Raw genomic sequence first — 144,179 nt, 5'->3', positions numbered from 1 at the left:
GTATTGTTTGTTCCTCATCATTATGTGCCTGATTTTCCACTGTCTTACATTTTGTGTAGCTGTCTGCACCTATCTATGCAAAGTGGGTCTAGCTAGCTATGTTTAGGCCCAGAGGTGCAAAGGTATTTTTGATGTCAATGGAAGTTAGGAGCCTAAAGATCTTTGAGGATCTGGATCTAACTACACAAGCTACAGGGCAGTGGAAGATCAGGCCTAATATAAAAACATGCGGAAAGGGGAGATTTGGATCTTGGAGTCTACCACGTAGGTGCAGCAGGGCTAATCCTACAAAGTGCTGAGTACTGTCAACTCCTATTGCCTTCGGACAGGATGGAGTCTTAGGCCTGGTCTAAACTTAAAACTTAGGACGACTTAGCTATATTAACTCTGGCTGTAAAAAATTTTGCACCCTGAGCACCGTAGTTAGTTCTTGGTTCTAGCTCCCATTGATGTCAGCAGAACCAAGAACCAGACATTGCCAGGTGGATGGAAGAATCCCATTGACCTAGCTACGGCCTCTCCGAGAGGTGGATGAACTCCATCAATGGGAAAACCCAATCCGTTGACGGAGCAGCAGCTACACTCTCGTGCCATAGCTTGCAGCACAATGGTGTTGCCGCTCCAGCAGCTTTAACGCTCTTGGGAGCTGTGAGTGCTCTGCATAGTGCAAGATTTACTGCAATGTTACTGGAAACCTTTGGTTCCTAGAGGCTACAGTGATGGGTGCCTTAAAAACGCTAGTCAGTAATGACGACACAGGTGTGGATGAGATCCAGTTGCAAAGGATGTGACTAAATGACGTGACCAAGATCTGGTGTGTTGCTATTCAAGCTTCCAAGGTGTTCTTGGGCAACTTTTATATGCACTTGCAGCTCCAAAGATGATCAGGCAGCAACTATACCTATGCAGAAGTAGAGTGCATTAGTGGGTTAAGAAGAAATTTGGCCTGAGCTAAAAAGATTGTAGAAAACAACAGAAATGTTATTTATAAAGCTCACAAGAGGCCCATGGAGAATGATGTGTTTCGACTGGATCACTTGGGCTATGGGACATCACAGTGTAATGAGTTCTGTTCTGTTCTTTACAGGCTCATACACTGCTTTCATCACCAGCTCTTTGAGGCAAGGGCTGACTTTTTTTTGTTCTGCCTTTGTACAGCACCTAGCGCAATGGGGTCTTGGTCCATGACGGGGCTTCTAGTTGTACTGCAGTGCAAACAAAAAGTAAATAATAATAGTATCTGTGTATATAAACCACTGCCTTCCCTGAACCGAATCAGAACTGCTGGAAAGTCTGTTCTAAGTCTGTGTCACTACATGCTAACTCAAGCTTGTCAAAAAGTTTCAAAATTCCAAGTAACTTTTTCCATTAATATTTTGATGAGAAGATTATTCAAAATTGTGTCCAAAGTTACATTTAGGATTTTTGAGGGCCAGGTTGTCGGGGGGAACCATCTAGAGAGCAACAAAATTTTGGATTTTGGGAAACAAACAAAACCACGAACAACAACCAGGGATGTCACAAAATTGTCACCAAAAAGTTGCCCATGATTTGATCAGCCCTAAGACTCTCAAAGGCCCTTTTTAGCTCAAGCATTAAGAAGCCCGTGTCTGCGGAGCTGGGGGCACTGCATTCTAGCCACAGTGCTCCTGGGAAGTTCTGAGTGGCCATCGTGCGAAGTACCCTGGCAACCATTAAATGCCAGATGGTCACAAATCTGGTGCAATGTATTTGAAAATGTTAGAGTAAAGGCCACCTTCTGAAAGCTTAAAAAATAAAAGTCACAAAGGGAGGGTAAGTAATAAAAGAGAGCAGATCATAAATACAGGGCACCAGTGGCTAGTCTAGAGAGAGCCCCTTGGTGGTAGGAAGTTTGAAATTGATTTTTTAAAATGGTGAGAGGTGGACTGAGCTGGCAAAAGCCTGACATAGCCTATTAAGAACTCATGCAGTGGTGGGATCACCAGCACTGTCTTAAATTCAACCTGCTCATTTACAGGCAGCCAATGTGAAATGTTCTGGGCTGGCATAATATGCCCTGGGTAACTCAGGAGGCAACGGCTAGTGTATAGTGCACTAGCCTGGGATTTGGGAAACCTGTGCGGGGGGTCCATGCTCAGCTTTGTCACTTACCTGCTGGGTGCCTCAGTTTTCCCATCTGTAAAATGGGGCTGAGAAGACCATCTCCTTTGTAAAGCATTTTGAGATCTGCTAAAGAAAAGCTCTATGTAGCAGCTACGTATTATTATTGTTTATTAACGCAGGCTAGCTAGCAAACAGGACACTGCATTTCTCAGTGTTGCCAACTCTTGCTATTTTATCCTGAGTCTCGCAATGTTAGTGTTTTTCTTAATGCCCTAGCCCTGAAGTCATGCCTGTGCCAGATTCTGTACTCTAGTTTTAAAAAGTAAGTCTCCTGCCCTCATAGGTGCAGGGATAAGTTTGAAAACGTGAATCCTAAAAGTTCAAAAGCCAGAAGGCAAATAAAAAGAACTCCATCGGTGTTTGTTTTTAAAGCCCACAATTTTTAAGCCAGTTTCACAGTTTCTGGGGCCTGGCCTGGATCAAGAGTTTGAATACTTAGGGTTGGTGACACTGCAGTCTAAACATGCTGCATGTGACAAAGCTGCCTTTCTTTAAGCTCTAGCTGAGTGGAGCTAATACACACATGGAGATTTTAAGATGAGATCTGGGGGGGAAATGAGGCACATAGTCGTCCGCAGAGAGCTGGCAGAGCTGAGGGTAATCAGTACTCTCGCTGAGTTGTGGCTCAGGCACACATTCGGTTTCAACCCAGCTGGATTTGCACTCTACGCATTTTGTTTACAATACATACCTTCCTCTTACAGAGCACTTGTCCTCAGTAGATCTCAGTGTGCATTACAAAGGAGGTCAGTATCATTAGCCCCATTTTACAGATGGGGAAACTGAGGTGCAGAGAGGTGATGTAACTGGTTTCAGGCCAAGCAGAGCCAGGATAGAACCAGAGGTGCCAGAACAGGGGTTGTGGGGGAGGGAGCCATGGCCCCATCACTTTTAAAAGTGGGAGGGCTGCCAGCGCCAGTCGTCCTCTCCACACACACACTTTTTAGAGAGCTTCCGCCACTCTGGGCTAGAACCCATATCTCTTGAATCCCAGTTCAGTGCTCAACAGGAAACAGAATGAAAACCACAGAGTTTCATTAAGTTTCCATGGCAAAACCAAGACTTTCGCATGAGTTGGTAACAACAAGTTTCACGTGCTTTCAGATTTTGCTTAGAGAGGGCCTAGGCTGAAGAGTTCAGATCTAGAAGCCATTCTCTCCACAGGCTGGCTGTGGAGGTTTAGTGCGACCAGCTCTAGAGGCAGGAGCTAGCTGCTAAGTCCAGTTTGGAGCCAAAGTTTGGGAGTGTTCAGGTGTGGGGGTGTTGACTGAGGCCCAAGTTGAGTTCTGGTGCAAACGTTCCCTTCTGCTCTACTAGGCCGAGCAGTGTCAGTGAGAGTGTGATGATCCTTCCGCAAGCTGAAAGCACATAAACAATCAGGAGTCACTCCCACACTGAATAAAGAAAGAGAAGAAGGAAATGTTTTCAGATGATTTACTGGTGGAGACCTTAAAGCAAGCAACGAAGAGAGAGAGGACGCTGCACCGCGATGAGTCAAAAAGCTAACGTGGGAAAAATCCATTTCCCGCTGATATTTTGATTAGCAGCTTCAGCCATCAACCCAGAGCAAATCCCCAGCAGCTGGGCACAGAGTTCAGTGTCAGCTGCCTGACAGCCTAGTTGGGAAGGCATGTTAAAAGGTTAGGGACAGATTCACATTGTCCTCAGGAGTTTTTTGTTTGGCATGAACAGACAGCACTCCATTCTGAAGTTCAAGAAGCATCATGCCAACTGCTCTTTTAACTCCCCACATGCCAAGAAACGAGCTCACTTGTGAGCCACCCTACATTAACTCAAAGACTGACCCTATAATTTTTAGGAAAAGGAACCTGACAGCTGAGCACGTGGGATCAGGTAAATTACAGAGCTAGTAGGATGGTGGGGATGTTTGGAAATGGGGTCTCGGTGAGGGGGTATATCTGGTTTCTGCAGCTCCCTATGGAGGCCCAGTAATCCCACTACACCGTACCCCAGGAAGCTGCTACGTGACTGGAAAGATGCAGGAATTGGGTGAGACTCGTTGACCTCTGTAATGTAGGTCAGACTAGATGATCATAATGGTCCTTCCTGATCGTGGGCACTATGAATCTATATGTCCAAATGGGTAGAGTGGGCTTTGAAGGCCTAGTGCCTAGTGCCAATGACACAACAGGAGAGAAACACAGACGTCTTCCAATTCTGCAGCCCTTCCACGTGCAACTTGCCCCCTGTCTGAGCACAGGACTGGGGAGAGGAACTCGAGTTCTAATCCCAGATCTGAAGTCCTTTTGGGCAAGACAGTTCATCTTTCTGCCTTAGCTTCCTCATGTGTCAAATGAAAAGAATGACCTTATTGACCTGTGCGCATTAGTATTTAATAGGGGACACTGCAGCACTTTGAGACGGTAACGCTTTATATAAGAGATGAGTATTGGTCATATTGGTTTCAATGACAGTTACTGGCTATTGCTGTGATTGGCCCAGGGTTGTTGTAGGACTTCTGAAGGGCCAGAGAGATGGTCAGTGCTATTGTTAACGGGAGGGCAGATGTCCATAGGTCAGTCTCATTATTAAATGTTGTCCACACTATGATGAAGTTTGGAAACCCCTGAGCTATCATGTGTACGCGCACATGCTTTTCTATCATGTTAAGTCACGGTGAGTCCATTGTTCAAGTGTTTCGTGGAAAGTGTCTCCTTATTTTTGGCTTAGTTCACAAAAAACATGACTAATCAAATTATATGCTGGCAGGTTTCAAAGGAATGGCCCTCGCTAGCAGTTGCAGCGAAAGATCACAAGCCCTGACGATTCTGGTTGGTGGGGAAATAGAACAAATAAAATAATCCAACAAAACTGAACAACCCAATAAATCATGTATCAGGAACTTGTATAGAACAGGGAGGGTGAGCAACTTGCCCTTTATACAGTAAAAGACCAGTGAAGAGCTTTAAGGAGTAGAGTGATGTGGCAAGAACGGACGCTGACTGAAGAAGTGGCACTGCACTACAGTGAAGAAACCTGGAGAGAGGATGGTAATGATAAGCAAGGGGAGAGAGGGCCAAATGGATGGGCCTGGGTTTTATTAGCAGGGATGATAGTGAAAGAAAGGATTTTTAGCAATAGAGGATGTCAAAACTCTTCCATCATGAATAGCAGTGGAAGAGGTGGAGTGTGATTGAGGGAGAGGAAATAAACAGCACAAAGCCAATGGGCCTGATTCTCCTCTATTTTTCACCTAGTTTAGTTATTTACAATCAGTGAAAAGCAGTTGTACATTTGCTACCAAATCAGAATGGAAACATTTAACTGTCCCGTTTTCTCATTTGTAGATGACAACACAAGATGCAAGGCAGGGGGAAACCAGGCTAAACAGTCTCCCCCATGCTCAAATGAGTTTATTTTCATCTCTTCTCCTTAGTGTTGTCCTCAGAGTACTTTTTCCTGTAGCCAAGAACTCAAGTGGCCACAGAGACGGTGTGTGATGGAGGTCAAGCAGGGAGTAAAGAATCTCCAAAGCCTACACAGAGTAGGAGAGGGTTTTGAGAACATTGCAAATCACATTCTGAAGCAGACCTAGGCTTGTTTTCCACTGTCACCCCTTAACCTTCTCTTTGTTGAGCTACACACATTGAGCTCCTTGAATGGATCACTTTGAGGCATGGTTTCTAACCCTAGTCAGAAAGGAAAAGAGCAGTTCAGATGCTTGGTACTGATAAACCAAGTGAGAAGGAAAGACACAGTGCACTCCGAAAGGATTTTGCCCGGTATGGTGTATGGCAGGATTGGGTGCAGAGGAAGGAGGCATGTCAAAACGTGATGCAACGGCCACCACGAACTCTGTGGGAGATGACCTGGATACATAAGGTAAGGTGTTTTGGAGATGACGACTAGTCGTTATTAAAGCATGGGCCTGGGATTCAGGATATCTGGCTCCAATTTCCTCCTCTGCTACTGCCTCCCTGTATGACCTTGGGAAAGCCACTCTGCTTTGGTTCACCATCTGTAAAAAGGGGACAATAAACTTTTTCTTCTGCTACCCTTTGTCTCTCTGGTCCATTCAGGGCTAGATCACAACATTACAATCTAGACCCAAGTGCTCTGTTGTTGGGGCAGCCTGGAGTCACAATCTTTGTCCCAGTCTCCCAGTTGCCCTGGGGAGGGTGTACACTGTGACAGGTCTATACCCAGCACGGAGCACACTCCTTCATATGTCAGTGGTGTATTGGAAGGTGTAGTTCATATTCCACCTCTGCCCCGCTTTCCTGTCTATCTGCATGAGAGGGGATCATTATAGTTCTGGACAGCCTGCTTTCTCGTGTGTGTAGGAAGTGGCTCTCCCACACATGGGAGAAAGGGGGTGCTGTGTGCCTCCTTACCACCTGGGACTGGCATGCAGAATGGGCCACAACCTGGTCATTAAACTGGAAGCTCCATAGGCCTGGGATTGTCTCTAACTACGTATGTACAATACCTCGCACAATGGGGCCCTGATCTCAGTTGTGGTTTCCAGGTGACACTGCAAAATTAACAAAATAACTAAACATGGATTATAGTCCATGGCAAAGCTCCCATTTTTGTCTCTGCTGATGCAGGATCAGGGTCTAAGAGAATCTGTGGGCAGAAATTGCTCTCACTGAATGTCTGAAAAAAGCTTGCAGCAACACTTTTAATGCTGCCTTTAAAATCGGATACAGAGGGCAGTGATTTATGAAAGATAACTGGCTTGTGTATGCTCTTCTCTGCCAAAAGTAATTGCAGCTGTATTTGTTGTTCAGGAAAGTGTAGTTAACAGGATCTCTCTGATTAGGCAAATAAATGGATTTATATGATAAGGCTCAGGCAACCTTGACATTTTGGGGACTGCTCTTGGTTCTACTGACGTCAATGGGAGCTAGATCGAGCCTTAACCCTTGTGTAGAAGGTGCTGTCATCTCCCGAGCATCTCTTTGTATCTGAGTGTGGCTCTTTTGTGGCCTGCCTCAGTTCCCCCTCAGTGATATAACAATGATTTCACTTTAGCAGCCTGCTCAAGGAGAAGCCAAACACTCTACAGCAGTGTATCTCCATTTAATAAAACCTTTTGACAGGAGCACTTGTACCAGGGTTTCAAGGCTGTTACCTCAGAGCCCACACAAAAGGCTCTGGGTTCCAGCAGTGGGTCCTTCTGCTGTAAGGCCTCAGGCTTCTCTGCTGCCTGGAGAGCACTGCAGTCTCTCCCCAGCTTGGTCAGGGTCTCTTCCAGGCCTCCTTGCCTGAAGTGATTTGTAATTCACTCAGCCCCCCACCGGCTTTAGGAGCATGGCCTCTGCCTCATTCACACTCCCCTCCTTCAGAGACTCCTTTCCTCAGGAGATCTCCTAACAGAGCTCCCCTAAACCTTTTATGAGGCCCAGGTGCTCTTACTTAATTAGCTGTCTGCCAGCTACTCAGGCAGTTAACTATCCCCAGGTAGACCTTGGTTGGCTAATGAGGCTGGGCATTTGACTCCCCTTCGAGGGCTAGCCCAGGGACACCTTTCTTTACTATTGTTTATGGCTTTAACTTCTGTAAACAGACAATCCATATTCACAGATTTTAGGTCTAGAGGGGGCCATTGTGAGCACCTAGTGAAGTCTGACCTCCTCTATAACACAGGCCAGAGAATTTAACCAAAAATGAGAGCGGCAACAAGCCTATACTTCTGGTTGAGCTAGAGTATATCTTTTAGGTCTTGTCTACCCTACAGATGGTAGGGTAGATGCAGCTTATGCTGACAGAAGATGTTTTTCTGTCAACATAATAATATCTCCTCCCCGAACAATATTAGCTATACCAGCAGAAGTGCTCATCTGTCGGCATAGCTCTGTCTACATTGGGGGTTTTGCCAGCATCGCTATTTCAGGAAGGGTATGGGTTTCCCTCCCCACACCCCCACTGATGTAGCTCTGCAGGCCAGATCTACTCTGCAAAGTTTGGTCAAAGAAACGCATCCACTGCAACGTGCTATTCAACTTAACTATTCAAAACAAAACAAGTCACTGCTAGGAATGGGTGATTCCCCTTCCCAACTGCTTTTTTTGTTCATTAAAGGACACTCAGGGTATTTCTACACTGCAATTTAAAACTCATGGCTGGCTGATGCCCACTGGCTCGGGCTGGGGCTGCGGGGCTGTTTTATTGCAGTGTAGACGTTCAGACTCGGGCTGGAGCCTGGCTCTAGAACCCTGCGAAGTGGCTACACCATATCTGAACAGCCCCTTAGCCCGAGCCCAGCAAGCCTGAGTCAGCAGGTGTTGGCCAGCCGCGGGTTTTTAATTGCAGTGTAAACCCTCAGACCCAAATCTCCCTTCCTCCCAGGGGAATGTCCCGTGAAGTGGTGCAACACTGTCCCATCGACCCCTTGCAGGAGGCACAACCCTTCCCACACAGCCCTCTCCCTCTCTAGAGACCCTTCAAGTAGGAAGAGGGATAGGCAGGCTAACTGCCCACAGATGATAGCAGTGTCTTGGATTTGGGGCAGAAGTCAAAGAGGCCTGCTGGCTAGCCTGTCAAACCAGGAAATGGGAGTAGGCCAGTTCGCTGTCCCTTGAAGGTGCAGGGGAGAGAGCATCTGGGCTCCCCTCCTAAGAAAACTTAAGGTGCAGGGGAAGCTTGAGCTTGTTAGGGAGACGTAGGTTACATGAGGAGGGGAGGTGGTTGAATAGCCAGTGTGCTGAACAGCAGTGCAGGCTGGGATGCTTCTCCAGATGTTTGGCTAGCTTGAGAAGTGCTGTGTGTGCTTTCAGATCGTTGGATGCTTTGAACAGGCCCCAGACATCAAGTCGTACGATTCCCCCATCTACAAATGCCTATTTTTCCTTTGCATTAATACTTTGTCCAGGTATATAACAGCCCCCGCCAGGTAGGGCTGACTGTGAAATTAGCTCATCTTTAAGGGCCTTCAGCATCACACTAGCCTCTCAGCAACTCTGTCTGACTATTAACTTCCAGGAAATAACCTCGCCATCACTCATCCTTATTATCAAGCGCTCAGGCCCTGATTCAACAAAATATTTAAGCTTATGCTTAACTTTAGGCTTGTGAGTAGTCCCCTCGGACTCCCTTTGTGAGCCTGGGAAGGTCATTCAGACTTTCTGTGCCTCAGTTCCCTATCTGTACAAGGGGGATAACAGCCCTGCCCTACCTTGCAGATGTGATGTGAGGATAAATGCATTCAAGATTGTGAGGTGCGCATTTACTACTGAGTAGTGACCTGCATTATACCGGTCAGTAGATAGATCCAAAAACTCGTGTCTTATAAATGAAAGGTATGTATTGCATAGAGCAGGGGTGGGCAAACTTTTTGGCCTGAAGGCACATCAGGGTTGTGAAATAGTATGGAGGGCCGGGTAGAGAAGGCTGTGCCTCCTCAAACAGCCTGGCCCCTGCCTCCTAGGCGCCCCCTCCCACTTCCCGCCCCCTGACTTACCCCCCTCAGAACCCCCGACCCATCCAACCCCCTGCTCCTTGTCCCCTGACCACCCCTCCCAGGAGCCCCTGCCTCTAACTGCCCCCCAGGACCCCACCCCCTATCCAACCCCCCCCGCTCCCTGTCCCCAGACTGCCCCGACCCGATCCACCCCCCCACCCCTGACAGGCCCCCCCAGGATCCCCAAACCATCCAACCCCCCTCCTTGTCCCTTGACTGCCCCCTCCCAGGACTCCTGTCTCTAACTGCCCCCCAGGACCCCACCCCCATCCAACTCCCCCCGCTCTTTGTTCCCCCCCGGGACCCCTCGACTCCCCAGACCCCACCCCTATCCAACCCTCCCTGCTCCCTGTCTCTTGACCCTCCGCAACGAATTTTTGCCCCATCCAACCGCCCCCTGTCCCCTGACGGCCCCCAGGGACCTCCTGCCCCTTATCCAACCCCTCCCTTCCCCCGCCCCCTTACCATGCTACTTAGAGTGGCAGGACAGGCTTATTGGAAAGCCTGGGTGATGGGCGGGTGCAAGCCACGCTACCTGCCCGGCAGCATGGCTGCGGGGGAGGGGGAACAGTGGGGGAGTGGTCGGGGGCGAGTCTCCCCAGCTGGGAGCTCAGGGGCTGGGCAGGATGGTCCCACGGGCCGGACGTGGCCAGTGGGCCGTAGTTTGCCCACCTCTGGCATAGAGACATAGGGCTGGGAGGGACTTCAAGAGGTTTCATAGATTCCAAGGCCAGAAGGGACCAGTGTGATCTAATCTGACCTCCTGCATAGCATAGGCCACAGGACTTGCCCGAAACATTTCCTAGAGCATATATTTTAGACTCCACCACAACCAATAGTTATTACCCTTACTACTGTAAATGTACACATAGGTCATCTCATCCATTCTCCCCTTGCTGAGGCAAGACCCAAGTGTAACTAGACCATTCCTGCCAGGTGTTTTCCCAACCTGTTCTTAAAAACCTCCAATGATGGGAACTCCACACCTCTCTTGGCAATCTCTTCCAGTGCTTAACTATCCATATAGTTAGGAAGTTTTTTTCTTGATATCTAGCGTAAATCTCCCTTTCTGCAGATTAAGCTGATTTCTACTTGTTCTACCTTCCGTGGACATGGAGAACAATTGATAACAGGCCACAACATATTTGAAAACTGTAATCAGGTCCCCCTCAGTTCTTCTTTTCTCAAGACTAAATACGCCCAATTTTTTAAGCTATCCACATAGGTCAGGTTTTCTAAATCTTTTATCATTTTTGTTGCTCTCCTTTGGACTCCTTCTGGTTTGTCCGCATCTTTCCTAAAGTGTGGAGCCCAAAACTGGACACAGTGCTCCAGCTGAGGCCTCCCGAGCACTGAGCAGAGAAGAACAATCATCTCCTGCTTCTTACATACAAAACTCCTGTTAATACACCCAGAATAATAATAGCCGCTTTTTTTTTTTGCAACTGCATCACAGATTGAATATGAGCCAACAGTCATCCACTGTAACGCTCAGATCCTTTTCAGCAATACTTCTGCTGAGACAGTTATTCCCATTTTCTATTGGTCATTTGCTTTTTCCTTCCTAAGTCTAGTACTTTGCACTTGCCTTTATTGAATTTCATCTTGTTGATTTCAGACCAGTTCTCCAATTTGTCCAAGTTATTTTGAATTCGAATCCTGTCCTCAAATGTACTTGCAACGCCCAGCCAATTTGGTTTCATCCACAAAATGTATAACTGTACTCCCCTCTCCATTATCCAAGTAATTAATGAAAATATTGAGTAGTACTGGGATCCAAGACAGACCCCTGTAGTACCCCACGAAGATACCTCCTCCCAGTTTCACAGTAAACCATTGATAACTACTCTTTGACTACGGTCTTTCAACCAGTTGTGCACCCACCTTATCGTAATTTCATCTTGACCACATTTCCCGACTTTACAAAAATGTCATGTGGGACTGTTACCAAAATCAAGATATATCACCTCTACTGTTTGCTTTCATCTACTAGGCCAGTAAAACTGTGAAAGAAGGAAATTAGGTTGGTTTGGCATGATTTGTTCTTGATAAATCCATGTTGGCTATTACTTATCACCCTATTATCCTCTAAGTGCTTACAAATTGCTTGCTTGATAAACCCTGCCAGTATCTTTTGCCCAGGTCCTCTTTGTTCCTCTTTTGACAGACAGGTACTATGTTTGCCCTTCTCCAGTCCTCTGGAACCTCACCTGTCTTCCGTGAGTTCTTGAAGATAATAGCTAATAGTTCCCAGATTCAGAGTGGTAGCCGTGTTAGTCTGTATCAGCAAAAAAGAACGAGAAGGACTTGTGGCACCTGAGAGACTAACAAATTTATCTGAGCATGAGCTTTCATGGGTGAAGTGGGTTTTAGCCCACAAAGCTTATGCTCAAATAAATTTGTTAAAGTCTCTAACGTGCCACAAGTACTCCTCGTTCTAGTTCCAAGATTGTTTCAGCCAGTTCCTTAAGTACCTTAGGGTGAATTTTGTCAGGGCTTGCTGACTTGAATACATCTAACTTATCTAAATAATCTTTAACCTGACCAGCTTTGCCTCCTTGTGCTCTGAAATGAAACTGGAGCAAACTAATCTGCATGTATTTGTGTCCTTCAGCTGATCTTTTATTTCACAGAGGGAAAAAACGTAGTGGAAGTCAGAATCCGCCTCTTCAAAGGCAAGCTGGGGTGATAATATGTGCTAGCTTGAGTATTACCGGGGAAATGTTTTCAATTATCGGAAAAGGTAAAACACATGGTTTTTACTGAACAGAAAAACCCTTTGGTAGCTCTCTTCTAAACAAAGGAAGGACAGTTAGTGAGTGGGGGTGTGACGAAGTGGGACTGTTCTTAATGTTTCCTCTGCATATTGTGGGTGTGCCTCAGTTTCCCCCATGCAGTTCTTAAGTATCTAGGTGGTGGGATAAGGATGTATGATCATTGCAGAGCCCTGGAGGGCAGGTGTGTGCAGGGGTCTGGACACAGAGAATGGCCGACACCCTGTTTCCTGGCAACTGATGGCCTGGACCTTCCCCCCTGCAAGGTGAGAGCTAAAGGGTTGGAGAACAAAGGAATCAGGTGACCTCCTGGCTCGGGACAGGGACAAAGCCGAGAGGAGGAGGGGCTGGAGAGAGTTTCAGTTTGGGGCTGGCTGGGGACATGGAGTGAAGTGCAGACGTGGTTGTCTGAGCTCACTGCCCCCCAAAATGGACCCAGCTGAGGGGTCCTGTTCTGTGTACCTACAAGCTCTGTTTTAGAACATGGTCTAATAAACCTTCTGTTTCACTGGCTAGCCGAGAGTCACGTCTGACTGCGGAGTTGGGGTGCAGGACCCTCTGGCTTCCCCAGGACCCCGCCTGGGCGGACTCGCTGTGGGAAGCGCACGGAGAGGCAGAGGAAGCTGAATGCTCCGAGGTCAGACCCAGGAAGGTGGAAGTTGTGTGAGCTGTGTGTCCTGAAGACAGTCTGCTCACAGAAAAGAGACTTCCCCAGAGTCCTGACTGGCTTCGTAGGGAGCAGTTCCAGAGCATCGCCCGGGGACCCCGTGACAGGGGGACACTGGGATTCTCAGTAGAAACTATTTGGGTCCCTGGAGGAATAAAGGCCGCTTTATTTTGGCTGATTGAGGAAATTTTCCTGTTTTGCGGAGGTTTTTATAAGTGAAGTTATAAGTGTATTAGAGAGCTGCCAGTAAAGTGTGAGGTCAGCATTTTGAGCTGGTCAGAATACTTCTGACCAAAAGTTTTGCCATCAGAAAACGATGATTCATTGAAATTTAAATGTTTTGCAGAAACGTGTAGATTGCTACAAAATTTGACTTGGCGGAAGGGTGTGTGTGTAACAATAACCCCAGAATGGCACATTCTGATATAACCAGAGTGGAATGTTTTGACTTTTCCCTTTCAAAATGACTTTTTGACTCAATTTTCCAAAAAAATTATATTATATAATATTTTGACCATTTCAAAACTGAAACATTTGGACCAGAAACTGCTTTCTGAGTTTTGCTTTGTGGAAGATTTTGTATTTTTTTATTGCCTTTTGGAATGGAATTGTTGAATATTCATCAAAATAGAAAATCTGGTTCCTGCCCAGTTCTGGTTAGCTTTATTATCCTCATTCTGTGGATGGGAAAACAAAAGCAGAGGGTTTAATGATTTGCCCAACTACCAAGAGAATTAGAATGGCTAACGGGTGGGATTTTTAGTACTCCTTGGCCTAACTCTGCTCCCATGGAAGTCAATGGTACTCTTGAAAAGTCCACTTAATTTAGTGCAATTTATAACATTATAAATATTGACCAAAACATGTTAGAACAACACTGCCTGAGAGATCTCTGTTTGCTAAGCAATATGCATGCTGCATGGATGTTTATGCCATGTAGCCTGAAGCTCTAGGGGGTGGGAGCTCTCTGCTCCCATGTGTTGATGAACAGGGCTACAGAAAACTGCATTTGCATAAACTTTCTACCCAGAATTCCTCCAGTGACACTTTGACAGTCCCCATAATTGTACACCAACTCAGAATTGGTAGAGTATTGGGACTGCACTGCAAGAGAGGAAGAAGAGCTCATCCCTGATGGTAGGGAGTGTATCCTTGATCACAAATACTTTACTTAAGGGTTTTATGCTACTGGTTCCCTTCCAGTGTAACTCCCATCTAGAAATCCTCTGGGAGAACTTCTTGAAGATGCTGCAGAAAATAACAGCAGAGCGGAGTGAACTTTGAGGTTCTGTTGTATAGATATTGATTTCAGAGGCCAGAAGAGTTAAAGGTGTTTATATACTCCTATTGCTGTTTAATGTTAGACAGTGACAGTAGGCTTGGGGTTATTTTAAACAGAGGCTTTGGTTTTACTTGATTACTTGGCAAACACTTAAAAGCATTAATTTCAATTAAAAGTTTATTGATTAAACACAAGAAAGGACAAGACATCAAAACAGACATTTATATTGAAACTAGTTGAGTGATTATGCAAAACAGTCAAAACTTTTAAAGCTTTTCTCCTTTTGGAGGCTAAATATCAGTTTCTCATTTTCAGAACAAACTTTTTTTGATGAAAAGGAAAGGATTAATTTTACTCTCGGTCCTGATGTGTAGAGAGCATTTACTTATCTTGTTGTTAATAAACAGACAGACACAAGGTAGAGGAGAGACAGGATAGCAAAGATGGGCGAAATGCAGCTTTTGGTGATATTTTTGGAACACTGAATCGCTGGTTAGCTATGAGTGGATGCGTTTGGTTGGCAAGTCACGACACCTGTTGCTTGGATCCTGGTTTACAATCTGGTTAGGGACATCATCTGATTTGTCTTGTTTAAGAAGAAAAGAGCCAGCTTGGATGAATACAGCATAGCTGACTTCAGCATTTGATGAAAAGCCAAGAGCATGAGAGAGAGAGAGAGGATAGAAAGGGAAAGGGCAGAAAAAATCACAAGGGAAGGGAAAACAGTGCAGGATCTTACGTGCCTCTGCAGTGCTGGTCATTAGATATCCTGTCTGACGGCCGAGGACTGGAAGTCATGACAATGTGGTGATTTTCAGCACTTGCAGGTGAAAAGAAAGATTTTTGAAAAAAAGACATCAGCAGTTCAGCTCTCCCAATCATCTTCCATTCCATCCCATCTCCCAAACTACCAGGACAGCAATTCATCGACAGGACATTTCCCTGAGAGGAAGGTCAGCTGGCCTTAATCGTGTTCAAAGTCTCTTTTTAAGGAACCCAAACTCGGGGGAGAGGGGGAGCCATAGTTCATTTTCCTCATTATTTTGTCCACCAATTAGGCTTAATATCCGTCATGCCAATTTTGGTCTATTAACTTCCAGTTCCACATTTTCTGTTTTGACTAAGCATAATTTCAGTAGTCCTTGGATTATATAAAAATGGCTTTTTGGTTTAGACTAATCCAGCTTCTTTTGTACTTGTTACAACATTCAACATCATAAACAACTTGACCTATTTTTCATGGTTATTGTAACATCTTATGAACTTTTACATACTTTTTACTTTTGAGCTCACAGTTGGGGGTATGCTTTGCTGGCCCAGTAGTCACAACAATCCCTCCTATCTGGCCACTAAATAAAGCTAAAATCACTAGTGCTGGGCTAAGAGTTGGAGCCTCAGGACAGAACAAGGCAGCATTTCCCAAGGAATTGGAATCCGGCCTGCTTGAGGATTCTGGGGCTGCGACCCACGAGGGCAGTGACATACTAAAGGGACATTTGCCTATTGGACATTCACACCAACAGGTGGGGAACCAAGTTAACAGGCTACTCCCAAAGTTACCCTGAGGCAGTGTTTCATTTATCATTCATATAGATATATTGTTGCTGTGTTCCTATTTCCTCTAACAGAGTCTTTCCTCATTTCATACACAGACTAAGGGCTTGCCTATGCTACAATGGCAGAGCTAGGGTACTGCAGCTGTCGTGCTATAGTGTAGATGTTCCCTACAGTGGCAGAAAGTGTTTCCCATAGATATAGTTAATTCACCCCTCAGAGGCAGTTTCACAGTTGAGGACAACTGCATCTGTATTTCCCCTCAGTGGTCCAGCAAATACACCCAATCTCAGGCTTTCAGCTGTTGCTTCTCTTAGGTTGAGACCCCCATCTGACTGCCTCCTGACCAGGGAGTGTCAAGGCTGAACAGTTCCCTGTGATCACTGTGTCACTCCCAGCAAAGACAGGCTAACCCTGCTTCTCCTTCTCTCTCATTCCGATGCTGTTGCTCCCAGTCTGCAAGCGGCTGGATTTCCAGACACAGGATCCCTCTTCAGCTGCAGCGTCTCCTGCTTCAGCGGCTGAGCTGTCCACACTCCTGCTGCAGTGCTGTGCTTGGCGTATACAGCTGTGACGTATAGCTGCACTGGCGGCAGAGGCCTAGGCCAGGTGCACACTAGAAACTTTTGCTGGTATAGTAGGGTTGGTTAAGGATGTGATTCTTTCTTTCTGTTTACTTACAACATTTCTAGACCAACAAAAGCCCTAGTGTAGGTGCACTGATACCAGCTTAAAAGTGCTTTTTGCTGGTACAGCTTATTTCATTTGGGGAAGCTATACCCGCAAAAAACTTTTTAAGCCAGAATAACTGTGTTTACACTAGGAGGGTTTGCTGGCACAGTTCTACAGGTATAGCTATACTGGCAAACATTTTTTAGTATGGAACAGGAAAGACACAATTTGCTCTGGTTCAGGAAAAGCTCCACCAGGGCAAACTGCAGCTTTCCCGGTCTACACGTGGGGTTGGCACTGGTGTAGCTACGCCCAAAGGCTAATTGCTGCATCAGTCCAGGCCTGAGATTCAGCAACCCCCATTCTTTGATTATGGCATGGGGGGAGCTCACAATCCACATTGCTGAGACTTCAAGCAGAACCCGGAATGACAAGTCTTCACATTCCTGACATAGCTAAATACAAACAGTTGAGGAAAAACCCACCCAGCCCCCTTTTTAAAAAAATTACAAAACAGTTTGGGTCTATTTTGCCCATCAAAAGAAGCAGAAAAGGGCACAAGCTCTTTTTATTTTCTTTTTTCCCTCTGGTTTGGCCAACTTGCACTTGGCAGAGGTGACTGAATGCCATCACTGTACGTCTTCTTTCCCCTGCAAGATCACCAGAGCTGCCAGGAGGCCTAGTCAGCCCTTAGCTAGGGCTGCTCTGACTTAGGACAGCTAGTAAAAGTTTTCATGGGGCCAGGAGACTGGTCAGGGATTGCTGGAATGCACCATCCCTCTGTCCGGGTCCCCTCCCTGGACCTGCCCCTGGCACCCCTGCCACTACCCATATGTGAGTTGGAGGGGGTGGCTATTACAGCTAAGCATTTTCCCTTCCACACGCACCATGGGAGGGAACTGGGCAGCTCTATGGGGCAAAGAGGCTCTAGCATATGTCAGGACCTGGCCTCCAGACTCACTCCATGTGCAGCTTCCAAATCCTTCTGCCTCGTTCCTTCCATTTCCCTGGCCTCCTTTCCTGACTCTCTCCTGCTGCTACTCTGAAACCTCTCCTCTCTCATCGTTTCTACCTCCCAATTAGTGAACTCTTTAAGCACAACCATTATCCTGTCCTTGAATAGCTGTGTAGTCTAACAGCATGCCCGGGAGTGGTTTACACTAACTAGAAAATAATAAGTCCCAGATTTTTGGATATAGAAACTGTAGATAGACAGTAAGATTAAATAGTGTCAAGACTATTCCCCTTTAGTTAGCCTGTGAGACTGTTCCCCTTTAGTTAGCCTCCCAGGCTGGAGCTAGCAATGAGTCACAACTTTCTGATCTTCTCCAAAGTTTGGGAGTGTTCAGACTGGTGCACAGAGGTGTGCAAGAGCAAAGGCAGATGTGCTTAGCAGCTGTAGTGCTGCTTGCCTGAGCCAGTCACTATGCACACGCAGACCTTCATGCTAGCAGAAGGGAGAGCATTCTTACCTACTCTAGGGATAGATTTCAATGGTAGGCACAACCCTGAGCAAGGGAAGTTGCATGAGCTGCGCTAACCCAGAAGTACCCATAGGAGGCATTACGCCATGGACACACTCACTGAGTCACAATTCCTCCCCTGTTTCCTCTTTGCTCCTGGGTGATTTTCTGCTTCCATATACCAACATTAAATTACTATCTCCCATTGGGTGGCTCCCATACTCTGACTCAACCTCATTTACTTGCTGGCCAAGGCTTCCCCCATTCCCCGCCACACCTGCTCAGGGGTGGGGTAAGTCGGTGACTAGTTCCAATTACTCAAATGCCCCAGGTTCTGGTTTTCACTACAGAGTTATATCGGGGGTATCTCCTTTGATCAGGCCCATAATCAGAGTCAGAATCTAGCCCCCAAAGAGATATGGTAAAGATGAATTAGTCAGGAGTGCTCTGGGAAGTAGGATACTGCTTAATGTAGTGGTGGCGGATCTGAGTCATTAATGTTTATAAAGCTCTTTGAAGAACTAAGCACTTTGGGGCAGGGACTGTCTTTTGTTTTTGTTTGTACAGCACCTAGCGCAATGGGGTCTTGGTCCATGCCTGGGGCTCCTAAGTGCCATCACAATACCAACGATTAACAACTCGAATCTATATGCTAGGTATTATTTAAAAAAGACTTGTGTTAGTCAGTAGAACCACAGTAAAAATAAATTTGTTACACTTTTTAAATTTATGGAACAGGAAAAAATGTCCAGCTGAGTTTCAACACCAAGTGTCAGCCAGAAGCAATTTGAAGAGGCCAAGTTATTACATCGACAAATCAGGGTCTGAAATAAGAGTATAGGTTTGGGTTCTATTAGTACCACTCTCCACAGTGAGATTACAATAGCCAATGTTAAAGGGTTAATGCAATTTTTTTTTAATCAGCCAGAATAAGAGGTTTCTAAATTTAAACTGTTAAAATAATCAGCATTTAAAATAATGTTCCAATGAAAGGTGGTGAAAAATAAATCTATTCTCAATGGCAGAAAGAGAAAAATGAAGTAATCACTTATCCAAATCATAATTTAATTCATTGTTATTAGATGGTTTTAGATTGCTTGCTCACGCCAGATTAGGGGCTTGAAGTAAATGACTGAAATCCTCTTTAGAATCCCGAATTGCTAAATCCTTGGCTATTTCTCCATTATCATGCTTTGTTTCTGATCCATCTCCATGTTCAGGACTTAATCTTAATTTATTTGCGAATGAGTTCTTCTTTTCTCTTAAACACAATCTCCTACTTTCTTGTAACAGCCATTCCTTTCATTTAAAAAAAACAAAGAAAAATATCTCCAAGGCAAACACTTATGCACACATCATTTTTGCTCATTTGAGTAGCCCCGTGGTATCTTGACGGGTCTACTCCCATGAGTAAAGTTAGGCAGGTGCATAGGTCTTTCCCGTTTTGAGGCCAAAGAACCAACTGATTCCATAAATCTGTGGTTTTCAAACTGCAGTTCACAACCCAGGACTGGGTCGTGGAATGTAAGGCACTGGGTCACGGCGGCTCTGGTCAGCCCCACCAACCGGGCCGTTAAAAGTTCCATCAGTGGTGCTGCCCAGGTAAGGCAGGCTAGTTCCTACCTGTTCTGACACTGTGCTGTGCCCTGGAAGCGGCCAGCAGCAGGTTTGGCTCCTAGGCGGGGGGACCACGGGTCTTTGCGCGCTGCCCCAGCCCTGAGCACCAGCTCCGCATTCCCATTGGCTGGGAACTGGCCAATGGGAGCTGGGGGGGTGAGGGTTGCCTGCAGGTGAGAGCTGTGTGGAGCTGCTTGCGCGCCTCCGCCTAGGAGCTGGACCTGCTGCTGGCTGCTTCCAAGGCATACTGTGGTCCGTGATGCCAAGACAGGCAGGAAGCTTGCCTGTGCACCCCCGCTGCACTGCTGACCAGGAGCTGACAAAGGTAGGCCTATGCCCCAATCTCCTGCCCCAGCCCTGAGCCTCCCCCCAAACCCAGAGCCCCTTCCTGCACCCCAAACCCTTCATCCCCGGCCCCACCCCAGAGCCTGCAACCCCAGCCCAGAGCACTGACCCCCTCCCAGACCCCAACCCCCTGCCCCAGCCCTGAGCACCCCCCCAAACCCGGAGCCCCCTCTTGTATCCCTAAACCCTCACCCCCAGCTCCGTTGGGTCACCGGCTTCAACAATTTTCTTCAACTAGGTTGCCAGAAAAGAAGTTTGAAAACCACTGCCATAAATGATATTACTCTTGCACGTTCTCCATTCATTTCAGCTGAATTTTTAACAATGGTACATACAGAAAAACTGGGAGGGACTAGGAGGGGAAAATCATTAGTCCCCACTTAAGCACATTCTTCATGCTTTGCTGAACTGGCTCCCTAGGTTCTGATCCGGAATGGAAAGGTTTCTATTGACTTCATTGCACTTTAGATCAGATCCCTCAATAATTACAGCACCTTAGATTGTCAAAATTCTAACAATCAGGGTATAATCTAAATGTTGATCATGATTGCTGTTGTCCTGCCTTTTGTAAGGCTCCTCAGGGCTAGAGCCCAGAGTAGCTGACATGCCCACATTGCCACCAGGAAACCACACAACCGTATCTCCAAGGAGCATTGTGGAGATTAGGTGGCACAGGAAGTGCCACCCAAATGGTCCAGAGTGACAGCACCCTGTGACCTTCTGATCGGCCCGTGATCACTCTTTAACCCTGGAAGGTGGCCCAGGAAGTTGGCTGGGCAACCATGTGGACTTCTGGTCTGCTGAGACTCCAGTCCTCACCTTGCTTTCTGATCTCCAGTCTCTGACCCAGCCTCATTCCAGGCTGGTAACTACCTCTGATCTCCGGTCTCTGACCCTTACTCTTGCCTATTGATCCTGGGTCTAGTGATTACTCTGATCCCTGCTTGCTAACTACCGCCTCATGATTGTCCTTGACTTGGGGACACCAATCCAGCTGAGACCGGTAGGCCAGACTGCCTACACCCTGTTCCCTTACAGTTTGTCTAGACCACTTTTGATGCCCTCTGTGGAAGTCCCTTAGCACGGATCTGGAAGGGGCAGGTCTTTCACCACCACCCACCAGACCTCACGGAGCACCGGATCTGTGGGAGTGGTTTGCTCAACTCCAAGCCAAAATTATGTGCTTTGGGCCCAAGTGGATCAGCTCCCAGCAGAAAATCAGATGCTCTGCGCATAGCTAGCATGGTCCCAGGAAGAGAAGGCCATGCTCCAGGCTTGGGTTGGGCCGCTGTTTTGAGGGGGTTCCTCAACCCATGCTGTCTTCTCTTCCAGCTCCACCCTCAAATTTATCCCACTGACCAGGCCAGGGTGGGACTAATGGTCAGCTTGTTAGTTGGAGATGTGCTGGATTGGGCTCCGCCGCTGGAGCAGGACAGCTTGGTGTTAACCAACTGGCATGCCTTCCTGAGAGCATTTTCTGCAATATTTGATGACCTTCATTGCAGTTGCTCAGTGTAAGCTGCACTATGAAGGCTCCTTTCCTGATCTGTGCCAACAGCTGCCCCTGCAGGCCCAGGTCCAAGGGCATGAGGAATATATATGGTCCATGCTATCCTCAACTTTAAACTGCAGAGGGGGAGACTGTACTACTTTAATAGAAGGGGAGGAATATGTTCCCGAAGACCGCTCCTGGGAACCTGCTGCCCATATCCATGCCCCGTCCTGATAAAAAGGTTTCATCAAGACAAACCAGCCCCAGCTCCAGCCACAAGGAAGAGTGCTCCTGAAGGTGGGGAATAACATAAGGATCCACAGGGCGTGGTGGTCCAGGAAGTTGGGTGGTGGTCCAGGAAGTTGTCCAGGCAAACATGTAGACTTCTGACTTGCTGTGATGACAGACCTCGTCTCGCTTGTTGCTTTCCAGTCTCTGACCCCAGCCTGACCCTGTCTTTTGCCTATTGATCTGGCTCTAGTAATTACTCTGATCCCTTCTTGCTGACCACCACTTCGTGAACATCTTTAACTTGGTGAAACCACCCCAGCTGTGACCACTAGGCAAGACTACTTACATCCCAGTCCCTTACACTATTTCTCTCAGCTTGAGCAATGCAAATAAAGGTGAGCTTTGCTTATTTTTTTTAAATAGCTGCTTTCTAATCAGTTTTGCTTTCTATATCTCATGCCCTAGTGCTGCGATTTAATGTTACGTTTACAAACTATGCAGAGAACTTTTTTTAACGACTACTTCTGGGATTAAAAGCAACAATGAAAACATTTAAAACATTTTTTTTTTTAGCAAACCTAAATTTGGACCAAATGTTACTTGAGAGATCTCCATTTAATAGTCTGAGTGGTACCACTTTAACCCAACTCTACCACACTGCCCGTCTCTCTTCCCTTTAGCTCCTGGCTAGCAGAGGGCTCTGGAGGTTATCAGACTGAGGGATGTGTGAAGAAAAGGGAGGGGAGTGCCTGGCATTCCATGGAATGCCAAGTCAGGGATTCTGGGCCAAATCCAAAGATGCTGTAAACTGGCATAGCTCCATTTAAGCTAATGGAGCTATGGATGCTGACATACAGCAGCCAAGGAGCTGCCTTTTTTGGGATGGGAGTTAACTTAATACTCCTGGGGGAATTCTGCACCAAAAAAACTGTAAAAATTCTGTGCACAATATTTTAAAATTCTTCAAAATTCTGCATATTTTATTTGTCAAAATAACACAAAATAATCCCACCAGTTTCAATTATTTTGGTAATTTATTTAAAGCCATCTGTCAGCAAGTATGTTTCTAGCAATACAGACAACAAAAAAGATTCAGGAAATGTTTTTTGTCAAATCGATTCCTTACTAGACATATTAATACAGAATTTTGAGTAATAATTCATTTAAACTATACTACCAAAACATTTCCCGCACCCCTCAGAAGAAGTGCAAAGACTTGGGGTAGTCGGGGGTAAAGGAGCAGCTGAGGGACAGGGAAGTAATAGTGAACCTTGGGGGATTGTTGGATGTGGGTGGGAGAAGTATGGAACAGGTGTTTTTTGGGGGGAGAGATTATTAGGGAGTTGGGGAGCCTCCCACATGCAGACCCTGGCTGATCCCTAGCCTCTCCCATTCAGTCAGGCACATCTACCCCCATCCCCATGGGTCCCTGCACCCCCACTCAGCCACCCCGTCCCCATGTGGCCCTGCACCCACACTCCCTTTCAGCCCCTGGCTCAATGCTGTCACCCCACTAGCTCCTGTGGCCCTGCCCCAGTCAGTCGTCCCCCTCAGCCCTTCTGAACCCCAGTCTATATGACCTCCCAGCAACCCCATGTGCCCCACTCTGTCCGTCCCACCCATATCCCGTGCCTCCTCACCTACCCCCGTGGGCAGGGCAGTGTGAGGAATGCAGACATTGCCCTCTCCCTATCCATGGTTGGCTGTTCCGACCAGTGAGCCCACGGCCCTCTGTTCTGGTGCCACAGCAGCCCCTGTTGGGTGTAAGGTGTAATTTCAGCCCCTCTCCAGCAGAATGTGTTTTCTATGGGGGGGCATAGGCACCGACTCCGTGGGTGCTCCAGGGCTGGAGCACCCATGGGGAAAAAGTGCTGGGTGCCGAGCACGCAGCGGCAGCCCCCCTATCGGCTCCTCCCCAACCCACCCCCAGAGCCTCCTGCTCGCCAGCGGGCCCTGTGGATCAGTGCCTCCCCCTCCTTCCCCGCGCCTCCCGCATGCCACAAACATCTGTTTCAGAGCATGCAGGAGGCTGGGAGGGAGGGGGAGGTGCAAGGACGCGACTGGGGGAGAGGGGTGGAACTGGGCAGGAAGCAGCAGGGTGGGGGTGGAGTGGGGGTGGGAAGAGGCAGGGCAGGAGTGGAGCGGGGGTAGGAAGAGGCGGTGGGGGGGTGGGGCCTTCGGGGAAGGGGCACTTTGGAAAGTCGGCACCTGTGCTGTGGGGAACATGAATTCTTTGTGTGTAGAATTCTCCCAGGAGTATTTATATTAGTGATTTTTTTTCTCTGTAAGTAATGAAATTGCGGAATTCTCTGAAGTTCTTTCCTCTGTTTTTGCTCTGCACTTGTCTTGACTAAGAAAAAAAGGGTGGTCTTAGCTCCCGTTAGCTAACATCTGGTAATTAACACAAGCTGAACTCCAAGTAAAGACAAAGTAGTTTTAACTCAAGTGAACAGGCTGAAGGTAAAGACTAGTAGGGAGCCTAGTGTTTGCCTTAACCTGCCAATACATGTTAACTGCAAACTACCTTAACTCACCAAAGATTTTACCTCCTGTTAGTTACACCATCTTTAGCTAATATGAGGTAATTCCAGTGAAGACTGTTACTCAGAGGCCAGGTGTCTGGAGGATATTGCTTAGACAGCTCCGAGATGGTGACAACTATTAATTTTCTCATCAGTGTAGCTGTAAATTAATTGTTTACTGTCTGTCTAAAGTAAAAATTAAAAAAAAAAAACTGTATGAACAAATATGCTTCACCTGTGCAAATGTGCTGCTTGCCTGGAGCTAGAATTCAGGATGTGACTGAGAGTCTGCCAAGACTCATCAAGCCTTCAGACCACTACCCCTTCCTACTTCTCCACATGGGCACCAGGGATACTGCCCAGAATGATCTTGAGCAGATCACTGCAGACTATATGAGTCTGGGAAGAAAGACAGAAGAGTTTGGGGTGCAAGTGGTGTTCTCATCCATCCTCCCTGTTGAAGGAAAAGGCCTGGGCAGGGACTGTCAAATAGGGCAAGTAAATGGGTGACTGCAGGTGATGTCGGCAAGAGGGCTTTGGCTTCTTTGACAACGAGCTGATGTTTCAGGAAAGAGGATTACTGTGCTGGGATGGGCTCCATCTATCAAAGACTGGGAAGACCATCTCTGGAGATTATCTGGCTAACCTAATAAGGAAAGCTTTAGACTAGGTCCTATGGGGGATGGTGACAAAAATCCAGCTACTGTACATCTAGGCTCAAATAATGCAGACAAGAGGACAGGGCTAATTTTGGGAGAAGGGTCTAGAAATCAAAACTGCATTAAAAAGGCAAGAAAAGCAACAACAGGGCAGTATAGAAAATATCTTTGACGCTGTATACAAATGCAAGGAGTATGGGGAACAAGCAGGATGAACTGGAAGTCATGTTATATGAAGAAAATTATGACTTAATTAGCATCACAGAGACTGCTGAGAAGGATCTGGGAGTTGTGGTAGATTACAATCTCAACACGGGTCAACAATGCGATGCTGTTGCAAAAAAAGCAAATGCAATTTTAGGTTGCATTAACAGAGGCATAGCACGCACGTCATAGTACCGCTCTGCTCAATGTTGTTAGGCCTCAGCTGGAGTACTGTGTCCAGCTTTGGTCACCAATGTATGGAAAAGGATGTAGAGAAACTGGAAAGGATCCAGAGGTGAGCGATAAATATGATCAAAGGGATGGAAGGCATATGAGCAAAGGCTGAAGGAACTGGGTATGTTTAGTTTAGAAAAAGGGAGATTAAGAGCAGGGGACATGATAGCGATCTGAAGATACTTGAAAGGCTGTCATAAAAAAGATGGAGAAACATTGTTCTCTCTTGCCACAGAGGGCAGGACAAGAGGCAATGAGTTCAAACTGCAGCATAGCAGATTTAGATTCAATCTCAGGAAAAGCTTCCTAGCTGTAAGAACAGTAGAACAATGGAACAGACTGCCTAAGGAGGTTGTGGAAGTTCCTTCCTGGAGGCTTTCAAAAAGAGGCTGGATCGCCATCTGGCTTGGATGGTTTAGACACAACAAATCCTGCATCTTCGCGGCAGGGGTGGAGGTGTTAGACTAGATGACTCTTGCGGTCCCTTCTAACCCTATGATTCTATGGCAGGGGTCGGCAACCTTTCAGAAGTGGTGTGCTTCGTCTTCATTTATTCACTTTAATTTAAGGTTTCGCGTGCCAGTAATACATTTTAATGTTTTTTAGAAGGTCTCTATAAGTCTGTATATTATATAACTAAACTATTTTTGTATGTAAAGTAAACAAGGTTTTCAAAATGTTTAAGAAGCTTCATTTAAAATTAAATTAAAATGCTGATCTTACGCCGCCGGTCCACTCAGCCCGCTGCCAGCCTAGGGTTCCATTCACTTAGGCTGGCAGCAGGCTGAGCGCGGCCTGTGGCCAGGACCCCGGCTGGCAAGGGCCCGGCAGCCAGAGCCCCAGACCGGCAGCGAGCTGAGCGGGGCCAGAGGCTGGGACCCCAGACCGGCAGTGGGCTCAGCGGCTCAGCCCGCTGCCAGTCTGGGGTTCTGTCCACCGGTTCCTGCCAGCCAGGTCCTGGCTGCCGGCCCCACTCAGCCCGCTGCCAGTCTGGGATCCCAGCCCTGCCCACATAGAGTGGGTACCTACCTTTTCCCTGGTTCTAGCCCATTCTCTTCCTCTCTCTCTGCACTGAGCTGAGGGTGGGAGTGCACTGAGCACAGGGCTGGGGGGGAAGGAGCAGGCTGGGGGTTGGGGTATAGGGTCTGGCCAGGAGCTAGAATGAGGGAGGGGGCTCAGGGTTGGGGCAGGAGGTTTGCGGGTGGAGTGCTTACCTGGGAGGCTCCCATTTGGTGCAAGGGGTGCAGGTGGGAATGTGGGGGGGTGGGGGTGGGTGCAGGAGCTCCCGTTTGGTGCGAGGGGTGGGGGTGGGAATGTGGGGGGTGCAAGAGTCAGGACATGGTGTGGGGGGGCGGGTATGTGTGGGGGGTGCAGGAGTCAGGGCAGCGGGCTGGGGGTGTGTGAGGAGGGTGCAGGAGTCAGGGCAGAGGGCTGGGGGCATGTGAGGGGGTGCAGGAGTCAGGGCAAAGGGTTTGAGGGGCTGGGTATGTGTGGGGGGTATTGGAGTCAGGGCTGGGATTGTGGGGGGGGTGCAGGGGTCAGGGCAGAGGGCTGTGTGTGTGTGAGGGGGGTGCAGGGGTCAGGGCAGAGGGCTTGGGGTGTGGGCTGGGGTCGTGGGGGCGCTCCCAGCCCCTTGCCCTGAGTAGCTCATAGCAGGGGGCTGGAGGTGATATGCCCTGATTCCACCCCCCTTCCCCAAAGCCCCGTCCCCACCTCTTCTCCACCTCCTTCCTGGAGCAGGGAGCACTGCGCCTCCCTTCTCCCCCTCCCGCGAAAGGGCCATCAGCCGATGGGCGGCAGGGAGGGAGAGGAGGAGGGGCAGGAACCCCGCATGCTGGGGGAAGAGGCGGGGGAGGGAGGAGCTTGCCTGCCCTGCAATAGTAGCTGGCAGGACCAAGCTTCTTCACCCTGGCCCCATAGGGGTGGGGGCGGGGCGGAGATGAGCGGGCCGGGGTGGGCAGGATTTTTAATGGCACACTGCTGCCTGCTGGGGTCCCGGCCTGGGTTCGGCAGCGGGCTGAGCGGGGGTCAGCGGCTGGGACCCGGCAGGCAGCAGCGTGCCATTAAAAATCGGCTCGCGTGCCGTCTTTGGCCCACGTGCCATAGGTTGCTGACCCCTGTTCTATGGAATAGCCCAGTGAGAGAGAGAGGAAGCATATGAGACAACTCTTAGAAAATCAGTGTGCTAGAAAATGTTTAGCTGTTTCAATGGTCAAGTTAAAAAGGGACTAACTTGGCACCCCTCCTAGAACTCCTCATAATGGCAGTTATCATTTAAATAGTCAACTCTTTTCTATCGTGGCTGGATTTCCAGCTATTGCTTCATTTCACTGAACTGTTCTTTACTCGCCTGGCATTTTGTGCGTGTGAAATATTTTTGGTCAGATTTCCTTACACAGGGAGAAATATAAGGCTAGTTAAGAACAGACAAGTGATTAAGCCTTAAGTGAGGTTTAATCCTCCTTAATCGCATTTACAGAGCTGGTGGTTGGATATAAGATTAAAGCTATTAACAGGCGGACACTAGAGCATATAATTTCTTTATCTAACAAACACTGCTGTTTTTATTTAAATCTGGACTCTTTATGCATAGGGGCTAAATACAGACTAGAGGGATAATCCGCTCCTCCCTCCTACTGCAACTCAAACATTCTGGGGTGTTGTAGACAGTGGCGGTGCTAGGAGCTCTTTTCCACTCAGGGAGCACATATGTCAGCATTCTGGTGGGTGCCCGGTTGAAGGAGAGAAAGGTCTCCTGGAGCCCATTCACTTCAGTGCTCTCACAGTCGGGCACCTCTAATATGGCCTTGGGTTGGTGGAAAAATTAAAGATCTGTGTAAGGCAAAGAATTCTATGCCGATCCTTTCATCCCGCAGGATCACTGAACATGTCATCAACTGTATGTACAGCACTACTGAAATGCAGGCAGCTGTGGGGTGAAGGACAGGAAGCAGGTGGATAACTGGCACACAGGATGCTGCATAAGCATGACAGGAAAGAAGTCTTTGGCTGAAAGTTCTTGGCCAAACTCCTGTAAAGAGAGTGCCATAAAGTTTTACAGGCACACATGGCCACTTTTTAGAAAGTCTTATACAGGAGACTCACACAGAATAAACTTCACGGTGTTCAGTAGAGCTGGTTGGAATATCATTTTTGGTTTAAATTTTTCGAGCCTAATGCTCAGCTATCTGTTTCAGAGGGCATGAGGGACTGAATCAAACCACTGGGATTTGAACTTGTGGTTCTAGGGAATTTAATATATGCCTAGCATGCACAGACACTGGCTTCCAATTGTCCCAGGGGGTGCTCAACCCCAGCTCAGCCCCAGGCCCACCTCCACTCCACCCCTTCCCGCAAACCCCCACCTCCACCCCTCATCTTCCCGCCCCAGCCCTCACTCACCCCTTCCTCCAATGCCCTGCCCCCACTCCGCCTCTTCCTACCCTGCCTCTTCCCACCCCCGCTCTGCCCTTGCCCCACCTCTTTCTGCCCCCCTCCCCCAAGCGCGTCCTGTCCCTGCGCCTCCCGCACCCAGCACCCACGGAGTCGACACCTATGCTAGCATGTTGCTAACATCATTTCTCTTCTCCAACTCATATAAAACACATCCAGTGACCCCTCCCCACACGTGAGCCTATCAGGTACCAGGCTGTTCCAGCCCCCCTCTCTGCCTTATACAGGACAACCCTTTCCTCTTCCACAATCTTTGGATGAGTGAGGGATAGCTCAGTGGACCTTTTCGAAGGAACTTGGATTTCCTTCAAAAGGCAGATGAATTATAAGATGCTAGGAGAGGAATCATGGGAGTTGTTTAGTTTAAACCTAAGTTCAAGAATTCCAGTAGATTTTGGTAAGGATCACACAATGTGCTGTGAGAAAAATCACAGAGTGCAGAGAATCTAGGGGCAGAATATTTCACCCTGGGATATTTGCCCAGAATGCCGTGTGGTTAGTTTGAAAAAGCACAGAGCTGTGTGGACGCAATGATTCACAAGATAAGTGTCTTAAACTGGCATAAACAAAATGCGCGGGTGTATTCCTTTGCTGTTGCTATTCAACATTAGTTATAGAAATAAATAAAATAAATCAGAAAAATCTTTACTTTTAGAGAAGGGCTAACTCTGGCCTTTGCCACAAGGGTTGACCCCAGTTCCACTGATCTTCTATATCCACAGGTTTGTATTGTCTCAGGCAAGGGCTATGCATTGTAGCTCCTGTCACTTAACACCCAGAAACCTTTCAGGTGATGCCTTTTATGGTCTTGAAAAAATAAGCAGTCTGATGGCTTCCCTGGGCCTGTTCCAGCTGTGACTATAATCAGGTATGTCACAGCTCATGATTCGTTATCCATGTCAGTTGCTACTCTTATCATCATGCTCATTAAAGGGCAATAAAAAAGATTCCCCCACTCTGATAACCTTATCTTTATTGAATTTTAAATGATTTTTGAAACCTTTCTGGCAGTTCAGTCTTCTACCGCCTTCTCTCCTTTGAAGATATTGTAGAACTGGGAAAGAAACTGATGAGACCGAAACTGTTTCAAACAGCTGTTTTTCCAAGCAACTAAACTTCATTTCCAGATCAGAGCTGAGCTTAAAATACCTTGGCTCTGCCTCTGAATTCATCTAGCAGCAGGAGACCATTATCCACTGATATTATCTGTTAAATAACTGCAAAATACCTGTTGATAGCCGCAATATGCACGTGCTTAGAGAATCTTCAGGCAAGTCTGAGCTTTTGCCCTGGATGCACTTAGGAAAAAACCCAGAGCATCTTAAAGAGAATGAGTCAATGTATAAAATCACTGTCCTCTGAAAACAGCGTACCCACCACTATCACAAGTAAACTCTGAGATGATGACTTGAAGAGATTAGAGAGAAAAATAGTTTTTGGCTTTTCATTTTGTTCCCTTTCTGCATTTGACAGCACTTCATTGTGCCTAGATGGTCCCAGAGGTTAGCTAATGAGCAGTTGTTTTGCCCTAGTCATGCATGCTTCCTGGGGCATTTACACATACTCTTCTCCAGCTTCTGCAAGACCTGTTTACCAGTAAAAGAAACAGCACAACTGAAAGTTAAAAATCAGCAGGCAGCTCTCTGTTCAGAGAGGAAGGGGAGGCAGGCACCACTGCATCTGCTGGTTTGGCTCTTGGACCTGCTCCGTACCTCGGGTAAGGCCAAATCTACACTAAAAAGCTAAACTGACCCAGCTACGTCACTTGGGATGTGAAAAATCCACTCTTCTGCGTGACATAGTTAAGCTGGTATAGAAGGTGCTAGGTTGTCTGAAGAATTCTTCAGGCCATGTCTATCCTACAAAATTATGTCACTCTAACTTATGTTGGCATACAGTCACTGCAGTTATTAAATTGCTTGTGTGTGTGCACACTTGGCATCAGGAGCGCTTGTAGCGATTGTATTGTCAGCGTGGGGCATTGTGGGACGGGTCTTGAAAGCCAATAACAGTCGACGTAAGCAACCCAGCGGCTACACTGACGCTGTGGTGACCTAATTATATCGACTGTGGCTCTATACCACTCGGGGAGGTGGTGTTGCGAAACCGGTGTAGAGAGGCACTTACGGTCAGCATGAGCCACATTTAAGTGAAGACACTTCCACAGCTAGGTCGACACAAGGCAGTTTATGTTGATGTAACCATGTAGTGTAGACCAGGCCTCAGTCCTGGGGAGCCGGAACGGGGGGGGGGGGAGGGTAGGGGGCCATGGCCCCATCACTTTTTACCTGCCTTAAGGGCGAGCAACAAGGTAGAAGGGGTGGAGAGGAGCGAGCGTCAGGGTGGGGGCCTCAGGGGGAAGAGGCAGAGCGGGCGCAGGGCCCCAGGGGAACGAGGTGGAGTGAGGGCGGGTTCTTGGGGGAAGAGACAGGGGCGGGAAGGGTGGGAGTGGAATCTCAGGGGAGGGGCAGAGCATAGGCAGGGCCTTGGGGCAGGGGCAGGGCCACGGTCCAGGTGCCAGTTCCCCCCCTCCCCCCACACTTCTAGGGAGCTTCCGGCGCTCCTGCCTCAGTCAACCTAGCTACCGCCTCTCAGGGAGAGTAGATTAACTACAGTGATGGGACAACCCTTCCTAAGAAAGTGCTGTCACCCACTACAGCATTGCAGCTACCATCAACCACCATTCCAGCTACCGGGATTTGTGTTGTAATTTTATTTTACGCATACTCCCACCTTCAAAGACATGACAGAATGAAACTTGAGACCCACAAAATTGGTATAGTAGAAGAGATTAAGACAGTTCCCTGAGATGATTCTTTTGGTTTTACTTTAATTTTCTTCAGAACTACGAGAACCAGCTTCTGTAGTGGTGTTGTTTTTTCTTCTCCTAGGAGGTCAGAGGAAAGTGGGGTGTCATAGGCATCAAATTTAAAATGTTGTACCAAATGTGAGGCTCTTTAAGACTTTGCATTGTCATAATGCTGAGCACTGTGATTACTTACTCCCCAGTGGCAAAAGGGTCAGAACTCCAATCAGCCTGCTGCAAAAGCACCGGCACCTCTCAGCTCAGTTTTAAGGATGTTTTCAGAACCACCCACCAATCCCACAGGTTACCTTACAAACCTAGCAAAGCAGACACCCACTGCTTGCTGTAGCAGACAAAACCACTGCTGAGTTCAGATCCAGTTACCATAGAAATGGCACACACAATGAGCTGGGTCTATTATCCATGTCCTTCTGCTCCAAAAACGAGGTCTCTACCATCAGACTTATTTTCTACAATTTTGCGGTAATCTTTAACGCTAGAAGGAGAACTAATGTCATTCTGACATCTGAATGGCTGAGCTGGGGGCCTTGCTAATGTTTGAAGTTTTTACTTGTGCAAACCACTTTTCCCTTTATGCTTCAGAACCCCAACCCAGTGGATGATGGTGAAGACGAACTCCACTAAAGATATTAATGTCACTCCCCACTTCCTTCCGATGAAGTGAGCTGTAGCTCACGAAAGCTTATGCTCAAATAAATTGGTTAGTCTCTAAGGTGCCACAAGTACTCCTTTTCTTTTTGCGAATAAAAGACTAACACGGCTGCTCCTCTGAAACCTGTCATTATAAAAAGTATTTACGTTGCTTTGCATACTGTTGTGGAAATGATTTATTTTGCAATAAGCACTTACGGCACCATATGTTAGACATTTGTCTTTTTCAGGCATTGCTTGCTCCTCTTTAGAAGCTATTGCTCTACATCTTCGTTTAGTCTGTGTTTCCCTTTGTTTTGTGTGAAGTGTACATCTTCCAACAAAAAGAAAAGGAGGACTTGTGGCACCTTAGAGACTAACCAATTTATTTGAGCATAAGCTTTCGTGAGCTACAGCTCACTTCATCGGATGCATCTGATGAAGTGAGCTGTAGCTCATGAAAACTTATGCTCAAATAAATTGGTTAGTCTCTAAGGTGCCACCAGTACTCCTTTTCTTTTTGCGGATACAGACTAACACGGCTGCTACTCTGAAATCTTCCAACAGTTCTAATGCTTTCAACATTTGTAGCTGTTTCTTTGATTCTTTGCTGCTGTGGCATGTGTCAATGACTTGATTTAGTTCTAACTCTGATTGCTGCATGCAGTGTAGTTGTAGCTATGTTGGTCCCAGGATATTAGAGAGACAAGCTGGTGTGAAGTAATATCTTTTATTGGACACTTTTCACAAAGTGAGCACTGTATATCTGACCTATCAGTCCTCCTCCTCCAAGGAAACCTGTACAGCACTTGTGGAAGACGAGCCTCAGAGCTTAAATTCATAACTCTGCTAGACACTGAAAAGCATGGACTGAACAGAGATACTGGATTTATCCCTTAACAATCTGTAACCCATTAACCCCCTCTTTGTCCTATGACTGTAGAGGTGTTAAAGGGCCACTCTGCCTTGAATGGTCCCTTAGAACATGTGCTAACTACTTATGTTAAACAGTCTGCTTCACCTTGCATTTAGCTGTGACTCTGGGAGTACCTTTCTCAGACCTTCCTGAAGAGCTCTGTGTGACTAGAAAGCTTGTCTCTCTCACCAGCAGAAGTTGGCCCAGTAAAAGACATTACCTCACCACTTTATCTCTCTGGTTGTTTCAGCAGATGTGTTCTGGCTTCATTATCTTTGGTGCCTAAAACTATGTGATCTTTTATAAGTCTGTCTGCAAGTGTGCCAAATTTGCATGAAGAGGCTAAAGAGCATAGTCCTGCTGTGCCCTGGTCTAGAGCTTCAAATTAGAAAATACACTTCTCATGTATGACATCTCTTTTAGGCACAAAGGGCTGAATGTACAAAAGGAGTTAGGCACCTAAGTCCCCTGTATTAGGCTCCTATGCTGCAGTTTTGGCTCCACGGTGATGCACAAAACTCCTGCCTAATCCTTACACGTGCCTAAACTTATTCAGGGTAAAAATTCCCAGGATACTTATTTCAGAGTAGCAGCCGTGTTAGTCTGTATCCCCAAAAAGAAAAGGAGTACTTGTGGCACCTTAGAGACTAACAAATTTATTTGAGCATTAGCTTTCATGAGCTACAGCTTACTTCATCGGATGCATGCAGTCATACTTATGATTAGGATACTTATGTTTCTGCCTCTGGGCATGAACACTGCTGCTTCTCTGTGGCATCCAGATGCCTAGCTCCTGCCTAACCCCCTCAGTGCTTCACCAACTAGGGGAAGACAGACGTTCGACAACCTAAATCAAACACAGGGCCTGATCCGGTACATGTGCTCAGGCTATTTGTCCACAGCAGAACAGTCATATGATCAGAAAGAGAATGACTCAGTATATAGGGTTTAGGGCACCCCGCTGGGAGGCGCCTAACTAAAAAAAGGGTTCCTGGCTGAGAGCCAATAAGCTAACATAAGCAGGCACCTCCCTGTACCCTGAATTTAGATGCCTATCTCTGAGAGAAGGGTGGGGCTTAGCACCACCCCGGTAATTGGCATCTCCCATGGGCTAACTTAGATGGGGTGCCGCCTAGCATGCTGGCTTTTGTGAATTACAGTCTAATTCAGTCTAAGGTGCCTATCTGTCTCCATTCACTGTATAGGGAGCCTGGGGACCTAACTCAGGCTTTGTGAATCACACTATTGTTGCAGGTTTCAGAGTAACAGCCGTGTTAGTCTGTCTTTGCAAAAAGAAAAGGAGTACTTGTGGCACCTTAGAGACTAACCAATTTATTTGAGCATGAGCTTTCGTGAGTTACAGCTCACTTCATTGGATGTTGCAGTGATTTTTCTAGGCTGTGTCACACCTAAGTCTTTTGTGCATTCACCCCAAATTATCTTTCTAAAGCATCTAAGATTTTAATTCCATCTTGTCTTTTTTCATCTGCTAGCTGTAAGTGCTGGTCCATCAAAAGCAGCCCTTGCCCACTGCTGTATTCATAATAGCCACGCTGAACACCATGCTTTCTTCATGTAAAAAGAAAAGGAGTACTTGTGGCACCTTAGAGACTAACAAATTTATTTGAGCATAAGCTTTCGTGAGCTACAGCTGCTCATGAAAGCTTATGCTCTAATAAATTTGTTAGTCTCTAAGGTGCCACAAGTACTCCTTTTCTTTTTATGGATACAGACTAACACGGCTGCTACTCTGAACCTTTCTTCATGTAGTCTTCCTAGTTTGTCTACAAGGCCCTGAAGAAGCACCGGTTTTCAGAGACACCGCTGTGCAGTTACATTGCCTGCAGGAGTGGAATGTTGCTCACAGCCATTACAGCCACAACAAAATAAAAACAGTAAAAAATATTTCACTTGTGACACCATTCTCAAGAGAGGTTTCAGAGTAGCAGCCGTGTTAGTCTGTATTTGCAAAAAGAAAAGGAGGACTTGTGGCACTTTAGAGACTAACCAATTTATTTGAGCATAAGCTTTCGTGAGCTAGAGCTCACTTCATCGGATGCATTCTCAAAAAGCAGCCACAAGAACCCATTTGCAGTGTACAACAACAAAAAGTTTTACTGATCCTACAAAACTGAGGCCCTATGCTACATAGTCTTGAGCACCAGCTACCAACACATCTATTAACGAACTGCATATATCAGTGGTTCTCAAACTTTTGTGCTGGTGACCCCTTTCACATAGCAAGCCTCTGAGTGCGACTCCCCTTATAAATTAAAAACACTTTTAAATATATTAACACCATTATAAATGCTGGAGGCAAAGCAGGATTTGGGGTGGAGGCTGACCACTTGTAACCCCCCACCCATGTAATAACCTCGCGACCCCTGAGGGGTCCCAACCCCCCAGTTTGAGAACCCCGGCATATATTATATACAGGCATCTCCTTCCTAGAATACTCTCATAAAAGTAGCAAAGCCCTTACCCTTAACAGTGACTTCATATTTAGGCTATGTCTAGTTTAGAATAAAAGATTTTTTAAAATGTTCCCTAGCATATTCTCAGATGATTATCGGGGCATGTGTACCATGGATTAAAAACTGTCTAACTGATAGATCTCAAAGAGTAATTGTATATGGGAAAACATCATGCAATGCGAGTATTTCTACTGGGGTCCCACTTGGCTCTTTTTGGACCAATACTATTAAATACTTTTATCATAATGTAAAATTATTTCTGGCAAAATTTTTGCAGATGACAGTTTGATGGAATGATAAAATAATTATAAGGATTGGTCAGGTCTTTGGATTACATAGTAAATGGGCTCATTTAAACAACATGTTTTAATACAGCAAAATACAAGGCCATACATCTTGGACTCAAGAATGTATGTGAAATTTATAGAATTGGGGTAGAGGCATCATTTTCTATGGAGCAGGAGGGGCAGTTACCCCAACCTTGGTTTGCCCCACCTCCCAACTTGTCATAGGCCACTTTTTGCACCCCTCTACCTGCTCCCCCCAGATTTTGAAAACTATAATATAAGCCCATATAATGTTCTATGTGGTGACACTATACTTCCCCCACCCCGCCCAGAATTTTTCTGAAATGGTGCCCCTGGCTGGTGGATTGTATTTTGGAAAGCAGTGGCTCAGAAAAGCATTTAGGATCATTGTGTATAACCACCATCAACCTCAGCCTGGACCAGTCCACACAAGATATCCACTTCATGGACATTACAGTGCAAATAAGCGATGGTCCCATAAACACCACCCTATACTGGAAACCTACTGACTGGTACACTTACCTACATGCCTCCAGCTTCCATCAACACCACATCACATGATCCATTGTCTACAGCCAAGCTCTAAGATACAACCGCATTTGCTCCAATCCCTTAGACAGAGACAAACACCTACGGGATCTCTATCAAGCATTCTTAAAACTGCAATACCCACCTGCTGAAGTGAAGAAACAGATTGACAGAGCCAGAAGGGTACCCAGAAGTCACCTACTACAGGACAGGCCTAACAAAGAAAATAACAGAATGCCACTAGTCATCACCTTCAGCCCCCAACTAAAATCTCTCCAATGCATCATCAAGGATCTACAACCTATCCTGGAGGACAATCCCTTATTCTCATAGACCTTGGGAGGCAGGCCAGTCCGCACTTACAGACAGCCTCCCAACCTGAAGCAAATACTCACCAGCAACTACACACCTCACAGCAAAAACACTATCTCAGGAACGTATCCCTGCAACAAACCCCATTGCCAACTCTGTCCACATATCTATTCAAGGGGCACCATCATAGGACCTAACCACATCCGCTACGCCATCAGGGGCTCGTTCACCTGCACATCTACCAATGTGATATATGCCATCATGTGTCAGCAATGCCCCTCTGCCATGTACATTGGCCAAAACGGACAGTCTCTACGTAACAGAATAAATGGACACAAATCAGACATCAAGAATTATAACATTCAAAAACCAGTTGGGGAACACTTCAACCTCCCTGGACACTCAATAACAGGCTTAAAAGTGGCAATTCTTCAACAAAAAAACCTTCAAAAACAGACTCCAATGAGAAACTGCAGAACTGGAATTAATTTGCAAACTGGACACCATCAAATTAAGCCTGAATAAAGACTGGGAGTGGATGAATCACTACAAGAACTAAAAAAACTAACTTCCCCCTGTTGTTACTCACACCTTCTTATTAACTGTTTGACATGAGCCACTCTGATTACCACTACAAAAGTGATTTTTCATCCTGTTGATAATAGCGCACTTTAATTGAATTGTCTTGACCCCTTACTTGATAAGGCAACTCCCATCTTTTCATGTACTGCTATATATATCTTCCTACTGTATTTTTCACTCCATGAATTTGATGAAGTGGGGTTTAGCCCAAGAAAGCTGATGCCCAAATAAATTTGTTAGTCTATAAGGAGCCACAAGTACTCCTCGTTTTTTGTTTTTTGTTTTATTTAACGTGAACATGATCTCCTAGTGTCATGTGGTGGTTAAAAGAACAAATGAAATCCTTGGATGTATAAGCAGGGGAATATTGAGTAGAAGCAGGGTGATGTTATTACCATTGTGTGCAAGTTTAGTGAGACCGTTACTGGAATACTATGTTCAGTTCCAGTGTTCACACTTCAAAAAGGATGATAAACTGGGAAAGATCCAGAAAAGAGGTACAAGAATGACTTGAAGTCTGAAAAACTTACCTTGCAGTGAAAGACTAAAGGAGCTCAATCTATTTAGTTTATCCAAAGGAAGGTTAAGAGGTGACTTGTTCACGATCAACAAGTACCTGCATGGGGAAGAGATTTCTGATAGTGTGGCCCTCTTGAATCTAACAAAAAAAGACATGATCCAATGGTTGAATGCTGAAGCTAGATAAATTCCCAGCAAAAATAAAATTCACATTTTTAATGGTGAGGATAATTAACCATTGGAACAACTTACCAAGGGAAGTGATAAATTCTCCATCATTTGAAGTCTTTATAGAAGACAGAAGAACTAACTCCATGTAACTGGGGCTGTAATAGACTCATCAAACAATGCAGTGAAGATATTTTTGAGGGTCTCTGAATTCTCATTTGATGGTCTCCAGATCTTGTGCCCAGGTTTACAATGTATTCTCAGAAATTGCTGGCGTTTGAAAAATAAACAGAACATACAAAAGCTGCAACTAAAGTTTTGCACCACTAAGAATATAAAGGAAACACCATAAAGAATTTTAAATACTTCACAAACTACTGTACGTACACAAAGATCCCTTCTCCATCCACCTCAACTACCAGTCTCTCCCAGATGGTATAGAAAATTGGGGTAAATCTCATTTAGACTAATCTATACAGACATATGCTTAATTAGCAGAGTGTATTTTACATGCTATAAAATGGAAACAGACTGTATTGCAATAACTGACTGATCACAGCATAAATTGGTTTATTCTGATCCTTCCGACTGAGGCACAAACTATTTCTTTATCATATAGACTTAATTGTAACTATTAATTAAACCCAAGTCACTGAAGGGAACAATAGAAAAGCAATAAAGATGAGATAAAGATTAATCAAACTAAAACCCTGATCATGCCAAGATTGATGCATATGCTTAATTTTGTGCATTTGAGTAGCCTCACTGACTTTAGTGGGATTACTTATGCATGCAAGTTAAACATATGCATAATTATTTGCTGTATTGAGGCCTAATATTATTTCAGAAAAGAAGCTATTGTCCCATAGGCCCTATCTACACACAAATTTGCATTATTTTATTAAAGGAGATTTTAGGTAAACTGGTGAACCCCCCTGTGTAGAGTGAAATCGAAATATCTAACAGTGGTTTATTTTGATTTAGCATAAACCCATTCCCTGTTGACTTAAAATGAATCAAAATAAACTGTTTAAATAGATTTAAAGTGTCCACACACATACCGTTGCACTGATTTCACAAAATAGGTTTGAAGTCACACTTTTACTTAATCCAGTACAACTTTGTGCGTGGAGGGGGCCTTCGGTATTAAGTTATTTGCATATCTTAAGATGGTTGTATTAATTTACCCATGAGAATTTTACAGTATGAACTTGGAATGTGAATAAATATATTCAATTATTTTAGCTACATTATGCCTTTCTTTTAATAAATGCCACCTTTTACGGATAATGTCTGGCTGTTTTGTCTAATATGTTGATATTCAACAATTCATTTCCTTTTTTTTAGGGCTTACTGTACATTGTTAGTCTCCAACTGGTTCATATTTCAGAACTTCAGTGAAGTATTTGTTTTCTAAATACACACAATAATAATGAGACAATTAGTAAAATAAAATATTAATTATTATTATTAATAATACTTTTAATATAGTGCTATTTACATGTGTGCATGGTGCTTTATAGATAAGGGGAAGGCATGATTTTATAATCTCAAAGGGTATAATCCTGCAAAAAATTTACACAGGTATGTAACATTACATCAATTTAGACATAAATAGGAGAAGGGGCATCAAGGCTTAGCTAAGGGTTCTCAATTTTTTCACTGGGTGACAGTTTCCATCCCATCTACAATCACATGGACTACCTCGTCTCTCGTTTGCAATTGTATAACAAACTTATGTGCAGCTTCAGGAAAACTGATCACATGAAACATTAGGAAAATATTTATATACATTTTTAAAACAGTTGGTTTAACACAATGTTGCAAACTCTCATGAATAAGGAGATTTGGGCCCCTGCCACAGGTAGTCCTGTAATAACTTGAAACGTTCCAACCTTCGCACCACTGGGAGGGAGTAAAGAGAGAGAGATTTTTCTCACATAATTCCAGCTCTTCCAATAAATGACGTCAATGCTTCTAGGTGTTTCACAAGCCTTAGCAACCTTTGGGTGGGGAGAAATTACCTTTCAACTCTTTCACAGATAAAATAACGGAGAGCTTCCCTAACATCATGTAAGTCAAGTAGGTCCTGTCTACACTACAACTTTGTCTGACACAAGTTATGTTGTTGAACAGCTGCAGATGTTTGCATATCACTCAGGTGTGTGAATACTTATCTGCTTGCATCAGTGCTACAAATACTAATCTCGAGTGCTTGCGTTGATGTAAAGAGCATTGCACCACAGGTAGGTAGCCCAGTGTGCCACGTACCATTGTCAAGTAAAATGCCTTTTGGGACATATTCACAGTGTTTTGTGGGATAATAACCATTCACACAGGGAGGTTCCCAGCATGCAAGTTTCTCTACCTCATAATACATTCCACATCCCATAATTTTTGTGCTGTTTTTTTAAAATCCCACAAATCTGCACAGTGCTTTTCAATATCTGCCATCTCTGCCAGAAGCATGGAGCCTGCAGAGCTCATGTTATTCTCAAGAACATTCCAAATTCAGGAGGCATGATTCTCCTGTTCTTTCAGACCTTCAGGAAGTACCACATTGTCATTGCTGTGAGGGTGATGAGGATATCTTTGAGGACATAGCAAAAAAAAAAAAAAAAAAAAGTTCCAGGTTGCTAGTATTGTTTGTGGAGCACTGCTCCTGGGCTTGAGAAATGAGCAGTGACTTGTGGGATTGCATCATAATATAGATCTGGATTGATGAGCAGTGGTTGCAGAACTTCTGGATGCAAACTGTCACATTCCTGGATTTGTGTGCTGAGCTCAGCCCAGCCCTCCAGTGCGGGGACACTAGAATGAAGATGTAATGTCCTGGGTCTGTGAAGCAAGGCTTGGGAGTTCCTAGAGAGCTGCCACATCCTAGGTTCCACGCAATAGCTACTGAAACCAGCTGGAAAGCTGCTAGGGCTATAGCTCTAGCCAAGAGACCACCCACAGAAACTCTGATTGGAGGATTGCCTGTCTCCACCAATTGGTCCAACTATGCCATTTAAGCCAGGAGGAGGAACAGGAAGTTTGTGTGAGCAGCAAGGAGGTTTCCTGTTGTGGCTGCATTGGACCCTGTTTGTGCCTGCCTCCTGCACCCAACCCTGTTCCTGGTTCCCACTCTGCTCTTTGCTCCTGCCTTCGTTCCTGCTCCCACCATGTTCATACTCTGTGCTTGAGCCTTGCCTCTCCTCCTACCCTTACGCCTCACCTTCCATCCTCAGTGATCAGTCCTGGTTCCAACTTCTGACCTTGACCCTTGCTCTGGCATTTGGTATTTGACCTCAGCACTGACTCTCAGCTTCAATTTCTGGTTCTGACTCTAGCTTGCCCCCTGGCTCTGGAAACTGGCAGTTGACTCTGGTGATGACCCTTGGCTTCATTCCCCACCCTGGATGCCTGCTCTGACTACTAGGCCAGATTGTCTGTATATTGGTCAATGACAGCAAGGTGCATTGACTGTGGAGAAGCAAGTGGCAATCACACTCTGGAAGCTTGTAATGCCAGAATGCTATGGGTCAATGGGAAATCATTTTGGAGTTGGAAAATGCACAGTCGGAGCCAGGTAGGGTTATTAATCATCTTCTTCTACACAGGGCGGTGACTCTTGGCAATGTACAAGAAATAGCGGATGGATTTGCAGCAGTGGGGTGACAGACGGAACACATGTCCCTATTATGGAACCAGCCCATCTTGCAACTGTGTACATCAACAAAAAGGGATAATTTTCCATAGTTATGCAGGCATGAGTGGATCACTGGAGATGATTCACCAACATCAATGTTGGTTGGTCAGAGAAGATGCATGACACTCTGTCTTTAATAACAAAGGATAGTTAAGAAAGCTGCACGCAGATAGATTATGTTATCAGTGGGTTACCAGGGTTGATATGGAAATGCCAATAGCATTTCTGGGAACCCAGACTATCCTTTGCTCCCCTGGCTGATGAAGCCGTATACTGGCCATCTTGACAGCGCCAGGGAAAGCTTCAACTAAAGGCTCAGTAGGCACAGAATGACTGTGGAATGTGCTTTTGGTAGGTTGAAGGGTCGCTGGTGTTGTTTACTCACTAGATGAAATCTCAGCAAGGAAAATATCCCAATGGCTATAGCTGCACATAGTGTACTGCATAATATATGTTAGGCAAAGGGGGAAAAGCTGCTTCCAGGGTGCAGATGGAGCAGCAGGCTGCTAAATTTGAGCAGACACTAGGGCTGTTACAGGAGCCCAGGGGGAAGCCATGCATTTGAAGGAAGCATTAAAGTTTACACCAGTGGTTCTCAACCTGCTTGTGGCCCAATCAGCACAGAGCTGCAGCCCATGGGACATCCTCGGGGCCATACAGGTAGTATTGGCAGTGGCCTACAATGGTAAATAGGTTGAGAACCACTGGTTTACACAGTCAGCCACAGTAGTGTTCTGCCTTGAGATAATGTCTGTCTTGTGTTATGGGTTGTTGTTTTTTTTGCCATGAGGATCTATTCTGTTGTGCCTGTTGCAGGTGATAAATACTGCTGGGGCTAGGGCTTTGCCTGCCACTATGAATTATGTGGTGCTTGCAGTACACTTATGAATATGACTGAGTCTTTTCCTGAGGCTATGAACTCTGTGGGGCTGGGTGTGCATTTATAAGTACTGTTTGATTTCTTGATTACTGCTATGCATTCTTAAATATTGGTTGTGAGCTAACAGAGATTTTGATTTTCCAAAAATATAAATTTATTGAGTGGAAAAATGCAACGCACACAAAGTGCAAACAAACATACAATGTCATACAAACTTCAAACTACTTTACAGGTTGAAACTTTTAAAATTCCTTTTGAAAAGGAAGTAAACACTTATGTCCAGAAAGGTCATTCAATGTAGTCCATTATGGCTATAGATACAATCTCTGGTTTTCATTGGTCAATGTATCACACATGAAGCTGTGGTTTTCCTAGTTGTCCTCCCTAGTCATCTTCCTTCTCCATTTCCTCCTTGCTGCTCATGGAAGATTTCTCCATCTTAGACATTTTAGAGGTAACTGCAGGGTGCTGGTGAGGTCACTGCCAAGTATGGCTTGCAGCTCATTGTAAAAGCAACAGGTCTGTGGGATAGCACCAAATTTCTTGGTGTGCTGCCTCACCTTGTAGTATGCCTTGCATAGGTCCTTTGCTTTCATGCAGCACTGCTGATGAAACCTGTTAAGCCCCTTTGCCAGCATCCCTTCTGCAATCTACTCATACAAGTCCATGTTTCTATTGCTGTTCTGTAGCTGTGTTTCCCAGCCTCTTCTCTCCACAGTCCAGAAGCCCCACACTTCCTGCCTGCTTCCCAGTGTGCATGGAACTGGCATGGTCAGTTGGACTTAAACAACATAGGAGAGCTACTAGGTGTGCTTACCAAGGTGGGCAACCAGAAAATTGCATTTCAAAAAATGCTGGGCTTTTAAAGTGTGTGGGTGGGGGTGGATTTCTGATCTCTGTGATCTCCTGGGCAGTGGAATTTAAAATTGTGGGCAGGGCAGTCACGATTGCACCAACTGGGACAGTGGCTGGATGACTGTTAGGCCTTGTCTAGACTACAGGGAAAAGTCGATGTGAGTTATATGAATAGCGTAACTCAAGTCGACGTAACTTAGATCTACTTACCATGGGGTCCACGCTATACGATGCTCTCCCGTTGACTCCCCCTACTCTTCTTGATCTGGTGGAATACAAGAGTCAATGGCAGAGTGATCTGCGGCCAATTTAGCGGGTCTTCACTAGACCCACTAAATCGACCGCCAATGCATCGATCACTGCACGTCGATCCCCTGGTAAGTGTAGACAAGCCTACAGGGTTGACACAGATCATAAAATGTCTACCCTGGCACTGCATTGACCAAAGTAGTTCAACAATGGCTCTGTGCTATTCAGGGAAGTGATTTTACTGCGTTGCCATAATGGGCTGCCTAGGCTGACTGGAGACAAATTTGAATGTAGACATATACATAAATAGGTTGACCCAAGGTGACTTAGGTCAACCTAGCTTTGTAGGTAGACCAGGTCTTAGAGATAGAACTGAGGTCTCTAATATTCCTGAACTAATGGTATGTCTACACTATGGAGTCTATGCCAGCATAGCCTACGCTGTCCTACCTCACTAGTGCAGCTGCAGCTGACAGTAACAGGAGTTTTTCTGTCAGAATAGGAACACCACTTCTTGAATGCTGTTAGCTGTATCAGCAGAAGCCATTCTTTGTCTACACTGAGGGTTTTGTTAGGATTATTTGGTCAGAGGTGTATTTATTTCAGAAACCTTCTAATAAATCCACCCCAACTAATATAACTATGCTGACAAAAATCCCAGTATAGAGGCAGCTATGTTGATGGATGAGTGCTTCTGTCAATGTAGCTCATGTTGTTCAGGGAAATGGTGTTCATACACCCATAGGAATTTTTCTGTGTCTAACCTAGGGGGACCTGGCTATGCTAGCTTGGCTATGCTAGCATAGGTTCCCTAGTGTAGATCCTTGGTTCCCAAACTTGTTTTTCCCAATGACCCTTTTGGAAAGTGTCCCAGATCACTTTCATTTTCAGTATTACCAGAATGCCCCTGCCAGCGTGGGAATACCTGTGTGATGTTTAGCTGTCACTTTCTGTTCACAGATTTACAACAGTGTTGCAAAATATACAGTCTTGGCCAGGCAAGCCAGACTTTCTTTAGACAGAAAGAAAAAAGAGAGTGATCGGAAAGAGACGGACTTAGGTAGGGAAGGAAAAGAGCACACAAAGTGTGTGTGTATGAGAAAGAGACTCACATTCCAGGCGGTATTCGGGATTTGCCACTTTCACTGGCTAATGTCATCTGGTTCCCTCTCTTTGGCCCAGTATGGTAGGGACATCTTTCAGAATTAGGATGAAGATGGGCTGGGGTGGCAGGAGACAGTGAAGGCGGCAGCCATAAAGCTAAAGCTTGCTGCAGCTGTTGTTGACAGACAGCTGCTGCTTCTGCCAGTTTTCCCTAAAAGTCTTTTCTTTTTAAGAACTCCCCAAAGGGATTGTTGGGCAGAATAGTCCATCTTCTCATTATTTCGTCCACCAACAGGCCTAATTTCCGACAAGCCAATTTTTATTAATTGATTTCCTCTTGATTTCCTACTCCTCTTGTTTACCAGTCATGATCTTCAGACGGTCCTTGAGTGGTATCAGTAAACCCCTTTCTGTTTGGACGAATTTAGTCTTTTTTTTTTTTTACAGTCAAACTCACAATTAGGAAAAATTTGTAGCCCCATTTATCACAGCACAACCTAAACCCGATTGTAGACACACCTATGGCAATGGAAGAATGCTTCCATTGATGTAGCTACCATTGTAGGAATGCCACCTCCTCAAACACCAATGGAAAAACCCCTTAGGTCAGCATAGGCTGTGTCTACACTACAGGGATACAGTAGCATAGTGATGCCACTGTAGTCTCCATCCTGTAGCTATACCCTGTAAATTTAGATCAATCTAGCTACATCACTCAGGATTTGAAAAATTCACACCTCTAATGCTATAGTTAAGCTGAGCTAATGCCAGGTGTAGATGCGACTAGATCAATGGAAGAATTCTTCTGTGAATCACTGCAACTTTGTCACTGTAGTGTAGACATGCCCTTACTGTCTTTGAGAAGGAACACGTCAAATTAGGTGCTTCTAGTATGGCTCTATCCCTTTTAAGCAGCTGTACCACATACTAAAGTTTATGACCAGGGCCCTACCAAATTCACAGCCATGAAAAACGCATCATAGAGCGTTAAATCTGGTCTTCCCCCGTGAAATCTGGTCTTTTGTGTGCTTTTACCCTATAGTATACTATACAGATTTCACAGGGGAAAGCAGCATTTCTCAAATTGGGGGTCCTGACCCAAAAGGGAGTTGCAGGGGGCCTTCAGAGCTGGGTGGCGCCTACTGGCTGAGGGCCCACCTCTGAAGGCAGCAGTGCAGAAGTAGAAGTTGGCAATACCTCACCAGGCCATCCTTACTTCTGCGCTGCTGCTGGCGGCGGCTCTGCCTTCAGAGCTGGGCTCCTGGCCAGCAGCCACTGCTCTCCAGCTGCCCACTCTGAAGGTAGTGCTGCCGCCAACAGCAGCGCAGAAGTAAGGGTAGCAGGACCGCAACCCCCCCTACAATAATCAAGCGACCACCCCACAATTCCTGTTTGGGTCAGGATCCCTATAACTACAACACTACGAAATTTCAGATTTAAATAACTGAAATGAAATTTACGATTTTTAAAATTCTATGACCGTGAAATTGACCAAAATGGACCATGAATTTGGGAGGGCCCTATTTATGACTCTGCCACTGGTTTGTAAGAGAACTGGTTCTTTACCTCAATTGGTATAGAGGCTTTTTACATCCCTAGGTCCCAAGTTCAGCCCCACATTTGACCCAAACAGGGATGTTCCTACATTTGGCTATGCTTGTTTGTAACTAGATCACAATCTGCTCCCAGAGCCAGGAATGGAAACCACATGGAGGATAACAGCATGCTTTCCCCTGAAACCAGTTACTCCCAGAACTGAAATAATAGCTGTCTATGTGGTAGATCTAAAGGTGTGAGTTTAAACTTCACACATGAATAGAACTGGGCAAGAAACTCATTTCCTGTCCAAAATTTTTTTTGAACTTCCCCAAATTTTCTCATTCTACATTGGGACAAAACTTAACTTTGATGTATTTAATGAAAGATATATTAGCTAGAGAGCCCAAAGTATCCAATAGCATAGGAGTTATGGCACTCACCTTGGATGTGGAAAACCCTAGTTTACATCCCTGATTTCGGGACTTACCTGGGATGTCAAAAACCTGGATACAAGTACCCTAAGCCTCTGGCTATTGGTTACTCCGGGGCAGTTCTGGTTCAATCTCTCCTGTTTGAGCTGTTCCACTTTGTACAAGTAATTAAATATTGATGGAGCCAGAGCGATTGACTCTATGGCCTGGAGGTTAGGCACTCACATAGGTGTGGAAGAAGTAGGTTCTCTCCACTGCTCCAATGAATAGTCTAGCCTCTGTGGGTTGTCATATTTTGATTTCATTTTGGTTGTTGGGTTAGCATGCTGGTGTTGGTGGCCTGTGCTATACAGGAGCAGGCCTTAAGCTTTGACTTTAATATTTAGCTTTTGTAGTTTGGTTAATGAGAGCTGTCTCTTTAAGAACAGGGTGTGCCAGACTAAGGGTATTTGAGAGCAGCCTGTGTATCCAGCATTGAAGACCCTGTTGTGTGTAAGCTTGCAAAGGTCAGAATTTGATTTAATACATTTATCTTTCAAGACAGCAAAGCTCATTCGCAAAGGTGTTACATTTGGGTCTATGGGGGGGACCATACACATCTGGGCATTGCTAATTAGCTGTAGAGCCTTTCACCTGTAGGTCACTAGTGTAAATCCTGCCCAGCTCAACACAGATTAAATGTTATTGTTCCTATCTAATGGATCTCATGCAATTTAACAAGATTCAGAAAGAGCCTGGATGCTTCCCTGGGTATCAAGAATAGCCAGGCTTATCGTAATTAATGAGAACAAAGTTGGAGAGAAGGATGAAGAGGGAGGCAGATTATTCCACATCTGCCAAGAATGGGAGTTTTGCACCTTAAGCATCGGGGTCAGAGACGAGATGGGCTTTGGTCTGATCCACTGTAGCGATGTCGGTGCTCTTAGGTGGTCACTAGAGGAGACGAGTTGGCTGAGTCCTGGTTCCATCTCCGGTGGCACAAACTGCCCCCTTGCCCCGTTGGGCACTTGCCCGTCCCAGGGCAGCGTGGCCTCCCCGTCGGTAACGTATTTCCAAACTCGCCACCGCGCCTTGCGCTAGCCTGGGACCTTGGCAGGGCAGGGGCTGCCCCTCGAGGGGGTCGGGCAGCATTCGGCACCGCGGGGCGGGCCCCCATCCTGGAGCTGGGGCCGGGGCCTGGATCAGGGGCCAGGGCCTGTGTGGGGTGATGAGGCCGTGTGGGTGCCACAGGTAGTGGTGGTGTGTGGGGGAGTGTGGAGAGCACAAGGCCCAGGCAACCCTCCCCCCCCGCATTTAACCTGTGTGTGTGGGGGGGGGCCTGACTCCTGGGCTTTTAACTCGTGCAGTGCCCAACGCTGTGAACCCTCCCCTCCCTTCTACCCCTGAGTCGGCCACGGTGTGTGAGGGGAGGTCGGCCCCCCCTCGGTGTGGGGGGAGGGGTATCAGAGGGCGCCGACCCGGCTGTGGGACCGGAGGTGGTTGGCGTAGTGACGGGGGAGGGGGAACTATTTCTCTCTGCTGGAATCCGCTGCCGCGCGGAAGGTTACTAGTTCGTTATGCGAACTCGGCGACCGCTTGGCGGAAGGATCAGCGCTCCCAGCCACATTCGGTCGGTCGTTCTCCTTTCTGCGCAACCTCCCCCGGCGGGGAGTGACACCCTTGTAGGCCAATCAGCGACTGCCGTTCCCTTCGCGCTGATCACGCACTCCGTCGCGAGGGCTCCATCACGACGTTTCTCGCCGCCTTTCGCCGATTGGGCTTAAGGCCCGCCAATCGCTACGTCGGGCGGGACGGAAGCCTCTGTCATCCATCCACCGCCCGCTCTCCCTACAACTGACCTAAGGCAGAGCCAACCAAGGGGGTCGCTGCATGCGCCGCGGCGCCCTCATTAACCAATGGCGGGCGCAGTGGGCGGTGGCAAAGAGGAAGCCACTCGCCAGCGAGAGAGGCAGCGGCAGCGGCAGCGGCAGCGGCGCAGCTAGGCGAGGAAGAGGTTGGTCTCTGGCCGGCTTTGGCGTCGGCCAGGCTGGGGCGGGGGGTGGCCTCGCCAGGCAAGGCGCGGATGCTGACTGGTGGCCCCTGCCTGTGTGTGGTGGTGGTGGGGGGCGCTCAGGCCTGGAGCTGGCCATGGCAGGGGTGCTCCCCCCCTCCCCTTTGTTGTGGTGAGAGGTGGCGGCTGCTGTGGGAGGCTTGGCTGGTGGCGGGGGGGGGGCTGAGGTTGGCGGGCCCTGGGGGGGGGTTGGGCCCTGCTCCTTACACTGGGCCCGATCCTCTTTTGCCTCCCCCTCGCCCCCTGTATGGTTAGCAGTTGGGCCCTGTTCTCATCCTGTTCCCAGGAGGTAAACGGGGGCCGGGGGGCGCCTGCTTCTGAGTCTCGGGCACCCTCTGACTTGTGCGGGGCTGGGGTTGTAGGTCAGTATCATTTATCTCTCCCCCCCCCACCCCAGCCCCCCAAAAAGTCTTGGAAAAACTCAGACTTTGCCAAACAAAAATCTTTACCCAGATTAAATGTGGAAAATTTAGAGCCTGGGAAGCCAACGTTTGTATAAAATTGTGAGCGAGATGAAAATAAAGTTTTGGGGGGGGATGGAAAGTGACTTCCAGCCTTAACTCCAGTGGGTGTTACCCAGGGGTTGACCCTCTCTCCCCTGCTTGTAGGCTGAGAATGCTTATGCTCTTCACCTAGATGTAAGCAAATATCTGTGAAGTATATAATTTCATACACGAATAAGCATACCATTACAGTACATCAGTTATAGCACCAAGTGGCTATAACTACAAATAGTATTCATTTTAGCAATTTTGTGAAATTTCCACTTGTAGCATTGTGTATAAGTGGGGGATAGCTGAGTAAAATTGTTAGTTTATACTCTGTATAAAGGGTGGTTGGGTAAGAAGACAGTCTTACAAGGCTGTTTTGAAAGTTGAGTTTGGGATTCAACTTCAAATCTAAAATCATTCTTCTTGTTTGTTGTACTCTCCTGCTTCACAAACCAAGCTTGTAGCTTTTAGGAAAATGTTCTTAAAAATTACAACATGGAAGTTTAGCTAAAATCTACTCCGGATAGATTTAGATATAAACCTTCACCAGATAAATCTTGTTTGCATATTGTGGGTGACTGGAAACATTTTCCTAAACTATCTTATGTGAGGGCTGAGATGTGTATATCTCTCATGCAATTTTTTTCATGCTATGATAAGCAGCTCTGAGTGTATACAAATAATGAAGATACATTTGTATCAAGAAATGAAATAAACCATTTAGACTACAGCATTTGATCGGAGGGTGTCTTTAAAAAAAAAAAATCTTAAGCGAACCTCTCATTTAACAAGTGGCTGCAGTAAAGGACAGCTTGTTATACTTCCAGTTGTTCATAATTGCAAACTGATTGTGGGGTGGTTGCACTGTCAAAGTTAGCAAAATGCAAACTAAGAAAGTGTGTGTGTGTGTGTATATCTATATAAATAAAAGACCCCCCTCCCCCGACCACTCATTTTTTTTCATCCCAAACTGATCAGGTTCCTGTAGCTGAGAGAGAGGAGCTATTTCAGTCAGATAAGATTCCTGTTTGAAATGATTTGTAGACTTTTTCCTTCATAGATGGTTTTGTTCCTTCTCTGGCATTAGAGAAGGAGAGGATTATATTTTGCTCTTCAGGGGTTATCTTAACCTGTTGCTTCCACAAAATTATTAACTGTCTTGCAAGTATCAAGGGAGGTAAAAATCAGTTTGATACATTACTCTAGTTATATTCTTAAATTGCTAAGATTGCTTTCGTGGTATTAACTTCATCATGAGGTTAACTCTATAGTAAGAGTGTAGAAGTGAAGTTCTTGGTCGGTCACCCCCCCGCCCCCCAACCAAACCAACTTACGGTGCACACTCCTAACACAAAAAAAAAAAAAAAGCAAAGGCGTGATATGGTATTAACCCTCGATGACATTCAATTCTTAAAGAATTTGATTATTTAAATCCAATTATAGGAATTTCAAATTTATGTTTAACAATGTATTGGAAGATATGATAGGCTACCACTGCACTGGATTTCCCTTCTGAAGCCCCATACAATTCAGACTCAAAAGTGCAGATTAGCAAAAATGGTGTGCAGAATTTCAAACAATTCTTCTGATAGCAAAGAATATCCACAATTCTAGTCTCTGTTGTATCAAACTTACAGCAGGAATAATCAACTCTAGTGGGGCTTATAATGTCAAATGGTAATTGAAAAGGCTTACACTTTGTAAGGGTTTAGTTCCTGTCTAAATTGACCCCTTTCTCTCCCCCTGACCCCCCGGTTGGCTTTTCATTTGTTCATACAATGAGAATTTCCAAACTAAAGGCCCTCCTGGATTCTTCTCAATCCTCTTATGTCAACTTGATCTTTCCAAAGTGCTGAACACCTGTAGTTACCATTGAGTTTAATTGGAGCCTGCAAATGTTCAGTATTGCTGAAAGCTTGGGAGATATAAACTCTTCCCATCTCTTCCTAACTTAAAAAAAAAAAAAAGTTTGGGAGAACCAACCTTGCAACATGTCTGAAGGGTGAGGAATTTGAGCTCTGTACCAGAGGGAGAAGAGAATTCCAAATTCTGTCTCAATAAAGAACAGTACATATTGAAACTTTAGTTACTGTAAAAGTATTTTAGGTATTCAGATGTATTAACAGTGCATTAATGGGTGCTGTGTGTAAATTCTCTGTAATTGAAAGCATCCATTTATGGGACTGACTTACTAAGTGAGCTATAAATTCTGGTTTTCAAATGGGATGTAATGACTTTTTTATCATAAAGCCACAAACTGCTTGTGAACTGTGCTGAGAGGCAAACAATACCTAAGCTTACTTTGTCAAAATATTTGTAACTGTTAATTTGTTAAACTGAATTGCTGCAGGTCATGCGATGAGATTAGTGGTACAGACAGTCCTGTGTTCAGTACTGTCTGGGCTAGAAGAAATTGAGTGAGTGCAGGTAATAATTCTCAATGCTGAAAGTTGAAAACAGCTGGTTTCTTTGAAATGTCTCTGTAAAAGTGCACTACACAGGCTAAGGTTTCATTCCTCCTGACATTTTACTATGGTTTATGGATAACTGACAATAGCACTAATTATACTCTGCACTACAAGAGAGCAGTTAAGGGAGTGATTTCTTGCTCTCTGAGCAGCTTAGGTTGGAACTTCTGTTTCATCAACGGATCTCATCTATCTATAAATGATGGCTGAAGACTCAGTCACTTCAGGACTGTGTGTGTGTGTGTTGGTGGGGGGAACTTTTTAAAGATAAACCATAAACTTTATTACTCTCTGTTGAATCCTTCTGTTACTGTTGTTTTGTTGGCAGACTTTGCTTGACTTGTATGAACTAGGTGGTGTGTTTTTTTTTTTTAATATTACAGTCTGCATTGAGGGGGATTTCAATGAACCCTGCTTTCTAGTTGTCAGCATTCTTCTGGTTTATATTTTATAGTAGAATATTTATATAGTTTAGCAGATTTTTCTTCACTCTTGATTTCTTTTGTTGTTTTGATAACTCTTGTTACTTCTAGTGGCCATTTTAAACATGTTTCTCTGTTAAACGTGCACATTAATGTATTTTTAGTAGTCAAACTGAGATTTGAATAGAAGGCATAAAAGCCTCCATGTACCAGGCAGAGCAAATATGAAAAAATACTCGCATAATTGCCATAGCATTTAGAACCATAACTCTGCTTCTGCTGAAATGGGGTGGGTGGGTGTGTGTGCTTTGATAGCAAACAATGAAATTCTGATAAACTTGCTTAGAGTATTGGGTATACATGCAGTGAGTAACTTAAAACAGATGAAGTGATTAACTTAGTGATGTGGAATCCTTGATAATTGCTCTTACCTAGGTTGCTAAAATACTTCTGCTCTGTTACTCATATGATTAAGGGTATGTCTATACTTAAAACACTGCTAGTGCACCACTTCAGTGTAGACTCTGCCTACTCCAATGCGAGGGGCTCTCCTGCTCGTGTAGGCAATCCAGCTCCCTGAGAGGTGGTAGTTAGGTTGGTGGAAGAATTCTTCCATCAGCCTAGTGTTCTCTACATGGGGATTTAGGTTGGCTTAACAGTGCTGCTCAGTATTTTTCACACCCCTGTCCGATGTAGTTAAACCAACCTAATTTTGTAGTGTAGACAAGGCCTAAGATCACTAAAAGTGACTCTTCTCCTTTCTCCTGCCTCCAGTTTTTAACACAGCATAAAAATGATCATTTCTATCAGTACATTAAAATCCCTAATCGTTAACCCAAGCTTTCAACTCTAACTCCACATGAGACCTGACATTGTCGCTAATAAAACAGCAAAGGAGAAAAGTTAGGCTTATGGCTAATACAAGTTAAAGTATTAAAGACCTTAGTATTTGAAGAAAAGATCTGGCTTCTAAAAACTTTCATAATTCCATAGTAGGCACTTGAGTCTCTCATAATATACCTAAAACGAAGGTATAAAGTCCATGGGGCCGTATGCGTTGCATCCGAGAGTGCTAAAGGAGTTGGCAGATGTGATTGCAGAGCCATTGGCCATTATCTTTGAAAACTCATGGCGATCGGGGGAAGTCTCGGACGACTGGAAAAAGGCTAATGTAGTGCCCATCTTTAAAAAAAGGAAGGAGGAGGATCCTGGGAACTACAGGCCAGTCAGCCTCACCTCAGTCCTTGGAAAAATCATGGAGCAAGTCTTCAAGGAATCAATTCTGAAGCACTTAGAGGAGAGGCAAGTGATCAGAAACAGTCAACATGGATTCACCAAGGGCAAGTCATGCCTGACTAATCTAATTGCCTTCTATGAGGAGATAACTGGTTCTGTGGATGAAGGGAAAGTAGTGTTCCTTGACTTTAGCAAAGCTTTTGACACTGTCTCCCACAGTATTCTTGCCAGCAAGTTAAAGTAGTATGGGCTGGATGAATGGACTGTAAGGTGGATAGAAAGCTGGCTAGATTGTCGGGGTCAACGGGTAGTGATCAATGGCTCCATGTCTAGTTGGCAGCTGGTATCAAGTGGAGTGCCCCAAGGGTTGGTCCTGGGGCCGGTTTTGTTTAATATCTTCATAAATGATCTGGAGGATGGTGTGGATTGCACCCTCAGCAAGTTTGCAGATGACACTAAACCGGGAGGAGAGAGAGAGACGCTGGAGGGTAGGGATAGGATACAGAGGGCCCTAGACAAATTGGAGGATTGGGCCAAAAGAAATCTAAGGTTCAACAAGGACAAGTGCAGAGTCCTGCACTTAGGATGGAAGAATCCAATGCACCGCTACAGACTAGGGACTGAATGGCTCGGCAGCAGTTCTGCAGAAAAGGACCTAGGGGTTACAGTGGACGAGAAGCTGGATATGAGTCAACAGTGTGCCCTTGTTGCCAAGAAGACCAATGGCATTTTGGGCTGTATAAGTAGGGGCATTGCCAGCAGATCAAGGGACGTGATCGTTCCCCTCTATTCAACATTGGTGAGGCCTCATCTGGAGTACTGTGTCCAGTTTTGGGCCCCACTCTACAAGAAGGATGTGGAAATTCAAGAGTCCAGCGGAGGCAACAGAAATGATTAGGGGACTGGAACACATGAGTTATGAGGAGAGGCTGAGGGAACTGGGGATGTTTAGTATACGGAAGAGAAGAATGAGGGGGGATTTGATAGCTCCTTTCAAGTACCTGAAAGGGGGTTCCAAAGAGGATGGATCTAGACTGTCCTCAGTGGTAGCAGATGACAGAACAAGGAATAATGGTCTCAGTTGCAGTGGGGGAGCTTTAGGTTGGATATTAGGAAAAACTTTTTCACTAGGAGGGTGGTGAAACACTGGAATGTGTTACCTCGGGAGGTGGTGGAATCTCCTTCCTTAAAAGTTTTCAAGGTCAGGCTTGACAAAGCCCTGGCTGGGATGATTTAATTGGGGATCAGTCCTGCTTTGAGCAGGGGGTTGGACTAGATGACCTCCTGAGGTCCCTTCCAACCCTAATATTCTATGATCAAGCTTTATAAGACTTTCTAAGTCTTCATGAAATAAGGTAAACAGGCTGTCTTAATTCTCAAAAAAAGCAATGATGTGGCAATGGTGGCTCTTGAACTCTACATAGAGTGATGAGTTTTAACTTTCAAACATCAGGGGTAGCTGTATTAATCTGTATCCACAAACAACAAGGAGTCTGGTAGCACCTTAAAGACTAACTTTCAAACACCCTTTTTTTGTAAGGGTTCTGAGGCATCTACATACTACATAAGTGTGCAGTGTGTCAGGTAGATGGAGATATTAATGTCTTTATGATTGGAGAGTAGGTTAAAGTGTGACATAGCACAGGGTTGGGATTGACTTGTTACTAATTAGTGCCTCAGGATAGCTCACCCCATGGTGCTAGGGAATCTAGAGGGATGATATTCATGCATCCTCAAGAGTGGATTTCCTTTGGAGCTTTGGCAAGTCACTTAAGATATGATCCAACTGTACAGTTTGCTTATCAGGAGATGGGGAATGTGCTTCGAGACTCTCACAGAAGCTACAAAAGTACAGTGTTTCTAATGATAAACATGTATTTTGGGAGGTATTCAATGCTCCATTGTATAAGAATGCAAAACTTGCTTTTAAACGAGGTATTTAAATTGGTAGTACTTGCAGCATTATGCCTTTACGGTTACCCTTAAGTAAAATTGTCTTAAGACTGGGAGGGATCTGCCTTAAGCTTCAGCAGCTGATGTGAAAGCTGAGCAGGGTCCTTGGCTCTGCCACTTGGGGCACTGGCCCATTTAGCTAGCCAGATGGAGCTTCTGACCAGATGGAGCTTGTTGGGAGGTGAGCAGCTTTAGAGCCACTCACCACTGCTGGCCTAATCGGCTGAAGAGCTGAACTGGGGCTGGACCTGAGGCTATTGCTCAGCAGGCTGGATTCCCCCCACCCCCAGTGGGGAGGAGAGGGTGTGCAACTGCTCTACCTGCTCAAGACATAGGGTGGGGCAGAGGAAAGTGGGGAGGAGGGGAGAGAGCTGAGGCTTTTGCTTAGTACATGAATCTGTTCTTGCACATGCAGTTGCTGTTCAGAACCTAAGCAGCAGCACTAGAAGGAGGCAGGCTGAGTTTCCCATGTCATGAATCCAGTGTTGTATTAGATCATGCCCACTTCACCTCTCCCTTATTGCATATGCTAACTAGTGTCCCAGAATTCCAGAAGTAGTGGGGGAAGATAGATGTGAATTATCTGGCTCTAGGGCTGAATTGTTTCTTTGGTATCCAACTACCGACTATTGGTAGTCATACTGACCTTATTCCTTTCTGGAAGTGCAGAGTGTCTTCAGATTAGAGGCTCCTTTCATTTCAGTTAGTTTGGTGCAAAATTCAAGTTTTCTACAATCTAAGGTGGACGGAAAAACTTTCACAAATTTTAAAGGCCATGTGTTCCTAGTCGAATTTAACAAAATATCTTCCTTGTTTGCGATACTAACATGGCTCTATGAACCTGGAAATCAGTCTTTTGTTTAAATGACTCTTCTTTAAAGTAAGATTGAAAAAAATATGATTATCACTGTTTAGTTTTTGCAAGCTTCTCTTAATACTGTATTAACATAAGATATATTGTAAACATTTTCCTTTGTTGAATGCCCTATTAGCCTACATAATACTGAAAGTTGGTGTTAACTAAATTATTTTTAACTATTGTCTTGCATATATTAAGCTTCAGTTAACTGTGGCATTGTACTGAATTAATAATAAAGTTGACCCATGAAGGGGATGGGAGCTGCTGCTCCTCCCTACCCCCCTGTTTTTTATTGACTGAAAGAGGCCTAAAACTTGGAAAGCTTACTTTTAACATTAGAACATGAGGCTTTGTCTATTGTGGTCTTCTATAAAAGACTGATCATATGACATCACAGGGGGTTAGACTAGATGATCTCCTGAAGTATCTCCTGATATTCTATGAATCTATGAGAAGGAAAATGGACTCTTAGCCTCTCTAAATCTTTTTTTGAGCTCCACAATGAGTCTTCAGCAGGATTCTTTCTGGTGGTGCTCAACACCCTTGCTGCCTTATCTAAGGGTATGTCTACACTAGTACTTACTGTGGTATAGCTTACATTATGTCATCCTAAGTGATGGTATAGACAATGCTGTATTGGGGGGAGAGCTTCTCCCACTGACGTAGTTACTGCCACTCACGTGGCTGGAGTAGTTAAGTCTGCTTAGAGTGGTTACATTAGACCAATGGCTCTCAACCTTTCCAGACTACTGTACCCCTTTAGGAGTCTAATTTGTCTTGCATACCCCCAGGTGTCACCTCACTTAAACTACTTGCTTACAGAATAAGACAAAAATACAAAAGTCACAGTACACTGTTACTGGAAAAATTGCTTGCTCTCTCATTTTTACAGTGTAATTCTAATTTACTTCAATTGGAATATAAATATTGTACTTGCATTCAATATAATATATAAAGCAGTATAAACAAGTCATTGTTTGAAATTTTAGTTGGTACTGACTTTGCTAGTGCTTTCTCTGTAGCCTATTATAAAGCTAGACAAATATCTAGATGAGTTGATGTACCTCCCTGGAAGACCTCAGCATGCTTCCAGGAGGATACATACCGCTGCAGCTCTGCTGCTCTAAACTCTCTCTAGTATAGATGTAGCTGAAGAGTGCTGGGGTTCTCAGACTCTTGTACTGGTGACCCCTTTCACACAGCAAGCCTCTGAGTGTGACCCCTCCATACATTAAATTTTTTTTATAAATTTAACACCATTATAAATGCTGGAGGAAAAGTGAGGCTTGTGGTGGAGGCTGACAGCTCACGACTCCCCCATGTAATAATAATGAGAGGTCCTGATCCCCAGTTTGAGAACCCCTGCCTTAGAACTACAGTAAATCTTCCAGTAAAATGAGGGAAGATCAGATTTTATTTAATCTTTCTAAGATGAGCAAGCAGACTTGTGATCTGAAATGTTTTCAAACCTTGTACATCATGAACAAAGTGCTTTTATAAACAGATTTTCCAGACATTCAAGCAAGTACAGCCTTTGTCCTCAGGATTTTAGTCTTTTGCATGTCAGTTGTAAGGATTCCTCTTCATCTTCTATGTTGGTTGTTGCCAGGATGATTGGCTTATCCTTAACACGTGTGCAAAGGTACTGCAGCAGAATTGAGTAAATTAAGATTTAGAATAGTAAACTTCAAAATTATGACTTAGAAGTACCACAATTAACAGCTTTTAGTCTGCACTAATTCATGTGCACATCAGAAAGCAGAAATATACTTGCAGCTAGATAAAACAGGTGTTATTTCAACTCCCCATTAAAGATGGATAATTTACCTCAAGTAGGCTAACTCTCCTGGTAACCTATGTTTACAGCACATAGCCTTGAGGAGCGCTTGCTATTACAGACACATGCGTGGAGTGCTACGTCCTGCCTACATAGCAAGATGGCCTCATATCCTTAGATTGCAATTTCTGGGCTGTCTGCATTGCAAAGAAATGCTCTGAGACTCAGCACCAAGCCTGAATCAATTGACTTGGGCTCACAGGGCTCAGACTATGGGGCTAAAAATAGCCCTGTAGACCTTCAGGATCAGGCTGGAGTGTGGGCTGTGAAACCCACTGAGGGGGAAGGGTCTCAGAGCCTGGGCTTCAGCCTAAAACTAAATGTCTACATGGCTGTCTTTTTAGCCCTGCAACCAAAGCTCCCTGAGTCGGTTGGCCCCAGGCTCTAAGACACAGTGTCATGGGGTTTACTTTGCTGTGTAGACATACCCTGAGACGCAACAGAAATGGCAGTCTAAGACAATGCAAAGGATGTGGAGAGGAACAAAATAGTTAATATAAATTGCTTATTCCTAATTTCCCCTGTATCTAGCCACTGTTAATTCAGTAATTTTGTTGTGCGTATTTCAGAAGTGCATCTAGTGATTTGATGCCTCATTATAGGGAGGGTATTCAGTGTGTTGGGGTAGCGTCAGTGTGTAGATAACTATGTCAGAAGAGGACCAATTTTGAGGATGTAATGGTGGGAGCTTCCTTGGCTTTTGGTACGCTTACCTGAGCTCCTTGATTTTTGTATGACACTGCTCTGTGTCCCCGGAGTAGCCTCTTTCCGTCATGGCCCTGGAGACTTTAGCGTACATATTAGTGTTTCTTTTTTTTTTCTTTGGGAACATAGTTCTGCCATAACAGATTAGTCTCCCCAGCATGCAATGAGATCCAGTACCTCCTGTTCAGACCATGCTAGAGTTCGTCTGCGAATCCGGGACTGCGTGGTCTCTTTTGATGGTGGACTGTATGGTTGCCTGTGATGGACTCTGCTGATGGTCACCAAACAGGAAATTCAAAAGTTACCTGGGCTTTTACTGCCAACCTGGCTAGTGCATCAGAGTTGAGAGTGTTGTCCAGAGGTGTCACAAGAGAGCATTCTGGGATAGCTCCCGGAGGCCAATAACGTCGAATTGCGGCCACGGTACCTGTAACCCGGAACTGCAATCTTGATTTTAGTGCTACTCCACTTTGCGAGGTGGAATACAGAAATCTGATTAAAGAGCCCTTTAAATCGAAAAATGGTTTGGTTGTGTGGATGGAATCAGTTTTATTTCAAAGTAACTTGGCTAATTCCGAAATAACCGCGTACAGTAGACCAGGTCTTGGAGGCAAACAAGAGTATGTAAGATAATGAATTGAAGGTAGGTTGTTTGCAGGCTGTCTTATAACACAAGAGCAAGGGAATATTCAGTGCCTTGAAAGGTAGGATACATTGGTTTAAATCAAAGCAATTAAAATTGGTGGTTTTATCATGATTTAAATCAGCAAGCAGAAAACCTTGATGTAAATCATTCATTTCAGTCTTATTTTGCATGTGTATTTTTTTCCCCGTAAAGAGAGGTTGATTCTCACCGAGTAACCAAAAAGGTATTGATTTGCAACTAAATACAGCCTTTATGCTAAACTTGGTGCTTCTTTTGGGTAACCAGGACAATGCATTCATTCATCTAGTATATAGCTTTCGTTTACTTTTATTCAGACTCTTAACCTTTTTAGAATTTATTTGTTAAATGGTGAATGATGGATTTTTATTGTAGTTTGTGTTACTATCTAGTTGGATAGAAATTCTCAAATACATGAGAACACTTTAAAACTCTTATTAAATAAAACTGTCTTAAAGGTGCCATAAACTTCTAATTCATCAGGGCTATGGTTTGCATAGCTAGCTAACTGATGGAACAAAGGAAATTGTTTCTGGTGGTCCCGTTCAAGATTTTAGAACGTGTAGATCTTATCCTCACACCTAATTTTTATGCATATGTTTGGAAGAGGAAAACAAGATTTCCTGTCTCTTTTTAAGCTCCCTATTGATTTCTTAACTTTGAATGAACTAGTCATTGAATTGAAGTAGTTGAATAAACTGAAGAGATTCTCTTGGTAACTGCAATAGAATGTGTAGCTGTCAAAACAGCTGCTTTAATACTTCCACAAGCTCTGGTTCCTGGTGCTTAGCCTATAACTCCCAGCAATTCTGTGGTTTGACTTCAGCAGCAAACATGTATTGCTCAATATTTTAAATGATTAGTCTAGTAAATTTAGGCTTTAACATCTTCATATATACCTTTCTTATACAGAGCTCTGTGTACAAGCCAAAGTTTGAAGAGGGGGGTGGGTTCTTCTCAAATCTATTTTCCTCAATGAAGTCAGTGGAGCTAGTCAATGAGACATGTGTAACTAAGATTGTAATTTATATTTTAAGTGTTGGGAAATTGATCCTGGGGAATATTTCCAAGGATCAAACAGTGTTCAAAAATTATAACTTAACCAAAAGAAAATGCATGTTCAGTGAAAGCAACAGTTCTGTATCCCTGTAAACTCACATTTTTTTTCTTTTCAAAATTTGAGATGTGAAGCTTTCATATTGAAGCATGAAATCAAACAAATATGGTTGATAGCTCACATGGGAGAAATCTCGATTTAAGTAAAATCTGTTTTCCCCCTAATATAAAGGAAGTGGGTGTGCATGCAAGCACTGGTTGGGGATGTAGATTATCTTAAAACCTCTGATTTAGTGGACTGATTTTTAGGTTTGGGAGCCAGGAGGAAATACTGAAGTCCCACAGCTCTGTGAAGTAAACATTACAGGTGAGGGAATTGAGGCTTGACAGTTAAGTGGTTTTTTGAAATTCAAACAGCAAGTCCCTGCTGGAAACGCAGTTAGAGCCTGTAGCTTCTGACTTTCCAGTCCCATGATTTATTCACAAGACTGCTGTCCTTAGGAAAGTCACAGCACTTGTTTGTCTCCCCCCAACCCCCACTATGAAGTTGGTTCTGAATTTATATGGATTATCCAAAATTACTAAACAATAGAAATTACAGAAATTAAGAATTCTTTACAGTAGTTAAAGCAGACACACAATAGTCAAATGGCATCAGGCAGGGTGACTTCTAAGTAAGGCATGTATTTCAGTGTCCTTTCCAGTCTTGCAGCTATATAAACCCGCAGACATCCTGTTGACTTCTTTCTGAACTGATAGCAAATATGAGATGAAAGACCGTATGATGCAAAAATAAATCTAATTACTTCTGTTGCAAACACCAATGGACAAAAGCTTGGATTAAATACAAATAAAGTTCTTGGTATTTGTACTGAATTTTGGAAGACTTCATTGCCAATGTTTACACACTTCAAATAGCTTGCAGAAAACCAGTACTATGCCTCCCTGTTAAATGTCAGTTTAAAACAAAACAAAAAAGTAACTTCAAATTGACAGCATCTCATGTGCAAACAAAATTTGGTAGCCATTTAAATATTCTGGTATGGCAGCAAATGGCTAGCTAAAAAGTTGGTAGAAGACTTCTTCTAAGCAACAATGATCGAGTGACATGTCCAAGTCATGAATTAAGTAAGTCACGTTTTACTGCAAGCTGGACAAAATGTGCACCATGGTATATATATCTTTGTCAAATTTATCAAAATTTGAAGTGAACAAATGAATTGGGTTTGCATAATCTGCTCAGTTTGGAGGATTATCCTGTACTATGTCCCCTTAGTAGCATCTAGATGAGTCACTCTTTTTTTAAAAATTCTATTGTATTGAACAGCTAACTGTAAAATGAGTGGATTAACTTTTTTTAATGTTAACTTAAGCAGTATCATAAGCGGGAAAACTATAGATCTGATGCAAAAATTTGTTTTCTGGACTAGTCACAGACAAGTTCTTATAGAACAAGACATTTTTCTGTTTAAAGCCCTTGCTTTTTTTTAAACTGAGCACAGATGTGTAGTGTGTATTGTGACTTGTAGAACTTTCACAGTACAGTATAGGTACATGGTGTGCGTTTGGAGTGAGAGGATGGATGGCTTGCTACCGCTTGCGTATTGGAAAAAGGGAGAACTTGTCCCTAACTGGAATCTAGTCTGTGAAGCTAACATAGAAGGTTAATGTCTTCTAGTTAAAAAACAAACACTTCAATTGTTGGACTAGGCATTCTAGAACTTTCCCAAGTTCTGCTGCCTTTGGGGGTAAAGAGTCTTACCCAAGGCATCTGCCCCACTAAAAACTAGGTGTTAATATATCATTCTTTCTTTCCCTAGATTGGATAGGGAAGTTAACTTACTGGACACAAAGTGCTGTTTCGGAGAACATGTCATCCATATTGCCATTCACTCCACCAGTTGTGAAGAGACTGCTGGGGTGGAAGAAATCAGCTGGTGGTTCTGGAGGGGCTGGTGGTGGTGAGCAGAACGGTCAGGAGGAAAAATGGTGTGAGAAGGCAGTGAAAAGCTTGGTCAAGAAGCTCAAGAAAACAGGACAACTAGATGAGCTTGAGAAAGCAATCACCACTCAGAACTGCAATACAAAATGTGTTACAATACCAAGGTAAGTGCTGTCTGGTTTGAAATTATTTCAAACTATTTAACGAGTGACTGATCAGACACCTATTTTAAAATCATCCGTACTGAACATTAACTGTGTAAGTAACATGCTTCAAAATATTTAACTTTTTTCTTTGAAAACTAGTAGCTTAACATGGTCTAGCAGTTCTTATTTTAACCTTTACAGTTGAACGATGTTCTTCATAAAGTCTCTAAATCTTCAGTAGGACAAATATTTTAAGACATGCCAATTAAAATTACTATCTTGATCCCCACTTATGCAGAATGGTTCTGTGAGCTGTTAGTTTTTAGCATTTTCTTGGATTCTTTCAGTTAACAGCCCTGGAAGGGCCTACAGAACCTGCATTTCTTCTAGTGTAAAATTGACTGTTTTTCCTTGGTCAACACTTCAGTCAGCTAATTGTGTGTAAAGGTCATCTTTAGGTGTGTGGTAAACTCATGTCAGTTGTAGAATCTGCAGCACCCACACCCCCTCTTGGATGGGAAATCTGAGGCATTTTTGCTGTGAGAACAACTTACTGTGTACTTCTTCTTTGTTACCAGTTAACGAAGTTAATTCCTGTTAACTTCGAGTACATCTCTTCTGCTTTATATTGATATATAAATGAATTACTTGCATTTCTTCCTTTTTGACTTTCTCAACTTTATTCATAGCAACTCCTGTGTGAAAGGATCATACTTCGTTGTAGATCTTAGTCTGGCCTACTGTAGATCCATATCGTGCATAATACCATACCGCTGAGGCATGTGCATTATTTTCATTAAACTCTTTTCGGAAAGTAAATATGGGAGCAGTTCTTGAGTGCCTTGTTTTTCTTCTGAAAAACTTACTACAGGATCTTACAAAATGGGAACTCTCTCGGCACATAGGAGCTGCTTAAGCAAGAGTGTTGCTCCTGTTTTTGAGAGGTTGAATTCTGTTTGTTTAGGACGTGGGCTGGGATATAAACTTAAAACTGCATACAGACCTTAATGCACAGTAGAACTTTTACTGTTAATGGATGGCTTTCAAACCTCAAGGGCAGATTATAGCCATTATGTCGTAATAGCTTTAACATCCCTTGTTGCATATGGCATAGCCTTTTGGGAAAAGATGTTCACTTTTTAGTGCTACTCTTACTTTTGCCCCCATTCTTCTTTCTTCCTTGCAGCAACTCACTTCTGTGGACTTCATTCCCATCCCCTTCCTCATGCAATCTAGTCTAATGAAATTAAATATATTGCAGACATGTGTTCTCTATTGGCTTTAGTAGCCTGGGGTAGAATTCACACTTTTTGGAGCAATTAGGTTAGTTTTTTAGGATATCTGTTTGCAAATTGGCAATCAGTTAACATTTGGGAAATTCTGCTACCACAAAGCTTAGGATATAAATATTGTTTTTTAAATGAAAGCTCAGATTCTTTTAAAATCTGATTGTGCCATATGGGACTATATTGATAAAAGGTTGGATTCGACTTTTGGCGAAATTGTTAATCTTTGACACTTCTCTGGTAAACTTCTAGAAGGCCTAACACTTAAAACATAAACTAAGTTGTCCAAACCTCTTGAACTAGCTTACATTTTCTAGCATTGGCTTTGTATACTTGCATGTAAGAGGAGTATTTTAAGTAGCATGTCAATTTATCACTGCGTTCCATAGGCTGTGTTTGCACCCCCATTCAGATAACTTCTCATGTTTGTGCAGACTGTTGGGGCAGAGTAGTTGAAATTAATCAGGGCTTAATGAAATACCATGGTAACACTGGGTACAAAATATATAGGAATGGCAAAATAAGTTATGCTGGTGGGGCAGTGGCACTCTGCTTTCTTTTAGATAATAAATGAATCAAATGGTGCCATAGAATCTCTCTAGCCAGAAATTACATGCATAAATGCATATAGCAGTAGGAATATGCTCGTGACCACCTGACCAGGATGGTGATTGTGAAATGCGCCGGGAGATTAGAGGCACTACAAAAAATAGAACACCCAATGTGGGATTTCAACTATCCCCATATTGACTAGGTAAATATCACCTCAGGACAGGATGCAGGGAACAATTCTAGACACCATTAATGACTGCTTCTTGGCACAGCTAGTCCTGGAACCCAAAGGGAGAGGCAATATTTTGATTTAGTCCTAAGTGGAGCATGGGGTCTGGCACAAGAGGTGGAGATAGCTGAACCATTCAGTAAAAGCAACCATATTGTAATTAAATGTAACATCCTTGGAGGGGAAGAAACCAAAGAAACCCACCACAGAATCATTTAGCTTCAAAAAGGGGGACTACCAAAAAACAAGGATTCTAGTTAAATAGAAATTGTCAAGTGAAATGTCTGCAAACTGCATGGAAACATCTTAAGAATACTGTAATAGAGGTTCAAACTACATGTATACACCATTTAAAAAAAAAAAAAAGCACAAGAGGACTGAAAAAACCACTACAGCTAAATAGAGTAAAAGTGTTCCTTTGAAAACTGGAAGTTAAATCCTAATGTGGAAAACAGAAAGGAGCACAAACTCTGGCTCTTGAAGTCTGAAAGTATAATTAGGGAGGCAAAAAAAAATTTATTTTTTGCTAGTTGCTCTTCACATTCTAACAGCAAATTTTTTTTTTTAAGTACATCTGAAGTGGGAAGACTGTTGACCAGTCAGTGGGGCCACCAGACAACTGAGGTGCTAAAAGAAAAGGAGGACTTGTGGCACCTTAGACTAACCAATTTATTTGAGCATAAGCTTTCATGAGCTACAGCTCACTGTAATGAAGTGAGCTGTAGCTCATGAAAGCTTATGCTCAAATTGGTTAGACTCTAAGGTGCCACAAGTACTCCTTTTTTCTTTTTACGGATACAGACTAACATGGCTGCTACTCTGAAACTTCTAAATTAACTCTTAGCACTCAAGAAAGAGATCCTGGAATCATATTGGATAGTTGTTTGAGAACATCTGCTCAAAGTGCAGCATCCGTCAAAAAAGCTATGTCCCTGTCTAAATCTACAGTATGCCTACATCTTGAATACTGCATGCAGTTGTGGTTGCCCCCTCTCAAAAAAGATACTAGAATTGGAAATGGTGCAGAGAAGGGCAACAAAAATGAGGGGTACAGAAGAGCTTCTGTATGAGGAGAAAGTGAAAAGACTGGAACTAATCATCTTGGAAAAGAGACAACTAAGGGGGAGTATGATGGGGTCTATAAAACTTTGAATGGTGTGGAGAAAGTGGATAGGGAAGTGTTGGCCTCATCACATAATGCAAGAACTAGGGTTACCCAATGAGATGAATATAAAGAAGTACTTCACACAACACAGTCAACCTGTGGAACTTGTTGCCAGGGGATGTTGTGAAAGCTGAAACTATAACTAGTTTCAAAAAAGAATTAGAGTTCATGGCGGGTTGGTCAGTCAGTGGCTTAACCAGGATTGTAAGGGATGCAATCCCATGCTCTGGGTGTCCCTAAGTCTCTGACTGCGAGAAGCTGGGACTGGATGATGGGATGGATCAGTTGATGATTGCCCTCTTCTGTTCATGTCCTCTGATGCGTCTGGCACTGGCCAGTGCCAGAAAAGAGGGTACTGGGCTAGCTGGATCGTTGGTCTGACCCAATATGTTCCTATGTTCTTAATCTTTTGTTCCCTTAAGCAGTCGTCATATCAAATTGAAGTGCAATTTCTGTATTACTGATACCTGGTGTATTCAGAATGTTCCAAGTCTGTTCTTCAGCATCCTGCCTCTGTGCCTCCTTGTTGCCCTAGCACATCAACTCAGAACTCGCTGGGAAACAGCATCCATGCACTCAACATCTTTGCTTGTCTGACTGTAAAAATAAATTAAGACTGATGCAAACAGCTGCTTGGTCCCTTCTGACTACCTTAGGAGTAAGAATCTGGAACCCAGAGAGATGTTTCAGTCTTCTCTATTACTGTTTAGTTTTCTAAACCCAAGTTCTGTGAAGTACATGTGGCCCCTTTGCTTCTGGGGCTAGAAGATTGCAGGCTTACAGGCACTGAGGGTGCCCCACTCCCCAGAAATGTATTCCTTACTGGAAATACCTCTAGTCACCCAACCTACTAAATGTGGTCATCTTAGAGTACCAGAACACTGCAGTTGCTGAGATGTCTGAATCAAAAAAACTAGAAGATTATACTAATTCTTCTGAATAAGAATTTGTGTATTCGCAAAAAGAAAAGGAGCACTTGTGGCACCTTAGAGACTAACCAATGTATTTGAGCATAAGCTTTCGTGATCATATAAATTGGTTAGTCTCTAAGGTGCCACAAGTGCTCCTTTTCTTTTTGCAAATACAGACTAACACGGCTGCTACTCTGAAACCTGTCTTCCAAAAATTGACATTCTGAATTCAGCTGTTCTGTCTTCTGTGATCTCTACCACTACAATGTTACAGTTCTTCACTGCAGTGAATGGTAACAACCTCCTCTGCAGAATTTGAATTAGAAATCTGGATCTTCAACTTTAAACTGGGGAATAGGATGACTACCTCTTTACACACTGATCTGTAATGTGGAGGAAAAGCTGGATGATTGTGAGGAGGATGTCCGCTTGAGTGATATATGCTGAAGGTCTCATGTGGTCAGTACTAAAATATCTTTGGAATTTCTAAACATTATAGATGTTTCCTTATGCAAAACATGTTGTAACCAACACAGGGGAATTCTTTATTAGGCCTTGTCTTAGCAGATAAATAGTAACTGATCAGAGTTAAAAATAAACAGAATCTATCTTAAGCACAAGTGAATAGGACTCGATCACATATATAATGTGCAAGTAGAATAAAGTTCAGGCCACTAATATGTTTACTTTGTGAAACTGGGTGTACTAAAACACCAACCTGAGAACAATTGAGCCAGATCAGTTGGGAGGAAGAACTTATTCAGAAAATGCAAATAATTGGGAATTGCTTAACACCTACCTCAATGCCCCACAAGCCACAGTTGAGGAGGAAGGAGGTGGCCATACTGGTTAAACTGACCAGGGTTAGAGGGGAAGTGAAGGCAGCTTTTGGGAGTGTGTGCTGGAGGGATGAGTGAAAGGTATGTAACAAATGTAAGAGAGGGGAAGTAATGAATATAAATCAGAAATTGGGAATTAATGAAGATTGATGAGGGAAGCCAAGGGCCCCAAGGAGAAATCTGACCACTGATCCATTGCAGTGCTTGCACAGCCTCTGCTTTCCACAGGCACAGGAGAGACAATATCTCCTGTCTACTCCAGATGCCTTTGGTTTGGCGCATGTAGTTGGCATCATTAGTTGGGCAGTTGCTCACAACCGAGAGCTGCTAGCTGTGTTTGCCAAGCTGGATAATCGGGAAAAGGCATTTCAGAAATGCCTTCATTTCAAGCTGGGCTTTAAAGGGGAGAGGTACCTTCTGGTGTCCAGGACCTCTGAGTAGTGGAGTTTACAATTGTCAGTTAGGCGTGATACAGCTACTGGAGGGCTCTTAGGTTTGACATCAGTAACACACTGTACTCCGTTTCTGTGTTGACCTCAGTACATCAGCCATGGCTCAATGCTGTTTTGGGGAGGTGGTCTTACTGTGTGTGTAATGGGATGTTCACGCTGGTGGGAGACATTTTGAGTACAGAAACGTGCACAACTAGGTCAACACAAGGTGGCTTACATCAGCCTAACTTTGTAGTGTAGATCAGGCTGAGTTTAAATAACTTAAATTTTTAAGTAGCATCACAAGACTGCATACTCTTCTCAAATCTTAATGGCTCCTGGAACCAATTTTAATTCTTACATCTGGTTTGTCAAGGCGGCTATATTCTAAATAAACTTACTGTATATACTCTATCGTAAGCTGGTTAGTTTATAAGCTGACTCCTTCTCTCCCCCCCCCCCCCATGGATAATGGAAAATTTTTATGACCAATTCATAAGACGACCCTATAATTCAGGGGTCGGCAAACTTTGGCTCCTGGGCCACCAGGATAAGCTGCTGGCGGGCCGAGATGGTTTGTTTACCTTGAGTGTCCACAGGAATGGAGGGTAAACCTAAGTAAACAGTGTCCCGGTGCACCAGCTGCTTAACTTGATGGGCTGGGACAGCAACTGGTAGAGTCTTGGGGGGGGGGGGGGGGGGAGGAGGGAGAGAGAGCTGGGGATCAGGGGAGTAACCTCTGTGACCACCTCCCACATGACCCCACACTCTCTCCCCTTCTCACCTTATCTGGGGAGGGCCAGGGGAGGATGTCTCTGGTCTGGTTGGAGCTGCTCTGGCAGGCCAGACCAGGCAGTGCAGCTGCAGCGTGGTCCAGCAGGCTAGGCCAGGCGGCATGACTGCAATCTGCTTTGGTGGGCAGGGCTGCAGCTGCTTCAGAGGCTGGAGGGAGAGACTCTGGCCCCACCTCTTCCATTCTGGCTGTGCTGCCTCTCCTTGCTCCCTCTGTTGGGGGAAGGGGCTGTGTCCCACATCTCCCTCTCTATACCCATTCATAAGCTGACCCCCTTCTCTGATGCTTCCCTTTTTTACTAAAAATTGGCTTATGAACGAGCATATACAGTACTTCATATGAGTTTTATAATATACAATGTTCAATGAAAAGCTGTTTGTGTAATTTAAAATAAGTTATATCATACAGTATAAGAATTGTTCTGAGAAAGCAGAAACACATGGAATGCATGTTGGGATTGCACAGCAGGGATGCTTAGCCCTTCCTAAGTGGGTCAGTAATCTAGAGCAGAGGCTAAGTAAGTGCAGAGTTCCTTGTGATGCTAGCAACCTAGTAATTTGTGGTTAGCTGGCTGAATATTCCAAACAAATCAGTGGGATTTTAATCCCTTTCCTCTTTAAGAAAACAGTGGGTATTACAGGTGGCAACATTTGATTTTTTTTTTATTTTTTTTTGTTTTCTAAAATCCATAAACATGTTCTGCTTTCAGGAATTTAGTTTAAAACTACCAAGTCCAGGCATATTTGTAAACCGATGTCAAACAGCACAGTGTAGTACTAACAGTATTAACTGTACAAAGGAATTCCAAAAGATGAATTTTATTTGGAATCCTTGTGAAGAAGCAGTTTCTTCCTGGTATTCAGAAAGGCTTTTTAAGTGACATGGGTAATTTTGAAACCAGTGTCATAATAACATAAGAATGGCTATAGTGGGTCAAACCCAAGGTCCGTCTAGCCCAGTATCCTGTCTTCAGACAGTGGCCAGTGCTAGGTGCCCCAGAAGGAATGAACAGAACAGGGTAACCATCAAGTGATCCATCCCCCTGTTGTTCATTTCCCAGGTTCTGGCAAACAGAAGTTAGTGACACCATTCCTGCCCATCCTGGCTAATAGCCATTGATGGACCTAGCCTCCATGAATTTGTCTAGTTTGTTTTTGAACCCTGTTATGGTCTTGGCCTTCACAACATCCTCTGGCAAGAAGTTCCATAGGTGGACTGTGTGTTGTGGGAAGAAATACTTCCTTTTATTTGTTTTAAACCTGCTGTCTATTAACTTCATTTGGTGACCCCTAGTTCTTGTGGTGTTTACTACTTCTCATAACACTTTCTGTACCTCAGTCATGATTGAGGTCTATATCATATCTCCCCTTAGCAGTCTTTTCCAAGCTGAAAAGTCCCAGTCTTATTAACCTCTCCCCATACGCTGACCAAAACTGAATCCCTTGTATAAGCGTTAGCTATAACTGAAATCAAACCTTTAACTAACCAAAGCATAATACATGGTGAACAGTCAAATAGCTGCTTCCCCTATCTAAACTCAGTATAGACTCAGTTGGCACTATGCTGCAACTTCAGTGACCGGTCACAACAATAGAGGAATGGTCAAATCTGAAATATTAGCATTCAAAGCATAGGATTGCCCCTAGGGTACTGTCTGGTTGTCAAAACTATTTGACAGAGTAAATGTTCTTGAGATGTAGAACAAGCAGGAATATTTCTGGTTTCAAGGATTTATTTTATAAAACTGAGCTGTCTATGCACCAGCAGAATTCATAGCACCAACATCAAAGTGCTTGATTAAAGCAAGCTGGTGTTTCTCAGATGGAGAGTCTCCATCTAATCAGAACTCTTTCAAGAGTAGAAATCTACAATGGGACTTCAAAGGATGCCATCAAACCAGCATTGCTTGGTATCTGTTCCACTGCAGGCTCAAGGAGCCTGAATAAAAGGAGGAGGTGGTGGTGGTGTACTTAGGGTCTACTCAGGGTAGCCTTTATTGTGCTCGGGGATTCTACTTTTTGGTTTCTAAACTTGTTTTCCCTGCCTATTCAGTACTACATGACTTTCTAGAGGCAGTGGAGAAGCACTATCATAGTAGGTTCCATGGCTTTGAGATTACACAGGATTCTAAGGGAGTGTCAGCTGGTCTGGTACAAACTTAAAAGTAAACCTCCTTTACTTAAGGATTTCCCAGTAAGTAGCAAAGGTAGCCATAGCAGACAAATTGAAGTAGGTTTTATAGAGTACTAGAGATCCATTAGAATCAGGAAGGCTTTGATCAAAGAAGGAAGGCTTTGATCAAATGTCTCAAGAAGTGGCACTAAAGAATAGTATTTTACAAGTAACCCTGTAAAAATGGCCACTGAGGCTCTTGTAGGACTTTGTTTACACAATCAAGCTGTTATAAATACTTTTAAGTCTCTTTTCAGGATCCTGGTCTGAATATAGAGTGTGGAGTGTGTGGGTTTTGTTGCTAATAGTCACAAGCTTTGTGTGAAGTAAATCTAGGCATCCAGAAGCTTCCCAGAACCACACTTGTCTTGAATCTCATTCTAAACATGTGCCCTTTTTCTTCCAGGCACAGATGTTGGTTCATTATGATAGCTGAACGTTGTAGATCAGAGATTAATGTTTCACCTCCTGTTCTCTGAAGTGTCCTCTTTATGCAAAATGTGGGGGTTTTTCGTGGAAGTTTAAGCCAGTGCATTTTTATTTTGTTGTGTTTCTAATATGCACTGTACAAGGGTTCATTAGCTAAGAACTGTAGAATCTGGCCTTGTTCTCAAGCATGTGAATGAATTCAGACAATGACTATCCAAAAATCTTAGAGTATGCAATAAGTTCTCAAGCACATGTATGCTGGTACTCTACAGTTGTAGTTCCCAGTGTCTCCCACACTGCAACGTTTATCCCCTTCCAAACTGGAACCCTTTGCCTTCTAGCTGTGATACATCCCTTCCTTCCCATATTGCCAATTGGCAGGGTTGGGGAGAGGAGGAAGGGGAGGCTGGTCACTCCCTTGACACCTGTAGCTGAGTCCCAGAGTGAGATCCTATGTCCTAGCCTATTCATGTGGAGAAGTGTCTGGAGCAAGCAGTGATGGTATTTGATAAAATCATAGCCTTACTGCTTTAGTCCATTTCAATGCAGGTGGTGGGGAAGCCCTAGTCAGGGAAAGGTCATGTCTCTGGTTGGAGAGTGAGACCAGAGGGGCAGGGATGAATACACACAGCTGATGAACAAGCCCCTCCTGGCCTCTGGGGGTGGGTGGAGAGATGCATGGCTCGCAAGTGAGCCCCTCTTGGTCTAGGGGGGGAATATACATGCAGCCGGTGAGCGAGCCCCCCTTGCACCGGGGTGGGGTGGGGAAGAGACGCATAGCTGGTGAGCAAGCCCACCCTGGAGGTGGAGATATACATGCGGTAGGAGGGAAAACCATCCTGGCTGGGGAGAAGAGGCTGGCACAGAACAAGTGCAGCTGGTGAATGAGCCCACCTTGGCCCTGGGGAGTGGGTTGGTAGGGAACATGCGCGGCTAAAGCATTATGCTCTGGATTGCAGCTTTACTCAAGTTCAGCGCATTTTTTTGTCCCCCATCCTAATCTCCTTCTACAGAGGGGCAGATGTGCCAAAAATAGAGGGGCGCTGCAACAACATGGGCCATGTAGCAATGCCCATAGCTGGGACCACAGGAGCTGATGCTGAAGGGATCATAGACTTTTTAAAAATTAACATTACTCTGAACATGCCAAAATTGCAGCCTTACTGATTAGTGAAATATTCATATGAGCAAGGGCAGAGTTGCATTTGGCAAGGAAGAATAGTCTTTTCAATTAAACAAGCAGTTTAGAATGACCATGTTAGAGCCACAAACTTTTGGTGTGGAAGAGGTACTTGTGGTTCTGAGTGCCAACTTATTCACATTATGGTGGAGAAGAATGCTTATAACACTTAGTTTTAGTGAAGTTCACAACTTTTACAGCCTTAAAGTGCCTCTTGTCACTTCTAGCACTCTCTTGTTCCATTCACTAGGAAGCTTTGTCAGCCAAGTGGTTACATGGCATGGGATCCTATAGGCTGGATTCTCGTCACGGGTGCTATTGTCATGTCAGTTTGGGTACCATGAGTGCAAATGAGTCTACAGAAAGTACCAAGGCTTGTAACTGGGGTAATAGTTTACCCCTTGTGTCTTGATGTTTCAGAATTTAGCATGACCAACAAAGTCAAAACTGTCTGTCCTGTCCCCCCCCACTCTGTCACCTGACAAATTCATGACATGATTGTAAATGTCTGAAGACAGCAATTTAGAAAAATTCAGGAGAGCCAGTGGCTCTCATTACAACCAGATGTTGCTACTAATATGCACCTTCTGCCCAATTTAAGATTTGTTGAATAGGAAAGTTTGACATATGAGGACTTTATGTATTGTCCACTGACGGGATGCATTTTTGGGAAGGAATCTTTGGAGCCTTCCAACAATCTGTTCTTGCAGCTAGACTAGACAGGTACATCATGGATGCTAGCTATGGTGTTTGGAGAACTTCACCATAAAGTGGACACAAACATTGGGTACCCAGTTGCAGCAAAGTGGCCAGTTCCATGGCAAAAATACTGAATTATATGTTGTGTGTGTGTAATGCCAAGTTCCATGGCTGCAGAATTGCATAATCCACAGGACCTTCATTGACATGAATAGAGCACTTAACACTTTTTTGGACCTACTGTTTCCGGCTTTTTTTCAGATTCCGGTGAGGCATCATTGCATTGGTTTACGATCAGCTGATCTGTAGCACTTTTTAGCAGTGAAGAGAGTTTCAAACAATCTTTTCCCTTTAAATTTTTGCATAAGAAAGGGAGCAGGGTGGTCACATCTCTTCTCTCCCACCCCACCTCCCTTGCAAACAACCTTTTCAATATTCTCTGGGGGCATCATTACACTGACTGAAAACATACTCCAAACTGCATTGTAGATTACATGTGGCTGGGTGACATCTGTGACCAAATGCACCCCTATATTCACACCCCACACACTATTGTAATATTTGTACAAAATATGCATTGTGCAGTGTCACTTGAAAATTTATAACTTCCTGGTCACTAATATGGTGAAATGTATGTAGCAACATGTGTAAAGTTTATGAACATAAACTGAAACTATGACTGATATGTGGTTACCAGACAAGTCTGGGGAGTGGATAAACCTGTTTCTCAAAAGACAGAGGACAAACGGAGACCTCTAGTCAAGTGTCATCAAAGTTGATAGGCAATCACCTGTCAAGTGGCCATTCTTTGGCAAAGGGGCGGGGGAGGGGGCAGTAACAGATCAGTCTACATTTTAGGGATCAGCATGGAACCTCTTTCACTAGAAGACTCCAACCTCACCGCAGGAATAAACTTTATCTAGGGGTAACCTTCAGGAAAATACATTTCAGAGGGTAACTGGACCATAAAGTGAGGGCAAACCACCCCCCCCCCCCCCCGTATTATCACTTTCACCTAAGAAGACAAAGGAAGGAGCCATTTGACTTTGGGGGAAAATCCTCAACTGAGAATTAGGTCAGTAAAGTTGCTGGGAACCTGTCGTAAGAATTTTACTTTGAACCAAGTTTAGTTTGTTAGTTACTAGAAGGCATCTTATCTTTATTTCTCTAGTAACCATTTCTGACTTTAATGCCTTGTACTTGCTTAAAGCCTTATACATGTACTCAACCTATCTTTTTAGTTAAATTTGTTTTATGCTTGAATCAAAACTAATCCAGTGTCTTTAAACTGCTACTTTAAATGGAGTTACACGCAGTTCAAACTGTTGTACATTGACTCTTCATAGGGCAACAGACGTAAAATATCTGAACAGTCCAGGATAGGGCTGCACAATGCAGAACACATTTTTGGGGTGGGGGGAGAGAAATTCAGAACTGGGAGTGTTAGGTTCACCCTGAAAGTGACAACCAAGGCTGGTGGAAGCCAGAGTGACTAGAGTGTGCTGGCAGGCTGCAGCTATACACAGACACTTGGAATGTGCACTGCCTGCTTGTTCGCTGTTTGAGCGGCCCCTGTTGAGAGCTACAGCAGCAAAGCTTTGAGAGGCACCCCAGGTTGCAGGGTAGATGGTGACACAACCCCTCTCTGGTCTGGATTGCACCCCAGCATGTGACATCCACTGTAAATGCTGAGTGGACATTTGGTAGGAACTCCGTGCAGTCTTCTATATCAGGTTTTGCCTTCTAATCTGCAGGAAGCTTAAATTCTGAATTTAAGTGACCATTATGGATCTGTTGGGGAGAAGATGCTTAGAAATAAGCCCAAGCATTTGCAGTTCTTCCTCTGAAAGGCTGTAAAGAAACTTGCATGCACCCTTGCATTTCAAAGCTATTTAAGGTTTTTGTTGTGTTTATGAAACTTCCTCTATCTCAAAACCGAGACTCTTAAACTAAAACTGCAGTAAAATTTTTGGTGTAAAGGAGTCTCAAGGGGTTGGTATGCTAATTCGGGAACTTACTGACTGAACAAGAGCTTAAACAGGTTAAAATGAAGTGAAAATAGCCACATGGGGAAATAATTGGCGCAGCTGGCACTAAAATCCCCAAACTGTAATTTTTCAATGGCTTCCTGAAGTATGAGGATCCTTAAATTTCCCAATGCCCTTGTCACCTGAAACTGCTTTTAAAAAAGCTGCAAAATGGCACTGTTGCAACATTCCTTTGACAAAAAACTATGTTTGGAGTATGCTGCCATTGCAAATGGGTCAAAACGTGTTGGCAGGGTAAAAAGCGTCTGGAATTGGGACGACAGTATAAGCTTTCATATGTATGTTGCTACGGCTAGCTTCATACTTCCACCTTTTGGTGTTTGTCACAACCCTAGCTGAGCTCTCCCTTCTGGACACTTACCAGGCTGCTGTGTTTGGTCCCAACACACTAGATCCATATGTTTTCTGCTTCCTGAGGTCTGAGCAGAATCCAGACATTTGCCCCCGCTTCTTAACCGCATGCACTACTCTGCAATTAGACACTCCTGCTTGGCCTGAGCAGCTGACTCTGGCTTATGGGGCTTGGCTAAAGGGCTGTTTAATTCTGGTGTAGTCATTTGGGCTTTGGCTGTAGCTTGGGCTCTAGGACCCTGTAAAGTGAGGGGAGGGTGGGGTCCTAGAGCCTGGACTCCAGCATGAGCTCGAATGTCTACAGTGCATTTAAACAGCCCCTTAGCCCAAGTCTCACAAGCCTGAGTCAGCTGGCGCTTGCCATCTAAGTCTAATTGTAATGTATACATATCCTCAAGGTGCAATTCCTTTTGTCTGGTCTTTTGTAGCACCCCTTTTTGAGCTGAGACCTGTCCCTCCCTAGTCTAGCTGCCTAGACCTTGTGACTGGCCTTGCTTCCATTTTGTAGACAACCCTCCATTGTGTCACTACCTGCTGGAATTTGTCTAAGGTGGAAGTGAAAAAACAGCCGAGAAGGCAGACCCACCTAACAATCGAAGTGGAGTTTGTAGTCTGCTACAGGTACAGTTAATAAGCAAAATCCATAAGTTGCACATAGTTCTCCAGTCCTCACACCCCTCTATTGCAGTCATTCCTAATATTCAACCAGCTTTCCCCATGGTACAGCTAAAAGTGGCCCTTGGTGTTCCCTTGCAGGAGGGGTAGATTTTATTCCAGCAGCCTCTGACAAGAGGTCCGAGATAGTGAAGATGAAGAACAGGAGGCATAAGTAGATACCACCAAATGTCAAAGTTCAAAACTGCATCTGGGATGCAGGATCCTAGGTGCTGACTTGAAGAAATTTACTCTGGCATCAATATCTGCAGTCTGCTCTGCCTTCCTCACTTGTGCTATTTTTTTGGTTCTAAACTTTTAGTGGCCACACAGGAGGGGGCAAGGATGTATTGGGTGCCCAAGGCTCAGAGTGGGAACACCTGACATTAAACTTAGTTTTTAAAAAAATCTAATCCGGATAGGCACAGACTTCATGAAAGGAATGCCATCTTTCTATCAATTACGTCTTGGTTTCCTGTCTTCTCTGCCAAGGTAACCAGTCACATTAACTGTAGTCCAAAGTTAGGTGTTTGATCTCCATTATGGTTACCTGATTCATTGGAATGTTAGTGCTTACACACAGGTGTGTAACAGAGTTCCTGCAGCAGGATATTAGTCTCTCATGCCATGTTCATTTATTTTCCTCAATCATTCACTATTGTAATTGCAGACTTTGAGTATGTATTTTCATTTCCTTATTTTTCTGTACACCTCTTGGTGTATTTGGCAAATACACCATCTGGACCACTTTATAATAGGGCTTTCAGCCTGATGAAACACAGCAGAGGGGGCTATGGATTGAGGAATTGGACTTCACAGTGCAGTAGTCAAACCATGCATCCTTAGATGGTGAGTTGTAAAAAATTGTACAGTTTTATAGGCAGACTCAAAAGCATTTTTATTGTAACAGCCTTTAGAATTAAAGTAATGCTGTCTGCCTAAAGGTATTCTTACCTTTTGGTTCTGTGCAAGGCTATGGCTGCAGTTAAGGTTCTAATCTTGTCTATTAGCTGGAACTGTTGAATCCCCTATAACAGGGACCATTACAGTTTAGGTTACAGCATCATGTAACATCACTGTTCAGGCAGTCCTTCAAAAAAGAAAATCTTTGTTAAATAATCAGGCTGAAGTCTGCCAATTTTAAGATCCTGCTATTCAAGAAGTTATGATTTAACCACAACATCTGCTGCAGTGTTCATAGATTTAAAGGCCAGATGGGCTAGTGTGGTCTTCTAATCCAGTGGTTCTCTACCTGTCCAGATGACTGTACCTCTTTCAGGAGTCTGATTTGTCTTGCATACCCCAGAGTTTCACCTCACTTTAAAAGCTCCTTGCTTACAAAATCTGACATAAAAATACAAAAATGTCAAATGTCTATTACTGAATGGTCTTACTTTCTCATTTTACCATATGATTATAAAATAAATTAAATATAAATGTTATATTTACACTTCAGAGTATTCATTGTCTGTATGAAATTTTAGTTTGTACTGACTTCACTAGTGCTTTTTATGTAGCCTGTTGTAAAACCAGGTAAATATCTAGTTGAGTTGATATATGCTTGAGGGGGTACATGCCCCCTGGTTGAGAACCACTGGTCTAGTCTGACGTGTGTAATGCAGGCCATAGAGCTTCTCCAAGTTGGTGTACCAAGCAAGCAAGAAAGCATTGGCATGTCAGTTAACCTTCATTGTATGCAAATATATTTTAACTCTCTATAAACTAGTATTTAGCTGTCTTTGTACTATTCACAAAAAAAGCTTGTATTTTGAGTCAGTTGGAAGCAAGGATCTGATATTTCATAGTAAAAGATTTACGATTTTTGCCTCAAAGGTGAAGTACCAGTTCCTGTTCCTTTTAACAAAGAAGCTTTGACGTATTAGTGGTGTTTCTGCCTCATATGACTGGGAGTTGCTTGTAGAGGGAGGACTCTCCTATTTGAAGAAACTGTCCCAGACTTAGCACAAGTGGCAATCTTCGCCTGGGAGATGAGAGGATCAACAGTATTTTACATTAGTAAGGAGGGTGTTCAGAGACCGAAGAAACACAACTACATTTGGTATCTGTTTGACTAACAAGATGGTCTACTGAAAATATAAAGGAATTGCCCTGTGTCTTCCTGTACAAGTAAATGCTTGGAAGTGGCTAGGTATAAGAAAACAAATCACAGCTCCACTCAGATTGATGCAGTAACTGCTTGTGATTCCATTAGTGGAAAGTGTCTTCCTAACAGATGCCAGTGAAGGAGTTGTACTGTAGCCAGGAAGAAGCGTAGATGCAGCTTCAAGCTACGACTAACATAAGGTCAGTTTGTCACTCAGAAGTTGACTACCATGGTTTAAAGCCCATACTGAAGCCCAAATTACCCCATAAATAACACTTGGTTATTTTGATTCAATTTAGGATTGGATCCTTATTTTTAATGTGCATCTACACTAAATATCTGTATCCTAGCCTTAACCATGCACGTAATCTGATATGAAGACACTAGTGTAGACATGATTCTTGTGTTTTTTACTACTCTGCCATGAAAACCCGATCATAAGATTTTTTTCATGATACCATGGCAAAAACTTTTGAGTGCTATCTGTGATGTTTGCTTTCACTTGCATGGATGCATTTAAAAATGTTAGTGTGTCGTCAAATCTTCCCAACTCTAGTTCCATGCACTTTGGGCTAGTCCACACTAGAAGTGCTACATGGGCGTAGCTGTGCTGATGCAGCTGCGCCACTGTAGTGCATCTGATAGCTCTCTCCCCTCAGCAGAGACTCTCTCCCATTGGCATAATAAATCCACCTCTGTCACAGGAGAAGCTCTCCCACCACTGTAGCCCTGTCCACACTGGTGCTTAGGTCAGTGTAACTTGTGTTGCTGAGTGGGGTGGCTTATTCACACCTCTGAGCAATGTAAGTTTGAAGTGGTAGTGTACCCTGGCCTCAGGTTAAAAAGGAGCTCTAGTGTAAACAGGGCACTGGTATTTTTAGGGCTGCCAAACTATTAAAAATTTATCTCTATTAATTGCATGATTGATCGCCCTGTTAAACAATAATACCATTTTAAAATATTTTTGGATGTTTTCTGCATTTTCAAATTGATTTCAGTTACAACAGAATACAGTGTACAGTGCTCACTTTAAATTTATTTTTGATTACAAGTGTTTGCACTGTAAAAATATTTTCAATTCACCCAATACAAGTACTCTAGTGCAATCTCTTTATCATGGAAGTTTGAACTTACAAATGTAGAATTATGTACAAAAAATAACTGCACTCAAAAACAGAACAGTGTAAAACTTCAGAGCCTATAGTCCACTCTGTCCTACTTCTTCAGTCAATCGATAAAACAAGGAAGTTTGTTTACACTTACTGAAGATAATGTTGCCCTCTTACATAAGAATATAACAGCCATACTGGGTAAGACCAAAGGTCCATCTAGCCCAGTGTCTTGTCTTCTGACAGTGGCTAATGCCAGGTCCCCCAGAGGGAATGAACAGAACAGGTAATCATCAAGTGATCCATTTCCTGTCTCTCATTCCCAGCTTCTGGCAAATGGAGGCTAGGGTCACCATTTCTGCACATCCTGGCTAATAGCCGTTGATGGACCTATCCTCCATGAATTCATCTAGTTTGTTTTTGAACCCTGTTATGGTCTTGGCCTTTACAACGTTCTCTGGCAAAAAGTTCCACAAGTTGCATGTGCATTGTGTGAATAAATACTTCCTTTTGTTGTGTTTTAAACCTGCCTATTCATTTCATTTGGTGACCCCCTACTCCTTCTTGTGTTATGAGGAGAAGTAAATACTTCCTCATTTACTTTCTCCACACCAGTCATGATTTTATAGACCTCAATCATATCCTCATTAGTCATCTCTTTTCCAAGCTGAAAAGTCCCAGTCATATTAATGTCTCCTCATACAGAAGCCATTCCATACCCCTAATTTTTGTTGCCCTTTTCTGAACCTTTTCCAATGCATGTTTTTTGGGATGGGGCAACCACATCCGCACGCAGTATTCAAAATGTGGGTGTACCATGGATTCATATAGAGGCAATGTAGTATTTTTTTCTTATCTATCCATTTCCTAATGATGCCCAACAATCTGTTAGCTTTTTTGTCTGTTGCTGCGCATTGAGTGGATGTTTTCAGAGAACTATCCACAAAGACTCCAAGATCTTTCTTGAGTGGTAACAGCTAATTTAGACCCCATCATTTTATATATATATAGTTGGAATTGTTTTCCAATGTGCATTACAATTTATCAACACTGAATTTCATCTACCATTTTGTTGTCCAGTTACGCAGTTTTGTGAGGTCCTTGTATAGCTTTTCACAGTCTGCCTGGGACTTAACTATGTTGAGTAGTTTTGTATCATCTGCAGATTTTGCCACCACACAGTTTACCCCTTTTTTAGATCATTTATGAATGTTGAATAGGACTGGTCCCAGTACAGACCCTTGGGGGACAGCACTATTTACCTCTCTCCATTCTGAAAACTGACTATTTGTTCCTACCCTTGGTTTCCTATCTTGTAACCAGTTACCAATCCATGAGAAGACCTTCCCTCTTATCCCATGAGAGTGTACTTTGCTTAAGAGCCTTTGGTGAGGGACCTTGTCAAAGGGTTTCCGAAAATCTAAGTACACTATATCCACTGGATCCCCCTTGCCCACATGCTTGTTGACCCCCTTGAAGAACTCTCGTAGATTGGTGAGGCAGGCATGATTGCCCTTTACAAAAACTATGTTGACTCTTCCCCAACAAGTTATGTTCATTTATTTGTCTGACAATTTTGTTCGTTACTATAGTTTCAACCAGTTTGCCCAGTACTGAAGTCAGGCTTACCGGCATGTAATTGCCGGGATCGCCTCTGGAGCCCTTTTTAAAAATTGTTGTCATGTTAGCTATCCTCCAGTCATTTGGTACAGAAGCTGATTTAAATGATAGGTTACAGACTGCAGTTCTGCAATTTAACATTTGAGTTCCTTCAGAACTCTTGGGTGAATACCACCTGGTCTTGGTGATTTTTTTAATTTTATCAATTTGTTCCAAAACCACCTCTGACATCTCAATCTGGGGTAGTTCCTCAGATCTGTCACCAAAAAAGAATGGCTTAGGTTTGGGAATCTCCCTCACGTCCTTGATGCAAAGAATTCATTTAATTTCTCTGCAATGGCCTTATCTTCCTTGAGTGCTCCTTTAGCATGTCAGTTGTCCAGTGGCCCCACCGGTTGTTCAGCAGGCTTCCTGCTTCTGGTGTACTTACATTTTGCAATTACTTTTTTGTCTTTGGCTAGCTATTCAAATTTTTTTTGCCTTCCTAATTATATTTTTACACTTCATTTGCCAGAGTTTATCCTCCTTTCTATTTTCCTCACTAGGATTTAACTTCCACTTTTTAAAGGATGCCTTTTTGCCCCTCTCTGGTTTTTACTTTGTTTACTCTTCTTATATACAGTGTCACCAGAAAGTGAGAACAAGCTTTTGGATGGCACTTTTTTAGCCAGCATTGCAAGGTGTTTACATGCCAGGTACGCTAAACATTCATATGCCCCTTCATGCTTTAGCCACCATTCCAGAAGACATGCTTCCATGCAGATGACACTTGTTTAAAAAAAAAAAAATGCATTAATTAAATTTGTGGCTGAACTCCTTGGAGGAGAATTGTATGTCCCCTACTCTGTTTTACCCACATTCTGCCATATATTTCATATTATAGCAGTCTTGGATGATGACCCAGCACATGTTCTTCCTTTTAAGAACACTTTCACTGCAGATTTGACAAAGAAGGTACCAATGTGAGATTTCTGAAGATAGCTACATCTCTTGACCCAAGATTTTAAGAATCTGAAGTGCCTTCCACAATCTGAGAGGGACGAGGTGTAGAGCATGCTTTCAGAAGTCTTAAAAGAGCAACACTCCGATGTGGGAACTACAGAAACCAAACCATCAAAAAATAAAAATCAACCTTCTGCTGGTGGCGCCTGACTCAGATGATGAAAATGAACATGTATCGGTCTGCACTGATTTGGATGGTTATTGAGCAGAACCCGTCAGCATGGATGCACATCCTTTGGAATGGTGGTTGAAGCATGAAGGGACATATGAATCTTTAGTGCATGTGGCACATAAATATCTTGCAATGCCGGCTACAACAGTGCCATGCAAACGCCTGTTCTCCCTTTCAGGTGATGTAAACAAGAAGCGGGCAGCATTATCTCCTGCAAATGTAAACAAACTTGTTTGTTTGTCTGAGTGATTGGCTGAACAAGAAGTAGGACTGAGTGGACTTGGAGGCTCTACAATTTGACATGTTTTGTTTTTTTGAATGTAGTTATTTTTTGTACATAATTTTACATTTGTAGGTTCAACTTTCATGATAGAGATTGCACTACAGTACTTGTATTGGGTGAATTGAGAAAAATACTATATTTTTTTACAGTGCAAACACTGGTAATCAAAAATAAATATAAAGTTAGCACTGTACACTTTGTATTCTGTTGTAATTGAAATCAAGATATTTGAAAATGTAGAAAACATCCGAAAATATTTAAATAGTATTCTATTAACTGCGATTAATCACCGTTAAATTGCTTGACAGCAATTTTCAGTTTGTATTCTATTTTACAGTGTGATTAAAAATGCAATTAATTGCTTTTTTTTGAATTAATCACGTGAGCTCACTGTGATTAATTGACAGCCCTAGTGTTTTTACCACTGGGAAATACTGGAAAGACACCAATGACTGTCAAAAGCACAGACAGGCCAATCTTCCTCACTATCTAATTTTGCTCATAGCAAACCTAGAGCACTGACTATGAACTGCCTTTTTATTTTTATTTTTAAATTGCAATGTTTTTGCCTACCGCTTGTTTAGTTGCAATGTTCACTGAGGGAAAACTTTAAAGTTCATTGGACGCAGGGCCTGAGTCCTATCATCCTGAAAGACTTAATCTGTTTTCCTGTCATTCAGCATTGTGTGAAAGAGGTCAACAGGATGTGTGTGTGTGTGTGTGGGGGGGAATTATGGGCTGCAATGAGTTCACACCTCATTGTATGTTTTAGTTGCATCGGAAGAATCAAGTTGTGGAAATAACCCTTAGAAGAATGCAGCATAGTAATGTGACTTTAGAGTTCATGCAGAAGACAATGCACAAAATTTTGTGCGGGTTTTTGTTTTAAAAAAAAAATATAGAATTCTTCAGTAGCCATTTAAAGGCACAGGTGGTGGTTCCCAGTTTAGGTTTTGTGTTAATCCTTGAAGGTTTTTTGCCTTTTAATTGTAGAAATAAGAATTAGGGTAATTTATTATTAACCAGAGCACGGCAGCCCCCGGGCCAACTATTCTCTCCCAACCTCCTCCTTGTCTTTCCCCTGGCAAGGTCAGCAGTGGGAAGCCAGAACCTGGCACTACAGGTTGGCTGCTGCTGTGGCTGGTGCCATGGAGTAGGCAGGTATAGCGCTCCCCATCTCCTCTTGCTGGTGCCTGGGGCTGCTCCTTAGCTCTCAGCCCCCTTTGAGTGCTTGTGCAGCTAAATCCCTCACTGCACGTACCCCCTTGTTACTTCCTCCTTGAACCAAAACTTCACCCCTCAGACATCAAACTGAGCTACCCACTACCTCTGTGCTCTGAGTAGTTTTCAATCTCTTTGAGCTGAGCACACCCATTTGAGTTATAATTTTGGTTGCAGACCACCCCCTACCCCAGACAGGCTGGGTGGCCTGCTGAGGTGAGTCAGGGATGGAAGGGCCCTTCCTGCCCCCAGAATGGAAGTCAAACTACACCTGTGCCCGAGCACCAGTGCCCTGTGGGGCAGAAGGCTCGGAGTCCCAAGAGGGCATGCCTCCCCCTGCCCTGCTGAGCCCTGGAGTTTTTATAACATGGGTGGGCTCAAAAGAAAAAGGTTGAGATCAACTGTGTTAAGAAATATAAGGTAATCTGAAATAAGGCACTTAGAGCAAAATAAGTGCCCCAACTGGGGTTTTCATCCGGTTCAGTTAAAACCACAATTTGTTTAGGCCTAGGACTGTCATTGACCTCAGAGGTAATTATCTCCACTTCCTCTTGGTTTGGAGGCGTGCCCTCCCCATCCCCACCGTGAAGTTTAGTTTACATGAACTAATTATAATCTGTAACATAGGCTTTTAATTCTTCTAAACAGGAAGAAGGTTGACTAAATGACACTTGGAATCTCTTTGCTTCAGCTGCTGATGGCCTTCCACTAAAATACAAAAGCCAAGTCCCATAACTACCTGGTGTTACCCTGAAAAGGCAGATTTAGCAAGGACTCTGAGCAGATTACTAAAATGCCACTTCTAAAACGACTCTAACTGCATTTTCAAAAAGTACAGATTGTTGACCATATCAAGCATTTACATGGTCCTGAGCACTATCGTATATGAACACCTCAGAATTATTAATGTAATTTACACTCTCCCCAACTCTGTGAGGTAGGAAAGTATTACCCTCACTTCTAGAGATGTGGAATTAGAAGAAGAGACCAATTTGCCTAAGGCTACATAGGATGTCTGTGGCAGAGCAGGAATTGAACCTAATCTCTGAAGTCCAGTCCACGGCCTTAGCTTCAGTGCCATCCTTCTGACTCTGGCTTAGTACAGCTGGGGAGAGGGGTACAAAATTCCTCTGATTTGTAGCATTGTCTGGTTGCTGCAAGTAAACTAAAATAGCCATATGACATGTTCTTTCGATAGCTACCAGCAGTTTCATAGGAATTGTCCTGGCTGTTGGTATCAGAGCACAGAGAATGTCCTTAGCAGATGGAAAATGGGACTAGATATAGTCTCATGTAGCATAGATCTGCTACAGGAAGCTAACCTTATCTTATAAATAAAGTGCTAATAAAAAGTTCATGACATCTAGATAGGGAAAATGAGAACATGAATTAAATTCATAGGATGTGGCATTTCAGGCCACTGTGGCCTCTTCTGTATTGCAGAAACTGAGAACTAACTAGTGTTTAGTTCTCCTACCTCTCATGTCAACACACATGCTCCTAAAGGTACAGGTGTTGCTTTGAGGACCTTTAGTCCTTAACTGTTGTAATGTACTTTATGTTAACTCTGGAACATTTAATCTCCCTACTGCTGTTCCACAGTACGCTGCTCATTGCTTAAGGTGACCTCTCTAATTTACTTTCTGTACTGCACCAGCTTCATTTGGACCCGAGGCCACTTAACTGTACGAATATCACTGCATGCCTCATGAAGATCAATTGCATGCTGTTTTCAGAGATCGACTCTTTTGGGTTGGCTGATATCCATTACTTTTGTTATCTGGGACATCACATAATTCAGTGGCTCTCAAACTTTTGTACTGGTGACCTCTTTTCACATAGCAAGCCTCTGAGTGTGACACCTCCCCCTTATAAATTTAAAAACACTTTTTAATATATTTAACACCATTATAAATGCTGGCGGCAAAGCGGGGCTTGGGGTGGAGGCTGACAGCTCATGATCCCCCAGGTAATAACCTCGTGACCCCCTGAGGGGTCCCAACCCCCAGTTTGAGAACCCCTGACATAACTGAAGACACATACAGATGCTGGTGGCTGTTATGGAAAAACTATCTCACTAGGAGGGTGGTGAAGCACTGGAATGGGTTACCTGCGGGGGGGGGGGGGGGGTGGTGGTGGTGAAATCTTCATCTTTAGAGGTTTTTAAGGCCTGGCTTGACAAAGCCCTCGCTGGGATGATTTAGTTGGGGTTGGTCCTGCTTTGAGCAGGGTGTTGGACTAGATGACCTCCTGAGGTCTTTTCCAACTGTAATATTCTATAGGAAACTAGGAGCTCAAAGCCAGGTGAATTGTCATTTGCAATACTTTCTCATATGACCAGCTGGTTGAGATGTTACTTGGAGCGACAAGCAGTAACAGGATTTGAAGATTCAGTATGATAAGGTTGGGACAATAACAGTAGTTCCAACTGGTTACCCACACAATTATTTGATTCTCTCACTCTAGGGGCATCCACCCTTGCCCTTCCGTGGGCTCAGGGCATAACCTTTACACTCTCTGGATTTGCATGGTCTCTTACTAGTGAAAGAGCCTTGCACAGTAATATCCTACTTAACCTCTATTTATTAACAATTACCAAAACCAAGAATGCATACACTAAATGTACAATGCTCACCACTCTGACTCCCATTAAGGCAGATTAACTTTTTTTGATGACCAGTCAGGATCAGGTCATCTGGCGGAACTCCAGTTTCTGCACGGTGTCCTTGGCAGAGTGTTCAGGTCTGGCAGCTCTGATCTTGGAGCTGTGTCCTCGAGTTGGTTCCCAATAACTTCCTTTTAGACTCCAGTTTATATTGTGAAATTTGAGTCCTGCTTAGCTGTACTTTAACCAATCATCTTACTAAAATTTTACTAACAAATCCTAACATGTTGTAACACAATTCTCTAACTTAATCGTACCCCACCACCTTAATTTACACCTAGCAAAATTAATTATGTAACAGACGCAAAGAACCAGACAAAGATCATACAGCCAAACAATAGAGAAATGGGGACCATAAAGATAAAACAATAAAGAAATGAGGATTTCACAACCACAACTATTAAGTGACTTCTTGCCAGACTGAATGCTATCAAACTCAGTTTTCTTTAACCATCTTAAGATGTTTCTTTATCTGGCGATGGTGGGCACTATTAGGATAGGATCGCCTTCTTACTAGCCTGATATTAATTGTTTTAATGTAATTTAGATGAAATGTGAGGATGTGACTTCCTGCTTCCTAGTTCATGGCTGCAGACAAAGGTTGCCATATGGCTACAGGAAAAGCCCTCATCCTCTCAAGCTCAGGGCTGAAAAGATGAGAGCTAGACTCCATTTAGGACGATCTCTTCCACCCAGAGGTGCTTTTGGATAGAATGGAGGCACAGTGGTAACTGACTTGGAGAATGCTGATGCCAGTGCACGGAGTGGACCAGCGGGTTAAAAAGCTGGAGCAGGACAGACCACACATTGTGTGGGGATCTCAGGATCTATTTTCAGGTAGCAAGGATCAAGAGAGTGGCCCAGCTGTGTTGTCAGGAAGGAGTTTGGATACAAAGGGTATACAACTTTTTATGTAAGTGGGCTGACTTTTGCAGAGTGGTTTTGAGTCGTTGCTTCTTGAGTTCTTGTGCTCTCAATAGCTCCTTTAGTTCATAATCTTCTCCCCCTCCATCTCTGTCCCACAAGTGGCACTTACAAAACTCCTCACCCCATTCAGTCAGTTGCTGCCACCCCCCCCCCCCCCCCACTGGCTTGGCATACCCCATGGCAACCTCCCTTTCAGCTGTATGGGTTGCTGAGCAATGACAGATGTATGGATTTAAAAAGGAATATTAAGATGAAGGGAGAGGTTTATACTTAGTAACAATTTTCTTTTCTAAAATCAAATATATGGCAAGAAATTATACTGATCACTATGGACAAAGTATTTAGTGTATAGCTTTTAGCCCACATGAGGAACCAGGGAATATAATTAGCATCATCTGTTCTTCCGGGAATTAAATTTCATTATCTTGCTATTTAATGTATGAAAATAGGCCTAAACAGATTTTCCAGGCAAGTGATGTACAAATAAACCACGAATAAGAGCAATGATGACACTACTTCATGCCTGTTGTCAGATATGACTCAGGCTTCTGTAAATCTAGTACAACACCAGTTGGTTATGGTTACTATCTTATCTCAACTCTTGGGACTTATAGCAAACTCAAAGCAAGTTCTCCAGCACTACAATCAAATTTTGGAGAAATGCCCTAATACAGTAAGTACAGCAAACTAATCAGCTTTTCCATTACTCTGACAGTTGTTTCTCTCCCTCTCCCCCATTAAGATGTGAGGGTTCTGTTTGCTTTCAGCAAGTAACCTCTGTTAGTTCAGATAAAGTGACAGCCACAAGCCTTATCTCCATTCCACTATTGCAGTAATCTAGCATTCCCATGTCCCAACTCATTACAAAGAGTGTGAATTCTAATGCCCTTACCATCTCTGGTCCAGTGGGTACCCTTCAGGAAAGAGTAGAATGAGAACTTAAACAAGCTGTTACTTTCTTTACTGTCTCCTAGTATTTAAAAGGATGGATTGGGTACTACTGTGGTTAACTGTTAACTTATTTTTCATTTCCATTGCTGCTTCGGAACAACAGATGACTCAGAATAGGTGTGGTGACAGGCAGACTGGATTCACACTGGTGGAAAGGCTCATGGACCTAATGTCTGGAAAAGTAAAAGCCTGCAAGAACTGCTCTTGGGACATAGAGACAGTGTACAGGTTCAAGAAACACAAAATGAGTGTCGCCTCCAAAGGATATGACAAGTTCAGGCATGAGGATAGGGAAATGATACAGGACTGTTTCAGGACCAAGAGAAATGCAAATAGACAACACCATTCTGAAGTGAAATTTAACAAATAAGCATGCTGGGAAACTAATTACTACAGAGATACAGCTGGCCAGTATGTGTGTGTCTGTCCTCCCACTCAGTACTGCCACTTCAGCTAGAGACAATACTGCCTGTTGAAGTGTCCCTACTCTCCAGCTCCCCTGCAACCATTCCACTCCTTTGCAAGACTGTGACAAGGAAAGTGGATCCCAATTATGCCTTTCATGAACGTTTAAGAGATCTACAGTCCATTGTAGTTTACTTAACTTATTTGATGTGGTAGCTGTCCTGCAACCACATACATGTATAACACTTCTTGAAAAGAGAGGCTCTCTGTTGCTTGCACCTAAAGTGTGCTGTGTTCTAATACCAAAACCACCATATTCTTGCACCTCAACAAATCATAGCTAAAGCAAAAGATATAGAAATGCTTAAAACCATCAAGTCAAATGCTGCCACCACCTCAGTCTAATGATGGCATGTCATGCCATCAACTCATGTTGAGTTGGATTGTCACTTCTCATCATTTACTCCACACGGTCCTTACGGATTGATATACATGATACTTAACAAGAGACATGTAATACTTAAGGAGAAATCTGCCACCAACCAAACTGTGACAATCACTGCCTCCTCCCAATGCTTCACTGTCACTTACACTTACGTCAGCACTATGCTGACTGCAGGCTCTTCTAAAAGTAATAGCCAAGATGCATAAGCTTTTCTGTCCAGCTGTGCACAGGAAAGTCCTGTTCCCTCACTCCATAATTTGTAGTCAGGAACTGATATTAAAGTTGCCACTTGGTGGTGGTAATCTCGAAAAGCCCTAAAGGATGGTGGCAGGTTCATCAAAATTTTTGCATGCTTCCAACTATTGATATGCTAAGAATTACTTCAGGTTTTTTTTATCCTGCTAATTGCTCTTCCATATTCTCTTCTCCCTACTAACTTATCTCTGCTTGTTACATTCTGTTGGTTATTTATTTGGCTGGCTTCTAGTCATTAAGACTCCTGTTTGGCTCAAACTTTCTTATGTCTTGCCATTTCATCACACCCCTGAACAAAAACTATAAAGGACAGTGTATCTACTCTCCGATTCTTATAGCATGGAGGTTTCTTGGACATGTTAAAGTTAAGGATTTTAACTTGACCAGTTTCTGAAACCTCCTCCCCTTCTAAATTGTATGGTCACAGCACCAAATACTAGCATGAGCCTTCTTGCAGGATGCTTACTAATTACTGCTTGAAGAAATTCCTGTGTTTACAGCCAATGTATATGCAGATACTTGAAGTTGCCCATTAGGTGTTTCTGAAAGTGCCTGTACTGTGAACTCTTCCAAATGAAAGGCAACATATGCTGCCTTGAAATAAATGCTAAAATTTAAGTTTTTGTTTTTGTGTTTAAAAATCCCTCAAAGCTGCACTCAGTCACCTTTTTTTCCCTGATACAGAGGCTGGTAAGGTATGACCCTACTAGAGTATTTGGATTATGACCAGGGTTTCGAGCCAGATGCTCTACGTATGGTCTGTTCCATTCCAGAACTTACCAAAGAGTCCACAGACTCCAGTGTAAGAGCTGCTTTGCAACCTCATACTAATTGCTCCTTTCTATATAGGTTATATCAGGTAATGTAAAATAGATTTCTGAAACATGATGTAGGGCAGTATCCCTGCCCACCTCACTGAATGACACGAGGCATCTTTGCCCACCTTACCATTATAGGTCAAACCACAACTGTCCTCTCCCGTTACCCCTATTTATAGGTAAATCATTCATCATATTCAAATCGGACACTAATCTCTTCCAGTCCATTGCACTTCTACAAGTTCACTGATGCAGACTACCGGTTGTTTCCATATGTCCAGATTTAGGCAATACAGCCAATGAAAAGCTTTTTCTTACCTTTTCTAGTTGGGCTCTTCCTTTACCCCCTCCTCCTGCACTATATTCCAGGATACCTTCCTCACTAAAAGTAGCAGCTTTGGCATTCTGCCACAAATTTGTGGAAGCTTTACTGCAATTGTTGGGTCCATTTGGACAATTTCATGCCCAGAACAGCTTCCTTTGGAACTTTAATCTCCACTTAGGAAATGATGAAATGGAAGGGCTGAAAGCACACTGCCTGTGGTAATAGAATGAGGATCACACTTAAAGAATCTCACTGCTCTGGCCAATGTCACTTCTGGTAGTCAGACGAAGAGACAGCTTGCAAATCCAGCTGTTGCAGCTCTCTGTATGGAAAGGATTGGGCATCCAAAGATCCCCAGCAGAAGCATGTATTGAATTCTGAGCTAAAGAAGGGAGATCTTGAGCTGAAGGGACCTAATCCTTTGTCTACCACATCTGTCCTTAAGGGCTGTCATGCAACTCAACTGGGCTAGCCTCCCTCCATGATGGAGATTCTCAATTCCATCTGATGCAGAAGAAGCAATCTCAGTTTCTTCAAGGAGGACTTTCCATAAAGACTAAAAGACATATTTGGCAATTCTCTAAAATCCAGCCAATTAAAAAATCATGAGGAAATGAGCTCAGCTTCTTCCTGTTTACAGCTACATTTCTGAGTAAGGGTGACTATACAAGGCCTTATCAAAGCTCTCATGTAAGCAGTTATACCACTATAGCCTCTGTGTGGATATTTTTATTAAGGTACAAGAGTGCCTCTTTTGGTTTAGCTTAAACTCCTTCCCAAGAGACAAAGTAAACTGAAAAAAGTCACTCGTACTGGAATGTGTCCACCTGGGTGCTGGTGCTGTATTGGTTTAAATTCTCATTTTAGGTTATACCTACATAGAAAAGTCCTTAAGTAACTGTAAAGAGAAGATGGGAGTGCTAGAAAAATGCATACATGAATCCTAGGTTGAGATTGGGGCAATCAGTTTACATTACCCTTTAAGAGTCGTGTTACAGGGGTGATAACAGGACTGTAGAAAAACAAGTGATTTTAAAACAATTTATTGCATCTTGACTAATGTATATCTCAAATCTTATGGGGGAGGGGGAGATGAACCCACCTCATACCGAAAAAGTAAGGACATCAGAGTCTAATTAAGTGGTTAAAACAAAAATGGATCACTAAAGCAGTGGAGTGTTTGGTCACAGCTCCTTTGAAATTCTTTTTTTTTTTTTTTCAAAAAGGCACTCCTACAGAGGACAAAGCCCATACCAAGCTTGAATAATTGGTTTTTAGAATGCAGTATGCCTTCCAAAGGAACAAATGTCTTGCAATCTCAAATAGTGCAGTAGATCGTTGTTTCTCCAACATTCCCTGTTCACTGAGAGTGATTCTTCATCCCAAAAGAGGTTTATGGGAAAGCTGACACTGAAAACACAGGCTTAGACTGGAATGACCCAATTTTATTTGTGGGGAGTGATTCTACTTTTTGGCATTGGAGCCAGGAAGGCTAGCAGATTGGATTATCTCAGATTTTTATTATCAAGGCTTGCTTCAGAATACAGTCTTTTTTTTAATGTCTTCCATTTTGAAAGATTTTTTTCATTCTGTTAATCAGTTTATGTAGAATAAAAACGAACATTTAAAATCTTATTCCATTGATTGGACTGGTGCTTTTTTTGGATGCCATCTGGTCTGAAATCTCTGGGTGGGGCACAAAAAAGGAAAATGCTCTGGATGTGGGTTAGATGGTACGTCAGTATAGGTTTGCCACAGTGAGCAGTAACAAATATGGCAATGCTGATCCATTCTACTGATCATATAAGTTGGTTTCAAGTGGGTTCCATCCACACAAATCCATAGGTTTCCTTGACTATATTTATATCAGGACATCTACATCGGTGGCTTGTCATAAATGGTTGGAGTTGAGGTGAAGACCCAGTGTAAGTTAGCCCTAAAGCTCGTGTTGGTGTTACCTCTGTTCTAAGCAAATGTGTGCCCTGGCTCATAATGGGTGACATACTGTCTGCACTCTGGACCTGTTGAAAGATAGAGACTTGATAACGTTTGTGATTAAGTATTCTCACTTTTTGAATAAAAGCATCCTTCCCTCCTTAAACAGTGTTCCAGGGTTCATTGCAAAATACAGTGTTGTGGCGATCAATCGGGAATACTATTTGCCTGAGATCGGTTGACTAATACTGTTTTTTCCAAGCCACTTAAGATGAGCTAACAACTTGGTATCTCCACAAGTGTTTGGAATTAGTCCTTAGCCATTTAGACTAAAGTGCTGCTTGCATTTATCATGTTCTAAGTAATCCATTCAAACCTTACACTAAATTGTAACATTACTGCTGTGTTTGAAGGAGCCACATCTCAAAGATACCCAACTCCAATCATAAAACCATAAAGGCTTCATAGGTCAATTAATACCCAGCCCACAGTATGTACTAATGAGTCTTTAGAGCCAGGCATCTTACCAATAGTGATGCATATTAAAGGAAATGATCTAGCCTAAAGACTGCAAAATTTTATTAGTAAAGCGTCTAAGGGATCACCAAACCAAAGGTGATTCTTCACTCAGGTTCCTTATCTTGTTGCTTTTCCATGACACACAGATGCTAAATAAAATTCCCGTAAATTGAATTACCCTTGGTTGTAAATGGTGTGTATGTGAACGGTTGCTGTTTGGTGAGTTTCTTTATGCAAAATAGAGAACTCCTATACAAACCATTTGTGTGAAAATGAAACGTCTCATTTTATTTTTAAATTGCTCATTAGCACTTACCTCTGACTTCTTAGTATAGGATATTTTACGCTAATTTTAATAAACGTTAAATATCAAAGCTTGAGCTTGTAAATAAGGGTTTGAAGATCTTGAATTTCTGATCTATAGTAGCATTTTAAAGGTGTGTTAATAACTTCAGCAAGCAAACTTCAGACTGCTTTATAACTGGCACTTGGCATTTCAAAGCATTGTATCCAAACATGAACATTCTCTTAAGTTTCTGAGGAGCAAGGTTATTCTGTTTTTTATAGATGGGGAAAGCAAAGTTGTTGAGTGACTTCCAAAGCCAAATTGTTCTCTGTGAGAGAGAGTCTGATAGAGCTGGGCATGGAACATTGAATACCTCGCTCCTGGAAACATGCTGCCCAGTCTACAACATCACACTGTCTCCTCTTCACTTAAAACTGTTGTAATTATTATTGTGGAGGCTCTTTTTTCACTGCTGCAATCCATCCATTAAAATCTCAAAACTGATTTAGCAAAAAATATTGGCTTTCACAGAATGGTAAGGGAAGGTGGGGTTTTCCCCCTCCTCTGCAGCTTATTTATGGTTTTGGTAGTCATTAGTTAAAATGTAACTCTAAGATGGGCTACTTTGAAGCTATTGTGTTAGACTATATTCTTTTTTGTATACACTGTGGCAGCAGCAGCAAATAGTATTTGATACGTGCTTTAATTAAGATTTCTCATCATTTTCTGTAAAATTGTCTTAACGACAAGACAGGCACTCTTCTGAAATGAGTTGCAGTTTTTCTAACTTGGAAAAAGCAGTAAGCTAGCATCTGAATGGAAATATCACATTGGTCCTTACATGGTGATGTCTAAAAGTTGTTCTCCTTATGCTGTAGCAGTTCAACTTAAGATGCACATGGCCTTACTTTATGAACTCCTTAAATAGGTTTATTTAAAAAAAATTAGTTTTTAAAATCTTGTTTACAGCCAGGTTGATGAAGTTTTGCGTGTTTTAAGGGACATTACAACTTTGTTGATTTCTTAAAGCCAGAGAAATTGTTCATCTTTTTAAAACATTACCATTTACCTTGAGTCACATGTTCCATTTTATTGACCTCCTTCATATAGAAAATAGAGCATTTGTGTTAGGTTTAACTGATCTCTAATGCTATATCTTCTATGTGAAAGGAAGTATTATGTACACTTTTCCATGTTTTACATCATGGTATTTTGAATAACCATGTTTCCATATTCACATCAATTTTTTTGTTTTTTGTTTTGTTTTCAATTTATGCACAGCACTTGCTCTGAAATTTGGGGACTGAGTACACCAAATACGATAGATCAGTGGGATACAACAGGCCTTTACAGCTTCTCTGAACAAACCAGGTGAATATGCTGCCCTCTGTCTCATCATAGAGATCTTGTGGGAGGGATTGGCTTTGGAGGGTCTGTAGAGGGATGCTTTTGCCATAAATTCTACTAAAATGCTTCCTAGTCATTGTATGGTACAGCACTTCAAAAACAATTGCTTGCCACTATTTTAAAAAAAAAAAGTTCTCAGCTGATGTTTTGACCAATGAAAATTCTAATTCTGGAATAATCCTCCTTCCACACCAATGCCATTGAAAGAATGGGAAGACTTGGAAAATGCAAGCGCTAATGTGTTTTGGTATTTATAACAACCAGGTTAGCACACTTAACGCCTCAGGCCTAATCGTACAAAGTTTTTTTTAAATTTCTTTGTATGCCATAGATTTTTGAACTAGTAGCACATATCTGATCAATTAGCAGGATTTAAAGAATTATTCTTAGAAAATTAAATAGGCTTTTCTTCATGTCACCTTTACTTTGTGTATCGAGGTTTGTCTCTCCCATCCCATAACAATCATAAACATCTGCATTTGTGTAAGCTTATGCAGTCTGTCTTAAAACTAGCAAAACACTTTCAACTGGTAGCAAGCTACATGAATACTCAAGTATATAATTAAATTTCACACTTTTACAAGATGTGTTCTGATGCTTTTTGCATTACTGTTATACTGCCATGTGGATCACCTGAGCAGCTGACTGCTTTAGGTTTATTTGAAGTCCTCTGGAAATTACTCTGCTTAAAGCATCCATGCTACAGCGTAGTCCCGAGGGGTAGAAATTGAGGGAGTGTTAGTGGTGTGCAATGTGAACAAATATCTTGTAAATGTCAAATTCATATGAAGTATTCATCTTATGTGCTTAGAGGTGTAATGGCTTTGTTAATGAATCCCAAACTCATTGGCATTAACTTATTCTAGAGCTTCTCAAGTTACTTTAAAAGTACTACCTTCTGAAGTTCTCCAGCAACAGCAATTTAAATATTATAATCCTTTTTGTTTTCTGAGGGGGTAGAGAAAACACGCAACTCCCACCCCCCCTGCCTCCCATTCTCCAACCTTTTGATTATGATGATTTTTAAGATACAGCCTGTAAAATATTTTTGAACATCTTCCCCATATAGGTCTCTTGATGGCCGTCTACAGGTATCTCATCGTAAAGGATTACCACATGTTATTTACTGCCGCTTGTGGCGCTGGCCGGATCTTCACAGTCATCATGAACTTAAGGCAATTGAAAACTGTGAATATGCTTTTAATCTTAAAAAGGATGAAGTATGTGTAAATCCTTACCACTACCAGAGAGTGGAGACACCAGGTAGGAAGACTGCTGTTTGACATTTTAAAGAAGCCCCAGTACAATATTTACCCAGAAAATTCTTAATAGATTAGTTGGAGTCTGTTAGTAATATTTAGGGTGCAAAAATGAGCAGAATAAGGTTGTCCATGCTGTTTTGCCAAAATGGCAAGATTTGGATGAAAAAATAGCATGGATTTTGCAACCTCAAATAATTTGACTATTAGGCCACTTTTCAGTTGTGGTAATGTGGTAAAACTTCTAAAGTGTATATATTATTTGTGTTGTGTTGGACAGTTTCAAACCCTCAGTTTAGCATGAAAATGTCTGCAATTAGTGTAGTGAAATCCACCTACCTTTGACTACTGAAAACATAAATGACCATGTTCAAAGCTGGCTGATATGGGATAGTCTTATTAAATAGGCTTTTTACAAATCTGATACTTCTGATAACTAATTTAGAACTACTCTGTAATGGCCTGAGTTTCAGAACAGCTCAGTATATCTGAAGATCTGGTTTTCACAGAACATAGAGAAGTAAAATAGATGTTTATGGGATCTCACTAATGTTTTATATTCTACTTTTCCAGTTTTGCCTCCTGTGTTAGTGCCACGACATACTGAGATTCTAACAGAACTTCCACCTCTTGATGACTATACTCATTCCATTCCTGAAAACACTAACTTTCCAGCTGGAATTGAACCACAGAGCAATTATATACCAGGTATCTTTCCTTCTTTCTTTAAAAGAGACTCTTTATATTAGTCGTTAATGTCCATGTAATAAGTCAAAGATGGAAATTAAATTAAATCGGTAATTGTTCAGGTTACTAGAATAACAAACTCAGGATATGCTGTCTAAACTTCAAAGTGAGGTTTTTTTGTAGCTACAGTAATTCCAGTGAAAATATTTATAAATATGCTTTTTGTACAAAATAATTCTATATGCTTTTACTAAACTAATAAACCAGCTTTGTTTCATAAAACACAAATATGACACAGTGTATGTGTTTGTTTTTATTAGACAGCATGTCTAGGATTTGATGCTGTTGAGAACAGTGGTCTAACTAGATAAATGATCTGGAAAGGGGGTGGGTGAACAGTGAAATGGCAAAATTTGCAGACAGTACAAAATTTCTTAAAATTTAGGTCCAAAGCTGACTGCTAGGAGTTATAAAGGGATCTGACACTACTGGGTAACTGCATGACAAAATGGCAGATGAAATTTGTTTTTGGTAAGTGCAAAGTAATGCACATTGGAAAACATAATCCCAACTATACTTTAAAGGTGATGGGATCTGAATGAGCTGTTCCCACTCAAGAAAGAGATCTTGAAGTCGTTGTGGATAGTTCTGTGGGAACACCTTCTCAGTGAGAAGCAGCCACATCTTGAATACTGCATACAGTTCTAGTCGCCCCATCTCAAAAGATATATTAGCATTAGAAAAGGTACACAAAGGAAACGACGACGGGGGTGGGGGGAAGATATGGTAGAAGTCTATAAAATCATTAATGGTGTGGAGAAAGTGAATAGGGAAGTGTGTTATGTGAGGGAGTAAATAACGAGAACTAGGGCTTATCCAATGAAATTAATAGGCAGCAGGTTTAAACCAAACAAAGAAGTACTTCTTCACCCAACTCAGAGCCAACCTGTTGAACTCATTTGCTAGGGGATGTTGTGAAGGTCAAAAGTATAACTAACTGGGTTCAAAAAAGAATTGGACCTATCCTCCATGGACTTACCCATCAATGGTTATTAGCCAAGATGGTCCGAGGATGTAACCCCATGCTCTGGATGTTCCTAAACCTCTGACTGCCAAACAGTAGGACTGGGCTGCATGACCTGTCAAGGTTGCATGTATTTTTCTAAAGTTACAGCACGTGCAGAACTTCAGGTTTCAAACTGTCTAGTAATGAGGGTCTTCAATACCAACCTTCAGCTTTCTGTTTTGGGCCGCTTTGGTGCTAGTAGGAGATCTGTGTTCTGAGGCAAAGACCGTATACAGAAAATTTGAATGACGAAGGTTGAAGGTTAGCAACTGAGAACAGGAGGGATGGATTAGATTAGAAACAGTTATTGACCTTAACCATAGCTGTTGGCTCAACTGTAATGAATGCATCAGAGGTGGGAAGAGTCCACTTTCACAGTGGATTGTGTTATGGAGTTACCTTAATATAAATAGAACAGGAGTACTTGTGGCACCCAGAGACTACCAAATTTATTAGAGCATAAGCTTTCATGGCTACAGCCTACTTCATCGGATGCATAGAATGGAACATATAGTAAGAACGAACACACACACACACAGGAAGTTGCCATGCAAACTGTCAGAGGTGAGCTAATTAAGATGGGCTATTATCAGCAAGAGAGAAACTTTTGTAATGATGATCAAGATGGCCCATTTAGACAGTTGACAAGAAGGTGTGAGGATATTTAACTTTAGGGAAATAGATTCAATATGTGTAATGACCCGGCCACTCCCAGTCTCTCTTCAAACCCAAGCTAATGGTATCTAGTTTGCATATTATTTCAAGCTCAGCAGTTTCTCATTGGAGTCTGGTTTTTGAAGCTTTCTGTTGCAGAATTGCCACCCTTAAATCTTTTACTGAGTGGCCAGAGAGGTTGAAGTGTTCTCCTACTGGTTTTTGAATGTTATGATTCCTGATGTCAGATTTGTGTCCATTTATTCTCTTGCGTAGAGACGTGGTCAGGATTGGCCAATGTACATGGCAGAGGGGCATTGCTGGCACATGATGGCATATATCACATTGGTAGATGTGCAGGTGAATGAGCCCCAGATGACATGGCTAATATGATTAGGTCCTATGATGGTGTCACCCGAATAAATCTATGGACATCGGGCTTTGTTGCAAGGATAGGTTCCTGGGTTAGTTTTTTGTTGTGTGGTTGCTGGAGAGTATTTGCTTCGGGTTGGGGGGCTGTCTGTAAGTGAGGACTGGTCTGTCTCCCAAGATCTGAGAGAGTGAGGGATCATTTTTGAGGATAGGTTATAAATCTTTGATGCACTGGAGAGGTTTTAGTTGGGGGCTGAAGGTGACCTGTGTGTGTGTGTGTATTTTATATATATAATTTTCTTAATATGTTCCATTCTATGCATCCGATGAAGTGGGCTGTAGCCCATGAAAGCTTATGCTCTAATCAATTTGTTAGTCTTGAAGGTGCCACAAGTACTCCTGTTCCTTTTGCGGATACAGACTAACACAGCTGCTACTCTGAAACCTGAACATAAATGTGGCTAGTAATCATATATAATGATAGTACAGTTCAGAAAATAGTTACATTGGGCACTTTATTGTGTGGAAACAAAACGTTCATTTCTGGTATCTACAGCTGTGATCCCATAGAATATGTGAGAAATTTCCACAATACATGCTAGTTTTTTTGACTTCATTGTAAATTTTGTCTGGTATCTGTGAAAGTTGAATTTCCTGTATGACTTAGTCTTGTTCAATTCCTTTGGTCCCCCAAGTGCAATCTTGGATTAGTGCAGGACTTTAACATTTTTTGCAATACTTATTCTAAAAGTAGAAATTCAGAGTTTAGGGCTTTTTACTACTCATTTAATTACAATATTAACCATCTCTCAATTACCATGGTAATACATCTATTTTAATAGCAATCAAGTGCCCTCCAGCCATTTAAGATTCAGTGAAGATATTTAAATCTTTTCCCTTTAGTTTGTAAACCTTAAAAAGGGGGAAAGGCCTCAATAGGTGCCTTGACAGCAAAAGGCTTGCCTGGCTCAGAGATTTTGTATATAAAATGGCTGCCTGAAGTGCAGTGAGTTAATGCCTTCATAGCAGTTGAGAAAATACATATTTTTGGGGGCAGAGGAAGCCAACCATAGTCTCTTGTGGCTTTTTTAAACTCTTGACACACACTCAAATTAGACCCCACTTCTAGTATCAAAAATCCTCTTGAATTTTTTATGTAATTAGTAGGGCTGTCGATTAATCGCAGTGAACTCAGGCGATTAACTAAATTAATTGCACTTTCAATTGCACTGTGAAACAATAGAATACCAATTGAAATTTATTACATTTTTGGATGTTCTACATTTTCAAATATGTTGATTTCAATTACAATACAGAATACAAAGTGTGTAGTGCTCACTTTATATTATTTTTATAATAAATATTTGCACTGTAAAAATGTTAGTAGTATTTTTTAATTCACCTCCTACAAGTACTGCAGTGCAGTCTTTATCATGAAAGTGCAACTTACAAATGTAAATTTTTGTTTGTTTGTTACGTAACTGCACTCAAAACAATGTAAAACTTGAGAGCCTACAAGTCTACTCAGTCCTACTTCTTCAGCCAATTGCTGAGACAAATAAGTTTGTTTACATTTATGGGACATAATGCTGCCCGCTTATTTACAATGTCACCTGAAAGTGAGAACAGGCATTCGCATGGCTCTTCTGTAGCCAGCATTGCAAGGTATTTACATGCCAGATATGCTAAACGTTCGTATGCCCCTTCATGCTTTCACCACCATTCCAGAGGACGTGCTTCTATGCTGCTGACGCTCGTAAAAAAATAATGCATTAATTAAATTTGTTGTTGAATTCCTTGGGGGGAGAATTGTATGTCTCCTGCTCTTTTACCCACATTCTGCCATATATTTCATGTTATAGCAGTCTTGGATGATGACCCAGCATGTGGTGTTCATTTTAAGAACACTTTCACTACAGATTTGACAAAACACAAAGAAGGTGCCAATGTGAGATTTCTAAAGATAGCTACAGCACTCAACCCAAGATTTAAGAATCTGAAATGCCTTCCAAAATCTGAGAGGGATGAGATGTATACCATGTTTTCAGAAGTCTTAGAAGAGCAACACTCCAATGGAGAAACTACAGAACTGAACCACCAAAAAAGAAAATCAACCTTCTGCTGGTGGCATCTGATTCAGATGATGAATATGCATCAGTCCTCACTGCTTTGGATCGCTATCGAGCAGAACCCATCATCGGCATGGACGCATGTCCACTGGAAGGGTGGTTGAAGCATGAAGGTGACGTAAACAGGAAGCGGGCAGCATTATTTCCTGCAAATGTAAACAAACTTGTTTGAGCAATTGGCTGAAGTAGGACTGAATGGACTTGTAGGCTCTCAAGTTTTACATTGTTTTATTTTTGAGTGCAGTGTTATATTTGTACATAATTCTCTAAATTTGTAAGTTCAACTTTCATATTAAAGAGATTGCACTACATTATTTGTATTAGGTGAATTGAAAAACGCTATTTTACTGTGCAAATATTTGTAATAAAAAATAGTGATATATAAAATACTGTACACTTTGTATTCTTTGTAATTGAAATAAATATATTTGAAAATGTAGAAAACATCCAAAAACATTTAAATAAAAGGTATTCTATTTAACAGTGCAATTTTTTTTAATCGCTTGAGTCCTAATAATTAGTTAAAATTTAAGATTGAAATTTTCTTAAAAAAAACTAAAGAAGGTGATGAGCATAAGAACTTTTGTGGTGCTTTGAAAACAAGTTGGAATTGCCTAGAATCAGAGAAGGGAACTGGCATGGATGGGATCATTGTCAATTGGAAGGTATAGCTAGTGAGTGACATAAGCTTTCCCTGGATGTTGAAGAGGGAAATGGGTGGAAATGTGAACTGTTGTAGTGAGGGCTGGTTTTCTGTAATGTAGAAAATTCTAAAATGTGGGCAGGGTAACTGATTACATGGCTCTGTCCTACGTGAAGGTGGCTAGTTCATGGATTTTTTTTCAGTGTTGAATTCACCAAAGGGCTTCTCACTTTTAATTCTAGTAAATGTGAAAGCTGCTGATCAGTATTGCAAAATTCTGCAACTGGCTGAAATGCAAGTGTGCTACAAACAAGAATTGTGTGTATATATAACTTCATATGCATTTATGTACTGAACACTTGACAAATGTCTCTCTCTATTTTTTTACAAGATTACACCCAATTTTCACCTAGATAAGGCACAGATTTAGGGCTAGAAGGTATTGCAGATGCTGCTGTCACGAAGAACACTCACCAATACAAAGTCCTAACTCCCTGCTCAGATAGTGTATGGCACAGACTGTCTAGAATGAAAATCCTAAAAACTTAATCTTGTCAGCATTCAGTGAGCTAACGTATAGAATATTGACACAATTTGTTTGCTCTTGGCAGAAACACCACCACCAGGATATATCAGTGAAGATGGAGAAACAAGTGACCAGCAGTTGAACCAAAGCATGGATACAGGTAAAACCTATTAATCTCTTCACTATGTGTGCAGCGTTGGGATTTCTAGGTGTGATTTTCTAACACAATGGGGTGACTTCTTTCAACCATGGTTGTAATAATGTAAGCCTAACTATGGAAAGTGGGTAGAGGTTCATAATTTGCTACAGTGACCTGTTATATAAAATTGCTTTAAAAAATGTTAAAGGGTGAGGGGAACTGAATTAGTTTAAAAAGAAATGGTTTACTGATACCACTCAAGGACTGTGTTTGATTGAATGGTAAGAAGAATAGGGGACCAGAAAGCGATGAACCAAAATTGGTACTTCAAAAATTAGGCCTACTGTGGCAAAATAATGAGAGGATAAACCATTCTTCCCGTCATCCTTTTTGGGGCCTTTAAAAAGAAGCTTGAGGAAAAAAGAACTTTTACCATCCTCATGGCAGAAGGAAAAGGATTGTTGCTGTAACCAGACCTTAATACTCCAGTGAGGAAGCTTGACTATCATCACCTCATCAGAGGGGAACTCAGCTTGATACATGTTAGATCCTGCTGTCTTGCCTCCCTCATTTGTCCTTTTCCATACCCCCACTATCTTGCCACCTGTCCTACGTCTTCCTCTCTCTTGGCTTTTCACCTGATCGTAAAATCATCTGCGCTGCATGGCACCAGCATAGCGAGATGTGATGGCCCAACCAGCTCTGCTTGGCTGAAGGATCATTGAAGGAAAGGATCTAACCAGATTATGTTCTTGGCGAGCGAGGTGAGCTGGGGTCCAGAGGTGGCCAATCTACCAACCAAAAGCATCTGTCTGAATGACTAGCTGACTTATATCCTGAGAACATCAACAAAAGCTGTATTTCCCACCCATTTATATTATCCTATCTCCTGTCTATCTTGTGGCTGTTTTGTCAAAAGCAGGAAAGGGACTATCATTCCCAACTCAGAGTTGCACAACAGAACTAACCCTTTTCCCCCACTAAGGAGGACTGTTTGGCAGAATAAGAGACTATAACCACTGTTCATCCATTTAAAAAAAAACAAACAAAAAAAACTGTTAAACTTTGGACCGTTTCAGGGTCCTGCTAACACGTTTGGCTCTTCGGGCCCTTTATTCCATCTAAATTAACAAAACACCTTTTCACTACAAATCATGGTGGCATTCCCCTGGTATATACAAGCATATTGTTCCAATCCCTTCTGAAATTTCAATACCAATTTAGTATGAACAATAACTATATGGAAATGACGTTTTACGAAAGAGCATAAGACTATCCCAGGTAGTTTCAAGGATGAATCATACTGGGGCATTCTTGCAAATATCCAGACTATCCTGAAAAGAGCATCTTGTAGATAAGTTTATATTAGCCAAAGAAGTTGACACATCCTGCTTTTGTTTCCAGACGTCTAGGGGGCTGCTTGATCTGATCTGCTTAATGAAATAGTATGACCATTTTGAAAACGTTATTCTATATAACTTTTTTCCTGTTGTACTCATCACCATAGAATCATAGTCTATCAGGGCTGGAAGGGACCTCAGGAGGTCATCTAGTCCAACCCCCTACAACAACTCAGTTCCTATTCCTGTCACACATCACCTCCATATTGGTGCACATAACAAGATTGATTCCGCACATGGACTTAAAAAAATTAGAGGGAACCCTGGTCAGCACTGTTTCCTCTGGATGAGAAGCTCCTGCTGACACTGGGTACAGATAGTCTATCTTGGCAGTCTGTATTTAATGTTGGCAGTCTTTCCACTTAAATTGGACTCAACTATGCTAGCTTAGCTAAGGGCTGCAGTGCCTCACCAGGAAAGCGCGATGCCTTAGTTAGGAAGGCTAACTTGCTAGAAGCAACCTTGTGTTTTGTCTTTGCTTCTTTCCCCTGTATTTCTTCTCCAGTCAATAGCAGGCTGTGCAGGAGAGTTCATGTTTCTTTTCTCAGACTTTCTTCATCCTTCCGTAAAGAATAGTCTTTTAAAAATATTATTCAAGCTGTGTCATTTCCAGTGACATGCCCGGCCTCCAGTGAGAGTTTGGATCTCAAAGCTTCATGAAACCTCTGTATTTGTCACATCTACCTTCTCTTCTAGCTGCCCTCACTGGAAGTCAAGCAAGAAGCCACTGGTTTCTACAGTTGATAAAAATAAACAAAATATGCATGAGGATATAAGATATAATCACATGCGGTGAATGTAATGTGAGTTCCTGCCAAGTACTTAAGATTTCAGCATTAAAAGTGTTTAATACAGTAGATCCTCAGTTATGAACATCTGAGTTACGAACTGATCAGTCAACCACACACCTCCTTTGGAACTGGAAGTACGCAATCAGGCAGCAGAGACCCAAAAAAAAGCAAATACAGTACAATACTGTGTAAAGCATAAACTACTAAAAAAAAGGGGGAAAGGTTTAAAAAATTTTTTTTGACAAGGTAAAGAAACTGTTTCTGTACTTGTTTCATTTAAATTAAGATCATTAAAAGCAGCATTTTTCTTCTGCATAGTAAAGTGTCAAAGCTATATTACGTCAATGTTCAGTTGTAAACTTTGGGAAGAACAACCATAATGTTTTGTTCAGAGTTATGAACATTTGAGTTATGAACAACCTCTAATCCCAAGGCCTTCATAACTCTAAGGTTCTACTGTACTAACAAAAAGCAAAAGTAGCTTCTAAAATATGTATACAGTTGGGCAATTATGTGTGTTGATATTTTAAACTAAGGATAAGCCACTTCATTTTAATCTGGAAAACTGGTTGCAAGATGTCAGACGTGTTTGTAGTTCATTACAAAGAATAATATCCTAATATAATGTTAGCATATGGAGAAGCATGGTCTTCTATAATCTAAATGAAACACTCAGAAATTATCTAAAATATTCTGAATTATTCCTCCAGGATCTCCAGCAGAGCTATCTCCTAGTACTCTCTCCCCAGTTAATCATAGCCTGGGTAAGCTGGAAATACTTCACTTTTAACTGTTTCCTAAATTGTGTGCTTCGTATATGTATCATCATAAATCTTTCTCCTATTTTTGGGTGCTGATTATTCACAGAAGGGTGGAATCTGTATTAGAAGGAAGCAGTGTAATGGTTAGCTCTCATTAATGGTATCTTCACTAAAACTCTGGTTTAATTGCAAAGATGTTAAATGCAAATAAGTGTGGTACTTTTTTTTTCTTGTAACTGTTGGGACCTTAGCAAAGGGAGAGTAGAATGGCTGAGGGTATGCAAGAATGATGGGAACAGGAAGGGGATTTTACTTGTAAGAATAAGGGCTTGTCTATACTACCTGCCAGATCGGCGGGCAGCGATCAATCCAGCAGGGGTCTATTTATCGTGTCTAGTATAGACGCAATAAATAGACTGCTGAGCACTCTCCCGTTGACTCTGGTACTCCACCAGAATGAGGAGTGCAAGTGGAGTCAACGGGAGAGCGTCAGCTGTTGACTTACCGCAGTGAAGACACTGTGGTAAGTAGATCTAAGTACGTCGACTTCAGCTACGCCATTCACGTAGCTGAAGTTGTGTATCATAGATCAACCCCGCGCGGCCACAAGGGAACAGCTGCTTCCCTCCACCGCTTCTTGCTGAGGTCTTCAGCTGTCTGCTGCATAGGTAATAGGAAGAACTGCAAAGGATCACAGACTCGCTTGGCTTGGCCAGGCGTGGGGAGGGGCATGTGGCAGGAAAATCAAGAGAAGCTGTGTTGGGAAGAACAACCTCTGAAGGGTGAAAATGGGAAAAATAACTCTGGGGGATGACTTGGAAGGTACAAGGGAAGAGATTTGGGTGGTGAGGAAGAGGCTAGAAGGGGGAAAACTAACAAGCAAACGGGACAGTGTAAAAAGGCAAGGGTTTCTCCCTAAGACCCCAATAGCCTTATCAGTGGCCCTGTGTTTTGGACATACAATTTAGAATTTTAAACCTAATACTCTACTGGATAAAATTGTACCCCACTCTTTATTTCCTCAGTTATAAACAGCAGTTGCTCAAATCTACTGAGTAAGTGGTGATCATGTGAGGGTGTTCCCTCATTTGAATAGAGGGTTTAGAGATGGGTGAGAATGACTAGGGACATGGAAAAACTAATCTAGAGAGATCGAAGGGACTGGGCTTGTTCTTGGAGACAAACACTCTCTACGTTATAAAAGTGTACAAAATAAAGATTTTTGTATGGAAGATACAAGGATAATAGAAGCTCCCAATGTATTATGAAAAAAGTTGAGGATATTAAATTTAAAAAGCAATAGTTTTAAAACCGATAAGGCATTACCCATTCATATGGATAACAGGAGTATCCCAGTGTTACAGTACATACCGGGGTGGGGAGGTGGTGGTGGTGAAGGGATATTAAAAACACTTGCTTCAGGACATAACCACAATAGTTAGAGGTTGACTTGAGAGGAAACTTTTCTTTGTAGTCAGGCTATCCCATAACTATTTCTGTAGCATTTGTTACTTGCCACTCAGTGACAGGATACTGGACTGGATAGACAATTGGTCCAGTATAACACTTTTTATGTTCCTTTGCAGAATATGGGCTGTGAGGAGGAAATTCTCTCTGCATGAGCTATGGAAAATGAAAACTTAGTTACTGATTGATTTTTATAGCTCAGAGCTAGTGCCAAGACAAATCAATTTGAATCAATAAATATATATTTTTAAACATCTGTTTCATTATCACAGGAATTCTCACTTTTTTTCTTTTTTTTCCAGACTTGCAGCCCGTCACTTACTCAGAGCCTGCATTTTGGTGTTCAATAGCATATTATGAACTGAATCAGAGAGTGGGAGAAACCTTCCATGCATCACAGCCTTCATTGACTGTAGATGGCTTTACAGATCCATCAAATTCAGAAAGATTTTGTCTAGGTTTGCTCTCCAACGTTAACAGAAATGCCACAGTGGAAATGACAAGGCGACACATAGGTATATTCTTAAATCTTGTAACTATCTCTAAGGGTAATGGCACTTAATTGAATAGATCTGGGTGGTTTTTGCAAAGTTCTGAGTGTGTTACAACTTAAATTGGATCAGCACAGGATTGGGAAAATATTAAATCAGCACAATAAAATAAACAAGCAATATTTAATAAAATACTAGCAGTACCAAATTGTGTTGTTTTCTTGCCTACCTTTGGAATGTAAAATGACAATTTACAACTTCCAGATAAAGCTGAAACTAGTCTTAACTGTGCTAATTTGACATTGTAAAAAAAATTCACCAAACAGTTACTGAAGTTTGCAGCATACCATCTTGACTCTGGCCTTTCAGTAGAGCTGTTGGAGGTGGGGGAGAGGCAGAAGTAGACTTCTATTTTGCTGGATTTCAATGTGGATTTTTTGTGAAATCTTTCACATTAAATCAGAACTTTCAAAAAGCAATTGTGGTTTAAAAGTCAGTTCTTTGAAAACTTTAGATTTTTGGCAACTTCCAACATACAATTTAACTGCTCAAGCAAAACTGTCAATAGAAAAAATCCAATTGGGAACCCCTAGAACAATAAGCAAACATTTTTTTTGAAAATGGAATTAAAAAAAAAAAATCACTTCATAGTGCACCTCCTTGCTGAATGAGCTATTAGAAATAGTTTGCTATTAGAAATATCTCGTGTCTTTTTTAATACAAAAAGAACTAATTCAGATCAGGTATTTTTCTAGACAGGAGAGCTAGTTCATATTAAGGATGAGCAGGAAGAGGCTGTCTTTTCATAAGTGCCAAATGAAGTCCTCTGGTGCCTTTGTCTAAGGAGTAAGCGCACACTGGGGTAGGGGTGGGGCAGGAGTCTATGCGGTGTGAGGAAGGCTTTGGAGGTGAGAGGAAGTAGCTGACTATCCATGAGCCTTGTTCTTCTTAACCTGCCACACTAGTATTTATACGAAAACGAACAAGATTTAATAAGAAAGTTAATCTACTTGTTTTTATTGCAAGTATTGCTTCGACAGAGGGTATGTGCGGAATCAACATTGCCTTCAAACTTTGATTCTGATTAGTACTTTGAGACGAAGCAAACGGAAGGAAGAAAGAATTTCTTGTCAAGAACAGACTTTGTTCTCATTCAAGAACAAAACATTCTAGGGTTGTGGGAGGAGGAATTCTTCTGAGCAACATCCTGCTCTCCCTACAGGTGTCAGCTGGCAATATGGCCATATTGCCAGCTTAACTGATTCACCTTGCAGTTCTGAGAGGGGGGGAAAAAAAAAAAGTTGGCCCTCAGTGAAATAAAGCAGTCTTCTAATATGTCAACCAGTTCAGATCATATCATAAGTGAAGCTTCTACTAATCTTGTTTCAGGAAGGGGAGTGCGTCTGTATTACATTGGTGGGGAAGTTTTTGCTGAGTGCCTAAGTGATAGCGCAATCTTTGTTCAGAGCCCCAATTGTAATCAAAGATATGGCTGGCATCCTGCAACGGTATGCAAAATTCCACCAGGTAAGAGCACAAGTACAAGGCATACTAATCAAGAAATTGAGTACATTTAAATGCATTGTCTTCCTATTAACTTCTAGAAGTTGGCTCTTCACATTGCCCTCATAGGAAAGCCTGCAAGTATACATAGGCTGTAGTTTTCTAAACTTTTTTCTCTTCATAGGATGCAACCTGAAGATCTTTAATAACCAGGAATTTGCTGCTCTTCTGGCTCAATCTGTAAATCAAGGTTTTGAAGCAGTGTATCAGCTAACTAGAATGTGTACCATAAGAATGAGTTTTGTTAAAGGATGGGGGGCTGAATACAGGTATGAAACATTCATTTTTACTTTTACATTTACTCTAATCAATTTTCTCCCCTTCCTCCTGTCCCACTCATGCCCCAGCTTGAAAGGCAGACAATTAGACTGCCACCAGCTTTAAAAATACACTGTCAGCAAATAAAACAAGAGAATGCAATTGTGTTTCCATGGGAGTGAGTGTGTTCTAAAACCCTTATGGATCAATATGTTAATTTGTCTCACATTCCAGGAAACTAGCTATTCTGCTAAAAGTGTGGTGGTCTAGATATTAGAGTTAACTTTTTACATCTGATCTTACTTGCTCTCCACCATCTAGTGGCTTTGACGTTTGTGCTGTGATTACTTGCCTTTTGTAAGATCTACATAAAACCATTGTGTCTCAGTGCTGCTCCATATGGAGTGTAATGAGCTGCTTAAGATGTGATGTTGGTTTCAAATGATGGTAACCAAGGAATAAATTTGGAATGACTCTTTCAATAAGTGTATTATAAACAATAAAACAGCTAGAGAATGCACGTTTGGGAGGTGGGTAAGAGTTTGGAACTCATTGTGGAAAACTTAACTATGCCAGGAATACGATAAGTTTGATTGTATTTGTGTAGTAAAACTGCTAAGAACAGTTTTACGAATGGAAAAAGTTCCTTTTTATTCATTGTTGAATTTATTCCAGTTATGCTCTCTAATAGGACTATTTAAATCTATAGAGGAAAGGGTTCTTTATAAAATACAATATGAGAATTCAGGAGGAACAGCATCTGACTTATGAGTTGAGAAGCTATACAGAAAAATTTGGATTACTTTGTCCCTGGGGAGAGAGGTGTATGACTAATCCCCCCCCCCCCCCATGTCTGAAGTTTTTTCCACAGAAAGAATAGGGACTTGATATATGAAACATCTCTACAACGTGTAATTACTGGAAAATGGAATTATTTCAGGCTTTGAAGGTGTATATTTAATGCTGTGTAGGTTCTACTGATGCTTTGTCACCATTTGGGTTTAAAAATGGATCCATCCCAAGTTTCAGGTCGGGATCTGAGATAAAATGAGGACTTTGAGTCATGGAATAAACGGGAAGTGCTCTGTTAGCAAGAGGTAAACTAGAGGGAAAACTGGCCCAAGCTTTGAGCTAGGGGAGTTGGCTCAAAGGGATTGTGTGTACACTTAAGAAAAATTAAATACAACATTAAAATCATATATCAGTATAGCTAAATGAAATTAAAAATAGTGTTCAAACTACAGAGCGCCAAAACTTGAAGCGCGCAGAGCTTCATAAAGAGAGAAGGGAGGGCAGAAGATTGCAGTGGTAAGGGTAGTGTGTGTGTGTAATTTTAGATGGCTAATAAATGTTGGGTCTGCAAGATCCAGTGGAACTATTGGTAGAGTGGCTAAGTAACTATTCCTTACTGAAAAGGAAAGGATGATCTAGTTTCTCTGCATCTGTATGTTTGACAGAGAATGTTAAATTCTTGATGTCTTGTGGATAATAAACAGGATGAAGTGGAAGATTCTGAGATTATTGAAATACTTCTAGGCAAGATAACTGGCTAATCCATGTTGTCTAGTAGAAAATTTAAGCCATTGTCAGTTTTTTATGGGCTAGTTAACAAAGGTGAGTTAGGACTATTTGTAGGTAAAAGTAAAAACAGAATTGTATGTAAATGATTGGTCTTGGAGAAGTCTCTTGGGGTTGTCTGTAATACTTAAATTATGAAACTTGTAGATGACACTAAAATGGTGTGGTTAAGGCAGGAGGATATTTACAGCTATACAGGATAATCTTGATTCAGGTGAGTGGTCTGAGGTGCCTAAATGTAAGATGATGAAATTAAGTAGAATTTATCAGCCTTGTGAAATGTCCAAAATTACATCCCTGGGAAAGTCAAGGTAAGCAAGGATGAATCCGTGCCTAATCTAAGTACAAAAGCTTGCATTAACGCATTTCCGTCTGGTAGTAGGTCTGGTTGTTTTGGTAGACGAAATGTTTGTTCTTTGCTTCACATGATGGTTTGTATGTGTTGCATGAATCCAGAGACGCAGTTATCGGGCCCAGGTTAGAACACATGAACTTGCTGTCCAATTTTAGTACCTTTTTATTTGAAGAAAGGTAGTCCAGTTGGGGAGATATAGTAATGGGCTACATGGAACTTCTGTTCTGTTTTAAAGAGGACTTGGGACTAAATGGATTGTATTTCCTTGAGATGAGAGAGGAGATTTTTATGCCAGGAACATTTTGTTCTGGCGTAAGTATTATATTATCAAGATGGCAAAGTAGTCCAGAATACACTCTGATAGAGGGTGGACACTGCCTCATTTCTTCTACAGAATGTAAAATCACAATAAATACCACCTCGTTCTCTTGGGATGCTGGTCTAATAACTTTTTTCTGCTTTTACACTTCCTCTTATTTATACAAATAAAGATTGTTGTAAACTGGTGGTTGTGGTCCTAGTGACAAAAGTAGAAAGCATCAGGATTGCTTGCTTAACTGCTGGCTCTGTTGCATTATGCCACCTCATTTTGTGTGTAAGGTAGCTATAAATACCAAGAAAAAAAAATCTATAAAACTACTTAGCAACAGTGGACCTAATCCTGCAGTCCTAGGTCAGGAAAACTCTCTTGGATTTCACTGAGAGTCTGGCCCCCCACCCATTCAAGGCCTGATCTCCTACAGACCTGTAAAGTGAAATAACTGCTTCTCTCACGTATAGTACATCCAGTACTTTCATACCAACTTTTTCTCTTAAAGTACTTGAGAGAATCGCTTTTGAATAGCAAGTCTGTAAAATAGGAGTGTTGGGGGTTGAAATTATTACTTCAAAAATTTAATGAAGCCTCAGCAACAATGTGGCTTTTTTACAGAGTGCCATACATAAAAAGCTTGCCAGGTGGAAAAATATAGTTATATAATAGACGAGGGTAATGTGTAAAATTTTGAAGTTGTTTGAGGAAATTACAATACACTACAGAGAAGTTACAGGAAATCAGCAGAGGAGATGTTAGGTTAAGTGTTATCGTACAGAAACACCAATGTAACCACACGCTCAGTTATGATGCACTTGTTTCTGACAAAATCTAGCACAGCTTCCTTAAATTTTTCTCTGCAGCAATTTTTATAATCAACAGATCTGACTTTCTTTTGGTTACAGTGTTACTACTACTCAGCTGTATTGGCTCTGTTGTTCAATTCCTTGTGCATAAATAATAAAATAGTTTGTCAAGTTCCAGTCAACTACCTGTGCAACCCCTTTGAAGGCAAGGGGCTTACTTAAGCTTTTTTCTGTTTACTTAATGTCACCTGCAGGACTTTTTAATCTTAGTGAGCCTGAGAAGTTAAATATCAGCTTTACTCAAATGTGGGTATCAGGTTGAGTTTGTAGGGTGGACAGTCTGGTTTTAAAAATAAATATATAACTAAAGGTGATCTCCTTTTAATGTGACAGTTGGAGCAAAAACCACAAAGGCAGTTTAATCTTGGTGCATGTGGAGATTAATACGAACCCCTAAGGTACAGGTGTATCTTGTACATATTTGGAAAGACTCTGTCTGCAAAAAGTTTCATTCCTGTAGTGCTTGAGTCTTCTCTTTTTTTATATATAGTTTTATTTATTTTTTAATCACACCCCTATTGGCTTCCAAAGTCTCTTGGTAACTTCTCTTCTCTTTCTTCTCTAGACGGCAAACAGTAACAAGCACTCCTTGCTGGATTGAACTGCATCTGAATGGACCTCTACAATGGTTGGACAAAGTATTGACTCAGATGGGCTCTCCTTCAGTACGCTGCTCCAGCATGTCGTAAAACACCTTCCTCTGTTACCAGTGGGCTAAATATCAAGTCCAGTCAACAGACTTAATATAACAGCTCGTCTGTCTTAGTATTGGTGTGTGGTTCCCATGAACTATTTACTATTCAAAAAGGTTTAAAAACAACAACAAAAAACAAAAAAACAGCACTTGAGGTCTCATCAATTAAAGCACCTTGTGGATTTTGTTTCCTGTACTCTGATACTAGATGAAAATTTCATGTATAGAAACACCACCTGAAGGAGGAAGGGACAGTTCTAAAGACTCTTAATGGTGTTTTCATTGGGTGTATAATTGAGTGTCCTAAAGGTTTATCAATAACATGAATAGTTGCATATATGTACATCTAATGTATCGATCTCCAATATCCCAGTATTGTGCTGTTCTACATTTTTAGTACCCATAAACAGATGTGTGCTCTTTTTAATTTTGGGCATACTTCTGATAAAATTCCAAGTTCTCTCTAATCCTATATTCTTTTTATATTTTTTATATATGCAGGTTTTAAAGATGTCCTTTAAAAAAAAGGGGGGGGGGGCGGGGGAGGCCAACTTTCCTTGTAGAAAAAAAGCTTAACTTTTTGCTGCCTTCTTAAAAATCCCTCCTTTGGAAGGGAAAGAAATGCCTGAATTTCATCTCTGAAATCGTAAACACTTTGTATACTTAATGGGGCCCAAAATGAATTTATATTGTAAATTCTGAGTCTACCCTAGGAGCCTACTTTTCCCCCTCCCCATCCAAAGTAACGCATCTGTTGCCGGCAATAGATGCACTGACGCTGCCGGCACTGAGGCATTTGACTTTTTTTTGTACTTCAGATCGTTAAGAGCAAATACTTTCTTTCATGAAATGAAAATTTATAGTAGCATTGAATAGGCTTATGGAAACGTACAAGCTATTGGCTTACCCCTTACACCTATATTTTAAATCTGTCACTTAAATTTTGAGTTTAATTTTTGAGCCCAAATACCTTTAAACAGCTTCCCCCAGGGATAAACTAGACTTTTTTCCATGTAGGTTTTAAATAGATGCAGCTTTTTAATATATTTAGTGATGGAATGTAAACTCCTTGATCTGAGTGGTGTTGTATGGCTTAGTGACAGACCAGATCATACGCATTCATTATGAAATAACAAGCCTTGTAAAAGTAGGTGCTTCTGCAAAAGCTCTAGGATAGTGGTTGCTGAGGTATGACCAGCAGAGGAGGATTTTTAGGTTCTTCAATACAGTGCATGTTATTGTGAACCCTTGGACACTACATCTGCACCATACTAAAAATATTCTGAATTATATTCTACAAATAAGTCTGGGTTGGGGAAGGGTTGGGAAACTGTATAGAAGGGTTATTCTGACTTGAAAAATATACATCTTACTAACAATCTTGTGATCTAGCTGTCTGTCATTCTTTTGTTATTGTGGCAGTAGCAGGATTGCCTTTGTCCCTGTCTCCCCCCCCACATTGTTTCATTCATTACACTAGTACTGTACTTTGTAAGTACAGCTAGTGATTACTTAGCTTTGAGAACAAAATGTGGCCAGTGTTACAGCTTTTAATCAGTTGACTGAATTGAAGATAGTGATGGATATTTTTATGCCATAATGAATAGGGCATATAAGCAATACCAAAAATTAAGCCTTGAAAAAGTGGGCCAGGCAACTTTTAAAAATTGGAAATGCATTTACCAGTTTGTGGTAGTTTTACCAGTAGACTAATGTATTGGTAGAACTTGTGAACCTAAGAAATAAGCTTCATGCGTGTTGCATTTGCCTAATATGTGAATACACTAATAAAAGTTCTAATTCTCATGATGGTGGTTTTTATTAATGTTTGACAGCGGCCATATCCCACAACCACTTTACTTAGTGAATTATCTTATGGAAGAGAAGTCATTTCAGTCTCAGCATACACACTGGCCCAAGTTTGCTCTAATTCATTTTAGAGTTTTCTGCCTTACCTCCCCTTCTGGGAGAAAATAAAGTAATGCAGCATTCAAAATGAGTTCAAAAGCAAAATTACTGTCTTAAGTATTGTGTTAGGGGGAGAACTAGATTAAAGGAAACTAGAATTAATGGTAGGAAAATTCTCACGATGTGAGATTAGATAGATATGTATTAGACAGTTAAGGTAAATCTGAAGTAATATCTTCTTTGGACCAGCTGTCATACTTAATCATGTTTTATATTATCTGCTTAGAACTTCCAGAGTTCTTTTTAGCCTATATTTAACAATGAAAACTTTCCAAACTGTAAATAAAAGGGGAAGTCACTTTTTGTTGCAAATACAAATTGAATCATAAGTACTAGGTCAGATGTCTTTTTCCAGAACGGTAGCTAGAGAAGAGTGACTCTCTGGGTGAAAGACAAGATGTTTTTGCCAACACATAAATTGCACTTATGAGTAGTCTGAAACTTGGATAAGCTATGTGACCTGATGCTAAGGTCATATGCTGTGCGTTTGTTTTTTTTTCCTTCCAGCTTTGTTGACACAACTATTGCTCACTTAGTTTTGAACACTACAGTAACCCTGAATAGCCTTTTTTGGGGGGGCACATCCTCCCATCCAGTGTACAAGGAACCTACAAATACTTATCAGTGGACCTATGGAGCTGAAATGAAAGTTTAGACTTCCACATACTTACATGATTCCAGTAACTTCAAGAAAAACCTCAAATATCCTGAGACTCACAATTTAATTTGTAAGCACTGGCAAAACAGTGCCTCTGTTCCCCTCCCTTTGTATATGTTGTCTCTTTATACTGTAAACTCTTTTCAGCAGGGATTCTCTTGCTATAGCTTTCTATAGCACCTTGCTCAAAGGAGGGTCCCTAGTTCTTATCAGAACTTCTAGGGGTATGTCTACACAGCCCATGGCAAGCAAGCCTCCCAGCATGAGTTGACTGACTTGGGCTTGCATTTGTGCTCTAAAAATGCCTGTATAGACAGTGCTTTGAAGTTGCAGCTCAGGCTGCAGATTGGGCTTCAAAGCCTGAGCAGCAGCCCAAGCTGCAGCTTCAAAGCTTTGTCTACATTGGTATTTTCAAAGCACCAGCACACGCCCTGCAAGACCAAGTCTGTTGATCCAGGCTGGGAGGCTCACTGCTGCGGGTTATGTAGACATGTACCCTCAGTGCCACTCTAATGCATATAATTTGGAACATGATGGAAGTTTTTAATGGTGTCTTGCAGTTAAGGCACTGGACTAAAACTGAGGACAATTGCTGACTCACCCAAGGACACAGCCTGTGGATGTTACGTAGTCATTGTGCCTTAACTTCTAAACATACAGGTGTTTGTAAGATCACCCATGACAGTAGAATCTGAGCACCTTCTCACGTGTAAGAAGAAAAGAGTAATCTTAGGTTAATACATAATATAGATTCTGTTATATGAATACATAATATATCTCACTAAGCCTCTTATTTTCAAGTATCCAACAACTCCATATTGAGAGGGCCTGACATTTGCTGGGATTGATCTATTACATAATCGTTCTAAACTGTGGGCTCAGTATACTGAGGGGAAATGGCATGTTTTAACCATTGATCTTTCAAACTTAGTTGTGGTGTCAGCTTTTTTTCGTACCGAGGTTTTATTGCAGCTGGATTTTGAGTTAAAGTATTGTGAAATCAATTTTCACTTTATTCCACCCAGACCAAATGTTTATTTTTATTTGAAGTACAAAATTTGTTCCAGTAAAGGGAACACTGCTTGAATATAACCTAATGCTGGATACTTGAATATTCAAGAGTTTATCTCATTATGTGAGTTTTAATAAAGCGCTATTTCACTGGAAGAAATCTCCATTTAACAGATAACATGCATGCCATATTAGAAAGCACTTCTAGAAAGATATACTTGAGGAATTTATTTTGACTGCTTCCAATTTGATGGCCTATTCATAGCTATGAAATACATCAGTGAAATGTATATCTCCTAAATCTAAGCATGTGTAGTTTAGAATATGCACACTACTCATATTTTAAAATGTTCTTGTTCATATAACCAGTGCTCACGTTGTACGTCCTACTTGATATCTTGTCTGTCTTCAGATTGTGATCTCAACAAAGTAGGGATTGTGCCTTCTGTTTGGAAAGCACCTAGCTCGTAGAAGTTACTGGAAAGTTCACCAGATCTACGAAGAATGGAACCGGGGCTCCAAAACTGAAAACCGTTTTTGCCGTGGCCTGATGGGCTGCATTCAGAACACAGCACAGGCAATTGCAATAAGAAAGGCAGATGATAACCTTTTGGTCAAACCTCTGCTCTTTCTGGTCAACCACCGTATCCTGCTGACCGACATAGAGATCTTAATGGAAGTGGATGGCAAAGAACCATATTGGCTCCGACTGCTCCTTTCAAATAAATACCAGAGTGGTGAGGGACAACTGCTCTTAAAAAGACTGGAGGCTCACGAGGATCAGTCTTCTTCCTTCTCCTTTCAATGTGCGACCCTTGTGAGGTGTGGTAGTGATAGGTTAACTGCCACCAGCTATACGTTTGTCTAAAGCCATAAAAGAAGGGCACTACTGGCAGCAATGAAAGTACCTATAAGAAAATCCCAGCTGGCAGCTGCTCTGCCCAGAGGGGAGACAACTTTGCAATGTTGTCAGGAAGAGGAGAAACTCTTAGAGGAGTTGGCTTAGAACCTGCCTAGGACTTTCATAGAAGGCATCTGTGGTGTAGAGCTGTCAAGCAGAAGCATAGCACTGGCTTTGCTAGATCAGTTGCTGCTCCTTGATGATCAAGTAGTGGTCAAGAAGCAACTCTGGATTGGCAAGAAAAAGGTTTGTTCCTCTTGGATGGGGTTTTCGGAACAATTATCTCCATTCTGGATTGTATTTCTGCAGCATGTCTCCCACGGTTCTGATACATATAGGCTATTCTGCTCCTGTCTACAGTTTCTGGAGGCAATTTGAACCTGTAGTACAGCCTGTGCTAGCCATGCCCCTGCCCTCTAGCTTGCTGCCAGAACGGCCTCCTAAGTAGCGGTTCACTTGGCTCCTCATGCTGAAGCCACAAAACAGAGCTGGGAGGGCAATGTGTGTCCTGCCTATTCTCAGGCAGTAGGTCCTGGCCCTGCTAGAGCATGGGGCTCTGAGTCAGACAGGCCTGTTGGATCTCCCCCTGCCCCCAAGAAGTCATGACTCCAACACAGAAAAGCCCGAGCAGGAGCTGCAAAGCATATAGATCAGTCCATAGATGAAGTCTTTGGCTAGCCAGGCTAGGGGGTAAGTACAGGACCCGAAAGACAAAACCCTTAAAGGGCACCACGTCCCCCTCCCATAAGTACTAAAATGGATCCTAAATTCCCTTCTTCCCAAATCAAATCAACTCTAGTAATGAGACCCTATCACCCAGGGCAGGGGGAGTGGGACTCTGAAGGGGAGGACACTGAGGGAGACTCATCCAGAAGGCTGAAGCTGCTGCATAAAACAAACTGCAAGAGACCACACTTCCTGGCCACAGCTGGGTGGCCGTGCCCATTAAGTAGGTCAAAATGGCTAAAAAAAAAAAAAAAAAAAAAATCCAAAAAAGTGTCTGTCTTGTCTTCTCTTCCCTCCGCCCCAGGTGTTCATCCTTGGGCTCAACCCCTCTCCTCCCTCCAGTAAGGAAGGAGAGCTCTCTCATTTAGGCGCTGAACAGAACGTGGGTGGGTGGGAATGCAGCAAAGGTTGTTCCTCCCTCTTCCCTCATTTAAATGTTTGAAATTGTGTGCAAAAGGGTTGTATCCACAATCCAGATCCAACCTGAACAGGTGCACAAGGACAAGCCTAAAAACAATATCGGCCTTCTAAATCCTTGCCTAAGACAGCAATTTTGCTGCACCCATCCTTTGAGAATATGATCAGGCTCAGAAATGGGAAAAATCTGACACCAGTAAACGCATAAGCAGGCATACACTTAGATATTACAAGTTATGAGAGCCAAAAAAATGCCATCAGTTATACCATATATCGATGCTCCAGGGACATCTCTCCCAAAGATGCAACTGAAGGGAAGCCACCCTCAGAAGGGACTTGGAGGCTTTTTCCACCAGCCTTGGCCCTAACAGCTACATACCGCTCAAGTGTGTCAATATCCTGGCTGGACGATCGTAAGGCCATGAAGGATAAAGATCTTCCACCTCTCTGGTTTACACTGAAGAAAATTTACCTAGTAATAGCCTTTGGGGCAGATGGCACAATGGATGCAATGATCCTGCTTAGCCAGAAGCCACATCTGGGTTTGCCCCGGAAGGTCAATGCTCTGGAAACTACAGACTGGGGGGAGGAATAGTCCATTTTTATCAGAATTGCAGGAGATGCTGCTAGCAGAATTGTAAATTTCTTACCTGATGATTTCCTTTCTCCTCTTCTCCCATCCCAGCTCCAGGAGTGTCCAATGGAGAGGAAAACCACAGCTAATAATTAGCCAGGCACATGGGAGAACCGGTGGGCGAGAGAACACCTTCATAATGAGGTAAGAACATGTGCTTAAACTCAGAGGCACTGTGCAGTGTAGGAAGCGAAGCATGGGAGGTGAGTCGGCGTTGGGGACTAGAAAGCACTAACAGAACGGTGAAGGAGTGGAGTGATGGGGTTAAAGCAAAGGAGAGAGAAAGTGGTGTAGTTGCTGGAAGAAGCTGAATGTTTCAGAGAGTTTCCTGCAGCAAGTCTGTGCATTTACTATCTCTGTGCTATGCTCATCGTAGAGGTATCCAAGCATCTTTTCCGGTAGCTAAGCGCCTTTTAAACTGGCATGTACCAGTTACAGAATTAACAAAACTCATCTTTTCAGTGCTGTAACAACTTGAATGTAGCTCCTAAAACAAGAACAATGTTAACACAAACTAAAGCAAACGGGGGGGAAAAAAATCTACGTTTTTCTCACTGGTATGCCCAGTGCTGTCTGGGAGTGAAAGCCAAAGCTAGCAATACTAAGAGGGTGGTGAAACACTGGAATGCGTTACCTAGGGAGGTGGTAGAATCTCCTTCCTTAGAGGTTTTTAAGGTCAGGCTTGACAAAGCCCTGGCTGCGATGATTTAACTGGGAATTGGTCCTGCTTTGAGCAGGGGGTTGGACTAGATGACCTTCTGGGGTCCCTTCCAACCCTGATATTCTATGATTCTATGAATACAAAAATGGGTAAGTATAGTCCTCTTAAACAACTCGCACTAATTAAAGAATGTAGAACCAGTGCAATTGTAACTTGCGATTGGAGTATAACTTTGGTTGGAAAGAATCTGGTACACATCCTAAACAGAGGGTTTTCACAAAGCATCCGTCCCAGGAAAGGGACAGTGTGGGGAGAGGTCTGGTTACAGTCCTCCATGACCACTGGTTCTGAAGAACAGGATTTTGCTGTTGCTTTGCCTCGCCAGAGTGCGCTCAAAACAATCATCCCAGTTCTTGGAAGAATTCCAACACTTGCCCAAATGAGACTTTTCTTATTTGTTTATAAATATTTCTCTTAACATGGGGTTACCATAGAATTGTAGAAGAGGGACCTCAAGAGGTCATATATTCCTGTCCCCTGCATTCAGGGCCAGATTAATGCAGGGGCTTTAGGGGCTGCAGCCCCGGGCTAAGGGGGGCCATGGCATGCAGGCAGGCATGCCGTGGCCCCATGCCACTCCCAAAAGCGGCTGGCTGCTGGCATATCTCTACAGCCCCTGGTAGGGGGAGGGAGGGAGGTGGCTCCATATGCTTCCCCCATCCCCAGCACTGTTCCCGCAGCTCCCATTGGCTGGGAACTGGCCAGTGGGAGCTGCAGGGGTGGCACTTACAGGCGGGCATGGGCAGCACACGGAGACATGCAGTTCCCCTCCCCCCAGGGGTACGCAGAGACGTGCCAGCAGCCAACCGCTTCCGGGAGCAGTGTGGGGCCACATGTGGTAAGCGCCTCCCAGCCGGAGCCTGCACCTCACGCCCCCGCCTGCACCCCAACCCTCTGCCCTAGGTCAGAATCGTCTCTTGTACCAAACTCCCTCCATAGACCCTGCACCCTCTCCTACCTCCCAACCCCCTTCCCCAGCCTGGAGCCCCCTCCTGCACCCAAACTCCCTCACAGAAAGAAACTAATATAACAGCTGTTCTAAGGTAAGAAGTAGGCTATTTTGAATTAACGTAACTATATTCTACATGTTTTAAATACTGAACTGTAACCACGGAACGGCTGTGTTAATTATAAGGCAAGTTTGGTATAGCGTTAATAGCCTCGATGCCATAATTGTGATCATTTTGTTTTAAATTAGGAAAAAGAATTCATTTATACAGGGGCCCCACAAAATCTTTACACGGTTAATCCAGCCCTTTATAGAGTTAATCCAGCCCTGCCTGCACTCAAGGCAGGACTATGTAATAACTAGACCATTCCTTACAGATGTTTGTCTTAAACCTTAGACCATTCCTTACAGAGATTTGTTCTTAAAAACCTCCAGTGATGGAGATTCCACAACCTCCCTAGGCAATTTGTTCCAGTGCTTAACTACCCTGACAGTTAGGAAGTTTGTCCTCAGTCCAACCTAAAACGCCCTTGCTGCAGTTTAAGCCCATTGCTTCTTGTCCTATCCTCAAAGGTTAACAAGAACATTTTTTCTCTCTACTCCTTGTATGTACTTGAATACTGTTATGTCCCCTCTGTCTTCTCTTTTCCAGACTAAACATACCCAGTTTTTGCAATCTTCCTTCATAGGTCAGGTTTTCTAGACCTTTAATCATTTTTGTTGCTGTCCTCTGGACTTTCTCCAATTTGTCCACATATTTCCTGAAATGTGGCATAGAGTATTCCAGTTGACGGCTAATCAGCATGGAATAGAGCAGAAGAATTACTTCTCGTGTCTTGCTTACAACACTCCTGCTAATACATCCCAGAATGTTTGTATTTTTTTGCAACAGTGTTACATTGTTGACTCCTATATTTAGCTTGTGATCCACTATGACCCCCAGATCCCTTTCCGCAATACTCCTTCCTAGGCAGTCATTTCCCATTTTGTATGTGTGCAACTGATTGTTCCTTCCTAAGTGAAGTACTTTGCATTTGTCCTTATTGAATTTCATCCTGTTTTTACTTCAGACCATTTCTCCCGTTTTGTCGAGATCATTTTGAATTTTAATCCTATTCTCCAAAGCACTCGCAACCCCTCCCAGCTTGGTACTGTCTGCAAACTTTGTAAGTGTCCTCTCTGTACCAGAGGTACTCGACCTTTTCCTTTCTGAGCCCACCTTCCCCAACATGCTATAAAAACTCCAGGGCCCAGCAGGGGTGTGTGTTGTGTGTGGGACAGGAAGGGGGGGCAGATGGGACTCGGAGCTCCAGCCACCGGGCAGGTGGGCAGTCCCCTCAGACATAGGTGTAGTTTGATTTCTATTTTGGGGGATGGGGCCCAGGGAGGGAGCACTATCTCCATCCCCTGACTCATCTCGGCAGCCCACCCAGCCTGTCTGGGTTGTTGGGGGAGGGGTGCAACCAAAAATTCCAGTAGCTGGCAGCCTGGTACCCTTGGGGGTTTACCCAGCCTTCGCAGGCCGTCCGGTCAGTGTCGGGGCCTCGGAAGCTGTTGGCCTCGGCATCCTGCCCTCCTCTTGAGGTAGAGGCCCTAGAAAGGAGGACCCCCCAGGCCAAGGAGGACTCAGGGGAATAGCTGGCTGGACCACCGGGGCACATGGCAGATCCCACTGCACCAGCTTCTTCCGCCTCGTTGCCAGATGAAGCTATTACGGATCCCCCTCATCCAGTTCCACAAGATGATGCTAAGGCTCATCAGGAGCTATTGAAGAGGGTCGCCTCCAACCTGGGGCTCCAGGCTGAGGAACTAGAGGAGCCATCGGACTCCCTGTTCGATGTCCTTTGCTCCACAACATCTGCTAGGGTGGCTTTGCCCTACATGAAGGGGTAACAAATTACTAATGCTGTCAAGGTTCCTCCCCCACTCTGAACTCTAGGGTACAGATGTGGGGACCTGCATGAAAAACCTCCTAAGCTTATCTTTACCAGCTTAGGTCAAAACTTCCCCAAGGTACAAAATATTCCACCCTTTGTCCTTGGATTGGCCGCTACCACCACCAAACTAATACTGGTTACTGGGGAAGAGCTGTTTGGACACGTCTTTCCCCACAAAATACTTCCCAAAACCTTGCACCCCACTTCCTGGACAAGGTTTGGTAAAAAGCCTCACCAATTTGCCTAGGTGACTACAGACCCAGACCCTTGGATCTTAAGAACAATGAACAATCCTCCCAACACTTGCACCCCCCCTTTCCTGGGAAATGTTGGCTAAAAAGCCTCACCAATTTGCATAGGTGACCACAGACCCAAATCCTTGGATCTGAGAACAATGAAAAAGCATTCAGTTTTCTTACAAGAAGACTTTTAATAAAAATAGAAGTAAATAGAAATAAAGAAATCCCCCCTGTAAAATCAGGATGGTAGATACCTTACAGGGTAATTAGTTTCAAAACATAGAGAACCCCTCTAGGCAAACCCTTAAGTTACAAAAAAGATACACAGACAGAAATAGTTATTCTATTCAGCACAGTTCTTTTCTCAGCCATTTAAAGAAATCATAATCTAGCTAGGTACGTGTTAGATTATGATTTCTTTAAATGGCTGAGAAAAGAACTGTGCTGAATAGAATAACTATTTCTGTCTGTGTATCTTTTTTGTAACTTAAGGTTTTGCCTAGAGGGGTTCTCTATGTTTTGAATCTAAGACTCCATTCCTGGTCTATCCCCAGTAAAGACAGAATATAGACAGACACACAGACCCTTTGTTTCTCTCCCTCCTCCCAGCTTTTGAAAGTATCTTGTCTCCTCATTGGTCATTTTGGTCAGGTGCCAGCGAGGTTACCTTTAGCTTCTTAACCCTTTACAGGTGAGAGGAGCTTTCCCCTGGCCAGGAGGGATTTCAAAGGGGTTTACCCTTCCCTTTATGACAAATGCCCATGGCAACACCCCCCCTTCCTACCCTCCATTTCAAAAAGGGCTGAGCGCGAATACTTTGTGCCAGCTAAAGGACACGAGTACCTGTACACTCACCCGGTTCCAAACTCCCTCGCAGTTGAGGCTGTTAATCAGTCAACCCAGGCTATACCCAAAAATAGACTCAAAGAGACTGGATCTGTTTGAGCGAAAAATTTATTAGTCTTCCAGCCTTCAGTTGAGAGTGGCCAACCACCAAGCCCTCCTCAGCCACTACGACTATAACGCGTGGCAGGCCATGGCCAAGTTCGAGGCTTCGCTTTCCGAAGGGTCCAGGAAGGAATTCTGGGTGATCCTAGAGGAGGGCGCGGCTGCAGTCAGAGCAGATCCTCCTGGCAGCTGCAGACGCGGTAGATTCCACGGCTCGCACCATGGCCTCTGCCATCTCCATGCGACGGGGCACCCTGGCTGCTCCTCTCTGGCCTGTCAACTGAAGCTCAGCAGTAGATGCAGGACCTCCCCTTCGACAGCCAGGCCCTGTTTGCAGGGCACGTGGATGGTAAGTTGCATGGACTATAAAAAATTTCCCGCACGACCGTGAAAACTCTAGGGCTGTAAGTTGCTTTTCCATTGGCTCATGTAACAAAAAGATGGGGGTCATCCCACTGAACAGTAACTTTCGGGGAAAAACAGGAAATGGTTTGTATTTTTAAAGGCGCTTTCCCAAGTACCAAAGGCCACCCCGATTCTCCTAACGCACAGGGATTTTCAGGAAACAATTCCATACGACAAGTCTCAAAAGAGAGTTAGGTTGTACTTCATTTACTTATTGTGGACCTGGCCAACCGCTCTTGCTATTTAAATTAGATTTCATTTGAAGAAAAAATGGTGGTAGCCCCAGGCCATGAAAATTTGGAATCAAGAAATATTTTTACAAAAGGAAAAACAGTGTGCAATTTGCAATGCAAAAGCTAATGAAATCCATATTCCATGGAGCATGTTCACTGTAATTTTATGAACATGAAAGGAAATGTTCAGAAGTAAGTTAATACTCACTGACAGAGGAAGATTCTCTCTCTGCCACTGTGGTACAACCTGAACAATGCACTGTTTGATGCTGTTGGCTAGGAACTGATATTTTATGTCAAACAATATTTTGTTTGTATTATTTAAAGCAGTTCATTCCAGCACTCAAAGGCTAGATCCTGAGCTGGGGAAAAATTTGCATGGCTCGACCAAAGTCAATGAAGCTGCACCAATTTGCACCAGCTGAGGATCTGGCCCAAAGTGTTCATAGGATTTTTTTTTTCCCCTAACAAATGTAAATTTAGTTAGTCTAATGCAGTACTGCTTCTCATTGCATGTGGAAGGCTAAAGTAAATACGCCAAAGGTTTCCTGGGAAATTTAGTACACTGCAGAATGATGAAGCCTTGAAATGTACAAGCGTTATCAGTGCAGTGTTATGGATGGGAGAAGCCGTCAAACACAGCTAAATGCTAGTCAGGAGAGGTGATTTTAAAAATTCTTGTCAGCTGGGACAAAGTTGTGTCTAGGCTTTCAATGGCCTTGACGAGCAGCCACAGCCTGCAGTGAAATTTACATGTGGCAATACCGCATAAAAATGTACCCGCTCCGATGGCAGTAAATTAAAGGAACAGGTTTGATCGTAAACCTCCTGGAAAAGAGGAGGCTATCAAAGCAGGCAGGATAATTAGCATAATTACATCACAGCAAATGCAAAGGAGATCATATTAAGGGATATTGTATTGCAGGAGCTCTGCTTCAACTGGTAGTACATGTTGAACGAAGGGCTAATAGACTGCTTCAGGGAACAGAGCAGTAAAATCTTGTTATGAATTTGTTTATCAAGAATGCAGAGATAGGAAGGAACAATGAGGGCAGTTAACGGGCTGAATTATTGCTTTTTTAACCTTGCTTTCCCCTGATATTCTTTTCTCAGTGCCCCAGCACCCTGTTTGATTGGGAGCAAAGGAACAGCAAGAGCCAAGAGTAGACTATAGGGCCCAGCAGCAATTTATACACCAGAAACTAGGAATCTGCTTATATCGATGCATCTCTCCTGCGGTCTTCCCTTGATCTCCTTACCGTTATTTATGCTGCTACCTTAATATTAATGATTTCAGCTGTCTCTCAGCTACCCTCTTGTGTGTAGAAAGCCAATTACACCAGCTTACATTCCCCTCCCCTGTTCTGCTTTAGTTCATTGTCTCTCTGGGCTGAGCGCTGCTTATCTCATATGATGTACTGAGAAGGGTCAAACAAGGTCAGATGGGAGAACTCCAAAGCGAATGAAAGAAATTTAGTTGGTGATTCACTGTTCCCTTGGAGTCACTATTGAGCGTGGGATGTTTTGCTGGTAGGAGGTGCTCTCTTTCTGATGAGATGTGGAACCAAGGCCTTTACAACATGAGGTTGTTCAAAATCTACTTGCAGAAAGTGAAGATGGTTATCTTATGTCCTGACCAGTTTTGTATAATTATGCCATTCTGTCTAACTTAAAAAAAACAACCGAACAAAAAACACCCTCTTGGAGTATTAAGTAGATAGATTTTCCTTCACTTCCTGTCACAGCTGCTGCATTCCATCCCACAGGTGGCTGCATTTTGATGGTAGGTAAAGTGAAATGTCTAGATGAGTAAACCACTAGGTGTCCTAGGGATGCTATACAAACATATAACAAATGATAGGTCTTGCCCCCAAAGAGCTTAGTTCTTAACCCCTTCTGTCCTATGTTCATAAATCTCACCATATCTTAAACTTGCTTTGTTCATGTGAAAGCAAACCCAGAGCCCAAGTCCAAGAAATCCACCTCTCATTCATGAGAGGGCTAAAATCAACAGAAATGGAAAAACTGATGGGAATTTTAAAAAATAAAATTCTGCAGCTTTCAGATGAGTGATATGAAACAGCCACACGGTGGCAGCAGACAATAAGGAATGAAAAGTTCCTGGGTTGGCTTTACAATGGAGTGACACAACGCTAGGGCACAAGAAGGTCAGTGGTCACATACACATCTACAATTTTCTTAAATAAAAATAATCTCGAGCCCATAACTTTTACTTTTACTTCTTTCTTGCCTGAAAAGTAAATGGATTTCATGTACTGGTTGAGTTCACCACCAGCAGAGGAAACTCCACACACATGCTTTCCCTCTGCCACTAGAGAGAAGTAGCTTATTCAGACTATGGCCGGTAGGAATCACTGACTGGCAGGCTTTCTCCATATTTTCAGATCTCTCGACAAATTTGTGTCCATCTCAAGGGCTTCACGGTTGTTTCTGCATTCCACAGGGACTATTCAGAACTTCCTGGTGGCAGCGTGGATAGAACTCTGGCTCCTCCTGCTCCAAGAGCATAGGCCCCAGGCTCTTGAGTTAACAGACTCTCTAATAGAGCACAGTAATGTGGGATCTGTGGCCCACAGAGCAGTTCTGATTCCATCCAGCGGAAGGCAGGTGGGGCACATACTCATCAGTCCAGTACAATGCAGTGAACATAGCAAGGGTGACTTGAGTCTAGATCACATTCTAGGACTCATTGGGTTGCGTTTGGCCCATGTGGTATAAACTGGGCTCCCCTGTTTTTAATGCCTTTTTGTGAGAGACTGAACAAGCTCAGTCTGTTTAGTTGATCAAAAAGACATAGAGGTGACTTGATTAGTATCTTAGAACAGTGTTTCTCAACCTTTTTGATACCAGGGACCAGTTTGCTGCCTTCCTAAACCGTGTCAGGGAGATCTCAGGGACTGGCACTAGTCCACGGACTGATCATTGAGAAACACTGTATCTTCGAACACATAATTGAGAGAAAATACTAGGTACTAAAGGGCTTTTTAATCTAGCAGAGAAAGGCATAACAAGGACCAACAGCTGGAAGTTAAAACTAGATCAAAAGAGTTCCTTGCACATAACCTTACAGACAAAATCTTCAAAGACAAGGTTGTCTGCACAGGAAAGGTCAGATACACATTTTGTAGAGTTCTTAGCCCAAATTCCATCTCCTAAATTATTCTGTAGTGTGTGAGCTGGTTGCTACCCTCTGCACCAGAAGTGGCCCCGTCCCAGTGGTGGATTACATGTATATTTTGCTTTGAGGTCAAAAGTGCTGTAAGTGTAAATTATGTATTATTTATTGTCCTAGTGGAGCTTTCAGGACTGCCTGGTAGTCCTGAAAGTTACCTAGGCATGAATGAGGACCTATTATGTAAAAGGGAATTGATGCAAGAGGGGGAATGGTCTAGTGGTTAGTCAGACAAGCTGGGTTCTCTCCTGACTATGATGCAAGCTTTCTGTATGGGCTTGGGCAAGTCACTGTGCCTCAGTTTCCCCCTCTGTATAATAAGGTCGATCTGCTTCTCTAGATGAAAGGTGCTATGTAAGTGGAAAGTCTTGTTAATGTTGTTGCTTGTACCCCAGCTCCACGCTTTTATGTATGTCTACACTGCACACTAAGCCTGTTTACAGCATTTTGAAGATTTGAACAGGAGTACAATAGCCCTGTTTCAGGTAGTGGTTCTAGTTGGCCCCTCCATAGTTCTTTTGGGCCATTGGGAAATGCTTAAAAAGGAAAATGAGTGGTGGGGGTGGGTGGGTGAGAGAGAAGGGGGGAAACAATCTAACTACAACAAAGATATATGCTAGGATAGAAAGCAGCAACGGATCTGATAGTGGTGGCAGATAAGGGGAGTTCAAGTAGCACTGAAGATTCTTTCCACTAGATCCAAACAGTGCCTGAAGCTGGATCAGTATCTTCCAGAGGAAAGGATCCTCTTGCTGCTGCTTCACGTTTACCTTGAAGACGTGACCTTCTTAATTCTCTTTTTAATATTTGCTTATTGTAAGTGGCACCAATAGCCAGTTGCATGATCTGAATCAATGCTGATGGGAAAGTTGAAATCTCTAACAGCTGGGCCATGTTAAACCTTTCAGAAATAAGGGGGCAAGCAGGCCCTTTCATATGACTGTCTGAGCCTAGAAAGGCCCCATCACTCGAGGCAAGCTGTGCTATCTTGTGGTGGCTCTTTACGTAGTTCCAAACAATGCCATTAGGTGGTGGTCACTCCATTCTAGGAAGGGTACCGCTCCCTTGTTTGTATTTGTGACAGCAGCCTTATCCTACATGGTGTTTAGTGCATGATGGAAATAAACTGTCTTTTGTAATAATATGATTGGATTGTGGGGGACAGAGAGAAAATAATGACAGCTAGTGCCATAAAGGGCTTAGTCTGAAGCAGTTCCAGCAAGAAGAGCGGGTAATGAAAATCTACAATATCCATCCCCTCCTTCCACGTACAGCAGATGTTTCAGAGCATAAAAGCAGTTCTTCTCTTTGACAGACATCCAATCTCTGATTAGCCCATGTTTAAGCGTGGCACCATTCTGAATGCTCCCAAGGATTGTTACAGCGCTGTTCCTCCTAATTCCCTTCTTAATCATACAGGGCTAGGCTGCACAAGCCTTCCTCAGGTAGATGACGGCTTCCTCAGAGGAGTAATCCCTGATTTCCAGGGCTGGCTCGAGGTTTTTTGCTGCCCCAAGCTGAGATGGGGCTGGGGCTCGCAGGCAGCGCGGGAAGCGGAGGGAGTGATGTCACCTTCTCCCAGTGCCTGCAGGGGCCTTCCTCCCCCTGCCCACCCCTGGCCACACAGAGAAGCCATGCTGTACTTGCCCTCTCCTCCCCAGGGGCCTGGCAGCTCAGCATCCCAGGGCTGGGGCTTCCCCTTCCTGCCGCAGCTGGGGGTGCGGAGCCCTCGCCCCGTCTAAGTGGCGCAGCTCTGAGAGTGCAACTGCCCCAGGATAAAAAAAAAGGGGTGGCCGGAACGCCGCCCCTGCAAATGTGCCACCCCAAGCACGTGCTTGCTTTGCTGGTGCCTAGAGCCGGCCCTGCTGATCTCAATAGCATGGCTCCTGAGAGTAAGCGCTAACCAACTCTGATAAGAGTGCCACAATCTAGCCTAGAGCGTTGCCATAAGAAGAACTAAAATCTTTAAGGAGAAAGAACTTTCCACTGTTCTCCAGTGCTTCCGGAATATTTCCATATGGAATTTCAGCTCGCTTGTCATGGATCATTAATTTGTTACTCAGCACCCTAAAGTGTGCTCGGCCCTGTACAAACAGACAAATACAATGGTGACGGGTGGGAAAGAATAGACTAAACAGGGGTGGGAGCATTTACAAGCTAGAAATATAAAAACTTCCTGTGCTCGGAGTGCTGTTTGACCTTCACCCGACGCAGGCAGCAAATGGTGTGACTTTTACACCCGGCCTATGTGTGTCAGAACTAGGGAACTAAGCTTCCCAGACTCAAAATCTATCTTCAGCAATGTGTGAGAGATTTTTTCTTGGCACAGGCCTGAGTCTGCCACTTTTGCTTGTGTGGAGTAGTCTCTAACTCTGAGTTTAGCCGGGCTACTTACAGATTAAGGTGCTACTCACTAGGAATAAGGTGGCAGAATCATGCCTTAAATATTAGCTGTTTGAGTGGAAAGTGACAAAGTTTCATAGTCTCCGCAAACCCCCACAAAATGAGGGCACACAAATTGGACCATAAATGGTGGTCAAGTATTGTGTGTACGGATATGTACACCCAGAAATTTAGCTGTCACATTTTTGGGAGCAGTATAGTTGTAGCTGTGTCTCTAATATTTTTGGGAGTCTCTCTGAAAACTGTAGAGGCAGCATAGATGGTCCAGTGGTTACAGTGCTAACCTGGGACTTGAGAGATCTTGGTTTGTTCCTGCTCTGCCACAAACTTCCTGTATGACCTTGGGAAAGTCACTTAGTCTCCCTGTTCCTCAGTTCCCTGTCTGTAAAATGGGGATAATAGCACTGCCCTGCCTCATATGTGTGCTGTGACAATAACATAAACACATTGAAATGTTATGAGGAGCTCAGATACAATGGTGATGGGAGATGGGGTAATGGACTGGGAGTCAGGAATTCCTGAGATCTGCTGCTAACATGCTGTTTGATGCTGGGCAAGTAATTTAGGCCAAAGAAAGAGAGAGACATGTCAACACTGAAACTTGGTTGCCGAAAGTGAGACATCTAAATCCAGATTGAGGCAGTTAATTGAAAGTGGTACAGAGCATCAACAATTTCCATTGATTGCTGACATCAGGCCACTTCTATTTCAGGGTCTAAGGTAGTGGAGGTAGGTGCCTTATTTCAGACATACAAGTTGACCTTAACTTCTCCCTCCCTCACATTCCCCATCTGCAGCCAGAGATGACCATTCTTACCTAGTCCATAGGGGTGTTGGGAGCCCAATTCTTAATGTTGGAAAAGTCCTTTGAGAGTCTTGTATGAAAGATGGATTAGAGGATTGATGTATTCACAGTAACGTTAGAAAGTGCCAATCTTTATTGGGACTTTTATTTACTTTTGTTTTGTTTCAATGCATAGTAAGTAATGGTGCACGAGGATCAATTCAACACAATGGATGAAATCTTGGCCCTAGTGAAGTCAATAGCAAAAGTCCCATTGATCTCAAAGGGGATGGGATTTCACTCAGTGCGAAACTCAAGGGAAACATCCCTTCATCCAAATTATTCATTAATTCTTTCTTTAATCCAGGGTGAAATGATTAAAAATAAAAAGGAGACAGTGGTTTTGGGGTGAGGGGAGACACTGTTCACACAGAGCAAAATATAGGGCCAAATTCTGCTCAGAATTACGCTAGGGTAAATTGAGAGCAAATCCACTGCTGTTGATGGAGTTGCTCTTGGTTTACATTGGCATATTTAACTGCATTGTCCTAGGCGTTTATATGGCTTTGTACATCAGTATAAATAGTCGACTTTTGTCCAAAATGCTAGCCTATTGTTTTTCCAATGACATAGATCTGCGTTGCATTTTAAAGGCAATCTAGTAAGAACAGATGGCTTGGGATTGCAGATTTCAGTTTCTATTATTCATTTTCATTCCTTTTTTGGGCTACTTTAAAGCCCCATAACTTTCTAGAGAGAGCATTTTGTGTAGGGTTATTGGAATTGTGACTGTATAAAGCTGAGCAGAAATAGTTTTACTTTAGCAGTAAAATAAATGCAAAATGTTACAAAAAAGACCCCAAACCCTATATGCTTTAAAAAATAGTTTATTATTTGCATCCTTTGTTTCCACATTGTAAGCAAACACATAAGTGCTGTCTATCCTCCTCCTGCTACACATGGCCAGTGGGTAAACCATGGGTGTATGTACAGGAAGAGCAATCTGAGCTGTAATTTTCAGAGGATAAGAATCCAATTGGAAGTTCCTCTAAAGGAACTTTGCCATTTTCTGTCTTTCACTCTTTTCATTTTTGAAAATTTCTTTCTGAAACATTACCATTAATGCCATTTCACCGCTGGTTCTTAGTTTTAAAATCTGAAAACAAATAAACAAAAACACTTAAGGGCTGTAAAACCTCAAACTTCTGTCTCAAACCAACCTCTGGGCTGAGGAATAAATGTCACACTATGGGCAGATTTACAACATAATTGACCATTAGGGGGTCTCTTGCTCTTTCCTTTGACGTAGAGCTGGTCAGAAATTTTTTGATGACTTGTTTTTTTTCCCTTGAAAAATGCTGATTCATCGAAACAACCTGTTTGTGAAACTAGGTTGGGTTCAATGAATTTCCTGATCAGAAGAAATGTCAAGAATGGTTCTTAAAATTCTCTCGTTTTGACATTTTTGATTCAAAATGCTGGTTTTCTGGTTCAAAACAACTTTTTCTGTCAAAATATAAGATGATTAGGCTGGGAATTTTTTTAAAAGGTCTGAATTAAAATAAAACACTGAAATTATTGAAACAAATTTTTTATTGACCCAAAATAAAACAAAAATAAGTTTTTTTGGTTCATTAATATTTTTGAGATTTTGACTTTTTGGCCCAATTTCAGGCAGGGGAAAAATGTCAAACTCTTGAATAGTCACAAGATGGGGAAAATGTTTCGTGCTCAGCTCACCTCTGAAGCATCTGCTAGCAGCAGGATCCTTGACTAGATGGATCCTTGATCTGATCTGGTTTGGCAATTCGTAGGGTCCTATAACTGTGTATAGATAAGACAATGAAAGAATGGGATAGTGGAGAGACATAAGAAAGGAAGAGGGATATTAGAGATGCTCTCTAAGGCAGGGGTGGGCAAATTGCTGGATCTGGCCCGTGAGCTGCACCACATGGCTCAGTCCTGCTTTGGTGGGGGGCGCAGGGTCGGGGCCTCACCATGCAGCTTGGCCCTGCTCTGGCCGGGGTGCAGAGTCAGGGGCCACACCACGTGGCTCCCAGAAGCCGCGGCATGGCCCTACTCCAGATCCTACATGCTCCAATGGGAGCTACATGGGCGGCACCTGCAGATGGGGCAGTATGCAGAGCCACCTGGCCGCACTGCTGCGTAGGAGCCGGAGAAGGGACATGCCACTACTTCCGGGAGTTGCTTAAGGTAAGCACCACTTGGAGCCTGCACCCCCTGAGACTCTTCCCATGTCCCAACCCCCTGTCCCACCCCTGATCCCCCACCGTTCTCAAAACCCCTCGATCCCAGCCCAGAGCACCCCCAAATTATACGCTGGGCATTGATTTCAGAGGGGATGTCTTGTGCATTTTAAATCAGGGCAGAGTTTAGACCATAGTCTGACCAATTTCTCCCAGGACACATCTGACCCCAGCAGGCTCAGATTAACCAATGTGCACTTACATATGGCACTTATCTCGGGGGGGACAATACCACACACAAAACCCAACACAGGGTATCATGGGGGGTGGTGGTCCCTGCCTGTACACAGTGACAGGGCCAGTGGGCTGAAGCGGAGAACCAGACCAGCCCTGCAGGACAGGAGCTTGTGTGAGGTGGGTTTGCTTTCCAGTACCCAGACTTGTGGTCTCCCACCCCCTTGGGGCAGGACCTGACACCCCCCTCTGCTGGGGGCCCCCACCCCGTGGGAGCAGGAAAGGCTAGGGGGGCAGGGGCAATTGCCATTGTGCACAGGGCTTCAAAATTCTCTAGTCCGGCGCTAGATGCCAGTGCCGATCTGAGGACTGGCTGGCTGGCTGGGAGTGATGTGATAAGCTGGTGAGGACCTTGGCTGGAAGGATAACCTTCTGCTGAAGTGAATATTCTGTAGTGCACATTGAGTTTCCTCATCGATGAAGGTACAAATCATCTTATCCGTTCAGGCTTTGACACTTGATGAACCAGGTTTTGCCTGCATCTGAATCTTAGCCCTGGATGAATGGTTTAAGACAAATGGAAAGTGTTCTGAATACCTGGCCCAACTGGATTCAATGGGAGGATCAGGCCCATTTAGTTTAACATTTTGGTACTCAGATATTTATTTGTAGCATAATGATGCTAAATTGTTGCATCTAGTTACCTGCTCAGACACAATAGGACAGGAGTAATCAATTTTTTTTGTCAAATTTCTTGATCATGGTATTGTCAAGGTTCAGACTCCAGTGAAAATAATACAAAACCAATAACAATACTGATAAGTAAATAAAATGTTACGGTCCGTTCAAAAGCATCTGGCCGTCCGGCTTTGGCCCGCGGTCGGCCTATTCGCTATCCCTGTGGTAGGAGAATTTGAATAGTGCCCCAAACACCCAGTATTAACAATAACTTTGGAGCAGAGATGGTCTTTTTACTCTGTTTTTACAGCACCTTCCACACTGGGGTCCTGGTCCGTGACTCCAATCATTTACCAAACTCAATGGTAAAACTTGCTTTGGTTTTTCATTGCTTATTAATGCAAATTTCTTGAAGGTGGGAGATATTTGTGAGGATTTAATTAATCTTTGGGAAATGAAATCATGTTTAGAATCCCAAAACGAGGCCTTGTCTAGAATCGAAATCACAGCTTGATTACAGAATCCAAAATGTTAATTGGACTAGAGTCCAAAAACTGGCCTTGACTCTGAATTCAGATGGATTAGAATCCAAGAACCGGACTAGGATGTCAATTCATGTAATGCTAGAATGCAAACCTCACGCTGGACTGCACTCTAAATCTGAGGCTTGGTTAGAGCCGAAATGATCAGTTACAGGCAAAATAATTCAGACTCCAGGTGAATTTAAAACCGAAAATGCTGGTTGTGATTATTGCTGCTAATATTCGCTTTAAAGACCACACAGAACTTTTGTCCAGGTAGCGTTCTGACATTTATCAGAATAATCTGACTGACTGAAAATGATATTCCTATTTATAAGTGCCTGCTCAGTGACCAAGTGATCAGAGCCACAGCACAGTAATGATTTTGTTTCTGATTAAATGTTGTTGACACAAATAAGTCTGAGCTCAAAGAACTTAGAAGTAAGGACCTTGAGGGCAATGTTGTTTGAAGACCAGAGAAAGTAGAACAAGCTGATTTAAAAGATAAGGTTATTCTGCATTCAAAACAAACCTTTAGCTAATAATACTAAATGGCAACAAAGGAGAACCTGGTCATTTACGGGTAATAAACTATTAATTAGAGCTTGGCCATAAACTATTCCCGACCTCTGAGTCAAGACAATAACCAATCTTGAATCCTTTGTTTCTGTTCTCATGACTCCAACATTTGACACTGTTGGATACAGGTGAGTTGAGTTCTTCTCTCCCTTCAGGAAAGGTGAAGCCTGGTAACTTGAGGATATTCACCAACTTAAAACTAATTAGTTTAAAATTAAATTTTCCACTCTGGCAGACCAAGCACAATAAGAGGGATCTTAAGACACAAGAGGCCTTTGGAAAGGAGGAGGGGGGTGAGGGGGAAATAAAAGAATCAGCATGCACTTCAGAGGTATGCTAGGACTAATTATCTATAGGCCAGATCCTCAGGTAGTTTATAATCCAGCTGATTCCAATGAAGAAATGCCTATTTATACCTGCTGAGGATCTGGCCCCTCTTTTTTTTTCTCCCCTCCTTACCTCTCTTAGTAAATGTCAGCCAAAGGAAAAATAACACTGCTGATCTTTCTGTTTGGTGTCATTCGCATGAAACGCACTGAGGCCAGCAACTCAGCTGTCTGCCTGCACCAAAAGAGAGCTCAAAGTTGCCTCTTCGTATTTTATGTATCTGGTTTTGGAACTTTCTTGATGAATGAATAAATTAGGAGAGGGTAAATCTACTACTAGATTTCAGCCTCAATCCACCTGCCCTTCATAACCCTCTGCCTCTCCACCTCCTTCCTTCCCCAGTCCCTTTCACCTCTGTTTTTCCTTTAACCCCTTCCTGGCTTTGCTTCTCTCCCACCCTTGCCCTGTATACACTTAATAGGTAGAATAAAATGAAATAGTAAAATAAATAACCATAGTGGTGCTAATAAAGATACTGTTCCTGGTCAGCTGAGCAGATGAGCCCTAGAGCGTGTGGTGGTGGTTGAATGTGAGAGGAACTGTAACTGTTCATGAGCAATAGTAGCCCTTCCCAAAGTACAGTATTGATTTAATGGATCATTAAACCAAGATAAATAATGCTGAAGTGTACATGAAAGCAACCAGGATTTAAACATAATTACCCAAGGAGACTTGGAGCTTGGTTCTCCTCTCATTTATGCTGGGGTACATCAGGAGTAATGCCCCTGAAGTGAATGGAGTTGCACGGATATAAAACCTGGGTGATCCTTGGACTCATTGTTCCACAGTACATCCTTTCTGTTTACTGGAATAATTCCGGGCCAGATTCTGAATGCTAAGGTGGAATAACTCCAGGGACATTACTAGAGTTACTCAACTTTACACTGATGTCAGTGAAATAAGTCTGTCACTCTGTTTTTAGTTTTACCGTTTTAGGAGCTGCTTTAAGGTCACTTATTTAAGATTTAGATGTCTGGGCTGAGTTTTGTATATTTCCATGCAGTCCTGGTTCTGTGTGGAGTTTGTACATTTCAAGATCTAAAAGGACCATTGTGATTTTCTAGTCAGACTATCTACATGACCCGGATTGTAGAATTTCAGCCAGGGATTCCTGGGTTGAGCCAAACTTAAGGACTTCAAGTGATGGAGACTCCATCACATCCTTTGGTAACTAGTTCCAATGGTTAATTAACCTCGCTGTTAAAAATTTGCACAAATTCTAGCCACAGTTGCAATTATGCAATGTAATTGAAATCTCTGTGGAATTGCAGGGCAGAATTTGCCCCTAAGACCCCAGAGGAGGACTTGAAAAATCTAATTAACCACCTTAAGAGATTTAATTCACCTAAGCTAACTGAAACTGCGTGAGTGAACTGGAGAGGAAGAATTCCAGACCTGCTTACCATACATTCATTAGCAGGGTATTAAGTTTTATGCCATCATAACAGAGTCCTTTAAGCTAATCATACCTTGAGGTTATGACACTGTTACCTAGCAACTTCTGAAAGTTCCTGGTATTACAAATTAAGCAGCCCCCTTCACTTGGAACAGCTAACCAAGACAGATACCTTTACCTGAGTTTGCAGAGAGTCTGAAACAATTGTTCTTAGATATGAACTGCTGCATTTGTATCGACACTTGTTAACTCAGATGCAAATGATGGTACTCTAAATGTCAACACTGATAACTCTTTCACTGTTTATCCAAGTGCATTTTTTTAAAAAAGGCAGTACTATAAAGATCCTGAACACTGCTGAAATGAAGAAACAAAGCACAAAGAGTGACTTGCACAGGAAGTTTGTGGCAGAGCAGAGAATTGACCCCAGGACCCTTCCCTGTGGCAGCCTCTCCTGTCCTGTGGGACTGGGTATGGCTCCCCACTCTGGGTGTTGTGACCCAGTGCCACATGCGCAGCGTCTGAGTGACAACTTTGTGATGAACGGGCAGCTGGGCCAAATTTGAGTGGTATTGCAAGTTGGTGCACAGGGTCGCTGCACTACTCCAGTTTGGCACCCTTGGTTTCGTTCTTTCTGTGGATGCAACTGAATCCATGAACTCGTGCTAAAGCTGCCTCTGATATTTAGGCACATATTTAAGGGACTGGGACCAAGCAGCAGATCCCACTGAAGTCAATTATCTCAACTTTTCAAAATGTGCTGGTGTCAACCGGGCTGATTTGAACAGATTTTTCACATTTAACTAGGAAATACAGCAATTGTATTATCCATTTCTTTATTTTATTGTATGGCTGGAAATTTGCAATGCTAATGTGAACCACCTGGACCTTGACTACCTCCCGTCTCCTCTTATAAAGTCAGTTGTTTGGACACCAGAGGGTCTCTCCCCACCCCCACAAGGGATGAGATGATTTTTTTCCCCCTGGACCTCAAGAGGGCAGCAGAGAAAAGCAAAGCTGACTTGGCTAGGAGCTCCTGTATGTGGTAGGAGCAGCTGTGTTTCAGTATCCAAACGCACTTCTCTGTTAGGAGGGTAATTTAGAGCAATTACACCGATTATTATTGCTTTTCTAATTAGTGCTTTTCCTACAGAATTAGCTGAGTGTTTATTAGGAGCCGCTTGTTGCCAATAGCTTAACTGCTTCAGCACCGGTTTCTATCAAACGTTAGTGGGTTTTTATTTTTTTCTGTGTGTAACGGTTTTTGTTATCTGGTTTCACATAAAAGCACCGATTAAATATTCATTTTGCTTTGTTACATATAGTATTAAATTTTTATGAGCTGCATGTTCTCCTTGAAGTCTTTCTTGGGGGAGATAGCCAGAATCCTTTTTGTTTGTTTGCTTGGGTAATAAGGTTCCTGCGGGTATCAACATTTGGGATTGCAAAGAGCCATTCTCAGGGACTGCTGAGTCTGCCTTAAACTCAGGCAGGTGGAATCACTGCCCCTCAGCGTACCCTCTTGTGTGTATGCTATGCTGCACAACGCTGTGAGATGAAGGTTGGTCCTCCATGTAAGGTGCTGGGTTGGGACTTGGAAGAATCTAGGTTCGATTCCCAGCTCTGCTACAGGCTTCCTGTGTGCCCTTGGGCAAGTTTTTTGATCTGTGTGCCTCAACAATTCTTCCTTTGTCTATTTCGATTGCAAGCTCTTCAGGGAAGGGATTCTCTTCCTTATGTGTGTGGACAGTGCCCAGCACAAGGGGACTCTGATCTTGGTTGGGGCAGTAAAATGTAAGACTAATAATAGCTACGACAATAAAGTACATGAAATCCCCCACTGCAGATCCTGGCACAATGTGGTGATTTAAAGAGCTTGGTTGTGATTCAGTTCCGTGGTGTATGAAAGTTGCACTCCCATGGGTAGCTTGCCTCCCCTCTGGCAGAATTTACCCTACCAGAGGGTTGTAATCCAATCTGTATTCCCTGGGCAGGGTGACCAGATAGCAAATGTGAAAAATCAAGATGGGGCTGGGAGGTAATAAGCATATAAGACAAAGCCCCGAATATCGGGACTTTCCCTATAAAATCAGGACATCTGGTCATCTTATCTCTGGGGCTTCTACTAAGGCCTTGCCTTTGCTAGGGTTTTACATCACTTAGCTAACTCAAGTTAAGAACACGCTTTTTTTTTTTTTTGTAGTGAAGACGAGGTCTAAGAGAGGACCGCTGCAGTTCTTCAGGGGGTTCCATAAGACCCCACTGGTGGAGGCTGCTGGGTGATGAACTGAAACCATGTATCTCCTAGTTGGCCTGGCTCTGTCCTCTCCCTGGCCAGCCGTGCCCATTTTGTGACTGTGAACAGCTGTAGGCCCCTAGGTGGAGTGGGAGTTGTTGGTGGCTTGCATCACCGCTACAGATTAACTCTGTTATGTTGGTTCTGCTGGAGGGATGGGACTTGCACAGACTCTGATTTTCTTGGCTGCAGTGGGTTCAGATCACTGCCTTCGTGTTAGCTCTCTGAGGTGTAATGGGGTAATGGTGACAGGATGGATGCGTTCAGATAGGCAAGCTAGATGCACAACTATATGGCTTCGAGACTCTTCCTGTTCAATAAGGTATATGTAAATCAACAAACCAATAAATTAGTTACCAGACTTTCCTCTGGGCCATCTGCCCCACCGTTCTCAGCTGGCAGTAGATCTGAATGAAGAACTGGAAAAAGCAACTTGCGGACTATTTCAAACTTTTGCAGTCATTTCCAAGGCTTTGAAATGGAACAATTTTTAATGGCGGGGGGGAAAAAGTTTCGGAATTCTAATTTTTCTTCCTTTCTGCCCCCCTTTCCGGCACTGTGTGAGACAGGGTGCCAGCAGCAGCACCCTGATCACTGACGTTGCTTGCAGCATACAAAAGGCTGCCGGCTCAGCTGGGGGAAGTAGTTATCCACTTTGCGCTGGGGGATTACGAGCTGCTGGACGGTAATTATTAGGCTGTTGATGCTGTAAGTGCGAGGAACAGGAAGGAAGAGCTCAGAGGGTGAGCTGTGTGAACGTCAGAAGCTGTGTGGGAAGCTCCTGCTGCGCTATGTCTGTGCCTGGTTCTGTTTGCAAAAGAACTGGAATAAAAGGTACACATGGTGCAAGGAAAATAGCCTTGGTGTTTGACTGTGGGCTGACCCAAACAGGCAAGAGAGCATAGGTGACAGGATGAAAATCTGCCCCTTGATGTGTGTGGTCCAGTTCTAGAGAGAGAGAATGAAGATTCCTTTTCTGTGCCACAAAGAATGGCACAAAGAGAGAATCCTTTTCTGTGATCATCACACAGCTCCTGCCATGCAGCTCTCCATACCAAATCGGAATGAAGTTACAGGACAGTGCAAGGTCATGTTGAATTTATTGTACGGGTTATATAACCAATGCTGGAACTGTTAAAACAAAGGATTAGTGACTTAGACGCCAAGATGAGCCCTCAACTGTTGCAGAGTGGGATGTAGGCAGTCAGAGCAGTGGTGATCAGGAGCCAGAGGTCAGAGCTGGAGTCAAACTCCAGGTCAAAGCTGGAATCAGTAGTGGGGGTGGAGCATAGAAGCAGGGACCTGGAACAGGCAGGAACAGGACAGGGAGGCAGGAATCAGGAACAAAGCATCGCTCAGGAGTTGGGTGAGAAGGCATTGTCCAGTGTAGCAGCCAGAGGCGCCAGACATCTCCAACTGGGAACTTTGCGGGCTGTGTCTACGGTGAGCTAGGATCCGCTAGCCCACACTGCCTGCTGGTACCAGCAAGCTGATAGGTAGTGACTGCGGTCTGAGGGCTGTGTTCGGGACCCATGACCACTCACATCAACAATTAGAGAATACTTACTGTTAGATCAAACACATTTAGCATCTGTGTATTAGAGCAGCACAAGTAAACAAGCCAAATGTACGGTCTCTGTGTTCCTATGAGTTTTTATTTTTTTAAGGCTGCTGTTTCATGTTTTCTCTTAGATACCAGAATAGCTACATTGCAAAACATTGAACAGAACATAAAATCCACAAAATTACACCATACCTGTGGGTTTCCAAAAGCTAGCTTTGCAATAAATTCCCAGGGATAAGTCTGATAGGAAATACACAAGCTAATGTGTGTCCACACACATAGTGAGCAAAGCTGGTCCCCTAATAGTTTAAATAGAGGAAGGTGGAAAGATAAATGAAATTCATAGTCAATAGATCATTTCTTATCTCCCTCATCCCCCTCTTGGGGGAAAAGGGTTCAGTGTTTCCATAGGAAGAAGTAATGTCTATAAAGAAGTTGCTGGATGTGAGAATAACAGAGGGACTGTAGGATATTCTGTTCTGACTATCCAGGATGCATTTTAAGAAGTGTGTGGAGCTTAGTGTCTCTGGAGCTGTATGGATGTTAAATTCATAACTGACTTTCTTGTGCGCACACTTTCTTGTGCTCGATACTTCAGAGGGGATTTCTTTCCCTCTACTCCCCTTTATGTTGAAGGCTACTGTAAAAAAAGAAAAATGCTGCTGAAAGTAAATCCTAGGGTCATTTCCATAGAATCCTAGAAAAGAGAGATGGAAAATATCTATCAGGCCGCCTTCTCTAGTCCGTGGGATCAGAGCAGGGCTCTGCCCTCTCCTTGTCCACTCCCGACCTGCTCCAGAGAGTGGCATGCTGCATCCAATCACTTCTGTGCACCCAGGGCTGGGCGGCTTGGGTACAGATTACTAGGGTTATGATTTAATCATGGGTATTTTTAGTAAAAGTCATGGACAGGTCACAGGCAAGAGACAAAAAATTGTGGCCTGTGATCTGTCCATGACTTGTGCCATAAATACCCCTGATTGAATCAGGGGGGTGCGGGAGAGGGTGCTGCGGGGGAGGGGAAGCCTATGGCACCAGCTACGGGGGCAGCCCCAGGGGGCCTGCTGCTGGTGAAGGGAGCCTCAGGGGGCCCATTGGCTGCTCCGGCCGCCCCAGGACTACTGCCAGGAGCCACCAAGCTATGACTGCTCCCGCTGCCCCCGGGACCACTGCTGTGGCAGTACCCGGGACGAGCCACATTGGCCGCTGCTTGGCCGGTCCCCGGGACAGCTGCCCGAGGCCACCAGAGCAGCAGCCGGTGTGGCTGGCCTTGGGGCCGCTCCAGCAGTGATCGGTGTGCTTGTCCCCAGGATCGCCCGAGCAGCTGGCGCTGGGGTCAGCCACACTGGCCGCTGCAGAAGTCACGGAGGTTGCAGGAAGTCACGGAATCCGTAACTTCTGCGATCTCCATGACCAACAGGGAGCCTTAGTTATTACTCTCATCAAGGGGGTATAATCCAAGTCCACTCTATCGCGAAGAAAACTATTAAATCATCCTGCACTAGCCCAAATGTCTCCCTCTACAAAGTATTTACACCGTCTTTTCTATTAAAAGACAAGGAATTGTGGCTTTCATGACTCGCTGTCCCCTGAGGAGTCTTGCACACAGGACTGGTCCTGCCTCTGCTCTGCGTATGGCCCTTGTACTGTTGTTGTAGCTGAGGTGGTCCCTGGATATTAGCAAGACGAGGTGAGTGAGATAATATCTTTTATGGGACCAATTTCTTTTGGTGACAGAGACAAGCTTTTGAGCTTCGCAGAGCTCTTTTTTGGGTCAGAAGGATGTGCAGCTCGGAAGCTTCTCTCTTTCACCAAGAGAAGTTGGTCAGATAAAGGATATTACCTCCCCTGCTTTGTTTCTCGGTCTATGACAGTACAGTTCAAATCAGGACAATAACCACAGCCAAGGCAGCAAGCAGTAGCTGGCTGATTTTTTTTAAAGAAAAAGTGGGATTTTTGTTTTGTTTTGAAAATGGCCTTTTGTGTGTGTGTGGGGGGGGGGGGGGATTGCCGACAATGTTTTTCGTCTCTTCCGACAGAAATGTTGTGCCTTGTTTTTAATTTTTTTAGCGGGAAATGTTGATGGGAAAACATTATAAAATGATTATGAAAAATGGTCTCTGGTCTGCCAAAAACGTGGATAATGGTTTTGATTTAGAAAAATTGAGTAAAAATTTGAAAAAGGAGTCAGTTTTGAACATTTTTCATTTCCCACCTCCTGCCCCCGCCAAAAAACCAAGCCCAAGAAACAAACCCCCACAGACCCTGAGGTGGCTGCATTTTAGTGGAGACTGCGGTGATTTGTACAGTGCGTTGGCTTTGTAAAATGGTTCAGCTGGAGCGGTGTTATATGAATGTAAGATACGAATAGTGACCCAATCCCCCTCACTCCCATCCTCTCAAAGCAATCCGCTGATTCCTAGGCCTGGACTTAGTGACTTCCTTGTCATCCTTTCGCCTCCTATAAGCTTCTCCTCCTTTTTGTATCTTATCCTTCCCGTAGTCTAAGGGGGGAGTACTTGTGGGAGGATGGTGTGTCGGCAGAGGGAGTTAGACAATAGCGCAGCTACAAGGCAGGGAATGCTTAGCCAAACTTTTTCCAAATATTAACGTTTGGGGGGAATGGTGGAGGTTTAAACTGGCTGGGATTTCTCAGACTTGGGTCTGTCTATTGTTTTCATAGTGAGCTGCTCCCTGGTATTTCCCAGCTGCTCATTTGCAGACCCCCACTTCGGTTCCTGTGTATTTTTTTTCTACTGGTAGAATAACTACATTGCAAAACATTGGCATAAAATCTGTGGAATTACATCATACTTATGGGTTTCCAAAAGCTAGCTTTAGAATAAATTCACAGGGATAAGTAGGAGAGGAAATACACTGACTAATATGTGTACACAGTGAGCAAAGCTCTTCTCTGAACAGGTGGAAGGCCGTAAGAGAAATTAGTTTTTAAGGTTTCTTGCGAGTCCTATTTTTATAGGAAAATATGGCTGGTTAAAGATGTGAGAGATGTGGTGGTGGTCCATTTCAAGGCTACAGTTTTGAAATGGCTCCATTGGATTAGGATAGTACAGTACATTTGGTCATCTAGTAGAGGATTTCTATCAATGGGATATCTAGCTAGTGACTGTTGTCCTTTCAGAATGCTTGTCTGGGATTGGAACCCAGGGTAACATGAGGAAGAGAGAGTGTTGAGGGCCAGCAGAGGACATTTGTAAAGGCCATGGTATTACGATTAAAAGGGCATTATGGGCTTGATGCAGGAAGGACTAGGTGAGGTGCTGTGGCATATGTTATACAGGTCAGACTTGAGGATCACAATGATTCCTGCTGGCCGTGAAATCTTTGAATGATGTAGCTCGTTGAATACATATTTTGGGCAGTATATATTATCATCTTGACTTCAGT

The 144,179-nt window shown here is 43.1% G+C and overlaps 1 protein-coding gene across 4 annotated transcripts; it reads left to right on the top strand.

Moving 5' to 3' along the window:
- Positions 1–48,589: 48,589 nt before the first annotated feature.
- SMAD2 (SMAD family member 2) lies at positions 48,590–115,049 on the top strand. Of its 4 annotated transcripts, XM_073343499.2 has the most exons (11): positions 48,592–48,746; positions 62,315–62,600; positions 94,645–94,734; positions 95,840–96,033; positions 96,603–96,737; positions 102,192–102,266; positions 105,147–105,200; positions 106,967–107,179; positions 108,545–108,682; positions 108,843–108,987; positions 112,654–115,049. In XM_073343499.2, exons 1-11 carry the CDS (start codon positions 48,623–48,625, stop codon positions 112,775–112,777), a joined length of 1,578 nt encoding a protein of 525 aa, XP_073199600.2. In that variant the 5' UTR covers positions 48,592–48,622; the 3' UTR covers positions 112,778–115,049. The 4 variants fall into 4 exon arrangements, with proteins under 4 accessions (XP_073199599.2, XP_073199597.2, XP_073199598.2 ...); XM_073343496.2 differs by lacking the exon at positions 94,645–94,734 and having other exon boundaries at positions 48,591–48,746; XM_073343497.2 differs by lacking the exon at positions 108,545–108,682 and having other exon boundaries at positions 48,591–48,746.
- The last annotated feature ends 29,130 nt before the right edge of the window (positions 115,050–144,179 follow it).

This window comes from Lepidochelys kempii, chromosome 5 (genome assembly GCF_965140285.1).
Source record: "Lepidochelys kempii isolate rLepKem1 chromosome 5, rLepKem1.hap1, whole genome shotgun sequence".
NCBI classification, from domain to species: domain Eukaryota; kingdom Metazoa; phylum Chordata; order Testudines; family Cheloniidae; genus Lepidochelys; species Lepidochelys kempii.
The sequence above is the reverse complement of the archived record's forward strand: the minus strand, read 5'-3'. Positions and strand labels throughout refer to the sequence as shown.

Bases quoted from the DNA above. Each gene is read 5' to 3' on its own strand.
- SMAD2 (XM_073343499.2), top strand. From the start codon at position 48,623: ATGCGCCGCGGCGCCCTCATTAACCAATGGCGGGCGCAGTGGGCGGTG. The intron at 62,601-94,644 runs GTAAGTGCTGTC...ATTTATGCACAG, and splicing joins AAATGTGTTACAATACCAAG to CACTTGCTCTGAAATTTGGG. The intron at 96,738-102,191 runs GTATCTTTCCTT...TGCTCTTGGCAG, and splicing joins ACAGAGCAATTATATACCAG to AAACACCACCACCAGGATAT.